The 122,528-nt window shown below is 41.0% G+C and overlaps 3 protein-coding genes across 5 annotated transcripts in view; 1 reads left to right on the top strand and 2 right to left on the bottom strand.

Moving 5' to 3' along the window:
- LOC122736230 (C-type lectin domain family 4 member G-like) overlaps positions 1-4,050 on the bottom strand; it is a 14,517-nt gene extending 10,467 nt beyond the window's left edge. The window contains exons 1-5 of the mRNA XM_043978345.1: positions 3,956-4,050; positions 3,066-3,176; positions 2,735-2,797; positions 1,159-1,242; positions 260-322 (exon numbers count right to left, since the gene is read on the bottom strand). Coding sequence (XP_043834280.1) covers positions 260-322; positions 1,159-1,242; positions 2,735-2,797; positions 3,066-3,176; positions 3,956-4,043 — 409 coding nt within the window. The 5' untranslated portion in view covers positions 4,044-4,050. The remainder of the gene's footprint in view (positions 1-259; positions 323-1,158; positions 1,243-2,734; positions 2,798-3,065; positions 3,177-3,955) is intronic.
- A 20,315-nt stretch (positions 4,051-24,365) lies between these two features.
- Positions 24,366-68,290, bottom strand: LOC122735786 (cytochrome P450 4F3-like). Of its 3 annotated transcripts, XM_043977566.1 has the most exons (14): positions 68,106-68,290; positions 47,973-48,138; positions 46,307-46,523; positions 36,172-36,316; positions 31,611-31,664; positions 31,063-31,190; positions 30,403-30,524; positions 29,027-29,297; positions 26,858-26,924; positions 26,445-26,574; positions 25,398-25,531; positions 25,203-25,267; positions 24,904-24,986; positions 24,366-24,690 (listed from the first exon to the last, which is right to left on the bottom strand). In XM_043977566.1, the coding sequence occupies exons 3-14, from the start codon at positions 46,520-46,522 to the stop codon at positions 24,486-24,488; spliced, it is 1,620 nt and encodes a 539-aa protein (XP_043833501.1). In that variant the 5' UTR covers position 46,523; positions 47,973-48,138; positions 68,106-68,290; the 3' UTR covers positions 24,366-24,485. The 3 variants fall into 3 exon arrangements, with proteins under 3 accessions (XP_043833501.1, XP_043833502.1, XP_043833503.1); XM_043977567.1 differs by lacking the exon at positions 47,973-48,138; XM_043977568.1 differs by lacking the exons at positions 47,973-48,138; positions 68,106-68,290 and adding an exon at positions 47,386-47,608.
- LOC122745193 (cholesterol 24-hydroxylase-like) lies at positions 48,042-115,699 on the top strand. The gene is made up of 2 exons (XM_043990407.1): positions 48,042-48,150; positions 114,153-115,699. Exons 1-2 carry the CDS (start codon positions 48,042-48,044, stop codon positions 115,511-115,513), a joined length of 1,470 nt encoding a protein of 489 aa, XP_043846342.1. The 3' UTR covers positions 115,514-115,699.
- Positions 115,700-122,528: the final 6,829 nt, after the last annotated feature.

Consider the following 122,528-nt stretch of genomic DNA (forward strand, 5'->3'; position numbering starts at 1 on the left):
ATCCACAGAGAGGGGTCAGGGCCAGTCCATTGGAAGGGATTGACATCTATCCAAACGAAAGGATTAAGATCAATGTGAGGGAAGAGTTCGGAAAGAGCCCATTGAGAAGGGCAAGAGCCAGGTTGCAGGTGTAGGAGTCTGGGATAGCCTATGGGCAAAGGTGGGGTCCAGATGGGGAATGAGAGAGTGGGAGGAGAGGGAATTTTGTGGGTGTCACAGGGTTGGAGGGTGTACATCAGGTCCTGAAGTCAAAACATACAGTTGGTACTCAGACTGGCTTGAGTCTCTTGCAGGTTCCTCAACTCTTCAGATGTTGTTTTAGCTGAAGGAAGACAAAAATGCCCCACCCCCACCTCATGTGAGCATCTCCTTAGGAGCCACAAATAAAGATTGTCAGAGTTGAAAGAGACTTCTGAGATCCTCTAGACTGACCAGCAAAAACTATAAATGGAATTCCCTCTGCAATATCCCCAACAAGTAGTTCTGTAGACCCTGATCGAAGACATCCAGTAACAGAAAACTCACTATCCCCTAAAAAGAGGCTATTATACTTTTGGACAGCACTAATCAAACAACTCCTTACCCTCAATTTCTTGTCCCCCTAGGTAAATCCACTTGTCTTTTCTTTTCTTTTTTCACTTGAGCCTCAGTTTGTCCTAAGGCAGCTCCAGACCCATCCTTATCTGGGACCCCAGTCACCAATATGATACTCAACAATAGAACAAAGCACAGAAAGAGACCTCAGAAGACTTTGATTTTGTTTTGTTTGTTTGTTTGTTTGCTGGGCAATGAGGGTTAAGTGACTTGCCCAGGGTCACACAGCTAATAAGTGTCAAGTGTCTGAGGCCGGATTTGACCTCAGGTCGTCCTGAATCTAGGACTGGTACTTTATCCACTACACCACCTAGCTGCCCCTCTCAGAAGACTTTGAGACCAAAATGCACACTTACCAGATAAGGAAACTGAGGCCCGGAGAAATTAAATATCTTGCTAAGATCACATGAGGAACAAGTGGAAGAGTAGAAATTTGAACTCAGGATTTGTCACTCCAAATTCAGTACTCTTTCCACTGCTCTATGATCAAAGTTTCCACTTTGGAATCCTCAAAGAGGGACCTGCTGAAGAATCCCCATCCCTGTGGCCTTGGTTTTCTCTTACCCTTTGTTTTTAGAGTCTGTTGCTCATTGTCCAAGGTGCTCAAGGCTACATGAAGATCTGCCAGCCTCCCTGAATTCATTGACTCTGGTCACAGAGGAGGAGGATGGAGAGAAGGAAGAGTCAACCCCACCAGAGAAGTAAGGAGTCAGTTCAGAACTTGAACGCAGGAAAGGGATCTTCCTATCACAGAACACCATTCAGTGTGGCCACATTGCTTTTTATGCATGTTTCTATGCCCATCTCTTCCCTATCCCATCCCTCATATTGTCCTCACCCTTTTCCCATTCTACTTCACCCCCATCCCATGCCTTTCTACATTTCATCCTTTATCCTATCCTTTATTTTATCACCATATTATTCACAAATATCAACCATTGTTTCATCTCTATCCCTCCTTTTCCTCTTCCCCCTCCTCTCCTCTACTTCCTCTCCTCTCTTTGTCTATCTGTCTGTCTCTCTTTGTCTGTCTGTCTGTATTTCTTTCTCTATCTCTCTCAAACACAAAAGAGCACACACACACACACACACACACGCACACACATCATCCAATCTCTAGGTCCATTGGCTCTTCTGAAGGTTAAGAACTACCCCCAAATATCTATCTATCTATACCACCAGGGCTTAGGCATCACAATCCCCAAAATGCTACTGTCACTTCATTGGGAGAGACACAGGATTCAGGGCTTTCAATCTCTGATCAGCTCCACAAGCAGCCTGGTATCTGCTTCATTTTTGCCCTATGTCCTAATTCCCGAGTGACCCAATCATAATCGGTGCCAAAGATTTGCATCCAGATGTAATCCCTCCCTCAAAGACCCACTGAACATGATTCAAGAGACACAACATTTCCTTCTATATATTCAATCCCTTGTATGTGCGATGAATAATAAACTATATGTGCTGTTCTCTCTCCCTCTGCCATAACCAGATTAAAGTACCTCATGCCAAAGGATGACTGAGTTCAAAAGCACGTGTCATAGGATCAGAGATAAAGAGCTGGAAGGGTCCACAGAGACCACCTAGTCTAACCCTCCCCCCCCACACACACACACCTTTTTTTAAAAAATGAAGAAAATGGGGCTCAGGGAAATTAATTGCTTTCTCCAAGGTCATATAAGTAGTATAGAGGCAGGATTAGAACCCATACCTTCTGATTTTAGAGCCAGAGCTTTTTCCACTGCAATACCCTGCCTTGAGTACCTTTTTATTTCTTTTTTAGCCCATTGGGTGATTGGTGATTGTGGAGAGTACTGACCACTATACCTTCTCTGGTTAGTTATCTGCCTTCCCTCCCATGCCTATTTCCCATCCTTAATCTTAACACCATTTCAGTCCCCATCCTTTTTCCCATCTCATCCCCGAATCAACTCCATTCCACTACCCATCTTACCACTCCATTCCATTCCCCATCCCTTTTTAATATTACCCCGATCTCATCACTATCCCACAACCTCTTCTATTCTCTTTCCCTCTATTCCTTTGCCTTCAAGTGTGGCCCAATTGAAAAGACTATGGGCAGAACCCAAGCATATAGGCTCCTGACCCAAAAAACTGAGGGAAGTTTGGGTTCACTCACCATTGACTTGTATTCCTGCCAGTTGCTCGTCCAGATGCTCCACCTCCCTTGATAAATGCATGACTTGGAGAAAGAAGGGACACATTTTTCTCTCTCCCCTTTATTCTTCTCTTTAGTTACTTCTTCTCCCACCCTACCTCCCTCTTTTTATCTCCTTCCCTTCATCAACAGTTCTCATAGTTCTGGTACCCCATCCCAACTGACTTTAGGCTTCCATTTACTCCCTATCACCCTCCCTATCCCAGAGCTCCCGGGGTCAGGACCCTAGTAGCCATGCTACTAAAGAGGATCTGGACTCCTGGATCTCAACCGTTCTCCCCCTTCTCCTCACCCTTGGCCAACAGCATACTAAGGAGAATTATCCATAGAAAAGAGGTCACGGAAAATAACAGGTAAAGGGGAAGGGCAGGACGGCCTCCAGGAAGCTGCTTCGCCCACCACCCTGAGGGAGACACTGATGTTAGAGACAGAACAAGAGAGAAAACCTCCCCTACCACCCCTTCCCACATATATGCCTGGTCTTCCTACAGAGAACGAGGTAAAGTTCACTCTACACCTACATACTCTTTCGGGGACTCTTGTGTTTGTGTTTGTGTTTGTGTGTATTTAAATCTGGAAAAAAACTTTAGAAATAATCTTTAAGTTTGGGTCTGAATCCTTATTTTACAAATCAATAACTAGTAAGTCAGAGAGATGAAGAGACTGCCACCTATACAGTAATTGGCAGAGCTGGTAGTTGAACCCATTTCTATACCATCACATGCTTTTGGAAGAGGGAAAAGGTTGGCGGGGATCTGAGGGAAATGAGGAGTTTGGGAGATTTGGGAGGAGGGAAAGGTTGGGGGGAATTGGAGAGAAAAAGACATATGGAATAAAGAGAAAGGTGAGAAGCGTGGGGATATGGCATTGAGGGAGAATAATGAAGGATCAGGCAGAAGTGGAGGAGATTGAGGAAGAGTGAGGGCAGATGAGAGAGAAGATAGAGTTGGAATGAAAAGAGCTTGGGGAAAACGGAGGGAAAATAAAATGGAGGGAGGAGATGACAGAGAAAGGAAGAGTTTCTCAGGGAACAGAGGGAAGAGGGACAGAATCTAGAATTCAGAATTACCCCCCTTTGGCCCAGGGACCTTTGCAGAGCTGAGAATCCAACAAAGCATCCAGCTCTTTAAGCTTTGGTAGGTCTGTTCAGTAAGGGACAGGATACCCAGACCTTTAGCTCACCAGCTTCCCAGGGTCTCCATTGGTACTTGGTGTCAGCCATCTCAAATTCCTCAGAGGTCTCGCATTGGGTGTATTGGGCAGATTCCATGGGTGTGCAGCTTTCTTTGCTCTGGGAAGCTCTTGCCTGGAAGGTTATTTTAGGAAACTCCACCCTTCACTTAAAAGGAAATGTTTCATTGCTCCACCTCCTCCTGTTCCCTTAACTCCCCCTAAATTGTTCTTCTTCCTATCAGTTTTCTCTTACTCAGTACTTAAGTCTGCAGAGGACCTTGTCTGCACCTGGGAGCTGGTAGTAGGAGTAACTAGATCTTTCAGAGCCCACTTAAGCATGTGGCCATAATAGCTGTGTTCAAACCAGAAGTTTCCACATGAAAGACAAATAAAATTTGTTCAGTTTGGGAGGACAAAACTAGTAGCTATAGTTACTGTGGAAGTTAGAAGGAAATTACTTCTGTTCAAGGTGAGGAAAGATATACTAATGATCAGAACTGTCCATAAGTTCAATGTCCTGCTGCCTTGGGAAATAGTCACTTGAGGTCTGCTGGTGTAGGCTGGATGACCTTATATATGTATAATATATAAGGGACTCCTGTTCAAGTACAGGTTGAATTAGACAATTCATAAGTTCCCTTCCTACATAGAGATTCTATGGTTCCCCTTCTCTTTTCCTGGTCTCGAGCCCTAGGATTTTGAAATGACTGAGCAGAAATCTGGGATCTATTCATCCAATCTTCTTCCATCTCTCCAAGGTACCCAGCTCCATTTCCTGCTGACATCATGAAAGAATATAGAGGCTCCAAAAGTCAATCATGACTGTCCATAGCACCTCAAGTTTGGCATCTCATTAGTGGAGTTGGAAGGGAGCAGGGAGTGACTGAAGGAAAGTCTCTGTACTTTATACCACCTAAGTTGTCTAAGTTGTCACATCCTCCAATCACTCTACCCCTTCCTGCTTTCTCAATCCATTAGCCCCATCCCACTACTTTTGTCCTCTTCTCCCTTTGATCAATATCTTTCTCATTTTGATTTTCAATTTCTATTTGTTCGCTGACTTCTTTCCTGTTGCTTGTAGACATGCCCAGACCTCCCTCTTAAAGACAAAAAACCTTCACTGGACCTTTCTACCCCCTCAAACTATCATCCTATAGTTTTCTTCTATTTCAGTGCCAAACTCTGAAAATAGATGCTTACATTTGTTGCTTCCAATTTCTTACTTCCCACTCACTTCTTTTTTAATTCAATTTTATTTTCTCCAATTAACAGGCATTTATTTTATTTCCATCCTACCTCCCTCACAAGAAAAAAACAAATCTTGTAACAAATATGCATAGTCAAGCAAAACAAATTTCCAAGTTGGTCATGTTCCAGAAGTATTTTTCATTCTGCATGGTTAGTTCATCCCCTCTGTCAGAAAGTGAGTAGTATTTGTTATCATTGGCCCTCTAAAATCATAGTTGATCATTGCATTCATTAGAGTTCTTAAATTTTTCAAAATTATCTTTATAATATTATTATTGTATAAATTGTTCTTCTGGTTCTACTCCACTTTGCATCAGTTCATAGAAGTTAATAACCAATACACTTATATAATTGAGGAAAAATAAAATATTATTTAAACAATAAGAAAAAAACTTTATTAAGCACCTACTATGCACCAGGCACTGTGCTAAGCATTAGAGATAGAAATAAGAAAAAGAAGGATAGTCTCTGTCCTTATGGTGCTTGCAATCTAATGGGGAAGGCATCTGAAAAGTGAGAAGGAATTAGAGAGGGCTGCCGGAGGGTACCCAGAGAGGAGTAGAAGGAGGGGAAGGGGGGTGGAAGAGTCCTGTGTGAGGTCATGATGTTCAAGAGTAGCTAATAGGAAATGAAGTTAGCTAGAAAGTTCAGAGCCTTCCATAAAAGAAGAACTTGGGAGGAATTAATTGCTTCACCCTCCCCCTCTTCAATCAGAGGAGAAAGGCAACTGAGGATATTGAGGTTGTTTGGGACAAAATTGCCTCAGTTTACCCAAATAATTGGAGGAGACCACCAAGTCAAGCAGAGGCAGATTTATTACATTCTCATGAGAATGGGCGACCGCATGCAAGGGATGAGAAGTGCACTAATAGGCTCATGAGTTGGGTTTTTATGGAAGTTTTTTTTGGGGGGGTCCCCTTGTGCACAGGGTGAGCTCACAATCTAACATCCAATCCTGTCTCACCCAGTTCAGTGCATGATCATGGTATAGATACATGTTCCAAGAGCAAGGGGGAAGGGGAGAGGGAAAAGGTGAAACCACAGGAGGGAGAAAGGGTGAAACCATTCCACCCGTGTAAGGAGGGGCAAGGGGGAAGAAGAGAATGATGATACCAGGAGCTGGTACTGGGAGCTAGGGCTTAGGAATGCAAGTATCTGGGTGGGGTCTGCACTAGCAGGAGAAAGCTTATCCTGCCTGGTCATAGAACAAAGGGGGAGTATGAGGTGTATTGTAGCAATGGCATAACTAACCCATAACAAGGACTGGGGGTTTGGAATGTAGGCACGGGGGGTGGTACCAGGGTACAATGAAGTTCAGTAAAGCAAAATACATTATTCTTGTTATTATTAATGGAATAAAACATGAACAGAATAATGTAACAATAACAGGGACTGGGGGCTGGGTACTTTCCAGATCCCATCCTCAGCATCTGAACTGACTCAAGTACACCTATCCCACACAGGTGGTATTGAGTATCAAAGCTGAATCAATCTCCTTGATAATCAGATTTCAAGTGATGAGCTTCTCCTGAGCCATGATATTCATAGAGTGTCAACCAAGCAAAGCAGTTGATAGGAAATAGAAGTCTTAGATTTTCCTAACACCACACAGCTATTAATTTTTTATGATCAACAGTATTTATCATATTCACATACCACAATTTGTTTAATCCTTTCTCAGTTGTGGGAAATCCTACCTTCCATGGGGCTTTCAAGCTCAACATGTCCCAAAGAGAATTCATTATATCCCCCCATTTCTTTTTTTTTCTTTTTTCTTTTTTTTGCAGGGCAATGAGGGTTAAGTCACTTGCCCAGGGTCACAAAGCTAGTAAATCTCAAGTGTCTGAGGTCACATTTGAATTCAGGTCCTCCTGAATCCAAGGCCAGTGCTTTATCCACTGTTCCACCTAGGTGCCCCTCCCCATGTCTTTTGAGTCACTCCCATAATGTCCCAGTCACTCTTACTTCTTTTTCCTTCTCCTCTGTATCTAATTAGTTGTCAAATTCTGTCAATTCTACCTCTACCCCATCTGTCCTATCTGTCCCCTTCTCCTACTCACACAGCCACAAATCCTAGTTCAAACTCTCTCTTCGACTTTTGGTAATAACCTCCTCATTAGTCTCCCTGCCTCTCCTATATATATATGTTCCTCACAGCTCCTAAGTACAAGCTCTGATTCTGCTAAGTTCTCTATTGCTTCACAGATCAAACACAAACTCGTCTGCTATTGAAGCCCTTGACAACCTACTAGCTCCTATCTGTCTTTCCAGGCTGATCTCATGTTTCTACCCCTTGTGTACTCTACTCTCCAACCAAATTGGCTTGTTTGCTATTCTTCACATGCAGTGCTCCGTCTCCTATCTCTGCTCTCTTGCACTGCCTCCTATACCTGAAATGTTCTCCCTTTTCAGTCAGGTGGATGAGGGGACGGATGCGAATGAAACCTGGATGGACCTGGAGTCAGGAAGACTCAAATTCAAATCTTGCCCCAGAAGCTAAGCTGTGTGATTATGGACAAGTCACTAAATCTGTCTACTCTGGTTTCTTCAACTTAGAAAGTAGAGATAATAATAGCATCTCTCTATCTCTCAGGTTGTTGTGAGGCTCAAATGAGATAATATATGGAAAGCACTGTGAAAATCTTAAAGTGTGCTATAACTGCTATTGTTATTGTTATCATTATTACCTCCATTTCTTAGGATCTCCATCATCTTTCCGAGTACAACTCAGATCCTAGCTTATACAGGAAGCCTTCCTGGTGCTTCCACATACGCACCCTCCATTACTTTGTATTTATTCTCTACATATTTTGCCTATAGCTACTTGTGTGCAGGGCAACTAGGTGGCTCAGTAGATAGAGTGCTGAGTCTAGAGTCAAGAAAACTCATCTTCCTGAGTTCAAATCTGACCTCAGGTACTTAATAGCTGTGTAAGTCTGGGTAAGTCACTTAATTCTGTTTGCCTCAGTTCCTCATCTGTAAAATGAGCTGGAGAAAGAAATAGCAAACCACTCTAATATCTTTGCTGAGAAAACTCCATCCACATGGAGACACAAAAAGTCAGACATGAGTGAAATGACTGAACAACAACAACAATTTAGGTACATATTATATCCCCTCCCACTGGAAGATTGTAAGGGAAGGGAAATTTCTTGGACAATATTTCATGAGTAACACTGAGTTCAAGAATTCTAATTTCCAAGATCAATTGGATGAGAAAGGGTGGGAGAGGGGAGGGGACAGAGACAGATAAGCTGACACAGAAACAAAAAGATAGAGACAAATGTAGTTCTTGTTGCATCAGGCAGTTTGCAGACCAACCATACATTTCTTGAATAACTTCTTACTTGAGGAGCAAAGCCAGTGAGTTCCTTAGACATTTCACATCCAAAGGGAAGGGGCTTACCAGTTTATCAGCCCCCAGGGTGTGTTTTGCTGTCTTGAGTCTATATGACCACAAGGTACACTTCTTTCTTGGGAAGAGAAGGTTTTATGGGCCAAATGTGAGCTTTCATATGTCTTTGAGGGGTCTAGGCTTTCCGAGATTGAGTATGTATTCATAGCCACTTCTAAAGAAAACCAGGGTACTTTAATATTCCTTCCCCCCACAAACAACCACATGGACAAGAAAACTTTAAGCTAGGGAATATGAAAACTGCAGCCATGGGTTACATTGGTGTTTGTGTTTTCTGGGTGCTCACTGATTTGATGCTAGAGTTTGTCAGGTTTCTCCCTTCAATCTAGGATGATGGTTTCCACATTTTCCAAGTGCTTCACCACAAATTAAACACACACACACACACACACACACACACACACACACACACACACACACTTTCTCCCTGTCAAGTTCTGGGAGCAGACAAAAATAAGCATTGACAGAGTAGATAGCTGCCTGTGGGCTATAATTTGAAGGCCAAAGATTTCTCCCCAAGAAACTGTCTTTGACTTATTTTAGAGAAAAGTCTTTGGATGAAGGCATTGTTTCCAGAAGTCATCTGATAAATGGTAAATGTTACCTAGGAGAAGGTAGGAAGCAATGTGGTTTAGTTGATAGAGAACAGGTATTGGAGTTATATGATACCTAGGTTCAGTACCTTCCTCTGGTACATACTGATTGTCACTTTACTTCTCAATGCCCCCATGCAACTCCCAAATGCTATAAATTATGGGGTGGTTGCTAGTCTGTATTATTATAAGGGCTTTCCTCTCTGGGAGTTCCCAATATCTTTTATATTACATGTCTAGACAAAAAAAAATGATAAATCAGAAGAAATTTCTGCCCAAGAATAGCTTGGAGTGGTGCTAGTTGTAGTATTGTACCAAAAACATTAGAGTCAGAAAACCTAGGTTTGAAATCTGACTTTTACAACTTTTTACCCATTTGACCCTAGACAATTTACCCAGTCTCTCTGGCCCTCCATTTCTTCTATAAAGTGAAGAAGTTGGACAAGGAATCAAGCCAAGTTGACAAGACCTTACTATGTATGCTCAGTTCTTTATTCTTCCCTGTGTTCTGGACCCTCAAAACTTCATTCTCCACTATTCCCCAGTGTCCTCATCCTGGAAGGTTTTTCTTCCCCTGCTAATATTATCTTATGAGAGGGGTATACGGAGCCACATCACTTTAGGGGCAAGCTGGGGAAGGATTCTGGAAAAGAAAGTCTGAGAAATATATCATAGACAAGTGGAAGAAGAAGCCAAGACAGTACTTTATCATGGGTTCTGGTGACCAGCCTTTGAGGCAGCCAGCAGCAACAAGTAGTCTAGCTATTGGCTAAGATAGTGACAAACCCATGAAGGTGATAACTAGCAGTTGATATAGATTCAGCCAGATCTTGGGAGATAAATGTGGTAAGACAAGACAGAGACCAACTCATAGGGAGCGGCTAGGTGGCACAGTGGATTAAGCACCGGCCCTGGATTCAGGAGTATCTGAGTTCAAATCCGGCCTCAGACACGTGACACTTACTAGCTGTGTGACCCTGGGCAAGTCACTTAACCCCCATTGTCCTGCCAAAAAACAAAAACAAAACAAAAAACCAGAGACCACCTCATGACACATGACACATTTTTAAAATCAAAATGCTTGGTATGAGTGGCAGGCAGCAAAATAATATCAATAATACATGTGAAATCATGTAAATATATTTTCATATTTGCTATATCACAAAAAAGCAAAAAAAAAAGTTAGAAAAGTATTCTTCAATTTGTACTCAGAGTTAATCAGTTCTCTCTCTGGAGGTGGATGGCATTTTTTCACCCTGAGTCCTTTGGAATTGTCTTGGTTTACTGTATCAAACTGAGTAGCCAAGTCTTTCATAGTTGATCATTACAATGTTGCTGTTACTGTGCACAATGATCTCCCAGTTCTTCTTGCTTCACTTTGCATCAGTTCATATAGGTCTTGCTATGGTGTTGTTTTTTTCTGAAACCACTCCCTACATAATATCACACAGTATAATAGTATTGCATCACAATCATACCACAACTAGTTCAGCCATTCCCCAGTTGATGAGCATCCCCTCAATTTCCAATTCTTCACCACCACAAAAAGAGTTACTATAAGTATTTTTGTACATATAGGTTCTTTTCTTTTTTATTTGATGTCTTTGGGATACTGTCTGTACTCTCTTTAGGATGATTGGGAATTTGTTATCATGGAGTAAAAACAAGCTGATGTTGGACAAAATATTACTTTGGAGATTTTAATATCAGGGATAAAACAAGTTTATAGTAGATAAAATGTGACTTCGGAGACATAGCTATACTAATCTTTGAAAAATATTATTGTCAGCATTTCTTCTATGAATATGTTGTATGAGCTTTACATTCCTCCCCTTAAGGGTAGACTATCAGGGCTAATCTTATAACAATGATTTCCATGCATAAATTCTATAAGCTACAGCCTCCCTTAAGGAAAAACTGTCATGGTGGTCTCAAGACCACTGGCCCAATTTTATAATAGTCAACTAAAAACTGATTAAAATAATCAACCACTTCAGCAAAGTTAATGGATATAAAATAAAACCACACAATTCATCAGCATTTACATATAATACTAAGAAAATCCAGCAGAAAAAGCTTTAAAGAGAAATTCCATTTAAAATAGCTATAGATGATATAAAATCTTTAGGAGTATACCTACCAAGACACACACAGGAATCACATGAACATAATTACAAAACACTCCACACAAAGACAGACCTAAGTAATTTAAGAAGTATTCATTGCTAATGGGTAGACTGGGCCAATATAATACAATTTATATATTCATTCAGTACCATACCAATCAAACTACCAAAGGATTCATTTATAGAATTAGAAAAAATAATAAAATTCATCTGGAAGAAAGCAAGATCTAGAATATCAAAGGAATTGATGAAAAAAGTGGAAAGGAAGAGGACCTAACAGTATTTCACACTGTATTACAAAGTTGTAGTCATAAAAATAATTTGCATAGGGCAAGAGAGAGGAGCAGCTAGGTGCTGCAGTGAGTAAAGTGCCAGACCTAAAGTCAGGAAGACTCATCTTGCTGAGTTCAAATCTGGCCTCGGACATTTATTAGCTGTATGACCCTGAGCAAGTCACTTACCCCCGGTTTGCCTTGGTCTCCTCATCTGTAAAATGAGCTGAAGAAGGAAACAAAAACCATTCCAGGATCTTTGCCAAGAAAACCCCAAATGGGGCCACAAAGAGTCAGATATGACTAAAAGAACTAAACAACAAAGAAAGAGAGCGGTTGCTCAAATTAGGTATACAATACACAAAAGCAGATGAGCACAATAGCCCAGTGTTTGATAAACCTAAAAATTCCAGCTATTGGGGCCAGAACTCACTATTCAAAAAAAAACACACAACAAACTTTTGGGAAAATTGGAAAGCAGGGTGGCAAAAGCTACGTATAGACCAACATTTTACACAATGTAACAGGATAAGTTCCAAATGGGTATGTGATTTAGCCACGAAGGGTGTACATCATAAACAAAGAAAAAGCATATGGAAGAAATTATATCTTAGATCTTTGGATGGGAGAAGAGTTCACGATCAAACAAGAGACAGAGTGATTCACAAGAAACAAGATGAACAATTTTGATTGCATAAAATGAAAAAGTTTGTGGACAAGCAAAACCAACTCAGATAAAACTAAAATTGAGGGGAAATCTTTGCAGTAAGTTTATCCAGTCAAGGTCTCATTTCTAAAAAATATAGGTCACTTGTTCAGATTTCTAAGAAAAAGAGTTACTGCCCAAGTTGGTAAGTAGTCAAAGGATGTGAATAGGCAGTTTTCAGAGGAAGAAATCCAAGCTAACAATAGCCATATGAAAAATGCTCTAAATCACCAATAATTAGAGAAATCTAAATTAAAACAACTCTGAGTTATTATCTCACACTTGCTAAATTGACAAAATTGACCCAAAAAAAGGATTACAAATTCTAGAAGGGGTTTGGAAAAACATTAATACACCGTGGAACTGTGAAATAGTCCAGCCATTCTGAAAAGCAGTTTGGAACTTACCAATCTGTGCATACTCTGACCAGGAAATATTGCTACTAAGTTTTTAAGCCAAAGAGATCAAAGAAAGAGGAAAAGGACCTACATGTACAAAAATATTCATATCAGTTCATTTTGTTGTGACAAAGAGCTAGAAACTGAGGGGAATGGGGTGGGTGTCCATCAATCAGGAAATGGCTGACCAAGTTATGGTATAAGAATGTAATGGAATACTATTGTAGTATAAGAAATTATGAAGGAGATGGTTTCAGAGAAACTGGCAAGACATAAATTGATGCAAAGTGAAATAAGAGGAATGAGGAGATGAATTTATACAATAATAATGACATTATAAAGACAACTTTCAAAAACTTAGCAACTCTAATCAACAAAATAACCAACCGCCACTCCAGAGGACTTAAAATGAAGCATGCCACCAACTTCCAGATAGAGCAACGATGGACTCGGAGTGCATACCAAGGTGGTTTTTTTTGAATGCCAATGTAGAAATTTGTTTTTCTTGACTATACATATTTTAATTCGTTTTTTTTCTTACTTTCTTATTGTGAGGGGTGGGAATATGAAAGAGAGTAAATGCAGATTAGAAAAAAAATTCATTTCTTTTTTATTTTTAAGATAAGGGGAGACACAGAAAACACCTCCTTTACTTCTCTGAATAGTCTACTTGGTCTATATTGCATGGCCCATGCTGACAGAAGCTTTATTTCCCTCTTCTCTATTGCATCCGTGGTGGCTACACCTTCATCAGCACCACATTTCCCAATATCTCTGGTAAAGGATACAGTGCATTTTCCAGGAACTTTCCTTAACTCGTCATTGAAGAATTTACCCTCGAATCCATAGAGGAAAGCAATGTCATTCAGAGAGTAAGTAATATGACAGAAGAAGATCCTGAATATGCCATTAATTAGATGGTCATGATGGAAGGAACCACTGAAGTTGCTGCCATTTATCCTAAAAAGGCAATGATTGTAGCCTCAGAAAATAGAGAAAATTGTAGTCTACCCCTAAGAGCTGGAGCTTCTTTCCAGGGACCTCGGCAACTCTCCTGAACTTTAGAACAAAGCCATTTATAGGATTTTGTAACCTAATGAAGATTACTCTCACCCCCCAAAAATGGGTTCTTAACTTAGGTGTCTTTTTGTTTTCTGGCTAAAGGGAGCAGGGGACCACAGATTTATGAATAAAAGAAACACTAAACTCTTCATTTTACAGATGAGGAAATAGGCTTTGGAACTTTAGTCAAATTTTTCTTTTTAAGTTAAGGCATAAATGGGGGAGTTGAATTTAATTTCATAATGGCTGGTTGTTTTTTTTTTAATTTAGAGGATTTTTGTATTGGTTTCATATTGTCTGGTGGCCTAAGATCTAGAATCATGTGTCACTCAGATGACTGTTCTCTCTTTCTCTCTCTCTCTCTCTCACTCACTTTCTCTCTCTGGCCAATGAATTCCTTTTTGCCCCAGTTTTCCTCTATTCCCACCATGTCGAACGCAGCATCCTCGTATAGTCATTGCCTACTCTGGCATCCCTAGATCAAGGTTAACCATTTATACTGGGAAACTCAGTTATCATATGCTATCCATATGCTGGTTAATTTCATTTTCCAAGTGTGATGTCAATGACAATAATACAAATTATATTGTTATATTATGCTGTATTATATTGTGTTATATCATAACATAATATCAAAAAATTCTATATTAAAATATCATATATTATGTTGTATTGTATTGTGTTATATTGTGTTATATTGTATTATATCACATTGTATTCTATTATGCACTCTGCCTCATTTCAACTCCATGGAACAAAATACACCCTGGTCTCTGTGTCCCCCTGCTTTCCTGTCTCCTTTTGTGTGTTGTTTCCCTGCCCCCATTAGATTGTACTCTTTTAAAAATTTATTGTATCTCTAGCACTCATCACAGTGCCTGGTATATAATAAGCACTTAATAAATGTTTATTTGGTCGAACTTATTGGATTATTGGATTATAGTGCATTGTACTGTATTGCATCCCTACATTGTGTTTCAATTTTAATTTTTATTATATGTTTCATGTGTAGCAACTAAGATTCTGAATTTCCTTAGATATTTTTTTGAGAACTCTCATTGTTTGATTTGATTATTAGCAAAGCTATTTAAAGTTGTGTGAAGCTCAATTTTGTAGGAAATTTTCCTGGCTGATTACCAGCATCTACACATCAACACCTGAAAAGACTTCATCCCACAATTACACCCAGAGGACATCCCAAGAGTCATCAGAGAGAAGACTTCCAAACACTTAAATGGACATTTTCCTGTTTTCCTTTTCCACATTGTATACACTGTTTATAATGTCCACTTACTAAAGGGGAGTACCTCCCTTTAGTTTTTTTCTGTTTGTGATGTCCACCTTCTAATAGGGGAGTGCCCCCTTTAGCCTTTGTCAATGTGTCACTCAATTTCTTTTTCTATCTATTCATTCCTTTTACTTAGTTAGTCATAAGCATCTGTAATGTTATTGCTTCATGTGAGGAAACCATGTTTCTTCACCCAAAGCACAGGCAGGACTGTGAGAGTTGGAATAATGCCCCCTGCTGGGAGGAACATCATGAGCTCTGGCTTGAGGGAAACCATGTGGTTTTGTTATCAGGAAGTGATGTTTGCTTGTGGGTCCTGTTGATCAAAGTTGCCAGCCAATTAGCTTGGAGCTATGTGTGTGTGTGTGTGTGTGTGTGTGTGTGTGTGTGTGTGTGTGTGGACCGCCTTGTTTCCTGTTTCATAGGAAGCTTCTGGGAGGAGGAAGGGGTGAGGTCTCTCTCTTTCGCCCAGGACCTCATTCTGAATGGAGCTGAGATGTTGGCTCCCGGAGATAGATAGATAGATGAAGGAATCTTGGCCTCTTTCTCTCTCCTCACCAAATTCTTATGCTCCTTAATAAATACTTAAAAGTCTAAACTCCAGGGGGCAGCTAGGTGGCACAGTGGATAAAGCACCAGCCCTGAATTCAGGAGGACCTGAGTTCAAATCTGGCCTCAGACACTTGACACTAGCTGCGTGACTTTGGGCAAGTCACTTAACCCTCATTGCCCCGCCAAAAAAAAAAAAAAAGTCTAAACTCCTGCTAGAGCTTATAATTTATGGCAACCACTCATTAGATTTTTAGGCAGTCTAGCTAGAATTTTGGCAACCGTACAGATAGCAACCCTTACAATTGTTTTATATATTATTAATTCTATCATATCACATCACTTCATATCATACTATATTATATTACATTAGACCAGCTTCATTATATTATATTAATTACATTGTTACTCTTCCCCAAACTCAAAGATTGTGTGTGAGGGAGAGAACAAGCGTTTATACAGAACCCACTATGTGACAGGCTCTGTCCTAAGCACTTTATAAATGTTATTTCACTTGATCCCTACAACTCTGTGAGATAGGTGTTGTTAGTATCCCCACTTTAGAGTTGGGGAAACTGAGGTAAATAGAAGAAGTGATTTGCCCAGGGTCATATGAGTAGTAAATGTGTGAGGTCCTATTTGAGCCCTGGGATTTGAGATATGAGTGGTGCATTGTACCACTTAGCTGAAGATGTACAGAGACCTTTCTCCAAAGTGATTGCATGTGCTAGGTAATGCTCATATTATTTCACCCACTTTGTGAATTAAGAAATACAGGCTCAAATCATTTGTCTAAGCTCACACAACAAGTCAGTGGCAGGACTGAGACTTGAATCTACATCTTTTGATTGCAAGTCCAGTGTTCTTTCCTTAGGTATTTGGGTTTAAAGCATGGCGTCTGTTCAGGAACTGTCCATAATAAGAACAATAAAATGTACATGAAACTAAGCATGGTGTGATGAATAGCAGGTAAGCCGTAGAGTTAGAAAGAAGAGTTTCTGTCTCTGACATACACTGACTAAATCCAGTTGTCCTAGACAATGCTTTCAGACTTTGAGTTATAGATAGGTTGCCACTCTGCATCAGAAGAGAGAGTTTTCACATTGGGAGCATCCGACTTGTGTCAGATCAAACTTGTTCACCAACCATTCTGAGGGGGCAGCTAGGTGGTGCAGTGGATAGAGCACTGGCCCTGGATTCATGAGGACCTGAGTTCAAATCCAGCCTCAGACACTTGACACTTAGTAGCTGTGTGACCCTGGGCAAGTCACTTAACCCTCATTGCCCCACCAAAGAAAAAAAATCATTCTGAGGGCCCACATGATTCACAAAATCCATGAGTACACAGATACCACAGAGACACAGACATACACATAGATGTCTAAGTATGTACACATCTCAGTTTAGTGTAGTGTCCATGTATCCATCTGTCTATGGTATCCATACTATTGCCTGTCTTTGTTTCTCTGTGGTCAGTAGGCTCTGATCACATGTTTTCCTGTTTATTGGTTTGTGGTGAGATTTGTTGGCCAATGGAGTTACTACTTCCTCCTTTCAGTTCCCATGTGGTTGGGATTTCTGGGCAATTTCTTGGGGTGGAGTAGGGAAAGACAGCAGGAGGAAGCTGACTTTTGATTAAAAAGTGAATTATAAATTTACTCTCGATGTCACACTTAGATTTTGTGATTGACCCATGAGCCTAACAGCACGGACAGGATTCCCACCACCCCTAGGTGGAAGCCCATCTATGCTTTAAGAAGCAATTATTTCTCATTATGACCAGACAGTCAACAAGTATTCATTAAAAGTTTACTGTGAACCAGGGACTGTTCTAAGACTGGGAATACAAATATAAGCAAAGGGACAATCTTTCCCTTCAAGAAGCTTACATCCTAATGGGAGATGATAACACATAAAAGGAAGCAAAAAGGCAGAAAGAGAAGGAAGTTATCCAGAGTGGGCATGATGGAAGAGTCCAGATTACAGCCTGGTAAGAAATGGAAAGATGACTGGCCTAGGCACTCTCCTTAAATGGAGATTCTGGGAAGAGGCATATAATCAGAGGGAGAAGGTCTTTCTAAAGTGTGAATTTCCAGCTGAAACAATCTTCCAGGATGGAGTCTTCTGGGGCATGATGGAGGATCCCACATTGTTGCCTGGTAAGAAATGAAGAGAGACAAACACTAGTCCCAAAGTGTTAACTATTAACAGATTAAGGCTGAGCCTTCAGACCACAAGCCTGAAGAAAGAGCCAGTCTCTCTCCCTCTGGGATTTTACTCTTCACGTCCTCAGGCCTTCTTGTTCAAGACCTACATTCCTCCTCATGCCTCACAGATGAGGGCATGGAAAGACTTTTCAGCTAGTTTTTGTTGTTGTTGTTGTTGTTGTTTTTGTTTTTTTGTGGGGCAATGGGGGTTAAGTGGCTTGCCCAGGGTCACACAGCTAGTAAGTGTCAAGTGTCTGAGGTCAAATTTGAACTCAGTTTCTCCTGAATCCAGGGCCCATGCTTTATCCACTGCACCACCTAGCTGCCCTTAAGACTTTTCATCTGTTAATGGATTCTTTGGTTGTGGTAATCCACAAACAAAGAAAAATACAAAATGATTCTCAGTCCTTTGCAGCTCCCATCTGCTTTTGCAGTGAAGATGAGAAAGCAGGTAGGAAGGAGGAAAAGGGTACTAAGAATTGCATAGGTTTTAAAGCAACCACTAACATGAATCTGATTGTTGTTATGTGTTATATATGAATGAATATGAATATTTGTCCTCAGATGAGGATTTCTAGAAAGGCCTGAATGAGAATGATAGGTTCCAGTAGATTTAAGGAGATCAGTTGTAATATCCAAGGGTGGTATCTATCTTGACTTTCTACTTAATTTTTAATCCCAGTCCAGTGGTCTCCCACTTCTTCATGCACCTGAGTGCATACACAAACCACATGGGAAAAGAAAAAAGAAGCAATAACCACACCATGAACCACTAACAATAGGAAAGCATGTGAGCAGCATATAAGGATCATACAGACAAAAGGACATACCTTCCTGGAAGGCACGATGCTGACACTAAGAACAATAAACATTTACACAGAACTTTAAAGTTCTTCTTTTTAAAAAAAACTTTGTCAATTTATTTTTAACATTCCCTTTTAAAAATGTTGAGTTACAACTTCTCTCCCTCCCTCCAACCATTCACCCCTCTACCGAATAAGCAGGCAATTTGATAGCAATTATACATGAGAAATAAGGCAAAACATTTTCATGTTAGCCATGTAAAAAAAAAGCAAGAAAAATAAAGTGAGAAAATTATACTTCAATTTGCACTCAGAGTTAAGCATTTCTCTTTCTGGAGTTAGATAACATTTTATATCATGAGTTTTTTCAATTGTCTTTAATCATTGTACTGATCAGGGTAGCTAAACCTTTCACAGTTCATCACTACAATATTACAATTCTATGCACAATGTTCTCTTGGTTATGCTCATCTGAGGTGAGATTTGAGCTCAGGTTCTCCTAACTTCAGGGTCAGTGCTCTATCCATTGCACCACCTTGTTGCCCCTGTAGATTTATTAAGTCTCATAATTAACTTCAAAAGAAAAGAAACATTTTGATGTACACTGAAAAATAACAAAAATGGTGTACTACATTCAGATTTTATTCAAATCAGGTTTGAGGATAAAGAATGATCAATCTATCCCTTGTGCATGTAGTATTCATATATGCATGGCATCTTTGGGTCTATATGTCTTTATTTCTGTGTGTCCATAGGGCCATATATCTGGACGATGGAAAGGAAAACATTATTTAATATGTATTCATTAAATAACGACTATTTGCAAGACAATGGGAATGCCTAAGACATAACAATGACAAAAATGAAAGCCTCCACCCTTAAGGGTGAGAGTAGGGTGATACAATATGTACATGGATAAAGAAATCCAAGTACAAGTGAGAAATGGAATGCCATGTACAAGGAGTAGGAATATGTTAGTTTGGCTGAAATGTACAAGGCATAAAAAAAGTCTAAACATAGAATCAGGACCCCTCCAACTTGGTGGACTTCTTGAGTCACCACATCTTGCCTTATGAACCAGACATGCTTCCATATGGATATGTGGGAGGTCAGGGTCATGCTACCATATTCTTGCTGCATATCCTTGCTATGCTTGCCCTAAGAAGTAAGATTGCCTCATTTCAGGCCCCAAATGAAGCAAAAATAATAGGATGAGAGCCTCAGATATGCTCCAACACCACACTCCCATTCTTTGATTTATTCTCCTTGTATTCCATATCCCTGCTTTCTTAAGATATACTTTGATTTCAATTTTACTATTTATCTGAGAAAAAGAGGTTCACCATTGAAATTTAATTGTGGGGGGCAGCTAGGTTGCATCCAACTTGGGTCAGATCAAACTTGCTCACCATTAGAAAATCACTCTGAGGGGACAGCTAGGTGGCACAGTGGATAGAGCCCTGGCCCTGGATTCAGGAGGACCTAAGTTCAAATCCAGCCTCAGAAACTTGACACTTAATAGCTGTGTGACCCTGGGCAAGTCACTTAACCCTCATTGCCCTGCAAAAAGAAAAGAAAAGAAATTTAATTGCTAATCTGCATTTATGTCCTTGCTCAGTGTTGGAAGAGAGAGAAGTAATAGTTGTAAATTTCCCAGGAGAGAGACAGAGACAGAAACAGAGGAAGAGAAAGAGATGGCAGAGACAAAAAGAAAGAGAAACAGATTTATTAACTGTTGAGACCTTCCCACCCTGAGGACTAGGCAATGTATAGAAGAGAGAATTGGTTAATATTTTTATAGCTTCCCAAAAGCATAGAAATAGAAAAAGTATCTGGACCAGGCCCTAGACAAAGCATGGTATTAGTATTGTTAGAGGAAAAGGTTTACAAGTAAACTGGGAGTCAGCCTCTTTGAGGTGATTGTTGCTGCAACTTCCCCTTTCTCATTGTTTATTCCCACATCATACTTGCAAGAAAAACTCTTCCTCAGAGAAAAGGACTTAACGAGATAAAAGGTCATGCACAGGAGGAGGCCAGAGAAAAGAGTTGAGGAAGAACAGTACCATCCACATGAGGGTAAAGGCTAGAAAGAGGAAGACTTTAGCTCCCTAGTACCAACATCTTACCCTTGGAATTGCTAGACCTGGATAACCAATCTTAGGTGACTTGAAAGATGGTGGTACGATGGAGAAAGATGGAGGGAGGAGGTGGGGGTGGGGGTGGGGGTGAGATGCAATGTAACTCCATATTGAATTTGAGATCCCTACATGCCATCCACATAGAGATGTACAGGAAGCAGTAAGTGATGTTGGATTGTAACTGAGGAGAAAAGCAGGCAAGGAATTCAACGAAGAGGAAGACATTAGACACAAACCTTGAGAAAACACAGATGACAAAGCCCCATACAGGGACTTGGAAAAATCATGGACAACACAGTTTGATTTGCAGATCTCTGTGTCTCTCAGGAGCCAGGGTCTCCATTCTTAGGATCTGTCACCTCTGGCAAAAGCTTTCCCATTTTGTCCTGTGTGCATGTGTGTGTATCCATGGGAACACGTAGCCCTCTCTAGCATCAGCCCTCCTCACCTACCGGGATAGTCTGTCTGCCTTCCTCTATAGTTGGAGGCAGATTCCAGATTCTCTATCAAGTCTGTGAGACTCCAAGACTGAGTAGAGAAAAATCTGCACTGAGAGCAGGGAATCCTGGTTTCTAATCCCAAATGTGCCACTAACTGGGTCTCCTTTAGTGATACCCTTTTCTTTACTGGGCCACAGTATAAAATGAGGAGGTTGGATTAGAGAATCCCAAAGGTCTTTTCCAGTTCTATATCCATGAACCTATCTTTGAGATTCCTTCCTCAGAGGAAAACAGGTAGGTGGTGCAGTGGATAGAGCACTGGATCAGGAAGACATGAATTCCAATCTATCTTTCTATACTTAATAGCTGTGTGACCTTGTAGAAGTCATTCAGCCTCTCTCTGCCTCAGTGTCTTCTACTACAAAATGAGGATATTAATGGCTTTCAACTCCCAGGGTTATTGTGAGGATAAATTTCAATAAGATTTGTAAAATACCTGGCATATTGTAGGTGCTTAATAAATTCTTGTTTCCCTCCCCCTTCCCTTCTAGCTCCAAGTGGTCATGTGACTTAAATTGACCTCCCCCCTCAAAGCTTTTTCTCTGCTGTGTTGTTCTTATTGAATATGGCTCCTGGCCGGGGGGGGGGGGGTAGGGGCAACTAGGTGGCACAGTAAGTAGATAAAGCATCAGCCCTGGACTCAGGACGACCTGAGTTCAAATTCGGCCTCAAACACTTGACACTTACTAGCTGTGTGACCCTGGACCAGTCACTTAACCTTCATTGCCCTGCAAAAAAAAAAAGGAAGAAAGAAAAGAAAAAAAAAGAAAAAGAAAAGAAAAAAAAAGAAAAAGGAAAAGAAGAAAGAAATGAATGAATGAATGAATGAATGAACATGGCTCCTAGGATCCATTCCTTCAAGACTAAGCTATCTTATGACGCTCACGGTATCAATTAATGCAAGGCATTTATTAAACTCTAGTGGTATGTGGTAATTGAAGAAGCTGGTCTTCCCAACTCAACACTGACCAAGAAACAGCAGAGGATTGCCTACAAATAACACCGGAAAAGTAGACCCCCACCAATTCCCAACCTAGAAGGAATTGAAAGAAGGAAATCATACTTACATTGGGTCAAATGTGCCCTAAAAACCTTCTCAGGTGCAATGTAATAGTCCCATAAATACTTGTATTCACAAGTTAATGAGATCTCCCAAGTTAAAGTGACAGCACTATCTGTGTATATGTGGAGTGGGGCTACATGTTAGGTGTAGCCATATGCCCTGAGTTTATGTATTGGAGCTCCTGAATCCTCAAAATGGTCTTTGATACCTTTATGCCTTTGGTGGTCATAGGCAGTATGATGGGCAGGTGTATATGGCTCTAAGCCATATATAAAAGTTATAGGGACAGAATGACCCCATGATTTCACGGGGGTAGGAGACTTCTAGTGAGAAACTTCCTCTACCAATGCAGTTCATCAATTTCTCTACATCTTGTAATCATGAAGAGCTGATGGGGGAATCTGAGAAGTTAAGAGACTTGCCTAGACATAGACAGTCAAAATGTGTCAGAGACAGGATTTAAATCCATGTCTTCCTGTCTCTAAGATCAACTTTCCCTATACCATGATACCTCTCTATATAAATGTATCATTGTTGTCATCATTGTGATCATCATCATTTTATTTATTAGAGATAATGAATGGTGTGGTGGCTAAAAAGCTGGCCTTGGAGTCAGGAAGACCTGAGTCCAAATTATGCCTCTGACATATACTAAGCAAGTCATTTAACCTCTCAGATGACTCTACAGGGACAGGTTGCAGAAGTTAGTTGCCTATCTACTTTAGTAGAAGTTCCCTATTTCAGAAATGACAAATACATAGCCTATGGGATACATGTGGCTCACGACACTCCCTGGCATGACCTGAATAAGATTAAAATATAATTGGGAAAATTTAAGAAAATAAAAATAGAATAAAACAGATAATATTACTTTTTAACCCTGTTAGTATATGGCCTTAGAGATTCTTACTGTACAGATTACTGGACTCCACTTCTACTTAACACCACTGCCATACAAGCAGGTCCAGATACCCACTCTGCTGAAAGGATAGGATTGGGCAAAACTATTGCAACAGAATCCTAGGTTCTAGAGAGACTTTCCAACATTAAACACAAAATGTGAGCACTTCAAACACTTCAAGAAACCTTAGGACATATGCAGTCGTAGGATCAGAGATTTAGGCTGAAAGGGACCTTAAAAGACTATTGAGTCCCGTTCTCTCATTTTACAGATGGGGAAACTGAGGCTAGAGAAGTTAATTGACTTTTCCAGAGTTGCACAACTAGTAAGATTATGAGGTAGGATTTGAACCCAAAATTTCTTGGTTCTAAGTCTAGAATTCTAGCCATACCAGGCCATGCTGCTGCAAAACATCAAATCTCAGGGATCTCATGTTGGAGTCAGAGTATACCTATGGTTGAAAATAGAAGAAGTTGTTCCCCAGAGTCTGGGCTGGCATAAGATTTTGCAGTCTTGTGTAAGATACTGCTGCTAGGTATTGTGGGATAAATCAGCCCTGGGGTATGTGGAAATAGGTTTGCCTGTGCAGCAACAGTAGAGGCGTTAGCATGGAGATTCAAGGCATAGAATCAGAATGAGTTTGAGAGAAGCAGCCACGTGTGCAAGGGAGGGGGTATGATGGAAAGATTGCTGGCTTGGGAGTCAAAGGGCATTGATTCAAATTGTGCTTCTGACACTTAGTCATCTTGTGACTTGAGCACATGACATAAGGGTGATGTCATGACTTGCATTGAATTGGATTTAAGTGAGGGAGGGCTGTGCAAGGTCACCAATCTCCCTCGCTCCTCCAGAGTCATCTGAGTCTAGGGGCAAGATATAAATCAGGACGACTGGAGATGGCCCTGGATGTTTGAGGCAATTGGGGTTAAGTGACTTGCCCAGGGTCACACAGCTAGTAAGTGTCTGAGGTGAGATTTGAACTCAGGTCCTCTTGACTCCAGGGCCAGCACTCTATCCACTGTGCTGCCTAGCTGCCAGCCATCTCTTTTTCTCCTTCCAGAGCCTGTGGCTAGAAACACAGAGTCCTGGCTTCTCTCTTCTTCCCTATTCTCTCGTCCTCTAGGCAAAAGACACCAAGTGAAAGCCAATATGTGGCATGTTGAAGTCATTTTATTTAGACGAATCATAATCAAGGGAAGGGTGGCTGGAAAGGCAGGTAGAGAGCAGGCTTCCATGCTCAAAGGCAGAAGGATATGTCCAGCCATCATTCCTAAGGGGCTTCTGACGGCTTTGTCTCAGGGCTGGAAGGACCCAACAGTGGCTCCACCTTGAGCCACAGACCATTTTCTGCTCTGAGAATCAGCTCTGGCTTCCTTCGGACTGGACGTTTATCAGGGAAGACTCGGAACCTCAGTAGGGTAAGGGCCAGCGCGACCTTCATCTCAGACATGGCGAAGTTCTGGCCAATGCAGTTCCTGCTCAAGGGAGGAGGGCTTGGCAATTCCCAGACTTTGACCCCAGGCTGTACCTCCCATACTGAGATTGCGCCTTCAACTCTCTTGATGGGGACATGGAAACCCTTGATGGGCATAGCTCCCCACACTTACCTGGAAGGGGTATAAACATCCCCTGGGGTGTTCAGAGAGAGAGAGGTCAGGGTGGAGGGTGGGGGAAGGGAATCAACTCACCTGGGTCCAGCTGAGAAGGGTATAAAGGCCAGGGGTGAAATCTTTTTGGAGTTGTTGATGTCAAAGCGATATGGGTCATAAACCTGGGTGTTGACAGGTTCTGGTTCAACCTGGGCACACACTCTCCTTCTTGCCCAGGATACAGCTAGACATCTGGGGTAATCAAAGCTGCCCTTTGCCTGCCTTCAGGCTTCCCGTGGCTTGTCTTACAGTGGATTCCCACCCCCTTCCCATGAATGTCCCAGTTCTCCAGCCCTCACTAGCTCTGGGGTATTTCTGTGGAGGGTTGACAGAGATACCTCAGGATTGGGCCACACAGCAGGGTTATAGTGAGTTCCAACAATGCTGACCAGGCAGATGTTTCCTGTTGGCCAGAATAAGAGAAAGCCTACTAATGTAGCTTACAAACTCTACCAACCTCCCAAATGGGCCGGAATCATGAGCCTTCTTCTACCCCTCCCTCATGCCTTGGTGTGTGCCCCTGGCAAGTGAACCTTTAGGAATGATCCGCCCGTCGGGCAACTGGATGTCCTTGGTGCAGCAGCGGGAGACCACGGTAACTGGTGGGTGCAGCCGGAGGCTCTCTTTGATGCACATGGTAAGGAAGGGCATCTGGGACAGATCATCCCTGGAGAGAGAAACCCTGTCAGCTCTAGCAAAGTAGAGAGGACAAAAATCTCCTCCATTGACAGGAAGGACAGAGGGGACAATGTTAACATCTAAAACCCTGATAATCAGAGGTTGAGGGACAGGCAAAGTCCATGGGATCCTGATACTCAGTAACCATGAAGCCCTAGATGTCAAAAACTATGTGAAGGGGGTGGCAGAAAGCTCTGAGTCCGGACTTTGATAGCCAGAGGTCACAGGGTTCTTACATTCCAAACTTTGGAGGTTGCTGATGGGACCACTGCTAAAGAAGAGAAAATTGGGGGAGGGGAGTACAGGAGTACAGTACAGTAGAGTCAGGTCTTGGATATAGCATTCTCTCAGAGTTTGGACTAGAAAATAGCTAGAAAAAGTTCACCAGAAACCCAACAGGAACTTGGGAAACCCACACCTTTGGGGAAGAACACTGAGCTGTAGCCCAATGGAGCAACAGGGTGGCCTCGGTGTCTCTGTTCCTAGGGGTTCCTCCCAGGGATGTGGTGAGGTGCAAATGAGTTAATGGATGTAAAGCACTTTATATAGCACTTAAAATGCTATATAAATCTAAATTGTTGTTATTATTATTAGCCTGTAGTCACCCAGTCTTCAGCATGGTTATTACTTCATTCCTTGAGCCTTGTACTGTACTCTTGCATGTACACACTCTTTTAAGTTTATTCTGCATCAGTAACATTTTCTCCATCACTTTCTTAAGTGTAGATGGTCAACAAAACAATAAATCAAGCCCTGATGTGTAAGGATTGTTGGCTTCTGATGCTGGAAATTTAACAGTGAGCTGTTATAAAACAGAGCTGGCTCCAGCACACTTATTCCCTTCCCCCACCCTGCCCCCCACACCCCCCTGGGTTCCATTTTTACTGTCAGACCATACTGACCACTCAATCTCCTCTGGCTGACGCCCCCTCAGGAGTTCCTGTATCTCCTGGCGGCAGCGGTCCTGGTGTTCCTGATGCTGCGCCAGGTTGTAGAGGATCCAAGAGAGGCCACTCGCGGTTGTATCATGGCCTAGTGTGTGGGAAAGAGGGAGGAAGAGAATTCCAGAGAAGTCATTTGAGGCAAGAGCAGAGCTCATCATGTGTCAGGGGGAAGAGCATCTCCATCTCCCCAAGATTAGTCTCTTCCCCAGATCTTAAACCTGTGTCATGGGATTGGTGAAACACCCTCCAGGCTAACCCTAGTCCAAGCAAGGGTCAATGGAGCTGATATCAAGGGTAAGATGCAAATGGAAAATGCTAACTCTTTCTCAAGGACCTTCAGCCCTGCCCCTTGTGTCCCATTCAAAGCTCACCTTCAAACATGAAAGTGTCAGCTTCTGCCCGGATGTCCTTGTCTGACAGAGTCTTTCCATCTTCATCCTAGAACAGGTCCCTGCCTGTGAGTTCTTGGCCCCTTCCCTTCCACTGATAGGACCTGCTTAGATGCTCTAAGGCAGAAACCTCCAACCCTCTTTACCTAGAACTACTCCCTTAGGTGGCACAGTGGAAGAACATGGTACTTGGAAGTCAGGAAGACCCGAGCTCAAATCTAGCCTCAGACACTAGCTCTGTGACTCAGGGCAAATTACTTAACCTCTCTCTCTGCATCAGTTTCTTTCTCTATGAAATGGTGATAATAACTAAAAGGTTGTTGTAAATGTCAAATAAGTTATGTATAGAGGACATATTGCCACAGAAGAACCCTTTGATAAACCTAAAACTAATCTCCATAATTCCTATGGTACCTAGAACCAACCCCCCCCCCACCCGACCATGAATATCTCCTAATATATCTAGAATCTCAGAACCTTCCCAGATGAAAATAGGTAAAACCACTGACATGCCATTGCAGAATCCTAGAATTAGAAGAGACTCTTGCCCAAAGTGTAAATATTCTCTGTTTTTAGAGACCTCCCAAAACTTTTGGGTCTTTCTAGCATATTTAAGATCCCTTGGTAAATCTAGAAACAATCATAGATTCTCCAAGGTATACCTAGAATTGGAGAGACTTCCCTAATATAGCTAGAAATAGCCTCAGGAAACCCTACCACCACCTTCTCTCTCCTTCCCTTTTTCCTCTCTCTCTACCTCCCTCTTTCTTCTCTCTCCTTTTCTTTCTTCTGTCTTACCTCTCCTTTCATTTCTCCTCTCTCTCATTTATATTTATATCTTTATCCTCCTTTCTATATCTTTATCTCTTTATCTATATCCATCAACCATATCTATTTGTATCTATCTACCTACCTATTTCACCAGAAACTCCTCTGATATAAGGAGAGCCAAAACAGAGATACATTTAGATAAAACTAGACTGTGTAATAACATGCTGGCATACCTAGAATCACAGGATTACTTTTGGATATGGTGAGAATCCTAGAGATTTCTGTTATATTCTGTTTAGTTGTTTCAGTCGTTCTAACTCTTTATTTTTTACTTTTTTATTTTTATTTTTGCAGGGCAATGAGGGTTAAGTGACTTGCCCAGGGTCACATAGCTAGTAAGTGTCAAGTGTCTGAGGCCGGATTTGAACTCAGGTACTCCTGAATCCAGGGCCAGTGCTTTATCCACTGTGCCACCTAGCTGCCCCCCCCCGTTCCAACTCTTTATGACCCCATTTAGGGTTTTCTTGGCAAATATACTGGAGTGATTTGCAATTTTCCTCTCTAGCTCATTTTACAGATGAGTGACTTGCCCAGGCTCACACAGCTAGTAAGTATCTGAGGCCAGATTTGAACTCAGAAAAATGAGTCTTCCTGACTCCAGGTCCAGCACTCTATGCCACCTACCTTCCCCTTTATACACCTAGCTACACCTAGAATCAGCCACAGTTATATTTCTGGCTTCATCTGAAATTGGGGAAATTCTCTTCATACACCTAGAACCAAGGAGATTTCTTCATTTTTACTAGAACTAGTCATAGAGATGCATCTAGGTATATGTAAAACCTCATAGACCCTGCTAATAAACAAAAAAAATCAGTAAAGGGGTAACTTTTTCACTCTAGCATACAGAGAAATGCATATCCTCTTCCTATATACTCAATATTCTGTATGATTTCACAAAAGTGTAGGTTCCCTAGGGAAGATAGTTTTTGAAGAAGATGGTGACAGGTGGCTTTCTCTTGCTCTCTCTCTCTCTCTCTCTCTCTTTTTGCAGGGCCATGGGGGTTAAGTGACTTGCCCAGGTTCACACAGCTAGTAAGTGTAAAATGTCTGAGGCCGGATTTGAACTCAGGTACTCCTGAATCCAGGGCTGGTGCTTTATCCACTGCACCACCTAGCTGCCCCAGGTGGCTTTCTCTTATTGGTCAAAACTGCATCCATTCAATATTGCATTCTAACTCTGATATCTAAGGCTATGCCTCTCCCTCTGCCTAGGTGCTTTATTCCCTTTATATATTCTCTCCCTATCTATTTTAGGACCCCCACAATGCTGTCATCTCTCTCCTCCCATTCCCCCTCTCCAACTTTTCCAATACTCACTTTGGCCATCAGGAGGACATCTATGAAATCGATGGTCTTGTTTTTGCCCTTGTTCTTGAGGAAGGCCTCAGGACCCTCCTGGCTGAGGATACGGCGTCGGTCCTGGATGACAGCATTTGAGAAATCATGCACCAGACGGCAGGTACGGGAGAAATGTCTTCCTTGGCTGGTGAGATAGTACACGGCATCCCAGTATAGAAGTGGCTGATGGTAACGCTTTACCACAAGGGAACTCAACTCCAGGATAGCTGAGATGTAGGCACTTGGCTTCCTGATGAAAGCATGGGGCTCAGAGTCAGGGTCCAGGTTCAGCAGGGAGATTACCCCGACCCCTCACACTCTACATAGCCCAGAACAATTTCTATAATTTCCTTCTAAACTAGTTCACAACCCACCCACCCCCCACCACCCACCCCTGCCAATTGATTAGTAGAGAGTGTAAAAGGACTTCCCCAAGGCCTGGTTGATCTTGGTGCCTAGAGAGAGAAGAGGGAAGTCTGGGACAAGAACCAAGTGGGGGGGCAGCTAGGTGGCACAGTGGATAAAGCACTGGCCCTGTAGTCAGGAGTACCTGAGTTCAAATCCAGCCTCAGAAACTTAACACTTACTAGCTGTGTGACCCTGGGCAAGTCACTTAACCCCAACTGCCTCACTAAAAAAAAAAAAAAAAAAAAAAAAAAAGAACCAAGTGGAGTGGCTGACAACTTGGGCTAACACAAAAGGATGAACTGTGTCACTAAACTGTGGAATAAGAAAGGCAATAGTTTGGTCATAATCTTGAGGATCACACTGGACCACACCCAACACATAAAAGATGGAAGAAGCAGTTATCAGGGGCTGGAGACTAGTAAAAATAACCTTGCCTGTGCAGAACTGAGAGTTCTGGAGAGAGCGAGACACAAATGGGAGCAAAATCCCGTCTAGGTAGAGAGGTAGGGTGGCCAAGAGTAAAGCCACTTTAGAATATGGCTAATAAAAGATGATGAATGCAGTTATCATCTCATATGGGGGAATATGGTAGAGGAAAAACTGAGTTTACAGGAAGCTTGGAAGAAAATTCATTTAAACCAGATCATCTTGAGAGTACTTAAAGATAAAACCAGAAGTATGACAACAGATTAAAAAATACAAAAAGTTTGTCAAGATTTACATAGCATGGGTTTCTCTATCAGTGACAGAACTACTACATCTAGATATCACATTTAAACCTCACAATTCTTGACATGTTGCCTGATGGAGTGAAAATGATGTTAAAGAAAACAAAGATGGCGCAAGCCCTCTGCTCTGGCATTCCCCCTTCCCCTACTGCCTGGGGCTTCCGTGTCCTCATCTCTAGGTTCTGGGTCCTCGGAGTTGAAGGCTAGGCTGAGACTCACTCCTGGCAGTTGCTGTTGTGGCTGAAGATGCATTTCTGCAGGCTATCCAGTGTCATGAGGCTTATGTGTTCAAACATGTCCAGTTGATTGTTGCCCTCAGCACACAGACGCCTCCACTTTGCCTGAGAGAGGGAGAGAGGGAGTTTGGTGCCCACCTTCTTCCAGGTCCTGACACTTCAGGCATCCAGAGGGAGCAAGTGGGGGATCCCTGTTTGCCATAGGGAGAATGGCAGGGCCATGAGTCACATTGAGAATTTGCCATTGGGATGAAAAGATCCTCAGGAAATGATAGCTAGTCCCAGCTCTGCCACTGAAACACTGTGTGACCTTTGGAAAATGACAACACCTCTCTGGGTCAGATCTTCGTTCCTCATCTGTAAAATCAGGATAATCAGTACTGCCCTCCATACCTCCCAAGATATTGGGAGGAGATGAAGTCATGGGACCCGCAAGGTCCTGGAAGAGGCTCCTGGATGATGGTGACCATGGGCTTTGCCTCTCAGCCCCAATCCCATTACACTCTAACCAAGAAAACATGGATGGTGCTAGGGGCTCCGTTGTGCCTATTAAGGCCAGACTGGTCTAGAAGGGAGTTCACTTTGTGCAGGCTCAGTCCAGGATGGATTCCCTCCCACCCTTCCCCATCTCCCTTGGGCTCACATGCATGATGTCTGCACTGTGGTTGAAGATCTGTACATAGGGCTTGAGGATGTCAAAGTGAAATGCTGGGGTCAGCATGCGCCGGTGCCGGCTCCATTTTTCTCCTTTACTCAGCAGAAGCCCATCCCCTGGAAGAAAAAACAGTAGTAGGGATCAATCCCCAAGTCTCAGGCCTCAATCCTGTCTCCCAACCCCTAGGACCAGATGCTCAGTCCTCATCTCGGTCCTCCATTCTCTCTCCCAACTCTTAGCCCTAACCCAATCCCAAGTCCCCAGACACTAAGTCCCCCATCCCAAATTCTCTATCCCTCAACCCATATACCCCCCCATCCCAAACTAGGCCTCCTTTTCCAGAGAGTTTTGAGTCCCTAAGCTTCACAAATGCCAATATTCAAGCCCAATTTCCTCCAAAAAACAAGGACTTTAACCTAGTCCTCCATTGCTTCAAACACTCATATCCATTCCTTAGTCTTCCTGACCAACCCAACCCATCCTCTACCTCCTGACCAACGACTTCTCCCCAGATCCTATTCCTACACATCACTCACCTAGCCAGTGTTCCAGGAAGCCATAAAAGACTTTGTCCTTGGGTGCAATCATGGCTGTAAGAGGGAGATATATCCTTCAGAGGCCTGATGTGACTCTTACTGGGGATAAGGGAGATAGTGAGGCAGAGGGCAGGGGAAGCAAAGTAGAGATAATATTCTGGCCAGATACACATAGCTATGCTGAGTAGACACAACTTAAAGAAGGCCTCAGACGTGGTGCAAAGAATTCTGGGTATGGTCCAGACTTGACCCACCATTGCCCCAACATAGCCCCAACAAGGTATCAGGTACCACCCATCCCAAGACATGGACTATACACATTCTTGACATGAGCCAAGACAAATTTTGGATTGATGTTTTGAGAGGGTGCTATCCCTCCCAAAAATATGACTCAGAAACTCACTAAGTCAAGGTCTAGACATATCCTAGACATGACCTAGGCATTCCCCAAGATTTGCCCCTATAGGTAGCCCCAGACATATACTTAGGACACAGGCTTAATCATGGACTTAGACACAGTGCACAGATGGCCATGGCCATGACTTGGGTACTTTCTTCTCCCCAGCTTTGAACTTCTGATTTCATTGGTGTGGGAAATCTCTATTGTGAAAGGTCTAGACCTCAATGTATATCTTCTACTCATCTGAAACTTAGGGTCTTAAAGTTATCTGAGGCACTAGGAGGTCAAGTATTTTTCCTATGATCACATGGCTAGTATATGTCAGAGACAATATATGAATCCAGGTCTTTCCCACTTCAATGGCAGCCCTCTATTCATTATGCCAGGCTGCTCTCATGCCCTAGATATGGTCCTAGGGATTGCTACACATAGGACAAATCTCCCTCCCCGTCCCAGTCCCAGTCCCAGGCCTTGAGAGATAATATCTGTAGATATGTGGTCCAGAATTCTATATAGTCCCAATAGGGTATCAGTGCCTCCCCCACCAACCTATGGCACATAAGACATGACCTAGAGATAGCATTGAGATAAGGGCCAAGTGTCCCATATAAACATGATGCCTATATCTCCTAGCCTTGACTCTAGATGCAACTCTGGAAAAACATTCTGGATACAAATTTAAATATAGCCCAGAAATAGCTCTGGACACAAAGTATATGACGTCATCGGGATAGCCTAGACATGCCCCCCCAAAACCTGGCAGCAGCATGGCTCATATATGAGCCCAAAATATGACTTCCAAACATGGTACCATGAAGCCCATATATAGTCCTGGACAGCTTGGGATACGGTCTCAACCATACCACCCATCCAGCTCAGATGCAGCTCAAATACACCCTGGATGTGGCCCTAGGAAGCTCCAAATACAACACCCAGCCCAGATGTGGTCCCATGCAGCCAGAGACCTGCACCCAGAAAAATCCCAGATGTAGACCAGACAGACCCAGGGCCTAGAATGCAGCTGGCTGAAGGAGTGAGATCCATGGAAGTCCAGATAAACAGGAGACAAGGTTGCCTTAACCAACATTCTCTATTCCTCTGCTACTTCTGGAGCCTGACTGGAAAGGTTTCTTGCAAGGGGAAATGGGGGAGGGAGCAAGAAGGAGGGAAGTCAGGAGGACTGGCTTGATGTAACTGGGGTGGAAGATGAGTATCATGGGGCACCAGGCCCCTACCCACCAGCAGCACACATTCTTGAAGCTGCAAACCAGAGCCTGAGTGTAGAGCAAACCTTTTTCAGAATGATGTGTCTCAGGGAAGAATGGAAAGAGAGCAGTTCACCCCTGAGGAGGCAGGAGGAACAAAGAGCCATTGGGACAGAGGGGCTGACTGGAGTCTGAAGTCACTCTCTTCTCTTTGTCCAATATCTCCATCCCTCTCAACCCTGTTTGTTCCCTTAGAAAAAAGTCGGGGCAGCTAGGTGGTGCAGTGGATAAAGCACCGGCCCTGGATTCAGGAGGACCTGAGTTCAAATCCAGCCTCAGACACTTGACACTTACTAGCTGTGTGATCCTGAGCAAGTCACTTAACCCCCATTGCCCTGCAAAAAAAAAAAAGAAAGAAAAAAAAAAGAAAAAAGTCCCCAGAATGTGCCCTCCCATGAAGCTATGAGACACAGAGTCAAGAAGAGAAAAGGGGAAACTGAAGGAGATTTCCTCCACCTGTGGAGTGAGGGAATATACAGACCTTGAAAGAACTAAGTAGAACAATTTGAGGGGGAAGGAATGTTGGGTATCTGGACCCTTACTTTTGTCTGAAACATTACTTTTGCTTTGACAATGACCCAAACAAGTTCATCGGATCATAGGACCCTAGAGATGGAAGGGACTTCAGAATTGCTTAGTCATTTTCAGTTAGTATGCAATTCTCTGTGACCCTTTTAGGGATTTCTTGGACAAAATACTAGAGTGGTTTACCATTTTGTTCTCCAGCTCATTTTACACATTAGGAAACTGAGGCAAACAGACTTAAGTGACTTGTGTAGGGTCGCACAGCTAGTAAGTGTCTAAGGCCAGATTTGAACTCAGATTTGACTCCAGGCTTGTCACTCTACCCACTGTGCCACCTAGCAGCCCACTTCAGAATTAGAATCCCATAATTTTCCAGATGAGGGAACTGAGGCCAAGAAAGGTTATACAACTTGCCCAAGTGTACCTAGGGAAAAGCATTTGAGACCAGAGCCCCTGACTTCAGAGGCAGTGATCTTTCCCCTATAATTGACTGACTCCCCCCAGGCACACCACAAAGGGCATGCCTAAGAGCCCTAAATTTGCCAGTTAATAATCTGAGAATGGGGGCAGCTAGGTGGCGCAATGGATAAAGCACCAGCCCTGGATTTAAGAGGACCTAAGTTCAAATCCGGCCTCAGACACTTGACACTCACTAGCTGTGTGACTCTGGGCAAGTCACTTAAGCCTCATTGCCCCCCACAAAATAATAATAATAATAATAATAACAACAATAGAATAAACTGGTATCCATGCACACGCTCCCCAATGCTGACCTACAGATATAGGCTAGACTTGTGACTGCATGAGTATAGAGAGCTCCCAATGAGGAAACTTCATATAGCTTGGCCCCTCGTAGTCTTGGAGAATTCATTACCTTGCTATCAAGTGTTAAGTGACACATGGCAAGTATCTAACTGAAGTGGGACTTGAACCCATGACTTCCTGACTCCCTGACCACTCTGCTATCCTGTCTCTCACATATACAGGGGCTCAATGACAAATCATTTGTTTACATAGCAGTTCTGTCCCCCAAACTGGGCAGCTATGGCCCCCCGTCCCTGACTCAGCTCTGAACAAACCTTTGGAAGGATGCATCCCACAGAAAACACAACCTGTTATTATGCTCATTTTACAGATGACAAAACTTTCACTTTAGGAGAACTCTGACTGTAAAGAAGTTTTGTTCCTGATGTGGAGCCTGAATTTACGTATTTGTAACTTCCACCCATTGATCCCTTTCACAAGACAGCCCTTCCTATACACAGAGAAAACAGCTGTATGTTAGCTCTTCTTCTTCTCTTCCCTAGTTCCTTTGACTAATCATATCATCACAGGAATTCCAGGCCTTTCATCCTTTTGGTTGTCCTCCAGCTTATCAATGCCCTTCCTCAAATATGGTACTCTGAACTGAACACAATACTTGAATATGGTCCAACAATGGCAGAGTCCTTGGTTGGCACAGTCCAACCAAGCTGAACCATTTTCCCCTAGTCTTGGATCTCATGTCTCCCTCGGTGTGCTTGAAATCCCATTAGCTTTCTTGGCTACCATATTACAGGACTGATTTTTTTTTCAGATTAGCTTCTAGGTAGCCATGCCTCCCCCTCTCGTACTAGTGACAATGGATTTTTGATCCCCAATATTATCTGATCCCCATTAAATTTCATCTCATTACCTTCAGCCCAATATTCCTGTCTGTCAAGATCTTTTTGAATCCTGATTGTCATCTGTCTGCATTCAAACTCCATCCATACTGGACTTTGAACTGTTCCCACATCTAGCCCCACTTCCTTCTACCAACATGCATCCCTGTAGTTTGTCCCATGTATCATGAACACATTCCTTCCTGACACCCATCTTTCTTTCTTTTGGAGGCTGCCTTTTCTAGGCCTTCCCTGATCCTTTCAATGAAAGGTGATTTCTCCATCCTTAATTGTTCTTAGAGCACTTTGTCTTTCTCCTCCCTCTCCCTCCCCATATCTATGCTGCCATCTCTAAGGATGGTATCACCCCTTTCTCCCATTTCCCCTACCTCTCATTAAACAAGGACTTTATTCTCTTTGAAAGGAAGCACCTTATCATTTTTATTTATAGGAAAAACATAGGTCTGGACCTCATACATCCCTAATAAGCTATTATTAGATTGAATTGAATCAAATATAAGGTAGACGGGCCATTTTACAGATGAGGAAAATGAAGTCCAGAGATGTAATGAAACTTGCACACAGATTAGAATAGGAGCTGAGACTGGGAACAGGACCTGATGCACAGTCTGTATTTGTTCCCCTGGATCCTCTCTCTGTCCTCAGGCCCCCTCCCAAACCAAGGTCTCCCTTTCCAAGTTAGGCTCATAGAAAACCAAGGGCCATACCTGAGGCCTTAAGCAAGGGGGAGAAGACTTGGGGATGGAAGAGTCTGACCACGGGAATGAATGGCCCCGACCACCAGATGTGGACATCCCTGTACAGCTGGCTCAGCTTCTGAATCTTGCGCAGACCCTCTTCAGTAGGGGGGGCCTGGGGACAACAAGCAGGGGTTAGAAACATAGACATGAGGGAGCCAGAACACCTTCACAGAGCTCCATCTACCAGCTACCACCTGGATACTCCAGATCAGAGATCAGGCTTGCTGAAGTGGAGCTCTCCTTTGCTGCTTTCCTGACCCTCCCATTTCCCTTCTCTTACTTCTTGTCTCTCACTTCTATTGTCTTTCCCTTCCCCTTCTTTCTCCTCTCTCTTGTTCCTTACGGGCATCTAGGAAATGCCACAGTGCACAGAGTGCGGGCCTGGAGTCAGGAAGGCTCATCTTCCTGAGTTCAAATCTGGCCTCAGACACTTTTGAATTACATCACCCTGGGATAGTCACTTCACCCTGTTTGCCTCAGTTTCCTTATTTGTAAAAGAAGCTGGAGAAGGAAATGGTAAACCACTTCAGTATCTTTGCCACATGGGGTTAGGAAGAGTCAGAGATGCCTAACCGCAACAACTTTTTAGTCCAGACATCAGTGTGGATCTATATGATCAGAATATTGACCTGAGCCTCAATCTGCTGGGAAAACATGTCCCTCCCCGCTGATGTGCTGTACTTCAATGGACCCTAATCACATAAATGGAGTATAATGGAGTCTATCACACAACCTTTTCTTATCTTTTTCATTTTGAAGTTCTTCCATTTTTTTTTATTTCCTAAGAAGAAGACCAGCCTGTACCTTGGGCAAAGATAATAAATACTCTATGAAGGTCCATGCAAATTCACTTAGCTCTCCATACTTTATGAAAGCAAGATTCTCCATCCTTTGTCACTCTTGCCAATTACTCTTATGAATCCAAAGTCCAGTGGACCTTCCTGGGCTAGGGTGTGGAGAATAAAGAGGAAGACTGAGGTCCTCTCTCTCCAGCAAAGGGGCCCCACAGAGCCTTATGCTAGCATATTCCTCCTCCACAGTTCCTCTCCCAATGCTTAGTCTCCTCCACTGGGCTCCAAGCCCTCAAACTATAGTCGTATGTGGGCTGGAAATCCCCATGGTATTCTCCTTTCTCTTTTTCTCTTGATCTCAGGGGTCCTTTTCCATGATTAATACCACAGTCTCAACAATTCTATTTTCAACATGAATCTTTCTACTTCTGGAAATTAGAAATTCTTTCTATTCCACTACCACTTTTTTGTTCTTTGGAAAATAGTGGCCTTTGGGACCAAAGGAGGCACTGCTCCTCTGAACCTCCATCTACATCTTCCATCTTTCCATTCAACACACTCTCTCTCTCTCTCTCTCTCTCTCTCTCTCTCTCTCTCTCTCTCTCTCTCTCTCTCTCTCTCTCTCTCTCTCTCCTTGATATTGGATAAGGTTTAATAGCTGCCTTCTCAGGCCTGCTCCCAGGACGGGGAATGAGGACATCCTGGAACCATTCCCAAGTCCATCTTCAGCAGAATAAGGTTCACTTTCCTCTGACAGCCTATCCCCATTCTTGCCTAGAAGGGACTGGGGAGGCAGGGACTTTTCAGGCACGAGGGAAAAGGGTGGCAATAAAAAGGGAAGAAGAGGAAAAGGAGGGAAAGGAGATGGATAAGGACAAGGAAGAGGAAGAAAATGTGACTGAGAAACCTTAAGGAGAAGGATGGAATCAGGAAAGCCATTATGTACAGGATGGGAAAGCAGAGGGTATTGAGGGATGATACTGGAGAGGAGATTTGAGATATTATTAGAAGCAATGAGACAGAGAGAGAAACATATTGACACAAGCACATCAGGTACTTAATATATATTTCATTCAGCTGTTGAGATCTAGAAAGAGGAGACTAAGGAACGAGGATGAAGCTTAAAATCAGGAAGCCCAGATGACTTGACAAGGGGGAGGGAGGACAGAGTATTGTCTGCCCAAGAGTGGACCTCTGGGGATATTATGGGAAGTTGCCACCTCAGGATTGGCCATATGTTATCGCACAATGACCATGGCCCCTGGGGCATCCTGAGGCTGAAGTAAGAGGCTTGATATTGATATAATAATGTTGGTAAAGTGTAAGCAATGGGTGGAAGGGTCCAAGCCATGTTATAAAGGCCTCCCTATAAGCAACCACCAACTGGACGACTTGATGCATTGCCTTCCTCAGAGGGACTGATCTGAATTCAATGCAACAGGGTGGGGAAACCCGCTCCAGGCAGCCTCTAAGAGACTATGAAGCTCTGCACCAGAAAGTATGGCTAAGGAGACCTAAGGGGTGAAAGCAGCGACTTTTCTGGCAGAATCTCCCTCTGTACAACAGGTTAGGCAGCCCTATGTTGTAGAAAGATCCCTGGATTGGGCATCAGAAGACTTGGGTTCTAGTTCTGACTGTGTGACCTTGGACAAGCCCCCAACTAGGTAAAATAAAGGGTTAGTCTAAATGATTTCTAAGGTCCCTTCCATATCTTTTTTTTCCTTTGGCAGGGCAATGAGGGTTAAGTGATTTGCCCAAGGTCACACAGCTAGTAAGTGTCAACTGTTTGAGGTTGTATTTGAACTCAGATCCTCCTGAATCCAGGGCCTGTGCTTTATCCACTGTGCCACTCAGCTGCCCCCCCCCCCGCTCCATATCTAACATTGTATGATTCTATTGGATCTCCTGGAGTACTGGAAATGCAGAGAAATTTTTCCATCTTTAAGTTTCTTACATCCCCACCAAAGGACTATGTTTCATCTTCCAAATGTAGTTTTGTGAGAAGGAATAAAACAGAGCAGAGAGATGGGAGAAGGCATGAAGTAATGTAAAGGACACTGGATTGGAAATCCAAGGGTCACAGTTTAAAGCCTGGCTCTCCTTGCTAAGTGACCCCAGACATGTTACTCTTTAGTAGCAGGTTCCTCATTTATCCATAGATACTGTGTGGTTAGATGGATGTAGAATTGACTGAATTACGTTATCCTGGAGGAAGGTCTCTAGTGGAGGGTCTCAGGGTCCTATTCTTGGTTCATTCAACATCTTTATCTATGACTTGAAGGAAGGCTTTGATGGCAAGCTTTTTAAAATTCTTGGGTGACACAAGGAAAGAGCACCAATACAACAGACAACAGAGTAGGATCCCAATGCTAGAATAAACTGAGCTGAACAAAATTAAATTTAATGGGAATGAATGTACAGGCTTAACCTTTGGTTAAAAAAAAGCAATTAAAAAAAAAGCAATTTCATAATTAGAAGGTGAGGAAGCATGGCTAGACAGAGGATGATCTGAAAAACATCTGGTGGCTTTAGCATCCTGAAGAGCTATGGTAACATGGCAGATCTGATTAGACCACGAAGGGAGTACTGGGCTCATCTCTGGGCAACATATTTTAGAAAGGACATTAATATTAATAATGAATAACAATAATAAAATAGCTAATATTTATATAGTGCCTAATATGTGCCAGGGACTGTGCTGATTGTTTTTTTTTATTTTATAAAATAAATATTATTTTAATAAATTTTTTAAAAGAACATCTATTAATTCACATTCCCTTGGTTTTTTATTCCTGTTTTCCCAAGCTAATCATTCATTCACTCATTAATATCATTATTGAAAGTAACACTACCAGGCAGCCAGGTGGAGCAATGGGCAAAGCAACAGCACTAGATTCAGGAGGACCTGAGCCCAAACCTGGCCCCAGACACCTGACACCCAAGAGCTGCATGACCCTGGGCAAGCCGCTCAACCCTCACTGCCCCGCAAAAAAAGAAAGAAAGAAAGAAAGAAAGAAAGAAAGAAAGAAAGAAAGAAAGAAAGAAAGAAAGAAAGAAAGAAAGAAAGAAAGAAAGAAAGAAAGAAAGAAAGAAAGAAAGAAAGAAAGAAAGAAAGAAACACTAACACTACCTGGCATTTATAGTATGCTTTATGGTTCACAAAGTAAGCACTTTGCACTGACTCTGGGAGGTAGGCAGTACAGATATTACTGACCCCTGCTTTATAGGCAGATGGGTGGCACAGTACACAAAACACTGGACCTGGAATCAAGAAAACATGAATTCAGATCCTGCCTCTGACACTTAGCTGTGTGACCTTTGGCATATCACCCAACCTCTGTCATCTTAAGTTATTTATAAAATAGGGATAATGCTTACCTACATAGTTATTGTGATAATATCTATAAAGCACTTTGCAGAGCCTAAAGTGCTATGTTAATATTGTTGTGCTTATTTTTAAAAGCTAGGGAAACTGGGACCCAGAGAAGTGAAAGTAACTCATTAATGGTTATACAGGTAGTAAATATCAGAACCAAATAACATTCTTTTGACACCAAATGCTGTGTGTTTACCACTAGAAAATGAACTGAGAGACTTCACAAAATAGTAATTTATTTTGTGCCTCCACAATTAAAAACAGCATTCCTTGTGCTCAATTTCATTGGGGCATGTGTCTGTTAGTCTGTTAGTTGCTAAAGACCAACTTAGGTCCAAAGGGCTTTTAAATTTCTGATCCTGATGTTATTGTTGAAGGACCTGAGCTGCTTCAGGGCTGGGTGTGGGTGGGTGGGGTAGTGGTGGGTAGTCACTGAGCCTTCTAAAGAGTATTCCTTGAGGAAAAGATGAAATTGTTTCTGCTATGTTGTGCTCACACACTGGGAACCCTTTTAAGAGAATAAAACCTGTATCCTCCTAAGAAATCACCAGCGAATACTGTTGCACAAACTTTCCAGTAGGAATGCTATCTCAGGGCAGCTAGGTGGCGCAGTGGATAGAGCGCCAGCCCTGGAGTCAGGAGGACCTGAGTTCAAATCTGACCTCAGACACATGACACTTACTAGCTGTGTGACCCTGGGCAAATCACTTAACCCCAATTGCCTCATTAAAAAAAAAAAAAAGGAATTCTACCTCAGCTTTCAAAGAAGTGAACAGCTATTTCTCATTCACATGAGATGTGAAGTTTTAACAACCTTGCAAATGTCATTTTGCCTTTTTATACTTCTCTTGAGTCTTGAGTTTGAATGTCAAATTTTCTTTCTAGCTCTTGTCTTTTCATTAGTAGCGAAATGTTTTATAATTCTTATCTTATTTGATCTTCACAATGACCTGGGAGGCAGGTGCTAATATTATCCCGATCTTACAGATAAAGAAACTGAGATGAATAGAGGTTAAGTAACTTTCTCAGGGTCATAGAGCTAATACAATTTTGAAGCTGGATTTGAACTCAGGTCTTCCTGACCCCAGACCTGGCACTCTATCTGCTTAACCACCTAATTGCCCCAAGGCATTGACAGGGTAGATAGCAACCAGAGCAGGGGTAACCAGTAAAGGGAAAGAAAACCATGCTTTCCAAAGATCAGTTGATGTTTGGTTGGAAAAGAGAGGAGCTAGAGGCAACTAGGTGGTACAGTGGATAGAGTACCGGCCCTGGAGTCAGGAGGACCTGAGTTCAAATCCAGCCTTAGACACTTGACACTTACTAGCTGTGTGACCCTGGGCAAGTCACTTAACCCCAATTGCCTCACCAAAAAAAAAGAGATGAGCTTGGGTGGGGGTGGGGGGTGGGTTAGGAATATGATAACTGTCTTTGAAAGATTGTGAAAGAATGGCTAGACTGAGTCTGCTTGGTTCCAGAGAGTGAACAATAACAATGGGTGCAAGGTATAGGAGGGCAGATTTCAGCTCAGTATACAGAAAAATCTAGAACTGTTTAAAAGTAGAATGGGTGGTCCCAAATGGTCATAAGATCCCCAGTCACTAGAGGTTCCCAGCAAAAGGCTTCTGACAGGAATTTTGTAGAGGATTCATGTTCAAGTAGGGGTTGGCCTATTGAACCATTCATTTCTTTTTCAGCTCTGAAATCCTATGAACTTTGACTATCAGACATTGAAGGTATATTTGACTATGCCCATATCTGTTATTTTACGACTCACATGTTCTCTTCGCTTTAAAGGCAATAAAACTTGGGAGCCTTCCATGGATAGGAGAGAAGGGGAGAGATTTTCTGCAAAGGCTGCACTGGTTATAGAACTGATGGTACTGATTAAATGAGGCAAGTGGTCTATCCCTGGTACCTGGGAAAAGGAGGAGATGGCCCAGATTGAGAAGGCTATCCTGGGGGTTTGACACCAGAAGAAGGCTCCTACAAACTTCCAGGAAATGAGGAGAGTAACAGTTCCAGAGAAGGCTTAGCATTGACAGACTTGGCCACAGAATTTTACAAGGTGCAGAACATGGGTTGGGCCAGCACTTCTATTAAGCTAGTTGAGGCAATAAGGACTTAATGAAGTGTATGAGGCAATTGACCCCAAGCCACATGATCTAACCTTGGACAATTGAGACACTGAGTTCCTCAAAGGGACTGAGCTTAATATCTAAGGGAGGAGGCTCTTTGACCCTGCCCAAGAATCCCCTTCACACCCACATCAAGCTCCTTCTCTTAGCTTGGGCCAAGTTAGACTGTGGTGTAGAGAGGAAACCTCCCAAGACTTTCAGTACCAGGGGGCACCTCAGAAGAGGAAGGAAAAGCCTCCCATCACATCTGTGGCTTTCAGACATGCCTAGAAGTTGACTGGGCTAAATCTTGAGCAATTGCCTTTTTAAAAAACAAGCGTTGGGCAGCTCGGTGGTGCAGTGGATAGAGCACTGGCCCTGCAGTCAGGAGGACCTGAGTTCAAATCCGACCTCAGACACTTAACACTTACCAGCTGTGTGACCCTGGGCAAGTCACTTAACCCCAATTGCCTCACTAAAAACAAAAAAAAACCAAACAACAAAAAAAACAAAAAACAAGTGTTGTATTGATGCTTTAAAAACATTGTAGTTAATTCCTTATAATCTTTCTTTCCCCGCCCCACAACACAACAGAAACTTTCCTTGTTGGTAATTGGTTTTTCCCCTAGATATTATGCAAGACACTTTGGTAGAGTCTTATCACACAGATTCACGAATACGGAAAATTGATAACTGGCCACCAAAGAGGTGTCAAATATATTCCCAACACACACAAGAAATCCAAGAAGGAGGGGAAGGAACAATAAAATATACTGCTCAATGTTCTTTACTAGTTTCCACAGTTAAACCCTTCATGAAGCCATGAAGCATGTTACCAAATCTCTTAATTATCTTAATTAATAAAAGATCTAATTATTTATCAGTAGCAGCTGCTTTTCTTCCTCCCGATACGCGTTAACTCACATAGTTGGTTCTCTCCTATATCAAACTGTACAATCTCCTCATCACTTTCTTCTTCATGCACAAATGTTTTATGGAGGTGCTGGTACAACCAAGTGACAAAACCCCCAACCAATTCAAGTATCTGTTAATACTCCAAACATTTCACATAGGACATAGACAACAAATAGGAAAGGGGCTCAAAGCAAAATGCCTTGGTGCCGCCACCATTGATGCAGACTTCCCAAGCTCAACCAGTCTCTTTCCCTCCTCACCCTCATCACATTTTCTGCCTCTCAACAAATACTCTATTTCCACTGCCCTCTCTCTGTACAGAGGTGTCTCACTAACAAAGAATGGATAAACTTGCCTTCATCACTCCCTGGATTCTAGTTCCCACTCAGCTCTCTAGCAAGCCTGTGGACATGCTTCTACAATCTACCAGTCCCTTCATTAGCTGTTCCCACAGAAAGCCACAGAGGGATCTTTCCCTATAAGCTGCAGATTAGAAGCTCTCTGCCCTTCTCCATTACAAGTTTCCTAATAGGTTGGCCTTGAGAAGACCATGGCATGGCTGTCCAGTTCCCATGGCCTGTCCAACAAATAACTTAGCCACATAAAGTCATAGAATATAGAGTGCCTGAGCTGGAAAAGCTCCTAGAACATGTCAGAACTAGAGAAGAAGACTCTTGGGACTTCTAGAATATAAAATGGTAGAACTCAGGGGAAGGGGGGTCCGTAGAGCATAGAATGTCTGAATTGGAAGGGACCTTAACATTTAAAGAAATTTAGAACTGGAAGAGTCCTTAGAACATTATCAAAGATGAGAAGTATCTTAAAATAAATAGTCAGGAGCATACGGGTGCTTAGGATAGAGAATGTCAGGATTGGAAAGAACCTTAGAAAATAGAATGTAAGGGCTGGGAAGGAACTTGGGATAGAACATCAGAACAGTACAAGACCTTAGAATAAAGAACATATGATCCTACAAGCAACCTTAGGATACAGAATGTCATTATGGTGAAGGACCTTAGAATATAGAATGTCAGATCTGAGAGCATAAAAGTCATTTATGTTGTATTCTCCAGGGCTGGTGTTTCCACAGTTGATGATTAGGGAAATCTCTTTGGTGGGGGGGGGGGACAGCTCCACCTTTAAAAGGGGTCAGGGTCCAACCTACAATCAAACAAATACAAACCAAAGGCTAGTTCAGGTCAAGAGCTGAGTATTCTTGGAGGGTTAGAATTCAGAGTTGAGGTGGAGATGGGAAATTTGAGTCAAGAAGAGCTTTAGCCCATGGGCTAGGTCAAGAGTAAGCAGCATATGGGGGCAGCTAGGTGGCACAGTGGATAGAGCACTAGCCCTGGAGTCAGGAGGACCTGAGTTCAAATCCAGCCTCAGACACTTAACACTTACTAGCTGTGTGACCCTGGGCAAGTCACTTAACCCCAATTGCCTCACTAAAAAAAAAAAAAAAAAAAAAAAAGAGTAAGCAGCATAGGTTGGTTCCTCTTGGCCCTGAGGGGCAACTTTTTGAAGCATTTTAATCATCCTTATGCAAATGAAGAACAGTTATAGTTTACTCAGTTACAGATAAAAATGTAGACTAGACCTATAATTTCATATATAGAGGGAATTCCAGGAGGAGGAAACTCCCTTTACCAATGCAGGTTACCACCTTCTCTGCAACCATCTCAGAGAGATGCCTAGAGCTCTAAGAAATGTAGTCACTCAGTCAGCATCATACAACCAGTATATATCACAGGCATGATTTGAATCCAAATGGCACATAGTAGATATTTTATTAATGTTTATTGACTGAAATTATCTCTGAAAATTCTACCTGTTGCATCTCATTCTGCATTCTGGGGCCAAGCAAAACAAGCTGAATTTATCCAGGTCTCCTGGATCTAAGGCCAGATCTCTGTCTGTCCACTTTGCCACCCTGTCTTTCTTCTCCTAGTTACATAACTAATTTCAGAATCAGGGCCTGAATTAGGTCACCTTTACTCTTTCTCCTCCACCATACTGGTTCAGACTTTGCCCTCAATCTCTATCCATTACAGGGGTTCTCTAGCCTCTGACAAGAAAGCTCTGGCTTGGGAAGGAACCTGGAGGCTAGATAAGAGAAGGAAATAATCGGAAGGGAGCGAATGGCCCAAGGAGTGCTTGATGTCCTTGATCCAGACCCTGAATGACTCTGTGAATCTTTGGACATTCTTGACATTCGGTCTGGGCCCCAAGACTCCTGTACGATTCCACACCACCCTGAGAAGGCAGCCACCTTCCCTATGTTCCCTCGAGACAATTCTGTGGTTGAGCAATTCCATTATTACCCCTCCGAGAGACCTCCGAGAGACAGGATGCTCAGATCATCTAAAGAGAGGCTGTATTCAGTCCCATTTTTCAGCAACTGATTAGCCCAGCCCTTCAGTCATCTGGGTCCATCCACCACCTTAGTCCTCCAAGCTTCTCAGGCTCTTGGCCACCTTAAATAATCGATCTTCTCAGCCCCTGATCCTTCCTCCTCTGTCCTATCACTACTCAAAGCCCTTCCATCCTCCCAAGACCTTAGTATTTCAGCCCTGGGTCATCCTACTCCAAATACCATCGTTAAGGAGTCTTGGAGATTCCAACAATTTCCTCAGTGGCCCATGGACCTCATATTATGCTAGTTCCTCTAGTCTAGGGACCAGAACCTCCTTTACTTCCATGAATTTTGACTGTGTCGGTAGCTTGGTGCCCACCCCCTCAGTACCTCAGCCCATCAAACCTCTCGGTCCTTTAGGCCCCTCAGTCCCTAACCCCTTCATTGCCAACCTCCAGCCCAAATCCCCCCTAGTCCAGTAGTCCCTCTGGTCCTACCATCCTCTCTCTCCACTGAGTCCCCTGTCCCCCAGCCCAGGTTCCCCACTTACCAATCCCAGGTGGCCAAAGAACCAGTTCCTAAGAGGGGGCTGAGGGAAGCATCGAAGCCTCTGGCAGTTGGTATAGTATTGCTGGACACAGGTCAGGCCCTGGATCAGGATCCAGGTGCAAAGAGCCAGGAAGGCCAAGAGCAGGATAGAAGAAACTCCAGACTCCAGGTCTTTCAAGCCCAGATAATGAGAAAGCCACTTGGAAACAGGCAGCATTCTGCAGGAAGAGAGACCATGAGGCAGAGGGAGGATACAATAATAGATGGGCCTTGGGAAATGGGTGAAGGGATGAAGAGGCAAAGAGACCTGGAGAGGGGCCTAAGTGTAGGGAGCCATTTTGGATGGGTTTAAAGAGGGAGTAGGGAGTGTCAAGATTAGGAGAGGCAGGAGGGGGACGTCAGTAGAAGAAAATGATAAGGGGCAGCTAGTTGTGCAGTGGATAGAGCACCAGCCCTGGATTCAGGAGGACCTGAGTTCAAATCTAGTCTCAGACACTTAACACTTAATAGCTGTGTGACCCTGGGCATGTCACTTAACCCCAACTGCCTCGAAGAAGAAGAAGAAGAAGAAGAAGAAGAAGAAGAAGAAGAAGAAGAAGAAGAAGAAGAAGAAGAAGAAGAAGAAGAAGAAAATGAGAGGTCAGTGGAAGAAAGGAGACTTCAGCCTGTAGATGCTGAGTGAGTGACACCAGTGCCTTGGCCCCTCTAGGCTTGGAGTCCTCTGAAGCCATATGTGTGCCTCTAAGAGGGCACACATCCCCCAGACTCCTAAAGGAAATCTAGAAACTTGAAACAGAGCAGGGACACCCTGCCCCCAAACACAGAGGGCTTTCCTCCTCCCCCAGCTGGGGTCTTGGGTTTGCTTTCTTTAGTTTTGTTTTGTTTTCTGGCTGCCAGCATTTTTTTGATGTCAGTAACTAACCCTAAGAGCCCATCACCCCCATCGGCCCCTTCTAACGTCCAGACTCCAGGCTCCAGGCCCAGGCTGCAGATTCACGGGCACTTTGTGAACCTCTAAAGTAACAGAGCTGTCTCGTGTTACTTCCCTCCCCAGAGATCTCTCCTGAGTCCAGAGCTGACCTGGCCTGAGTCTGAATCCCAATTCTAGAACTTCAAGCCCTTCAGGGTGGAGGATACGGCTCTCTTCCCAGGCAGAAGAGTCCCTTCGTCTCTGCTGCCAGCTCCTGGGGTACACAAACGGGGGATCCTCCAAGGGAAGCACCTGATCCTGCTTCCCCACCAGCCCTTTCGCTTTCCTGCTGACAAACATTCCATCGGCCCTAGTTGGACACACGATCTGCACTTTGCTCCTCCTTCCCCCTCTCCATGACTCCCAAACACTGGCTGCTTCAGGAACCCCCCCCCCTCAATAAACAAGAGGTTGGAGCTAGGCAGCCAATCCTGAGCTGGAATGGCTGCATCTGCTTACAGGAGGCCTCACCCCTTTTTCCAGGCACTGAATAGGCAAGGAGAATATGGGTGAAAATCCTTGAACAGTAGATAGGGTGATGAAGGAAGACTCAGAAAGACACCCTCTTGCCAGGAGTCCCTAAGGGCAGAAACTGGGTTCACCACTTACTCCTGACACAGAAGTCAGGGCGAAAATCCTCCACGCCCCCTCTTACCACCCCCCCAGTAACTCTTATGTATTGTGGCTTTCCTGGTACCTGGTACATGGAAGAGCTGAGAGATGGCACCCAGGTCCCAGGTAAAGTTGAAAACTAGAGTCTCAGGTGATGCTGAGTGCTCAGGGATGTGACGTCAGCAGCCCAAGAGTCCCTCTGGCTGTGGACAGCCCAAGTAATGAAGAAGCCCCAGACTGCTCAGCATTTCCTGGAGGGTGGGGTATGGGGAAGGCAAGAAAGGAGGAAGGTAACAGGAAATCCTGAATTGCATTTCATCAGGGAGGTACTTCCCGAACACTCCTTCCCTCACCACCCCCCCCCCCCCACCTTCACTGGGCCATTCCCACCTGCAGGTTTGGGCCCTGATTTCCCTGAGCATGTAGGGCCACCAGGATGGGGGAGGACCCTGAAGGAGTTAGGGAGATGGAAGGGCTGGGAGCCTGGGCAGAGCAGAGCCGAGGGCCACTGAGGAATGGGCTAGCTTTCCAAAACCTGCTCCTTCCTTTGGTTAGAGCAGGAGAGGGGGACAGACCAAGGGATGTAAGAGTTGAGGCTGGGCATTAGAAACCAAGTGACAGGTAGGGCAGGTCCAAGTCATTAGGAAACACAACTCCCAGGGATTTGGGGCTGTTGTCATCCTAGGAACATTTTTAGGCAGAATGCTGAGACCAGAAGGGGGGTCAAGAGGCAGGATGGTGTCCTTCCTAACAGACTAAGAAAAAGAAAGACCCCTTCTCCTCTCTAGGGCTAACCAGCCTCCAATTGGTGCCACAATTAGAATGGGCATAGACAAGCCAGAGCCAGGGCAGAGGAGGGTGACCAGGATAAGGAGAGACTAGAAGCTATCTAATGCAAGGGTCACTTGGGCATGCTGAGCCTAGAGGTTTACCAACTGCCAGCTGGACATCGCTGTCTGAATGCCAATGGGAACATATCCAAAATGGAACTCCATTTTATCACTCCTGACTCCAGAGAATCAATGATGAAGCATTCTATCCATTACAAAGAGGTGATGGACTCAGGCTAGGCAATGAGACACATTTGTTTTGTAGTCACTGGGGGTGGGGGTGGGGGGTTGTTTTGCTTCACTATGTATACTTATTATGAGAAATTTTCCTTTTCTTTTTTTCCCCAATGGGACAGGGAGTGGGAAGGAAAGGAAGTAGATATCTGTTCATTTTTTAAAAAATGATGGTGGTTGTTGTCCTTTGTTCTTGATGAGGACCAAGGTGACATCACTATGTTAGAGTCATGGTACAATGTGTCTGACTGTGACTGATCAGACCAATACAAGCTCAGAATGCTCGACCACAGGTTGGGCACAAGTAATGCACGTGAAAATGTATTTTAAAAAATAGAGAGGTGGGAGGGTACTTGAAATGTAAAATGGTATATGTACTTATAAAGGAGGCCATTATATTGTTACAATATAATTATTATATTACATATTACATAATTTTATATCTATATATTATAATTGGTACAATATTGTTACAAGAGAGTAATCTGTAAATGTAAATAATATAAAAACCAAAACATCAATAAAATTGAAAATGAAAAACAAAATAGGAGTCATCTTTCTTTCCCTTTCTTTTTTCCTATTTCTCTTTCCTTCTTTTTTACTTAATTTTCCTTCCTTCCCCTCTTCCTCCCTTCTTTCCTTGCCTCTTCTTTCTTTTTTCTTTCTTTCTTCCTTCCTTCCTTCCTTCCTTCCTTTCTTTCTTCCTTCCTTCCTTCCTTCCTTCCTTCCTTCCTTCCTTCCTTCCTTCCTTCCTTCCTTCCTTCCTTCCTTCCTTCCTTTCTTTCTTCCTTTCTTTCTTCCTTTCTTTCTTCCTTTCTTTCTTCCTTTCTTTCTTTCTTTCTTTCTTTCTTTCTTTCTTTCTTTCTTTCTTTCTTTCTTTCTTTCTTTCTTTCTTTCTTCCTTTCTTCCTTCCTTCCTTCCTTCCTTCCTTCCTTCCTTCCTTCCTTCCTTCCTTCCTTCCTTCCTTCCTTCCTTCCTTCTTTTCTTCCTTCCTTCCTTCCTTCCATCTCTTTCTTCCACCTCTCTAAACATCTCCCCTTCCAAACTTCCCTATTTTTTCAAGGATACCACAATCCTTCCAGTCACCCACGTTCACAAACTCACAGTTCTCCTAGGCTCCTCCTTACTTACCCCATCCTCACCCGCCCCCCCATTAAATCAGTTGTGAAGACCTGTTTATCCTCCTCACACAACATCCTTGACATCTATTTCCTTCCTTCTTCTCCCAAGACCTCTTCTCAGAGATTATTGACACAGGCCATGGAAATCTGCAGTGTTGGTAAACAGAAAATCAAACAAACAACCCCACCTTCACCCCCTCCAGCTTGCTTAGGAGGGCAGGGATAGCATTTGGAACTCAAAACTGTAAATTAAAATGTAGTTTAAGAAATCCCAGGGCCTCTCTGCTACACACACACACACACACACACACACACACACACAATCTCTTAACCTATCGTTCCAGCCTCGCTGTCACATGATTTTCCCTCCTCCACGCTGTGATCCCACCAAATTGTCCTTCTCTTTGTTCCTTACATATAACATTCCATCTTCTGTCCCCAGGTCTTTGCACTGGCCATTCCCCATGCCAGCAATGCCCTTCTTCCTTACCTCCACTTCCTAGGGTCCCTCTCTTCATTCCAAATGCAGCTCAGACACCATCTTCTGCAAGAAGCCCTAACTGATTCATCACCTCCTCCTGGGCATTTAGTGCCCTCTTTCCCTCCCAAACCACCTTGTATCTACATTGTATATATTTGTTATTGATGATGGATAAATGTTGACATATATTTGTTGCCTCCCTTATTAGAATATATACACACTTCCAGTAGTGATCTTTTGACTCTGCTCCTAAGACCATGCCTGGCAATTACTAGGCACTTCTTGATTGATCACCATCAGTGGCTTCTTCCCAGGGCTCTTGCAGTCTCTCTCTGCACCAACTAATTTTGTCTTTGCACAACGTTGTGCGATAATCGACTATGGAGGACTTAGATCTATACAGCAATTACAATGATCCAAGATAATTCCAAAGGACTCAGGATGAAAAATGTGATCCACCTCCAGAGAAAGAACTGCTAGAGTCTGAAAGCAGATCAAAGCATACTATTTTTCACATTCTTTGTTTCACATTCTGTGTAAGTATAGTTTTTTTTCCTTTTGGCCTGTTTCTTCTTTCAAAACATGACTAATATGGAAATGTTTTACATGATTGCACATACATAACCTATATCAAATTGCTTCCTGTCTTTCTGAGGGAAAGGAAAGATAATGAGGGCGAAAATTTGGAACTCAAAAATTTTTAAATGATTGTCAGAAATTGTCTTTACATGTAATGGGAAAAATAAAATACTATTTTTATAAACTTTAAGAGATTTAAAAAAAGAAAAGAAAATCTTGTTTGAGAGTACATTTCATGCCCCTTGCCCTGAACACAAAAATTGCACTAACTGTGTCATTTAGCACAGAGCTTTCTAAATTGGGTCTCTACCCCAAAAGGGGTCATGTAACTGAATGTGAGGGTCACAAAAATTTGGCAACAGTAAAACGTTATGTATGCTTATTTTATATGCTTATATGCCCTGGGTTGCATGAAAATTTCTTAGGCAAAAAGGGATCTTGGGGTGGCTAGGTGGCACAGTGGATAAAGCACCAGCCCTGGAGTCAGGAGTACCTGAGTTCAAATCCGGCCTCAGACACTTGACACTTACTAGCTGTATGACCCTGGGCAAGTCACTTAACCCCCATTGCCCCGACCAAAAAAAAAAATAATAAAGGACCAAAAGTGGAAAAAGTTTAAGAATTCCTGATTTATCATTCTTCTTCACATGAACTATGACAGTGGCTTCCTAATTGTTCTTCCTGACTTCACTCTCTCTCCCCTCCAAACCAGCCTCCACACAGCTGCCAAAGTAATATTTCAAAACACATCTGACCACATCACACCTCCACTCAAAAATCTTTAGGAAAGTGCTTATTGCTTCTAAGATAAAAATATAAATTCCCCAGCCTGGGTCTTAAAAGTCAGATTTCAAGTTACTTTCCTTCCCCTCTACCTGTCAAGGGCACCCCCATTCTTCCAATAGTTTGTGCCCCTGGAGTCATCCTCAATTCTCTCCCCACTCCAGTTCCCCATATCTAATTAGTCGCCAGATGTTGCCAGTTCTACCTTCACAGCTATTTCCTCAGTTTCTCTCACACAGCAACCACCCTATTTCATACACTAAGTACCTTTTCCTGTTACTACTTCTATAATCTCTAAATGGGTCTCCCTGTATCCAGCTGCTCTTCTCTCCAATGCATGCTCCAAACAGTTGTCAAATTAATATTTCTGAAGCACAGGTATAGTCATGCATTCTCCTGATCAAGAAACTCCAGTGATCCCCTATTACCTTTAGGGTAAAATTCAAACTCCCCTCCCTGCTTTTTCCCTTATGACATTCCACCACTTGGTCCCATGCCCAGTGTGATCATTGTAAACTTTATATAATTCAATTTAATGATGATAAGACTTCAATATGGAGTCACTTAGATAAAGTGATCCTAATGCTCCCTAGAAGCACAGAGGCAAAACAAAGAGTTGTTCTTTTCTGTTATTCTCTCTATGTCAGATGGAGAAGGCTTGTGGCTTTTTTAAAAATAATAAACATAGGGGCAGCTAGGTGGCACAGTGGATAGAGCACCGGCCCTGGAGTCAGGAGTACCTGAGTTCAAATCCGGCCTCAGACACTTAACACTTACTAGCTGTGTGATCCTGGGCAAGTCACTTAAGCCCAATGCCTCACTAAATAATAATAATAATAATAATAAGCATTTTTATTTACAGTTTTGAGTTCCAAATTTCATCCCTCCTTCCCTACTCCCCCTCCCTCCCCCTCCCTGAGGCTGTAAGCAATCAGATGTAGGTTATACATGTGTGATTAGGTAAAACATTACCGTATTAGTCATTTTGTACAAGAAAACTTGAATAAAAGAAATAAAATGAAATACTGAAAACTAGCCTGCTTCAGTCTGTGTTCAATCAATATCAGTTCTTTCTTTGGAAATGGATGGTATACTTCATCATGCGTCCTTTGAGATTGTCTTGGATCCTTGTATTGCTGAGAATAGTTAAGTCCTTCACAGTTCTTCATCAAACAACATTGCTGTCACTGTGCACAATTTTCTCTTAGTTCTTCTCACTTCACTATACATCAATTCATACAAGTAGATTTTTGACTGGATGAGCTCTAGATCTGTGGCAGGTACCTTGAATTATTCTCCTGCTGCAACCGGGTTAGATCCATCAACCAATCTGTGGTCCTGATAAAGAAACGTCACCTCTCTGAGCATCACCCAAACCTGTGTTCAGGGCTAAAATTCTAGCTAGTCTGTCTAAAATATCTAATGAGTGGTCGCCAATAAATTATAAGCTTTAGCAAGAGTTAGACTTTTAAGCGTTTATTAAGGAAAACAAGAATTTGGTAAAGAGAGAGAGAAAGGCCTAAATTCCTATCTATTAAAGGGAGAGCACATTTCTAGCTCCGCTCTCCACCAGAGTCCAAAGGAAAGAGCGCGAGACTGAGCGTCACTCTCTTCCTTCCTCCTCCCACTAGCCCGCGTCACTTCCTGACGCCAAAGAAAAGACTCCTGGTCTTGCCCTCAAAGACCTTCGCTTCATGGGTGGAACTCTTCTACAGTAAATCTCCAGCAGGTGGCGTTATTCCAATCGTTACACCTGGTATTGACATAGGACCCTGAGGACTTTCCACCACATCTGGGTCTGATGAGGCATGCCCCCTCCTACATCTGGCAATGATTACCTGTTCTCAAGCAAGTCCAATCTTGCCACCTGAACCCCAACTTTTAGCATGCTTTAAGCATGATGTCTCCCTCAACCTCTGCCTGGGGTGAATTTCTTGCTGGTGGAGACAAATTTCTGTCCAATTATATTAGCATAGTGTGCATATGGATTTTTTTTGTCAGCTTGCCCCCTTGTGCAAAGTTTGTAGCAGTATCATTTCCCCAAACACCAGTTTCTAAGAAATCTGTACCCTGGTTTTTGCTTTCATCCTGGTCACTATGCACAGAATTCTTTTCCTTCTCATCTCTGATTCCTAAAACCCCTTCGGTGTTGTTCAGTTATTTTTCAGTCATGTCTGACTCTTTGTGATCCCATTTGGTACTAGGCAAGGTAGAAATTAATTCTAAAGGTCAGTAAAGTGGTCATTTATGACATTTTTCTGGGGAATTGTACAATCCCAGGGGCATGACCCAATATTCTGACCTTAGATGGCTGCTTTTTCTTTTTTTTAAATTTCTTTTTGTTTTGTTTTGGTTTGGTTTGTGGGTTTTTTGGCTGCTTTATTTTCATGCCAATCCTAATTCTTACTTGACTGTAAGCCCCTGTTAGCTGAGTTTTGTACAAATGTGGATGCTCTGTGTTTTTCCCAGGATATCAGAAAATAAGGTAGTGGTTTTGAATCATTACCTCGTTGAGCTCCCTGAAGCCAGTACATGGTTATTGTCACCCTTTGTCGTTAAGAACAAAAAGGAGAGGTGTCTCTGCTGGTTATTGTGACCATTATTTAAACTCCCTATTTACATTGGCTGCCAAGCTGATATTCCTATAGTTCAGATCATGTCAATGTCTTGCTCTGTAAACTTGAATGATTACCCATTTCCTCTAGAATACAGACCCTTTTGTTGGCATGTAAAACCTGTCAGAGCCCAGCTCCCCCTTACTGTTATTTATTATACATTACTCCCCTTTCTGCATTTTGTGGTTTAGCCAAACTGGCCTTCCTGTGGTCCCTCTTACTTGACACTTGATCTCCCAGCTCTTTGCCTCTGCACAGCTCATCTTCCATGTTTGGAAAGCACTCCCTCAATTTCTTAGAATTCCTAGTTTCCTTAAAAATTCAGCTTATAGTATTTCCTTTTATGGGAAGACTTTGGTTCTTCCCCTGCCCCTGCCCCAAGTCCTACTGCCTCCACCACAAATTCCCTTTATATGTATTTTGCTTCCTTGATCGAGTCCTTGACAGCAGGGTCAGATGCTTGGTAGGTACTTAATAAAAGCTTGATGGTTGGTATCCCCATAGAACACCCCTCTATTGATCATTGCAGCTATAAATCAGCCTATGTGGAGGTAATGTTCTGGAAAGGTGGTGCATAGAGTGAGCCAATTCCCAGTTGGGTTGCTAAATGTTCCTTCTTTACTTTATATGTCTAGCATGTCCTTGTACTATTAGAAACAATGGAAGAGAAACAACAAGGTAGAATGTTTCTTAAAAGCTTGCCTAGGTAAATAAAAGCTGGCAAAGTAGTTTTGAATTACAACAACCAGGGGAATGAGGAAAGGACTCTCTGAAGAAAGAATCATTTGAGTTATGCTTTAAAGCAAGTTAGAGTTCAAATCTGAGTTCAGATCAGACATTTATTAGCTGTGTGACCTTAGGAAAGTCACTTAACCCTGCTTGCCTCAGTTTACTCATCTGTAAAAATGAGCTGGAGAAGGAAATGGCAAACCACTCCAGCATTTTTGCCAAGAAAACCCCAGATTGGGTCCTGAAGACTGGAACATGACTGAATGATATAACAATAACAACAACAATGTGCAAGGCACTGAGAGAATGACAAATGAAAACCAGTTCTTGTGATCAAGGACATTACACTGCATCGAATATTGTGACTGTAAACCAGGAAGCAGACACGAGTTAATTTGGAAGCTGGATTGGAAAGGGGAGAGAGTAGAAACAAGGAGATAGCCTACATCTTCAGCCCTCACCATGATGGCCCTGGTAGTATCACAAGGTCCTGGCAGCGTGAATTGAAAGGACCCAGAAAAGGCTGTTGAGCATGGAGCATGCCTTAGCTTGTTCAGGGTCTGTGGCACCTCCTGTCTCTGACCCCATGGCTGTTTCCCAGCACTGGTTTTGTGTCTATCAGCTTCTGCAAGACCGAGACATCCAACACTCCCAGGTCCAGCTAGAATATAATTGTGACAGCACATGCCTTTTCTAGCACTGATCTCCCACTGATGTCATAATATCAGACCATTGTCCGTCCTGGGTCCATGATCCTTTGTCTTTCTGAGAAGAGTTCACTATCCCATTTCTCTGAATTTCTTTTTGAATCTGGGTAACCAAGGGTGCTCTCTCACCTTGCTTCTATGGCCCAAATAGGAGATAATATAGAGTCATTCAGATCCCCAATATCTTTGTCCTTTTTACAATTACTTGAAAAACTCTGGAAGCAACCCACCTATATCAGGTGAGGTTAATTAGCATTTATTAAGCACCTCTTCTATGCCAGGCACTGTGCTAAGTTCTGGGGATGAAAAGAAAAACAAAAATAGTCCCTGCTCTAAAGAAGGTCACTGTCTAATGGAGCAGACATTAGGAAACAACTATTTACAAACAGGATGTATACAGGACAGATCAGAGGTAATGTCAGAGAGAAGGCACTAGGATTTGGAGACATGGGAAAAGACTTCATGCAGAAGGTGGGACTTTATTTGAGTCTTGAAAGAAGCCAGGGAAAGTAGAAGGAAGAGAAAAGGAGGAAGAGTGGTCCAGACCATGAGGGGCAATCAGTGAAAATGCCTAGAGTTGGGAGATAAAGTGTTCGTCGTGTGAGAAGAGGAGCAAAGAGCTACTGTCTGGAGATCAGTTGGTGAAAGGGAGTAAGGTGTAAAAAGACTGGAATTGTAGGAGAGGAGCAGGTCAAACAAGGCACTTTATATTTGGTCCTGTAGGTAACAGAGTCACTAGATTTTACTGAGTAGCCAAGTCTGTGTTTTAGGGACATCATTATGACAATATTCAATCTGTTCTTGGTCTCAACCTTCCCTCCTATCTAGACTCAAGCCACCGGACTTCAACTGATGCTGTCTATTTTATCTTCACTGCTTTCTTGACTTCCCTTCTCACCATCCTGCTGATCAGTATTGAGGAAGAAAATACAGGTTTATATCAGTTTTCTGAGCTGTCAAATTGCTTTTCAAGATTCTTCAAGGGGCAGCTAGGTGGTGCAGTGGATAGAGCGCAGGCCCTGGAGTCAGGAGTACCTGGGTTCAAATCCGGCCTCAGACACTTAACACTTACTAGCTGTGTGACCCTGGGCAAGTCACTTAACCCCAACTGCCTAACTAAAAAAAAAAAAAAAGCCCCAAAACTTAAAGATTCTTCAAGCATTCCCTCATTGTGCCCTCTGGAACTTAACAACTTCAAGTCACAAAGATCACATAGAGGTCTCCTGGGGCTTTCTATTTGGTCTCCTCAGCTTTTCCATTTCTTTTCCCTTCCACTATCATAGTCTTCTCTAGAACCTGAATGAGTCATACCCAAAAGGATGTGGATACTCTTCAGAAAAGGATCTTACCAATATTGTATGATGATCAACTGTGAAAACTCAGTGATACAAGGATCCAAGAAAATCCCAAAGGATTCATAATGAAAAATGCTATCTTCCTTCAGAGAAAGAACTGATGGAATTGGAATGCAGATCAAAGCATGCTATTTGCACTTTTTGTATTTTTTCATGGATTTTTTTTTGGTCTGTGTCTTCTTTTACAACTTGACTAACATGGAAATATGTTTTGCATGATTACACATGTACAATCTACATCAAATTGCTTACTGTCTCAGGAAGGGGGGAGGAAAGGGAGGAAAGGACAGAATTTGAAACTCAAAATTCTGTCAAATGAATGTTAAAAATTATTTGTATATGTAATTGGGGAAAATATTATTTTTAAAAAAAAGAAAGGGATCTTAGCTTCTTGAATATGTCCTCAAAGGTGTGCAGACTGCTCATTATCCCTGGCTATCAGTAATGTTGACTTCTCCCATCCAAGTGTCTGACCATCTTCTAAAAACCCTTCCCTTTCTTGGGAGAGTTTGTAGTCTTCTTCCAATCTCTTCATTCTCAATGGGTAAGTTTGGTGACCTATTTCATGACATTCAAATTCAAGACATTCTCCTAAGTCCTCCCTGGCACTCCCTGAAATCTTGAATGCACCACTAGTTCAGATACTCTGTGGAAGACAAATAGGGCTCTGTCTGCTTCCTTGTAGGAAACATTCAGTATGCTTGGCCCCAGAGTCCATAGACACTGTTATAACAAGAAGTTCCCTGTGAGAAGGGCTTTGCAGCAACATTCTAAATGTTTAAAAGTCATTCTTCTTATTTTAGTTTAAAGTATACATAACAACACAAATGTGCTTAATGGTGCACACACTGTGTAACACATACAAAGTATTATAGGGCAAAAAAAAAAGGCTAAAGTTAGAGACATGATTAGATACCCCAGTTTGTTCAGAAGAATTTCAGTAGGAACAATAGAATTTGTGAGATGTAAAGACAGCCTACAACATGAAAATAAGAAAAGAAAATTTCCAGTTAGATAAAAAGTTATGCAAAATAGACTTTAAAATCTGTATTTTAAAATTTTCCCATGAATTTCCACATGTAATGACCACCATGCAACAACAGAGAGCACTATTGGTATCAATTTTCTTTCACTCTTACTTCAAGCTTCTCCAATGTGCTTAAAAGGTGCCGAAGGGAGTGGGGAGGAATGGGAAGGAAGTGAAAGGGAGAACCCATTGAGGTTAGCACCCATATAGCCATACATCTCCTTCTCTCCCACCCTTGACACAATAGTCAAAAGGGAGTCTCACAAAAGGGTCATCACCAGATTGAGTCATGGGATGCTAGAGAATTAGTAACTACCTATAAACACTCTTGATCTTGGTCCAAGGAAAGGCAGAGTGTCTGTCTCTCACACACAGCAGAGGTTGGAAGCTAATTCTCAATCATCACTCTTCTGACTCAGAGAATCCTAGTGTGTGTGTGTGTGTGTGTGTGTGTGTGTGTGTGTGTTTTATTTCCTTTTGGCTAGTTGCTGAAGCCTATGGGCCCCTTCTTAGAATCATGCTTTTCAAAAAATAATGAAAGGAAATGCTAATTTTGAGTTAAAGACCAGTGAAAATAAAGGTGTAATTACCTCTTCAGGTTCATGGACCCCTTACGATCTATCCTCCAACACCCCAAAGACACCAATAAAACTCAAAAAGAAAAGAAATAAGGGGCAGCTAGGGGGCGCAGTGGATAAAGCACCAGCCCTGGATTCAGGAGGACCTGAGTTCAAATTTGACCTAAGACACTTGACACTTCCTAGTTGTGTGGCCCTGGGCACTTGCCCTCATTGCCCCACAAAAAAAAAGAAAAGAAAAGAAAAAAAGGAAAAGAAAAGAAAGAGACCACTCATAATTACAGCCTATCTGAAATTCCCAAGGAAAGTCATGAACATCAGTGAAGAAACACTTGCCTTGGTGTGTCCTGACCAAGGTCCCATTGCTGGAGTCCCTACTTTGATTTGGGACAATCTGATGCCACAATTGTGGGTAACAAGCAGAAAGCAAAGAGCTTGAAAGCTTGACCATGTATGTCCCCTATGAAGAAGTTTATGAAAGTATACATGACAAAAGAAGCAACCAAAGGATGTAAACTTTTCAAAAGTAGAAATACAAACTAACAGGAAAAAAATATTGTTGAAAATCATTATGTGAATTTAAACAACTAAGACCACCTCACACCCATTAAACTAATGAAGATGCTAAAAGAAGGGAAACTTCTTGTTGGAGGGACTATGGAAAATCAAACAAGCATTTAAATGCCTACTATGTTCCAGGCATTGTGGAGAAAAACAAAATCAGCCCCTAACTTCAAAGAGCTCACAGTATAATGGGGGAAACAACATGCAAGCAGGATGTATATACATGGCATTAACTTCAGAGGGAATGCACAAAGAAGACTGGGAAGGGCTTCTTGTAGAAGGTGGGACTTTATCTGAAGGATGAAGAAATCTAAGGAAGCTAGGAGGCAATGATGAGGATTGGGAGTATACTAGATATGGCAAATAACCCATAATAAATGCTTAGAGTTCAGAGATGGAATGTCTTGTGTGAGAATCTGCAGGGAGGCCAGAGTTACTGGATCAAAGAATCCATAGGGGTGAGCAGGAAGGTGTAAGGCTTAAGAAGACTAGAAAGATCAATTTGACAGTTGAGTGGAAGACAGACTGAAGTGGGGAGAGATTTGAGGCTGTGAAACCAACCATCAGGCTATTTCAGAAGTCCTGGCATGAGGTACTGAGGGTATATATCAGCGTGGAGACAGTGTCAGAGGAGAGAAGGGAGTGTATTAAAAGGTAAAGGTCAAAACATAAGGACTTAGGGGGCACCTAGGTAGTACAGTGGATAAAGCACCAGCCCTGGATTCAGGAGGACCTGAGTTCAAATCCAGCCTCAGACGCTTGACATTTGGTAGCTGTGTGACCCTGGGCAAGTCACTTAACCCTCATCGCTCCACAAAACAAAACAAAACAAAAAACCATAAGGACTTAGCAACTGATTAGATATTGGGAGTGAGAGATAGTGAGGAGTTGAAGGTGACACTGAAGTGGTGAGCCTGGATAAATGGGAAGATGGTAGTAGCCTCAAACAGAAACAAGGAAATTAAGAAGAGTGGAAGTCTTTGGAGGGGGGGTGGAGATAATGAATTCAATTTGGGACATATTGATTCAAGGATGTCTAGAGATCTTCTAGTTGGAGATAGCCAATATGCAGTGGAATCGAGACTAAAGATTAGAAGACACTGAAGGTGCTAGATAGCCTTGTGGCTGCTGATCTCAAATTATCCATTGACAAATGTCTGTTTTGCTTAGCATCTGTTACAGAGGTTTCAAACACATGGCCCAATGTGTCCTGCAATTCTCCCAAGTATAATCCAACCTGATTCGAATGTAATTGGCAAATATTTAACAAAAATAAAAATACATTAAAATCTAGAAGACATTAATTTTTTGCGAGGCAATGAGGGTTAAATGACTTGTCCAGGGTCACACAGCTAGTAAGTGTCAAGTGTATGAGACCAGATTTGAACTCAGGTCCTCTTGAATCCAGGGCTGGTACTTTATCCACTGCACCACTTAGATGCCTTCAAGATGTTACATTTTAAAACTAAATCAATACATGGTCCACAGAGATCCTTATATATAAATGGTCCCTGTTTGTATATGGGTTTGATACTATTGATCTATTAAATATGTGGTCCATATATTATCTCAACAGGGATTGAGTATTGGCCATGGACAGGTAAAAGCAGAGTCACAGAATTTCTCAGTTTTTGTGGATGGTATTAGCTGACTATCTGTCTGAAGCTATTCTGTGCGACTCAGATAAATCTTTAGGACTTCTCTAATAAGTGATAGATGGGGTTGAGATAGTCATAACAATAATAACAAATGCTAATTGTTATTATTGGTGGAAAGACGTCCTTTACCAGGAGGTCCCTATGTTGGTGATATCATAGGTCCTTCACGTATTCATATATCACTGACTGAAAAGATTGTGATCAACAGAGAATTGGAAAAAAACATACAAACAGAGAATTGGAAACTAACTCGCCTGAACTACTTTTATGGGAGCGGCAGTAGTTAGAACTTGTAGTATTTAAAGAATAATAACAGCTAGTGTTTATACAGGGTTTTAGGGTCTGCCAAATTGTTCACATAGGTTCTCTCATATACATCTATATGATTATTATGTCTGATAAGATGTTATAATGATATATCTTACATAAATAATAATATATTTTATTATATATATATATATATAATATCTCATAGATGGGTGCTATCATTATCCCCATTTAAAGATGAGGAAATGGAAGCAGGTGAAATTATTTGCATAGGGTCAGACAATTGGCAACTATTTGAGACAGGATTCAAACTCAGGTGTTACTCACTAGCACTTGAAGTAGCAGAGAATTTTGTTTAATCCAATCCACTCTCAGCAAAGTCAAGCCTCTCGTCATCGAAGCTAATGCAAAGCCCGTCTTTCACTCTGTTTCTCCTCCAACCAGAGATGGCAATAGAAGACAACACAGACAAGCCTGAGAGGCTTCCCCTCTTCTCTGGCTGTAACTAGCACTTGAGAACGATAGGAGCAGACAGCTCTTTACACAGCAGCAGAACTGAGTTCTCTGACTTTAAGATTCCAGTAGTGCAGGCTCCTTTGGACTTCAATCAGCTGTCTCAACTGGCTCAGCTCCTGTCAATTTGCTATGTTCTGTCTTCTGTAAGATGCTCCTCTTGGTGTCTCCTCTTCCTTCTGTCCTTGATTCCTTCTGTACTCAAGCTAATACTCCTGCTTCTATCTTCATCTGGTTATCTTCTGTCCTCCCCACCTCCTCACCCCATGGTCTGATCTTCTGGCTTCTAAAGCCTTTGATCAGTTCTTTTCCATAAGCAATGACCCATCTCTAACTTTATTATGTCAGACTCTAAAGATTTGCCTTCATGTTGAGGATAACCCCAGCACTCATTATCCTGTCTTGCCATTGTCCTCAGAATAGTTATTTGATGCCTTTTTCCCCCAATTATAACCTTTAAAACAGAAAAAGTCACATGCAAATGAACTGAGGGATCACAATGGCATGTAGCCATAGTTATATCAATCAGAGTTTTAAACAAGTCCTGTTGATACATTTATCTGAGGGGTGGTACTCTCTCTGGCCCTCAGATAAATCTGTATGTCTCCTCAACATTCTTTTGTCCTTTATATTTTTCCCCCATAAAATAGTATGATAAAAAAGATTGCACATGAAACTGCAAATCTATAAGCACATTTTATCTGAGAGATCATGCTTTTTCTCAAGCCTATTTTTGAAAATCAATTTTCCTTATAAAAAATGTTAATTGGGGGCAGCTAGGTAGTGCAATGGATAAAGCACTCACTGGCCCTGGATTCAGGAGGACCTGAGTTCAAACCCGACCTTAGACCTTGACACTTACTAGCTGCATGACCGTGGGCAAATCACTTAACCCTCATTGCCCTGCAAAAAAAAAAAAAGTTTATTTTATATCCCTCTTGGAAAAAAAAATGCTCAATTTGAAAGGGACTATACTTTACACGAGGATGAGTTAGAAGGTGTTTAGCCTAGAGGATTAGAGGGAAATGACAGCTGTTTCCAAGTATTTGAAGGACTTATCCTACCTCTAATATTTATTATATGACCAGAGAACAATTACTCTCTCTGGGCCTCAGCCTCCTCAAATGTTATCAGGGATAATGATAATACCTTGTTCTGAGCTCAAATGAAATAATTTATATTAATCTCTTTGCAAATCTTAAAACACTACTCATAGTCATGGTCAGAAATGTATAGATGAAAGGTGTGCTAAAAGACACCTCCACCAGGGGCAGCTAGGTGGTAGAGTAGATAAAGCACTGGCCTTGGATTCAGGAGGATCTGAGTTCAAATTTGGCCTCAAACACTTGACACTTACTAGCTATGTAACCCTGGGCAAGTCACTTAACCCTCATTTCCCCGCAAAAAAAAAAAATTTTAAATATATATATATATCACCTCAACCAACCCATTTTAAAGATGTCAGGAAACTAAGATTGAGTGAACTACAGTGACTTGTCCAAGGCCACACAGGTAACATATGGCAAAGAAGGGTTGGAATCCAGGTCCTCTAACTTCAAATCTGTATCATGATATATAGAAGTAAGTTAGTAGTCGTAGAATTATTTGTTTGAATGAAGAATTGCACAGAAGTATTATAAAGAGTGTCATCAGGGGCAGCTAGGTGGCGCAGTGGATAAAGCACCCGCCCTGGATTCAGGAGGACCTAAGTTCAAAGCCGGCCTCAGACATTTGAAACTAGCTGTGTGACCATGGGCAAGTCACTTAACCCCCACTGCCCTGCAAAAAAAAAAAAAAAAGCAAAAACAAAAAACAAAACAAAACAAAACAAAAAAAAATGTCATCAGGGGAACTGTATGATGAGGAAAAAAGATAGGCCAGTCACTAAAGAAGTCACTCATTAGTGGACAGCTGCTCTGGGTCCATTGGTATCCATAGAAGGTCAAGAGATTTAAGAGATAGTGCATTGACAGCTGAATGTACTCTAGGTGGCAGCATCTATAGCAGATTAGAGGAAGGATATGGGCAAGAATTATACAAGATAGGGGCAGCTAGGTGGTGCAGTAGATAAAGCACCAGCCTTAGATTCAGGAGCACCTGAGTTCAAATCCAGTCTTAGACACTTGACGCTTACTGGCTGTGTGACCCGGAGCAAGTCACTTAACCCCCATTACCCTGCAAAACAAACAAACAAAAACAGAATTATTCAAGATGGGCAGGAATGGATGGCTTGAGTTGGAGAGAGTACCCACCTGGATGAGAAAACAAATCCATGGGAACATACATATTCTATTATGGGTTCTGCTATAATTTTTAAAGTTGACAATATTTTGAGTGGGTAGGAAAAAAAACAACAACATAAGAAATGAGATGTATGGTCCTTCACCCTCCCTTCCCAATTTGTATAACTGGAAAAGAAAGCTTGTCTGCTCCCAGAGGTTTTTAGTGCTGTTAGGTGTAGCTGATAACATAGAGATATTGGAAAAGGCTGAGATGAGAGGGAAAATATTGCAGGGAGAGAGCAGCAGCACCCAGGAGAGAAGGCACTGCTGGATATTTCTCCCACCCTTGTGTTGTACTCAATGGATGGCAAAGCTTAGAGAACTGTATAGAAGGTCAATCCACCCACTCTGATCTGAGAATGTATGGGGAGGAGGGTCCTTGCTACAGAGCCAGGAGAAATAGGAAGAAGGAGAGAGGGAAAGAAATGCCATTCCCTCCTTTTCTAACAGCAAGGAGCCGGAGAAAACAGCCCAGAGACAGAGGGACAGGTAGGTGGGCACCTGTGGGAAAGGATTTCATAAAAGGAGACCTCATATTCAGCACTGTGACCAAAGATTTAAATATATCTCCAGAGTTTATAGAGGCTTATTTGAATATTTCTATTTTTTCACTTTTAAAGAAATTGTATAGCAATATAAATGTAAAGAATAAAAGGAAGTCAAAGCAAAACTCTGTGCAGTTATAATGGCCAAGTTTGACCTCAGAGAAGAGATAGAATGTATCACCCCCCTGCCTCGATTTACAGAGGTGGGGGACTAAAGATGCTCTTAAACATGGTTGATATGTTGCTTAGTTTTACTGAATGTTTCTTTATTCTTTGTTATAAGAGATGGTTCTTTGGGTGGGGTATGGGAGATTAAATGGGAAATTGGTAACAGAATTTTTCCCTTGGGTTTCTGGGAAGCAGGAAGAAGGGGAGGGAGAAAATAAGCCAGGCACGGTGCTAAGTGCTTTACAAATATCTCATGTGATGCTCACAAGAACCTTGGCAAGTAGGTGCTATTATCATCCCCATTTTACAGATAAATAAACTGATGCTGACAGAGGTTAAATGACTTCCCCAGAGTCACATAACTAGCAAACATCTGAGGCCAGAGTTAAACTCAGATTTTCCTGACTCCAGGGTCAGCTCTCTATCCACTGTGATGCTCAACTGCCTCTGAGAGCTGGGCCTAGAATGAAAAAAATATATGAAGTCCTATACATGCCCCCACCTCCTTCCCACGTACACTGTCACGAGACAGTCTCTAACCAAAGTTCACAGTCAACATTAAAAAAGACTTTAGAAGTAAAAGTTTTAAAGACTGGTAGAATCACCTATAGACTGGTGACTGTTAAATCCTACAGAGAGGACCATAACCCTACATATTTGGGGGCCAGTCAAAGGTTGGATAGGAAACAGAACTATAATAGGAAAGAGATAGCTTGCCACACTCCCAGTTGACCCCTTGTTCTACCCTGCTTCTTCTTGGGTCTCCTCCAGCTACCACAATCCCCCCACCTCCACCCTCAGAGAGGTTCTACTTCTGTAAAGGGCTAAAATTCTAGCTAGTCTGTCTAAAATATCTAATGAGTGGTCACCAATAAATTATAGGCTTTAGCAAGAGTTAGACTTTTAAGCATTTATTAAGGAGAATAAGAATTTGGTGAAAAGAAAGAGAAAAGCCTAGATTCATCTATCTATTAAAGGGAGAGCACATTTCTCCACCCAAGCCCTGAGGAAAGAGAATGAGAGCGCCAGCCTCCACCCCTCCTCCTCCCACAAGCAAACGTCACTTCCTGATGCCAAAGAGCCAGATGTCTTGCCCTCAGATGCCTACTCCTCATGGCGGAGCTTTGCTACAGTAAGTCTCCAGCAGGTGGCGTCATTCGAATCGTTACACTTCTTTCCTACGGCTGTGATTCCTCCATCTCCTAAATGACTTTGCTCCCCTCTGCCTGCTTATTCCATTTCTGATCAGGACCTCCCAGAGTCACTGACATCCATCTCTTGTATCTCTACAAGGGGCCCTCATCTCCATCTCCCATCTTTCCCATTTCCTATTCCAACCTTTTTCATGGTACAATGGAAAGAGCTCTGGCTCTTTCAAATCTATCTGAACAGCTTAATATGAGTGTGGCCTCAGGCAGTCAATCAATGAGCAAAATTTATTAGGCACTAGTAATTAGGGATAATATTAGGGATACAAAGACCTGCCCTTAAGGAATGTATATACTATTTGGGAAAACAACACACGTGTGTGTGTGTGTGTGTGTGTATACACACACACACACACATATATATACATATAAATGTATAATATATGTAATATACAAAAATACATATACATATGTAAAGATGTATTATATACACATGTGTGTATACACACACATATATTCCCATATATGTGCGTATATGTATATATAAAGGAAAAGCATATTTTTGGTTTTTGGTTTTTGTTTTTTTTTGCTGGGCAATGAGGGTTAAGTGACTTTCCCAGGGTCACACAGCTAGTAAGTGTCAAGTGTCTGAGGCTGGATTTGAACTCAGGTACTCCTGAATCCAGGGCCAGTGCTTTATCCACTGTGCCACTTAGCTGCCCAAAAGTATATATTTTTGCAAATATACAGTATGTATGTGTATTCACATGCAGAAAAACTATACATGTGTGTATATGTAGATAGATAGATGGATGTATGATAGATGATAGAGAGAGAGATAGATGATAGATATATTAGATAGATAGATGATAGATAGATAGATGATAGATCTGTATATTGATATCAATATAGATATGGCTATTTGAGAGGAAGAATCTTTACCTGGGGGAATCAGGAAAGGCTTGACGTAAGAAGTGGTGTTTGAGCTGAGTTTTGAAGGAAACTAGGATTTCTTTAAGAAACAGAGGTGATAAGGGGGCACATTCCAGGTCCAAGGTACAGCCTTGAGATTCAAAGACACAGAGTTGGGAAATGGAAGGTTATGAGTCACTTAAATTCCCTGTGCCTCAGTTTCCATGTCTATAAGAGGAGGGCTTGTATTGGCAGCCTTTGTGTCCTCTTTCAGCTGTTGGCCTGTTATCCTCTGACTCTCCATCTTCTCTCCCCTTCGTGGTATTCATTAGCATCACTGTCATTTATACAGTTCTTTAAGGGTGTCTATATTTTGAGATTAATTTGACCCTTGCAACACTATGAGTTAGGTACTACCAGTATTCTTATGCGACTTTTAGAGAGAAGGAAATTGAGGCTCACAGAGGTTGTGACATCCCTTAGGATGTACACAACTAATAAGCAGCAGCAGCAGCTGGATTCACACCTAAGTCTTTCCTGATTCTGAATTTGAGTCCCTCTCCACTAGCCAAGCTGCTAAACTGTCCTTGAGGATTCTCTGGGCAACATGGGACTCTGGTTCACTCAGGTCTCCAGCAAGTGTGATTCAAGGGTGCCTGCCACTGGGGTCTGGGGATTCTGAACCTGCCAGGATAAAATAGTCTTTTTTCTGAAGAAGACATGGTGTCTCTCCTTATTCCCAGTCACTTTCAAGTGACCGTTGTCCAGCCCATACCTTCAGAGCCGACCAAAAGTCACGCCAAGAGAGAAAACAAAACAGCTACTCAGCAAAACCAGGTCCCAGAGTGGGGCAAGATATCAGGGGAAGAATAAGCCCTGTTTCAACCTGTTTGCAGGGAGAATTAGCCTTTCCCCCAACTCCTGCATCCTCTGGATTTGCCCATTTCCCCCTTCTCCAGGTTCTCCTTGGGTCTTCCTCTTTGAGCTCTTCTGTGTTCCATCTCCTCATATACCTGTATCCCACCCTGTCTCCCCCCCTTCACCTTGGCCCCAAGCAGCTGTGGTAAAATATGATGGTCTACTCCCTCTCAAGCCCCCATTTTGAGGCTTTTCAGACAGTACCTCGTAAATCCTCTTCCAAGGAAGGTAGCTCTGGGAGTTCTGGATGTCCCTGTTTTGATGTCTTGGGATCTCACCAGCTGCTCACTGTAACCCCCAAACCAAGAGAAATGTTCTACACTCCTCTTTCCCCTCCTACTAACTTCTCTGTCTTTCAGACTCCACCTCTGAAGGGGGAAACGGCAGAGAGACAGACAGAGAGAGAGAGAGAGAGAGAGAGAGAGAGAGAGAGAGAGAGAGAGAGAGAGAGAGAGAGAGAGAGAGAGCTGAATTATTCACTTGAATCTGATTGGAGCCAGGGAAGGGGAGGGCTATGGTCAGAGTCAGAAAAAAAGAGGAGAGTGGTCAATGAGAACAAGAGATAAAGCACTAGGTGAAAGGGTATGAGAGTTAATAATCCAGGCCCCAAGGTCATTTTCTGCACTGATTTCCAGGGCTCACTCCCATACCTCCTCCCAATCTCTTTCCTCCTCTTTTTTTCCATTCCTTTCCCCACCATCAGGCCCCAGTTGAACACATGAAGAGAACCCCTATGACATTCTAACCATCTCTGTTCTGTCCTTCTATCCCCCTTCAGACTCTCCTCTCCTATGCCATCCTCACTACTTTCCTCCTTTTCTTCCTTCCGCGTCTCCTTTTCCTCACACCTTGATCACCTTTCTTCCCTTTCTCTCCTGGACTCTTTTTCGCACTGAATCATCTGCCTCTGTTCCCTCCCCTTCCCCACCTCTTTGTCCCAACTGGGCAGACTGAAAAGAAGCTTTCAGAGATGCTTTCCTTCATTCACTCTTTCACAGGCCTCTGTAATTCCAAGGATAGGGCAATAGTGTAGGAGTGCCCTGCAGTAAAGAGGATCCTAGGCACCAATCCAACTGCCCTAGTGCTGGTTTTATCTTGAAGGACAGAGCCTGCCCATTTGGGCAACACCCAGTCAGAGTCACCAACTCCTATCCTCCCATACTCATCCTGTTATTTCCTTCTGCACAAGCAGCCCCTAGTTTAGATCTTCATTTCTTTTCCCTTAGGAAATTATGACAATGTCCCAATTGGTCTCTCTGCCTCTGCCTCCCTTTTACCCTTCCTACACAAGCTACCCATTATCTTCACTGAGTCACAGAATATCAGAGCTGGAAGGGACTTGAAGGATCATCTAGTATAATCCCTTCATTTTACAGATGGAAAAACTGAAGCCCAGGGAGAGGAAAATGACATTATATAAGCTCAGAATTGAAAGTGTCCTCAAACATCATGCAGTCCAATATGTTTCCTCAAGGTTATACATCAAGTTAGTGATCAAAGCCAAGACAAGGATTTAAAGCCAGGGCTCCTAATTCCCAGAACAATGTTCTTTTACATTACTCTTCTTCTTAGTCTTCCTAATGCCTAGCACTCAGTAAAGGACCCCGTTATTCAGAAACTTTTAGTGGCTTCCAATTGCCAATTTGGATCCATGGTAAATTTAAAAGAGATCAGCTTAGCCATTCATAGAGGATAACACAAAGATGGATTAAAAGATGCATATTGGGGCAGCTAGGTGGCACAGTGGATAGAGTACTGGCCCTGGAGTCAGGAGGACCTGAGTTCAAATTTGGCCTCAGACACTTAATACTTACTAGTTGTGTGACCCTAGGCAAGTTACTTAACCCCAATTCACGCGCGCACGCGCGCGCACACACACACAAAGATGCATATTACCCAGGCAATGACAGTCAGTTGGAGAGGCAATCTACTATTAATCCTTCAGTACAAATTTCTTGAATATGCAGAGGAACTCATATTGGATAGCACTGGACAAATAGTAGAGCATTTCTATGACACTGTTGCTGTCATAATTTGATGTGAATTTCTAGGGTGCAACTTGCTCTGAGGGTAAAGGCAACACTGTTTCTTCTGTCTCCATTGTATTTATTCTTCCTTTATATAGACATTGTAGGTTCTTGACCAGCACTGGAATATATCTAATGATGATCAGTAAAATTAGTGTATAGAGGACTGGCCAATCAGAGCATGTTCTTTAGAGAATGCACAGGGTTCTCTGCTTATATAATGTTGGTGTGCCTATATAGAGTCTGGTGATGCATAAGGAGGGCCTCTGCTTCTGATTCTGGGTATGCACAGGTATTTCTGTTTCCTATTGGATTTTTGTGTGTTAATTTTTTAAAAAAGTATTTTAATTGACTATTGAGCCAGAATTGAGAGTGCTGTATATACAAAGGCATTCAACTCATTCTCACTCTCTCTCTCTCTCTCTCTCTCTCTCTCTCTCTCTCTCTCTCTCTCTCTCTCTCTCTCTCTCTCTCTCTTTCTCTCTCTCCTTTTGAATGAGGTGAAAAATGCTGTTAGCCTCCAGGTGGCACAGATCAGGGCTTCTTAAACTTTTTCCACTTGCGACCCCTTTTTGCCCAAGAAATTTTTTTTCTTTTTCTTTTTCTTTCTTTTTTACAGGGCAATGAGGGTTAAGTGACTTGCCCAGGGTCATACAGCTATTCTTTTGAAAATTGTCTGTTTATATCCCTTGTCAATTGCATTTGTCAATATTGCAATTGCATTGTCAATATCCATTTATCAATTTCAGAATGGTTCTTATTTTTATAAATTTGACTCAATTCCCTATATATTTGAGAAATGAGGCCTTTATCAGAGAAACTTGTCTTAAAATTTTGGATATTAATTCATTGTCTATGGTACCTTTTAACAAAATGTAGTTTCCTTGATTATCTCTTTTAATTAGGTCTATTTTTATTTTTGCTTTGTCTGAGATTGATTGCTACCCCTGCCCTTTTCATTTTGGTTGAAGTATAATAGATTCTTCTCCAGTCCTTTATTTTAATTCTGTGTGTGTGTGTATGTGTGTGTGTGTGTGTGCATGTGTCTGTTTCAAGTATGTCTCTTGTACACAACATAGTACTGAATTCTGGTTTCTAACCCATTCTACTATCTACCTTTATTTCATGGGTGAATTTATCTCATTCACATTCACAGTTATGATTACTAACTGTCCATTTCCTTCCATCCTATTTTCTTTTGTTTATCCTTCTTTCTCTCTTTTTATCTTGTTCCTCCTCAAAAGTCTATTTTGCTTGGATACCTTAATACACTCTCCCTTTTATCATTCCCCCTATGACCCCATGTCTCTTATTCCCTTCCCCTCTTATTTCCCTATTGGGTAAAATAGATTTCTATACCCAACTGAGAATGTATGTGTATATAACACACACACACACACACACACACACACACACACACACACACACACACACACACACACATAGTGAGAATTACTGTGGGGAAGCCCCGCCATGATGAGAAGCCTAGTGAGGACAAGTCAGGTGTTCTTTGGCGTCCAGAGCTCATCTCCCACAGGAAAAAGGGCCGTCTACACACACAGCCACAAGCTAATTGACTGGCAGCTCTGATTGACAGAACTAACGGGAGGCTCCACAGAGATGAGTTCCAGACACTGAAGACCACCTGACTTCTCCTCACTGGGATTCTCATCATGGTGGGACTTCCCCACAGTATCTCTCCAGCAGGGGTGGTATTCCAATTCTCACAGTATGCATATATGTTCTTTCTTTGAATTAGGGCAGTTAGGTGGCACTGTGGATAAAACACTGGCCCTGGATTCGGGAAGACCTGAGTTCAAATCTGGCCTCAGACACTTGACACTTAATTAGCTGTGTGACCCTGGGCAAGTCACTTAACCTTCATTGCCCTGCCAAAAAAAAAAGAGTAAAGCAAACTATAGTCATATGAAAAATGCTTTAAATCATTATTGATTAGAGAAATGCAAATTAAAACAACCCTGAGGTACCACCTCACACCTATCAGACATGACAAATGCTTGAGAGAATGAGGAAAAATTGGCACATTAATAAGCTGTTGGTGAAGTTGTAAGCTGATCCAATCATTGTAGGGAACAATTTGTAAATATACCCAAAGGGCTATAAAACTATGCATACCCTTTGATTCAGCAATACCACTACCAGTTCTGTAGTCCAAAGAGATTTTTTTTAAAGAAAAAAATTAAATTTAAAAAACTTTAATTTAAAATTTAAAAATATTTATAGCAGATTATTTTATAGTGGCAAAGAATTGGGGATTGGGGAATGGCTGACCAAGTTGCAGCATATGATTGTGATGAAGTTCTATTGAGTTATAAGATATGACAAGAAGGGTGGTTTCAGAAAGAAAAAAAAAACCATGGCAAGACCTATATGAACTAGTGCAAAGTGAAATGAGAAGAATCATTGTGCACAGTAACAACAATTATAACATCATGATCAACTGTGAAAGACTTGGCAACTCTGAATAATACAATGGTCCAAGACAATTCCAAAGGACCACATAATGAAAAAATACTATCCCTCTTCAAAGAGAGAATCAGTGAACTCTGAGTGCAAATTGAAGTATAATCTTCTTGTTTTCTTTTTTTGCTTTTTGCTTTTTTGTGAGATGGCTAATATGGAAAGATGTTTTGCACAATTTCACATGTATGGTTAATATTTTGTTTGTCTTCTTTTTTTTTTTTTTTTAGTGAGGCAATTGGGGTTAAGTGACTTGCCCAGGGTCACACAGCCAGTAAGTATTAAGTATCTGAGGCCGGATTTGAACTCAGGTACTCCTGAATCCAGGGCCGGTGCTCTATCCACTGTGCTACCTAGCCGCCCCTGTTTGTCTTCTTAATGGGGAAGGGTGGAAGAGAGAAAATGAAACTCAATTTGAATAGAAAAAAAGTTAAATTTTGGAAAACACTATTCCAATTGAGTGTATGTATGAGAATATCCAGCCTACCCCCCCCAAAGTATAATATCTGAGTTGCCCACCAGTAGGCATTCTATTCTTTTTGAGCTATCAGATTGTAGCTACCTCAGTTCTTTTCCAGTGAGATAGCTTTCCCAAAGATTGCAGTATCACCTCTTGTCAAATAGCCTGGCTATTAGAGGGCAAATAGAGGGCAAATAGCCTGCTAAGTCTTAGGCTATCACTATGTAATGTAAACTCATGATGACTGGGCATAAAGATCTCCAAAACTTGTTGGATTTTTTGCTTTTGGCGGGGTGTGGGGGGGGAGTCAAATATTTCTCTCAGTAAAAATGTGGGGAACTCAGGACTTTCTCCATCCTTCCTTCCCTCCCTCCCCCCATTTGCTACACATATATTATTATACTAATACATTACTTAGTCAAGTCAGCAGGAATTTATTAAATGTTTACTATGTTCTAAGTACTATACTAAGTGCTATATAAATAATAAAATATATTTTAAAATTGAAATTTAAAAGGATGACAAGAATTAAATAAATAGTATTTTTTCCAGGGGGTTGATATAGAAAAATGGTCACACTGGTGCTTTATTGATAGAACTCTGAACCAGTAAATCTGTTTTGGAAAGCAGTTTGGAATCATGCAAATAATGTGATTAAATGTCCATACTCCTTGTCCCAGAGATTCTTGTACAAGGTTTATTTCCTGAAAAAGACCATAAGAAAGTCCTTATACACACCAAAATATGTATAGTAGCATTTTTGGTGATAGAAAAGAAATGGAAACAAAGTAGATGCCCATCAATTTGGGAAGGACTAAACAAATTATGGTACAAGAATACAATAGAACATTACTGTGCTATAAGAAATGATTAATGTAATGATTATAGAGAAGCATGGAAAGATTTACATTATATGATTCAGAATGAAGTAAGTGGAGCCCTGAAAACAATGTTTTTAGTGGCTACAACAATAAAAATAACAAAAACCACTACCAAAAAATAAAAAGTGTATGTTGCAAAATTACAAACAAATTTGGCTCCAGAGAATAGATATGAGATTCCAACCCTACCCTTCTACTGTAGTAGGAGGCTCACAAATTTGATAAAAAAGTAAATAGTATTTTTCTATTGTGCTGTAAGAAACGATGAGCAGGGGCAGCTAGGTGGCACAGTGGATAGAGCACCGGCCTTGGATTCAGGAGGGCCTGAGTTCAAATCTGGCCTCAGACACTTGACACTTACTAGCTGTGTGACCCAGGGCAAGTCACTTAACCCCAATTGCCTCACACACACACAAAAACCCAAACAAACAAACAAACAAAAAAAACCAAACAACAATGAGCAGACATATTTCAGAGAAACCTAGAAGGATTTACATGAAATGATGTTGACAGAGATAAGCAGAACCAGGAGAACATTGTACACAGTATCAACTACATTGTGTGCTGATCAGCTGTGATAGACTTGACTCTTCTCAGCAATACAGTGGTCCAAAATATTTCCAAAGGACTCATGATGGAAAATGCTCTCCAAATCCAGAAAAAAAGAACTGTGGAATCTAGATGCAGATTGAACCATCTTATTTCATTTTTTTTTGTTTTTCTTTTTTTTCTGATTTTCCCTTTTGCTCTGATTCTTCTTCACAGCATGACTAATGTAGAAATATGTTTAATGTGATTGTACATATATAACCTATATCAGATTGCTTTCTGTCTTGGGAAGGGGGGAGGGAAGGGAGGGAGGGAGAAAAATTTGAAATTATAAATCTTGTAAAAACAAATATTGAGGGGCAGCTAGGTGGCACAGTGGATAGAGCACTGGCCCTGGAGTCAGGAGGACCTGAGTTCAAATCCAGCCTCAGACACTTTACACACTTACTAGCTGTGTGACCCTGGGCAAGTCACTTAACCCCAATTGCCTCACAAAAAACCCCCAAAAAAACAAAGGCTGAAAACTATCTCTAAATGTAATTAGAAAACAATAAAATACTTTTATGATAAAAAAGTAAATAGTATTTTAAAATCTTTAATTTTTTCCTTGATCAACAGTACAAAGCACTTTTCTGTCATTAAATTATTATTATTATTACTATTCTTTTTAGTGAGAAATGTGATTTAATATTCTTCATTATTTTTTGTGAGGTGATCTGGGTTAAGTGACTTTCCCAGGGTCACACAGCTAGTAAGTGTCAAGTGTCTGAAGCCATATTTGAACTCAGGTTCTCTTGACTCCAGGGCTGTTACTCTATCCACTGGACCACCTCACTGCCCCCATTCTTCACATTTTTTTTTGCCTTTTCATAAATTTATTTATTTAGAATTTTCCCCAAGGTACATGTAAAAACAAATTTCCACATTGATTTTTAAAAATTTTGTGTTCCAAATTCTCTTCCTTCCTCCCTCACCACCCCTCCCTAAGAAATGAAATAATTCAATATGTTATACATGTGCAGTCATACAAAATATCTCCACATTAGTCAGGTTGTGAAAGTAAACAGACAAAATAACTTTAGAAAGAGGAACTAACAAAAAATATATACTTCAATCTGTTTTCAGTTACCATCAGTTCTTTCTCTGTAGATGGATTACATTTTTCATAAGTTGTCCTGATAGCATCCTGATCATCATTTCTTTCACAGTTACTATTGCTAATTGTATTACCCTCCATCCTAGTCCCTCCCCTTGAAATTTACTATATTTTTTTCTTTCTTTCTTCTTTCAACTTACCCCTCCTCATAAGTGTTTTGATTTTTATTGCCCCCTCCACCAATCTGCCCTCTCTTCCTTCACCTCTTCCCCCTTATCCTCTTCCCCTCCTACTTTCCAACAGGGCAAGATATATTACTATACCCACTTGAGTATGTATGTTATTCCCTCTTTGAGCCCATTCTGATGAGGGTAAGGCTCACTCACGCCACCATCTTTTCCTCCACTCCATAAGATTTTTCTTGTTTCTTTTATGTGAGCTACTTTACCCCATTCCACCTCTCTCTTTCCCTTTCTTCCAGTGCATTCCTCTCACACCTTAATTTTATTTTAAAGATGTTATAATGAGACAGCTCAGTGACACAGTGGACAAAGCACCTGCCCTGGATCCAGGAGGCCCAGAGTCCAAATCCAGTCCCAGATATAAGCCACCCCACTCTGACTGCCCCACAAAAAAGGATAGACAAAAAAATAAATGCTTTACAGATATCATCCCTTCATATTCAATTCACACCTGTGCCCTCTAAGTATATTCCTTTTAGCTGCCCTAATACTGAGAAAGTTCTTATGAGTTAGAAGTATCATCATCCGATGTAAGAGTATAAAAAGTTTAATATTTTTAATATCCCTCATGATTTCTTTTTCTTGTTTATCTTTTTATGCTTATCTAGGGTCTTATATTTGAAAGTCAAATTTTCTATTCAGTTCAGGTCTTTTCATCATGAATGCCTGAAAGTCCTCTTTTTCACTGAAGTCCATTTTTCCCCCTGAAACTCAATAGTACTACATCACAATCATATGCTACAACTTGGTCAGCCATTCCCCAATCCCCTCAATTTCTAATTCTTTGCCACCACAAAATAATCTGCTACAAATATCTAAATTTTAAATTAAATTAAAGTTTTTTTAATTTAATTTTTTCTTTTAAAAATTATCTTTGGGGGAAGCTAGGTGGCACAGTGGATAGAGCACTGGCCCTGGATTCAGAAGGACCTGAGTTCAAATCCAGCCTCAGACACTTAACAGTTACTAGCTGTGTGACCCTGGGCAAGTCATTTAACCACAATTGCCTCACCAAAAAACAAAACAAAACAAAACAAAAAGAAAAAATATCTTTGGACTACAGAACTGGCAGCGGTATTTCTGGGTCAAAGGGTATGCACAGTTTTATACTCAGTTTTGCTGGGTAGGGGATTCCTGGTTGTAATCCCAGTTCCTTTGCCCTCTGGGATATCATATTCCATGCCCTCTGATCCTTTAATGTTGAAGCTGCTAGTTCTTGTGTTATCCTGACTGTGGCTTCAGAGTACTTGAATTGTTTCTTTCTAGCTGCCTGAAATATTTTCTCCTTGACCTGAGAGCTCTGGAATTTGGCTATAATATTACTGAAAGTTTTCATTTTGGGATCTCTTTCAGGAGGTGATCAGTGGAGTCTTTCGATTTATGTTTTACCTTCTGCTTCCAGAATATCAGGGCAATTTTTCCTGATAATTTCTTGGAAGGTGATGTCTAAGCTCTTTTTTTGATCATGGTCTTGAGGTAGTCCAATAATTTTCAGATTATGTCTCCTGGATCTATTTTCCAGGTCAGCTGTTTTTCCAAGGAGATATTTCATATTGCACTCTATTTTTTTTCATCCATTTGTATTTGCTTTATTGTGTCTTGACTTCTTATAAAGTCATTAGCTTCTATTTGCTCAATCCTAATTTTTTTTTGGGGGGGGGCAGGGCAATGGGGGTTAAGTGACTTGCCCAGGGTCACACAGCTAGTAAGTGTCAAGTGTCTGAGGCCACATTTGAACTCAGGTACTCCTGAATCCAGGGCCGGTGCTTTATCCACTGAGCCACCTAGCCGCCCCCTCAATTCTAATTTTTAATCAATGATTTTCTTCAGAGAGCTTTTATACCTCCTTTTCCATTTGGCCAATTTGGCTTTTCAAGCTGTTGACTTCTTTTCATGTCCCTCCTACATCACTCTCATTTCTCTTTCCATTTTTTCCTCTATCTTTCTTACTTTTCCCTCTACCTCTCTTACTGGGTCTTCAAGGTCCTTTTTGAGCACTTCTATAGCCTGAAACCAATTCATATTTTTCTTGGAAGGTTTGGATGTAGGAGCTTTGACTTTATTATCTTCTTCTGAGGGTATATTTTGACCTACCTTGTCACCAAAGAAACTTTCAATGGCCTGCATCTTTTTCTGCCTGCTCATTATCCTAGCCTATTTCTGGGCTTTTAGCTCTTTTTTGTTTTGTTTTTTGGTGTTTAGCTCCTTCTTAAAATGGGACACTGCTTCTAGGGCACACTATTCCAAGCTTCAGGAGGTGCCAGGTGGTATGATTTAAGGAGAGACATGTTCTGCTTGTGCTCTGGTCTGTAAGTAATCATGGGTCTGCTTACTCTTTAACCCAGAAGCAGAAATCTGATTCACTGTAGTTGCAAGCTTCATGTGCCTGTACCTCTCCCCCACTGGGCTTCTGCCACTTAAGTCTGCTTCCTAGTTCCAAACACAGCCAACACAACACTGCTCTGCCTCAGCTTCAGCAGAGATCCCCGATATTTCCCCCAAGCCAACTGCTAGACCCCCTCACTGGTCCTTGAGCTGAGTTCCAGAAGTAGCTGCTGATGCTGATGATTCTGAGGCTCTGGAGGCATGGCCTGCCTAGGGCTGATCTGCATGGTGCAGCTGCATTCCTCTCTCACCTGCTACAACAGACCTTCCCTGCCACCCTTCCAAGTCATCTTTGGCTGGAAAATGATCTCACTCTATTCTTTTGTGGGTTCTGCTGCTCCAGGAATTGTCGTATGGCATTGTTTGGAGGTTTGTGGATGCATTGTGTGGGGAGCTCCAAAAGTTACAGCCTTTCCTCTGCCATCTTGGCTCTGCCAGCTTGGGAAGTCTTCATTCTTCACTATTTAAAAAAATATTTAGTTTAGCATTTGTTGATAGATCAGAGGAATTTGAAGGTCTGGTTCCACATTCAGTTCTTTTAATTCTTGCCTTGATTTAATGGTGTCATAGCCAAAAAAATAAAATAAAATAAAGAAATTTATTGAGAAAAATATTTCAAAGATCAATTTACATCCACTATTATTAACAATGAATCTTACATTAATGGTATATGGGACCTTGAAATATTAGTTAATAATACCATAAAGTCATCACAACTATTAATATATTTAAAAGCTAAGCTTTTGTTGCCACCAATGCTTCATATCACTGATAAAAGCTCTCATCTCTTTGCTTAAAAAACTTGAAAGTAAAAGTTTTTAATGTGTTTTTAAAACTTCTAAATGAGGTCCAATGGGATCTGAACCCATGAAAATATCAAGATGCAACCAGGTAGGGGTTTTGTTTGTTTCTTTGTTTGGATTTTTTCAGGGCAATGAGGATTAAGTGACTTGCCCAGGGTCACACAGCTAGTAAGTGTCAAGTGTCTGAGGCCAGATTTGAACTCAGGTCCTCCTGAATCCAGGGCTGGTGCTTTATCCACTTCACCACCTAGCTGGCCCTAACCAGTTAGGTTTTTTTGTTTTGTTTTGTTTTTGTTTTTGTTTTTTACATATAAGGTATTTTATTTTTCCATTACATGTAAAGATAGTTCTCAACTTTTGTTTATACAAGCTTTACAATTTCAGATTTTTCTCCCTCCCTCCTCTCCCTCCCCCCTCCCCTAGACAGCAGGTAATCTGATATAGGTTATATCTATATATCTATATACATATACATATATATATATATACACACACATATATATATCCATAATAACATTAATCCTATTTCTGCATTAATCCTGTTATAAGAGAAAAAATCAGGGCAGTAATGCAAAACCTCAAAATAGAAAAAAACAAAACAGCACCCAAAACAAAAGAAATAGTATGGTTCAATCAGCATCTATACTCCACAGTTTTTTGTTTTTTTTTTTCTTGGATTTGGAGATCCTCTTCTATCATGAGTTCCCTGGAACTCATCTGTACCATTGAATTGGTGAGAAGAATCTAGTCCATCACAGTAGGTCAACACTCAATGTTGATGATACTGTGTACAATGTTCTTCTGGTTCTGCTCATCTCACTCATCATCAGCTCACGCAAGACCCTCCAGGTTTCTCTGAACTCCTCCTGCTCATCATTTCTTACAGCACAATAGTATTCCATTGTATTCATATACCACAACTTGTCCAGCCATTCCCCAATTGATGGGCACCCCCTCAACTTCCAATTCCTTGCCACCACGTAAAGAGCAGCTATAAATATTTTTGTACATGTGGGTCCCTTTCCCCTTTCCATGATTTCTTTGGGAAAAAGACCTAAAAGTGGAATTGCTGGATCAAAGGGTATGCACAGCTTTATCACCCTTTGGGCATAATTCCAAATTGCTCTCCAGAATGGTTGGATCAGTTCACAGCTCCACCAACAATGAATTAGTGTTCCAATTTTCCCACAGCTTCTCCAACATTTATTATCTTCTTTTTTTGTCATTTTAGCCAATCTGATAGGTGTCAGGTGGTACCTCAGAGTTGTTTTAATTTGCATCTCTCTAATCATTAGAGATTTAGAGCATTTTTTCATATGGGAATATATAGCTTTGGTTTCTTCATCAGAAAACTGCCTGTTCATATCCTTTGACCATTTCTCAATTGGGGAATGATTTGCATTATTATAAATTTGATTTAGTTCCCTATATATTTTAGAGATGAGGCCTTTATCAGAAGTACTGGCCTCAAAAATTGTTTCCCAGCTTTCTGCCTCCCTTCTAATTTTGGATGCATTGCTTCTGTTTGTACAGAAATTTTTTAATTTAATATAATCAAAATCATCCATTTTGCATTTTATAATATACTCTATCTCTTGTTTGGTCAAAAACTGTTTTCCTTTCCAAAGATCTGATAGGTAGACTATTCCTTTCTCTCCTAATTTACCTATGGTATCACCTCTTATGTCTAAATCGTGTATCCATTTTGACCTTATTTTAGTATAAGGTGTCAGATGTTGGTCTATGCCTAATTTCTGCCATACTATTTTCCAGTTTTCCCAGCAGTTTTTGTCAAATACTGAGTTCCTATCCCAGAAGCTGTAGTCTTTGGGTTTATCAAACACTACACTACTAGTGTCATTTACTACTGCATTTCCTGAGCCTAGCCTATTCCATTGATCTATCACTCTATTTTTTATCCAGTACCATATAGTTTTGATGACTGCCGCTTTATAGTAAAGCTCCAGGTTTGGTACCGCTTATCCACCTTCCTGTGAATTTTTTTTCATTATTTTCCTGGATATTCTTGATTTTTTGTTTTTCCAGATGAATTTTGTTATTATTTTTTCTAGCTGTATAAAATAATTTTTAGGTAGTCTGATTGGTATGGCACTGAATAAGTAAATTAATTTAAGCAGTATTGTCATTTTTACTATATTAGCTCTGCCTATCCATGAGCAATTGATATCTTTCCAATTATTTAGATCGGATTTGATTTGTGGGAGGAGTTTTTGGTAGTTGTGTTCATAGAGTTCCTGGGTTTGTCTTGGCAAGTAGACTCCCAAGTATTTTATATTATCTACCGTTACTTTAAATGGAATTTCTCTTTCTATCTCTTGCTGCTGGACTTTGTTGGTCATGTATAGAAATGCTGATGATTTATGTGGATTTATTTTATATCCTGCTACTTTGCTAAAGTTGTTAATTGTTTCAAGTAATTTTTGAGTTGATTCTCTAGGATTCTTTAAGTATACCATCATATCATCTGCAAAGAGTGATAGTTTTGTTTCCTCCTTGCCTATTCTAATTCCTTTAATTTCTTTCTCTTCTCTGATTGCTAAAGCTAACATTTCTAGGACAATATTAAATAATAGGGGTGATAATGGACATCCCTGTTTCACCCCTGATCTTATTGGAAAGGCCTCTAATTTATCTCCATTGCATATAATACTTGCTGATGGCTTTAGGTAGATACTGTTTATTATTCTAAGGAAAGCTCCACCTATTCCTAAACTCTCTAGTGTTTTTAATAGGAATGGATGTTGTACTTTGTCAAAAGCTTTCTCTGCATCTATTGAGATAATCATATGATTTTGGTTGGTTTTCTTATTGATATGGTTGATTATGTTAATAGTTTTTCTAATGTTGAACCAGCCCTGCATTCCTGGTATAAATCCCACCTGGTCATAGTGTATTATCCTGGCGATCACTTGCTGTAATCTCCTTGCTAATATCTTATTTAAGATTTTAGCATCAATATTCATTAGGGAAATTGGTCTATAATTTTCGTTCTCTGTTTTTGCTTTGCCTGGTTTTGCTATCACCACCATATTTGTGTCATAAAACGAATTTAGTAGAACTCCTTCTTCACCTATTTTTCCAAATAATTTGTATAATATTGGAATTAATTGTTCTTTAAATGTTTGGTAAAATTCACCCGTAAACCCATCTGGCCCTGGGGATTTTTTCTTAGGGAGTTCATTAATGGCTTGTTCAATTTCTTTTTCTAATATGGGTTTATTTAAGGATTTTATTTCTTCTTCAGTTAACCTGGGCAGTTTGTATTTTTGTAAATATTCATCCATTTCATTTAGATTGTCAAATTTATTGGCATACAGTTGGGCAAAATGATTCCTAATTATTGATTTAATTTCCACTTCATTGGTGGTAACATCACCCTTTTCATTTTTGATACTGGTAATTTGGTTTTCTTCTTTCGTTTTTTTAATCAAATTAACCAATATTTTATCTATTTTATTGGTTTTTTCATAAAACCAGCTCTTAGTTTTATTGATTAATTCTATAGTTTTTTTGCTTTCAATCTTATTAACTTCTCCTTTAATTTTCAGGATCTCTAATTTAGTGTCTAATTGGGGATTTCTAATTTGTTCTTTTTCTAGCTTTTTAAGTTGCATGCCCAATTCATTAATCTCCTCTTTCTCTTTTTTATTCATGTAAGCATTTAGAGCTATAAATTTTCCCCTAAGCACTGCTTTGGCTGCATCCCATAGATTTTGGTATGTTGTCTCATTATTGTCATTCTCTTGGATAAAGTTATTGATTGTTTCTATGATTTCTTGTTTGGCCCATTCATTCTTTAGAATGAAATTATTTAGTTTCCAAATGATTTTCATTCTACTTTTCCCTGGCTCTTTCTTACATGTAATTTTTATTGCATCATGATCTGAGAAGGATGCATTTACTATTTCTGCCTTTCTACATTTGACTATGATGTTTTTGTGCCCTAATACATGGCCAATTTTTGAAAATGTGCCATGTACTGCTGAGAAAAAGGTATATTCCTTTCTATCCCCATTCAATTTTCTCCAGACACCTATCATGTCTAATTTTTCTAGTAATCTATTCACCTCTTTCACTTCTTTCTTATTTATTTTTTGGCTAGATTTATCTAATTCTGAGAGGGGGAGATTCAGATCCCCCACTAGTATAGTATTACTGTCTAATTCCTCTTGTAACTCATTTAACTTCTCCTCTAAGAACTTGGATGCTATACCATTTGGTGCATACATATTTAATATTGATATTACTTCATTATCTATAGTACCTTTAAGTAAGATGTAATTTCCTTCCTTATCTCTTTTAATGAGATCCATTTTTGCCTGCACTTTGTCTGAAATAAGGATTGCTACCCCTGCCTTTTTTACTTTAGCTGAGGCATAATATATTCTGCTCCAGCCTTTTACCTTTACTCTGTGTGTATCTCTCTGCTTCAAATGTGTTTCTTGTAAACAGCATATTGTAGGGTTCTGGTTTTTAATCCACTCTGCAAATCGCTTCTGTTTTATAGCAGAGTTCATCCCATTCACATTCACAGTTATTATTACTGACTGTGTATTCCCTTCCATTCTATTTACCCCCTTTGTACTTTTCCCCCCTTTTTTTCACCCTATTCCTCCTCACCGATGTTTTACTTCTTACCCCTGCCTCCCCCGATCTGCCCTCCCTTTTTATCACCCCCCCTCTTTTCTTTACCCTTTTCTCCCTTGCTTTTGTCCTCCCTTCTATCAGTCCCCCCCTTTCCCTTCCCCTTTTGTTTCCCTAAAGAATGAGTTAAGTGTCTTTATCCCAATGAACGTATATGTTATTCCCTCTTTGAGTCAAATCTAATGAGAATAGGGTTGAAACCATGTTCCCCCCTCCTTTCTTTCCCTCTATTGTAATAGGTTTTTTTCCACCTCTTCATATGATATAATTCATCCCATTCCACCTCCCCTTTCCTCTCCTCCCCATAGACTCCCTTTTTAACCCCTTAATTCTTTTGTATCATCACATCAAAGACAATTTATATTTATACCCTCTATACAAAGTCCTTCTCTCTGCCCAAATACATTTACAATTCTTAAGAGTTATGAGTATTATCTTCCTGTGTAGGGATATAAACAGTTTAACCTAATAGGGTAACCTTTTTTTTCCCCCTCTGTTTACCTTTTTAAACTTCTCTTGAGTCTTGTATGTTGAGATCGAATTTTCTATTCAGTTCTGGTCTTTTCACCAGGAAAGATTGAAAGTCCCCAATGTCATTAAATGTCCATCTTTTCCCCTGAAAGAAAATGCACATTTTTGCTGGGTAATAGATTCTCGGCTGCAATCCAAGCTCCTTTGCCTTCCGGAATATCATATTCCAAGCCTTGCAGTCCTTTAATGTTGAAGCTGCCAGGTCCTGAGCAATCCTGACTGTGGCTCCATGATATTTAAATTGCTTCTTTCTGGCTGCTTGGAGTATTTTCTCCTTCACCTGATAATTCTGAAATTTGGCTACAATATTCCTTGGAGTTTTCCTTTTGGGGTCTCTTTCAGGAGGTGATCAGTGGATTCTTTCAATGATGATTTTATCCTCTGATTCTATTATATCAGGGCAGTTCTCCTTAATAATTTCCTGGAATATGGTGTCTAGATTCTTTTTCTGGTCATGGCTTTCAGGCAGTCCAATGATTCTCAAATTGTCTCTCCTCGATCTGTTTTCCAGATCAATTGTCTTTCCAATGAGGTATTTCACATTTTCTTCTATTTTTTCATTTTTTTGATTCTGCTTGACTGATTCCTGGTGTCTCATGGATTCCTTATCTTCCAACTATCCCACTTTAATTTTTAAGGCATTGTTTTCTTCAGTGAGATTATGCACCTTTTTTTCCATTTGGCCAAGTGACTTTTTTAAGGTATTATTTTCTTCAGTGAGATTATGCACCTTTTTTCCATTTGGCCAAATGAATTTTTTAAGGCTTTGTTTTCTTCAGTGAAATTATGTGCTTCCTTTTCCAAGCTGCTGATTCTTTTTTCATAGTTTTCTTGTTTTGCTTTCATTTCTCTCCCCATTTTTTCTTCTACCTCTTGCAATTGATTTTTAAAATCCTTTTTGAGCTCTTCCAGGAAGGCTTTTTGTTCTTGCGACCAATTCACCTTCCCTCGTGAGGCTTCAGATGTAGGCAATTTGAGGCTATTGTCCTCATCTGAGTTTGTGTTGGCTTCTTCCCTATTGATACAGAAGCTCTCAATGGAAAGGGCTCTTTTTTGCTTCTTACTCATTATTGCAGCTTATTTATTTATTCTTTAAGTTGAGGTCTGCTCTGGGGGCACCAAGGTCCCTGTTTTGGGCTTCTTGTGCAGGGGTATAGGTGCTGTGTGACCGGGTTTTTACTCTGAGGCCTTTATGGTGTGTGGAGATCCCCCACCCTGCACTTCCTGTCTGATTGTGCTCGGCCAGCCAGGCGCCGGACCCCGGCGTCTGATCCCACCTGACCCGTTCGTGGCCCTCTCGGCCGGTGCAGGTAGGTTTTTCCACTGTCCTTCTTGGCCACCAGATTTTTGAACCAGGTTCCAGGGGCCTCAGTTGTTCGGCTGTGGCCCGCAGCTCCTGCTGACTTGCCCCAACCCCCTCGGCACTGGGTTGCTGCCCTGCTCTGGGCCTCCCTTTTGCCCGAGTCAAACCGACCTTTTCCTGTAGTCTTCTAAATTATCTTTGGTTGGAGGACTGTGTCTCTCTGTCTCTTTGCAGGTTCTGTAGTTTCAGAATCCGTCCAGAGGCTTGATTTAATGTTCGTTTTGAGGGAACAGAAGGAGAGCTCAGGCAGCTTGCTGCTTCCTCTCCGCCATCTTGGCTCCACCTCTACCAGTTAGTTTTTAAGGACAACTGCCAATCACTCAGCACAGCCAACAATGTCCTTCTTTAATTTTGATCTACATTGCTTTTTGAGGCATCAAAATATGCAGCATTGGTGGCAACTAAAGCTTGGCTTTTAAATGTCTTATTAGTTGTGATATACCACTAAGGTAAGGTTCATTGTTAATAATAGTGAGTATAAACTGATTTTTAAAATATTTTTCTCAATAAGTTTCAATTTGGGGGGGGGGAGGGCAGGACAATGAGGGTTAAGTCACTTGCCCAAGGTCACACAGCTAGTAAGTATCAAGTATCTGAGGCCAGATTTGAACTCAGGTCCTCCTGAATCCAGGGCCAGTGCTTTATCCACTGCCCCTCAATAAGTTTCAATTTGGGGAAAATTCTACAGTTTAGAAAGCTCTAAAGATTTTCTGACTTCTTGTTAGATCTAATTATATTGTCGTTGTTTTGACCTCATTATGTGGCTGATGGGAACTTGCTTGTAGAACAGGAAAAACAGCTCTGCCATCTCTTTATCTGCAAAGTATTCATATTATCTTCAACCCAGAGTTTCTTTGCAGGAATCTTTTTTATGAGTTGTCCATTTTGTGAGAGTCAGTTTAGTTAAAACCAGATAATATAATTTATAAGCCCACTTAACTAGGTATGCCTAAATTGTAATGCTAGAAGATTATGATCAAGTTCCCCATTGTTAATCTCTCTGTGTTGTAGAACTCTCATTCTTCCTTTAAGATACCTCAAATATTGCACATGACACATACTATATGATATACGACCAAGTGAGGACAGCAGTGCCAATCAGAATATTTTTAAAAAATTTTAGATCAAAATAAATATAAAGACATTTGAACAGTTTCTTTCCACATCTCAATAAATCATATTGTACTCTTCCTACTTGCCATTTCCTCTTTGAAGATCATTACTCTGAGTTTAAGCAAAATATTGCTCAATTGAACAAAATTTAAACTATAAGTATTGAGCCCTCATACCACATCTTGTCTTTCCATGCCATGGCTATAGATTACATGTCCATTGCCTTCCCATGGAAATGCTTGCTCCACATATCTGTCAAAATATGCAGTGCTCAAATGCATCAATAATCTCATCAATTTGAAAATTTTCTCCAGTGATGCAGATTGTACATTATCCATTCCTGCCCTTCCTCTGCTTTTGCCTGACATCACAAGAGTACCAGTGGAATATTCTGATTGTCTACCTGCCAATATGATCAGCTCACTTTCTTCCTATCACATAATTCCTTGACAATATCTTCTACTCTTGTTCTTCTTTGGTATTCCTCATTGATCATATGTTGTAGCCTGCTCATATCCACCGTGAATCTCCCTTGTCCTATGGATAATATTCATTTTAACTCTTCCTATTCCATCTTTCATTGACATAAAGAAATATTGGTAGAATATTGTTATTAAAAAGATTTTATTTTGCTTTCATGGGAACCTTGGGGTCTTTAAGAGAGGTTTTACAATTTCCTAAGGCAGGGCTTCTCGAACTCTTTCCATTAATGACCCCTTTTGCTGGACAAATGTTTACACAACCCTGGGTATATATGTATATAAAATAGGCACACAAATCAAACATTTACTGCCAAATTTGTCAACCCCCTTATATTCACTTACAAGACCCCATATGCCCACAGTTTAAGAAGCTTTGTCCTAAGGCAATCTAGCCCATTCTCTGCCTGTGAACATGGCACTTGAACTGAGGTTTAAAGGAAGACAAGGATTGAATAAGGTGGAAGGTAGGAGAGGATTTCAGGCATGCGGGCTCTGGCAATGAGATATGGAAGACTCCATGAGAGGTTCCCCATTTCTCTCAGTAACTGACTTCTATTGGTCCTTTGTTTGATCTCTTGAGTTGCCTGGTTTTGAGGGTTCCAATATACAAATGGTTTGGGGGAGAGTACTTCAAGTTGCTACTAAGGGAAAACTTAAAGTCTTTGGAATTCTGAGGCACTTCTACTTCTCTCCTGCCAGATGCTTGTTTCCTCCTAAAGCCCTAGTATTAAGTAATTCTATCCAGTACCAAGTAAAGTCAACAGGCATTTATTGAGCACTTATTATGTGCTAGGCACTATACAAAGTGCTAGGAATACAAATACAAGTAAAAAAGAAGGGTAGTTCCTGCTCTTGAGGGGCTTAAATTCTAACAGGGGAAAACAAAACATAAAGGAGATCAGTAAATAGAGTTGGCTCATGGTGGAGAAATAAATCCTGTAGAGTCAAGAACAGAATCTGGAGAGGGAGGAATGCAGGTGCTTCACTCCACCATCATCTTTTCCCCAAGACTCTTAACCTACTCTATATCCAGCTCTTTTCTTCCCTCTTGAGCTTCAGGACTGATTGTATTAGGGACTATCAACTTGCCCTGGAAACAGTGCCTCCCCAGGATGTTGCCAAGGAATTACTTCCAAAAGTCAACACCTGGGGCAGCTAGGTGGTACAGTGGATAGAGCACTGGCCCTGGAGTCAAGAGGACCTGAGTTCAAATCTGGCCTCAGACACTTGACTCTTACTAGCTGTGTGACCCTGGGCAAGTCACTTAACCCCAATTGCCTCACCAAAAACAAAAAAACAAACAAATAAACAAAAAAGTCAACACCTGAAACTTAAGGTGCCACAATGTCATGAAAATGTCTAATGGGCTTTCTTGGATAGGATGGCTATGGTCTGTGGGAGCGGATGCTGGGAGCAGAAAACTAGATGAATGAGATTAGTTGGTGGGGTTTTTTTGTAACATTGTGGGTGATTTTATTTTTCCTTTTTGTCTCTTCCTATTATAGTTGTTTAATTGTATTTTTGGGCTTCTTTGGGTTTATCTGAGATGTTGGGTAGGAGATACATCCTAAATTACCTCTCATTGCCATTTTACAGGCAGAAAGTCAGTCAACAAATTTTTATTAAATGCTTACTCTGTCCCAACAAAATATTGGGGATAAAAAAGGAAAGAAAAAACAGTCCCTGCCCTCAAGGATTTTACCATCTAATGGGGAAGACAAACATAAAGATAACTAGGTACATGTAAGATAAATACAGACTAGATTTCTTTCTTTTCTGTTTCAGAGAAGAAGGCACTAACACCTGGGAATAGTTGGGAAAAGGTCTTTTGTTGAAGGTGGAAAATCTCAGTCTTTTGTTTTGTTGTTTTCATTTATTTGGAATTTTATTTTCCCCCAATTACATGTAAAAACAATTTTAAAGTCCATTTTTAAAACTTTGTGCCTTATATTCTCCTTTCCTCCCTCCCCACCCTTTAAAAAACAAGCTATTCAATAAAAGTTATACATGTGTAATCATGCAAAACATTTCCGTATTAGTCAGGCTGTGAAAGAAAACAGACAAAAAACCTCAAGAAAAATAAACTTTAAAAAGTCATGTCTTGATCTGTACTCAGACACTGTAAGTTCTTTGAAGATGGACTGTATTTTTCATCATTAGTCTTTCAGAATTGTCTTGGATCATTGTGTTGCTGAGAACTGCAAAGTCATTCACAGCTGATTATTTTGCAGTATTGCTGTTACTTTGTATACAGTACATTTCACTTTGCATCAGCTCATGTAAGTCTTTCCAGATTTTTCGGAGAACATCCTGCTCATCATTTCTTATAGCACAATAGTGTTCCATCATAATCACATCCCACAATTTGTTCAGTCATTTCCCAATCGATGGGCATCCCCTCAATTTTGAATTCCTTGCACCAGAAAAGAGCTGCCATAAATATTTTTGTACATATAGGTCCTTTAACTTTTTGTTTTTTATCTCTTGTTGGATACCACCCTATTAGTGGTATTACTAGGTCAAAGAGTATACATAGTTTTATAGCCCTTTAGCTATAGGGGAAAATTCAGTCTTGAAAGAAGCCATAGAAGCCAAAATGTAGAAGTGAGGGGGATGGCATTCCATACCTAGGGGACTGCAACAGAGTCAGGCAATGGAGGGCTGAATGTGAGGAACAGGGAGTAAGCCAGCATAGCTGGAGAGGAGGAAACTTAAGACAGAAAAGTTAGAAAGGAGCCAGGTTGTGAAGGGATCAAAATGGAAAATATGATTTTGTTTCATCCAAGAGGTAATAGGGTGCTAATACAATATCCGCTGTAAGAATGGAAGCACTGTGTGACCCTGGGCAAGTCACTTAACCCTCATTGCCCTGTTTAAAAAAGAATGGAAGGAGCCAGGAAAGAATTTTAGATTTAGTAAAGTTCCTTTGGTAGCCTTACTTTTATCATTTACACCCTTTAAGTTACTGCCCCAAGGTTTCTCATAACAAGAATAAGGCCTCTTCTGGCTCCAATTCCAGCATCCTCTCACTCCACCCAGCCTCCACCCAGGACCAGTCATTTTCCCTCAGCCCCTTCCCTATAGAGGTGGAGTCTGGTGGAGGGGCCAGTGTGGGAGGATTGCAGAATCTTTTCCTTGATTTGGGATGATAGAGAGGGACAATTGGCATCCCAGAACAACAGGAAAGGGAAACCCTGGCCTCCCAAAGCTACCTTCCTTGGAACCAGAGAGAGGAAGACACAGACACAGCAAGTACTGCTTGGGGGGAAAAAAGGCTGAAGTCCAAAATTGGGGTGAAGAGAGATGTTTTCTGTTTGGAACAGGATGATACAGGTGGTACAGGAATCTAAAGAGGTGGGGCAGAGGAGAAAACAAAAGTCAGGGCTCTGGAGAGAGGCTGGAGAAATGGGAGATATTTGGTGTAATGGAAAAAGTTCCAAGTCAGATGACCTAGGTTCAAATTTACACTCTTCTACTTACTATGTGACCTTGTAGAAGACATTTAACTACTTGGATCCTGACAGGGAACTATGATATTATAGTGAGGGTCTCTTTCCTCATCAGTAAAATGAGGGGGATTGACCAGGTGACTTCTGAGGTCCCTTCTAGTTTCTGATCCTCTGGTCTAGAAGGAAAAGTGAATCCAGGAGATGGCACATTATTAGAAAGGTGAAAACCTGTAAATGACTTAGCTATTCTCAACAATACAATGATCCAATACAGTTCCAAAGAACATATGATTAAAAAAAATGTCCATCTCCAGAGAAAAAGCTGATAGAATCTGAATGCAGATCAAAATATACTTTTTAAAACTTTATTTTTCTTGGTTTTGGCGGGGGGGAGTGGGGAAGGAGTCCATGTTTTCTTTTCATAAAAGTATTTTATTATTTTCCAGTTACATGTAGAGATAGTTTTCAACATTTGTTTCTATAAGATTTCTAGTTTCAAATTTTTCTCCCTCCTTCCCCCCTCCCCAAGATAGCAAGCAATCTGATATAGGTTATAAATTCCAATCACATTAAACATATTTCTACATTAGTAAAAGAAGAATCAGAGCAAAAGGGAAAAACAAAAACAAAAACAAAATAGAAATAGTATGGTTTAATCTGCATCTAGATTCCATAGTTCTTTTTTTTCTAGATTTGGAGAGCATTTTCCATCATGAGTCCTTTGGAACTCTCTTGGACCATTGTATTGCTGAGAAAAGTCAAGTCTATCAAAGTTGATCAATACACAATGTTGTTGATACTGTGTATGATGTTCTCCTGGTTCTGCTCATCTCACTCAGTATCAGCTCATGTAAGTCTTTCCAGGTTTCTCTGAAATCTGCCTGCTCATCATTTCTTATAGCACAATGATATTCCATTACATTCATATACCACAACTTGTTCAGCCATTCCCCAGTTGATGGGCATCCCCTCAGTTTCCAATTCCTTGCCATCACAAAAAGAACCTCTATAAATAATTTTGTACATGTGGGTCCTTTCCCCTTTTTTATGATCTCTTTGGGGAAAAGACCTAATAGTGGTATTGCTGGGTCAAATGGTATGCACAGCTTTATAGCCCTTTGGGCATAGTTCCAAATTGCAATCCAGAATGGTTGGATCAGTTCACAACTCCACTAACAATGCATTAGTGTTCCAATTTTTCCAAAGCTTCTCCAACATTTATTATTTTCCTTTTTTGTCATATTAGCCAATCTGATAGGTATGAGTTGGTACCTCAGAGTTGTTTTAAGTTGCATTTCTCTAATCAATTGTGATTTAGAGCATTTTTTCATATGGCAAAAGAGCTTTGATTTCTTCATCAGAAAACTGCCTGTTTATATCCTTTGATAATTTCTCAACTGGGGAATGACTTGGATTCTTATAAATTTGATTTATTTCCTGATATATTTTAGAAATGAGGCATTTGTCAGAAATACTGGCTATAAAAATTGTTTCCCAGCTTTCTGCCTCCCTTCTAATTTTGGATTCATTGCTTCTGTTTGTACAAAATCTTTTTAATTTAGTATAATCAATATCACCCATTTTGCATTTCATAATATTCTCTATCTCTTGTTTGGTTTCCTTTCCATAAATCCGAGAGGTAAACTATTCCTTTCTCTCCTAATTTACCTATGGTATCACTTTTTATATCTAAATCATGTACCCATTTTGACCTTATTTTAGTGTAAGATGTAAGATATTGGTCTGTGCCTAGTTTCTTCTGGTTTTCCCAGCAGTTTTTATAAAATACTGAGTTCCTATTCCAGAAGCTGGAGTCTTGGAGTTTATCAGATAGTACATTACTAAAGTCATTTACTACTGTGTCCCCTGTGCCTAATAACTCTATTTCTTAGCCAGGACCAAATAATTTTGATGACTGCCACTTTATAGTAAAGCTTCAGATTTGATACAGCTAGTCCACTTTCCTGTGCATTTTTTTCATTAGTTCCCTTTATATTCTTGACCTTTTGTTCTTCCAGATGAATTTTGTTATTATTTTTTCTGAGTCTATGTTTTCTTTCACAACATGGCTAATATGAAAATATATTTTACATGACCACACATATAAAATCAAATTGCTTGCCTTCTCAAAATTTAAAAAAGTAAATGTTAAAATTTGGTTTTATATGTAATTGGAAAAAGTAAAAATAAAATATTTTTTAAAAGGGGGAAAAACTAAGCTCTGACAATCTCCATAAACAAGCTTGGTTGGGAATGGGGTCCATGAGTCTTTGGTATTTGGTAGGAATGATGTAATGGCATGGCAATATAGTTGGTGAAGTCTAGGTAGTCATTTAATTTGTAAGATATAAGTCAAAATATGACAATGTCCTTGTGAGTGCTGGCTCAATGAGGCAAACTTACAGAGGGAAGGGCATATAGTAGATTTTCCATCACTGGTGTAGCATATATGCCCACCAGTGTTATGCGATTCTATAGTTTCTTGTAGCAATTCACTAGCATGATGATCATCCTCACAACCAGGCTTAAAGATCCCATGCTCTTTGGAACTTGCCGGAAAAAGTTGATCTATTTATGATTTTAGTATATATTAAACTTATGTATTATGCCAAGTGTCATAGTGTATAGCATATGGGACTTGGAGTCAGGAAGACTCATCTTCCTGAATTCTAATCTGTCCTCAGACACTTACTACCTATGTGGCCCTGAGAAAGTCACTTAACCCTGTTTTCCTCAGTTTCATCTATAAAATGAGCTAGAGAAGGAAATGGTAACCCATTCAAATTTCTTTGCCAAGAAAAGACCAAATGAGGTCACAGAGTTGGACTCAACTGAAACAGTAACATATATCCTATATATGTGTGCATATCTAGCTCAGACCTTTATAGATAACATTGACATAGCCCCATAAAAATGGCAAAGTCCTATAAATGCATAGACTCATCTGAACCTTACAACAATCCTATGGGGATAGTTATTATTATTATTATTATTATTATTTTGCAAATGAGGAAACTGAGGCTGGGACAAGTAAAGCTTGCTTGTGTTCACCTGGCCAGTTTGAGGCAGATTTGAACCCAAATGGCTGTTCCAGTGCTCTCTCCAATATACCAATGCTGCCTCACCGCTCACCAAGTAAGGGCAAATTTTATTCTTTTTGGCCAAATTCCATGAGTGGGGAGGGGCAGGAAGCCTCTCAAGTGACAAACTGGTTCTATGCATTCTTCCCAGCAAAGTTCTCTTGCAATTTCTGCAAGAGCAAATTTCTCATCATATGAATATGCAACATTAAGCATTGATTCCATGGTAGAAATTCATTTCAGAATTGATATTGTAGGGACCAATTTTTAATTAGGGAGTGTTAGATATGTGGCTTGCCTCAATATTGGGGCAAGGAAGGAGACCCACAGCCTCCCTCAAAAACAGAACAGGGTTGGGGCAGCTAGGTGGCACAGTGGATAGAGCACCGGCCCTGGATTCAGGAGGACCTGAGTTCAAATCCGGTCTCAGACACTTTACACACTTACTAGCCGTGTGACCCTGGGCAAGTCACTTAACCCCAATTGCCTCACCAAAAAACAAAACAAAACAAAACAAAACAAAACAAAACAAAACAGAACAGGGTTTATTAACAAGAACAAACTTAAAAACACAAGCAAGATCAGTAGAATTAAGGGAAAGGAAAAAAAAATGGGGGAAGGGAAATGATACAACCTGAATAACACCACTGCCCAGGAATCTGCTGAGAATACATGGCTGCATCCTGTCGCCTTCCAGCTTCAAGCTAGAATGGCCAAACTCCTCACATGTTCTTCTCAGCAGACCCCAGGCTGACCACACACAGCCCCAAGCCAATTGGCTGGCAGCCCTGACTGACAGTCACATGACTGCCCTCACTGGGCTTCCAGTCATTATAATTTTGCCAGGCCCATGTAGTCATTGGCGAGTGATGATGATGTGAGGTGCCAGAGCCATGGTGACGACTACAATCAGTGGGTGGAGCACCGTGCCGCTTATGGAGGCACTGTGCCTGAGCCCCAGGCCAGTGCTCGTGCCAGGGTGGGGGGTTAAATTCTAGCCAAAAGATGGGCTCATAAAAACCTCAAACAACAATTAATTCTTTACGATATCATCATATCCATGTGACTGTGATGTCCCATAACTCAAGACCTGAATTCTGAGATACTTGGTGCAAATGAGAGACTTTAGAAGTTAAATATGTATAAAAAACAGAAATAATCCATGTTTTTTGCAGACTGTACATCACTTCTCTTTTCTGTAATTATTCTTGAATGTACTCCAAAGAAGAGTTGCTTTGGAGACTAGTTTAGCATATGTCAGATAGGTGGAGTCATGGGTAAAGTTGGGAGCTTAGAGGTCCTGCACATAACAGGCCATCATTCCACCCCACCCCCACCCCACCTGTACAACAGAATTAAAGCACCTTGAATACAAAGACTATCTCATTTTTGTCTCTGTGTTTTCAATCCCTACCACATAGTGGGTGCTTTATAAATGTGAGACCACGGCTATCTCCCCCCTGTAGAATGGGAGTATCATTGTGGGACTTAAAAGGAGGCAGAATAGACACCTCTAGGTTCTTCTCCCAGCACCTTTCTCCAAGGGGGACTTTCATTCCCATCAGGAGCAGAAGTAGCAGGTTGGAGGCACAGGCTACCACTCTGCAGTCCTCAGACAGAGGGGTACCAGGCTAGGATTATATCTATCTGTTCCCTGAAGTATCATTAGTGTAGGCAATATGATCAAATTCAATCTAACTTCTGAAAACTCTCTCATTTTGGGGGAGAAGGAGAACCCAAGCTTTATATCCAAGGCAGAAGGAAGTCTTGAGCCCCTTTAGCATGACTAAATTTCCAGCTTTTCACACTAGTTCAGCTTTGAGTCAAATTAGGAAATGGAAATTAGGCCAGTTTATCATCTTTCCACCATTTCTAACATCATACCCTCTAGATAAAAGGATGGCTAGAATCTCATATGTCAAGCAAATTTTATGGATTTATGCCTTATTCTGACATTGAGTGAAATATCAATAGGGTTTGTCAATTTTATCCTTATGTTCCTTGTTGTTTGTCCTTTGTTCTGGAAGAGGATCTTGACATCAGGCAGGTGATATCATGACTTGCAGTGAATTGGATTTAAGTGGGGCAAAGCTGTGCAAAGTCACCAGTCTCACTGTTTCCTCTGGAACTACCTGAGTACAGTGGCAATATATTGATCAGGATGACTGGAGATGGCTCTGGATGCAGTCTTAAAAAGACCTTGGCCTTGTTAAGTTAAGATCTTTCCCAGTTTTCAGTTTGCCTGAGGCAATGCCAATTCAGTGATTAAGAATAGGTGAGAAGTGAGGCAAAGAATGGTCTCTTTTACCCAGTCAATAAATGAATGAATCAATCAATAAACAAACAAATAAATAAATAGATGGATGGATGACTGAGTAAATAAATTTATAAATAAATGAACAGGTGAATGGATGAATGAGTGGATAAATACGTGGATGAATGCATGAATTGATAAATGAATAAATAAATGGATGAATAAATAAATAAGTAAATGAGGAAGCAAGCAAGTAAATTAATTAATTAATTAATTGATCAATTGATGAGTGAATAAATAAATAAATAAGATGAACGAACAGGTGAATTGATGAATCTGTGAGGGGAAGACCCTCAGCTCATTAGACTTTGCATCAGTTCATGTAAGTCTTCTTAGTTCTTTCTGAAATCATCTTGCTTGTCATTTCTTATATAGCACAATAGTATGCCACAATATGTTCAACTATTCCTCAATTGGTAAGTATCCCTCAATTTCCAATTTTTTGCTACCACAAAAAAGAGCTGTTATAGATATTTTTGCACAGGTAGGTCTGTTTCCTTTTTCTTTGATCTCTTTGGGAAATAGACTTACTAGTAGTATTGCTGGGTCTATGGTTATATACAGTTTTATAGCCCTTTGGACATATCTATAAATTGTTCCCCAGAATGATTGTATCAATTCACAACTTGGTCAACAATGTATTGGTGTGGGGCAGCTAGGTGGCGCAGTGGATAGAGCGCTGGCCCTGGAGTCAGGAGTACCTGAGTTCAAGTCTGGCCTCAGACACTTAACACACACTTACTAGCTGTGTGACCCTGGGCAAGTCACTTAACCCCAATTGCCTCACTAAAAAAATAAAAAATAAAAAAAAATAAAAAAATAAAAACAATGTATTGGTGTCCCAATGTTTCAATATCTCCTCCAACATTTGTCATTTCCTTTTTCTGTCATATTTGTAAATATGAAAGGTAAGAAGTGATACCTCAGAGTTGTTTTGATTTGCATTTCTATAATCAATAATGATTTAGAACATTTTTTCATGTGCCTATAGCTAGCTTTAATTTCTTTGTCTGAAAATTGTACTTAATCCATTTTTCTATTGGGGAATGAATTGTATTCTTATAAATTTGACTCAGTTCACTATGTATTTGAGAAATGAAGCCTTTATCAGAGAAACTTGCTGAAAAAAATTTTCCTCAGTTTCCTGCTTTCCTTCTAATCTTGGCTACATTGGTTTTGTTTATGCAAAAAAAATTTTAATGTCATGTGATAAAGTTTTACATTAAATTATCCATTTTACATCCTGTAATGTTTTCTGTCTCTTGTTAGGTCATAAATTCTTCCTTTCTCCATAGGTCTGACAGGTAAATTTCCCATGCTCCTCTTAATTTGCTTATGATATCACCTTTTATGACTAAATCATGTACCTATTTTGACCCCATCTTGGTACAAGGTATAAGATATTGGTCTATACCTAGTTTCTACCCAACTGCTTTCCAGTTTTCCCAGCAGTTTTTGTCAAATAGTGAGTTCTTGTCCCAAAAGCTTGGATCTAATCTATTTCACTAATCCACTGCTCTATTTTTTTTTTTTTGGTGAGGCAATTGGGGTTAAGTGACTTGCCCAGGGTCACACAGCAAATAAGTGTCAAGTGTCTGAGGCCAGATTTGAAGTAAGGTTCTCCTGACTCCAGGGCCAGTGCTCCTGTGCCACCTAGCTGCCCCTGCTCTATTTTTTTTAATGTAGTACCAGATTGTTTTGATGATTACTGCTTTAAAATACAATTTGAAGGGGGCGGCTAGGTGGCGCAGTGGATAAAGCACCGGCCCTGGATTTAGGAGTACCTGAGTTCAAATCCGGCCTCAGACACTTGACACTTACTGGCTGTGTGACCCTGGGCAAGTCACTTAACACCCATTGCCCCGCAAAAAAACCCAAAAAACCAAAATACAATTTGAGATCTGGCAGTGCTAGGCTATCTTCCTTCACATTTTTTTTTTCATTGATTCACTTGAAATTTTTGACCATTTGTGCTTCCAGATGAATTTTGTTATTTATATTTAACTTTACAATATATCTTTCTGGTAGTTTGATTGACATGGCACTGAATCAGTAAATTAATTTAGGTAGAATTGTCATTTTTATTATGTTGACTCAGCTTACCCATGAGCAATTAATATTTCACCAATTGTTTAGATCTAATTTTATTTTTGTGAAAAGTATTTTGTCATGTTTATATAATTCCTGGTTTTGTCTTGGTAGATAGACTTCAAAGTATTTCATATTGTCAGCATTTTAAATGGAATTTATCTTTTTATTTCTTCCTGCTGGAATTTGTTAATAAAATAAAGAAATGCTGTTGATTTGTGTGGGTTTATGCCCTGCAACTTTGCTAAAGTTTTTACTTATTTCAACTAGTTTTTTAGAAAATTCTCTAGAATTCTCTAAGCATACCATCATCTCATTTGCAAAGTGTGATAGCTTTGTTTCTTTATTGCCTATTCTAATCTCTTCAATTTCTTTTTTCTTCTTTTATTTCTCTAGCTAGGATTTCTAGTATGATATAGAAGAATAGTGGTAATAATGGCTATCTTTGTTGCACCTCTGATCTTATTGGGAAGGCTTCTAATTTATCCCCATTACAGACAATGCTTGCTGATTGTTTTAGATAAATACTACTTATCATTTTTTAAAATTTAATTCAACATTCATTAAATTCTTCAGACACTGAAGGTTTCAGACATTGTTCTGGGTCCCTGCCCTAAAGTAGCTTATATCTTTCTTTTTAAAACAATTTTTAGTTTTTACCAATTACATGAAGAAACTCACATTTTAACATTTGAGGGTTTAAGTTTTTTTGTGTGGAGGGAGAGGGGCAAATGAGGGTTAAGTGACTTGCCCAGGGTCACACAGCTAATGTCAAGTATCTAAGGCCAGATTTGAACTCAGGTCCTCCGGAATCCAGGGCCAGTGCTTTATCCACTGTGCCACCTAGCTGCCCCATGAAGTTTTTTGTTTTTTTTGTTTTTTTGTTTTTTTGCGGGGCAATGGGGGTTAAGTGACTTGCCCAGGGTCACACAGCTAGTAAGTGTCAAGTATCTGAGGCTGGATTTGAACTCAGGTCCTCCTGAATCCAGGGCCAGTGCTCTATCCACTGCGCCACCTAGCTGCCCCCCCCCATGAGTTTTTTTAGGTTTTGAGTTCCAAGGTCTAGCCCTCCTTCCCTCTTCTCCCACATCCCTGAGATGCTAGACATTTTGATATAGTTTATACATGCTAAATCATGTAAAAAATTTCCATGTTAATCATTTTGTAGAAGAAAAGTTGAAAAAAGAAGGGAAGGAAGGGAAAAAGGAAGAAAGGAGAAAGGAAAAAGGAAGGAGGGAAGGAAGGAAGAGAAGGAGGGAGGGGTAGAGGGAGGGAGAGAGGAAGACAGGAAGAGAGGAAGAAAGAAAGAGAGAAAGAAAGAAAGAAAGAAAGGAAGGAAGGAAGGAAGGAAGGAAGGAAGGAAGGAAGGAAGGAAGGAAGGAAGGAAGGAAGGAAGGAAGGAAGGAAGGAAGAAAAATATGCTTCAGTCTGTATTCAGATGCTGTCAGTTCTTTCCCTGGAGGTGGATAGCATTTTTCATCTTGATACTTTGGGATTGCCTTGTATGGTATTGCTCAGAATAGCTAAGTCATTGACAGTTGTTCATCATACAATATAATTGTTACTGTGTATAATGTTCTCCTGATTCTGCTCACTTCACTTTGTATCAATTGATGTAAGTCTTTCCAGGCTTTTCTAAAATCATCCTGCACAATAGTATTCCATTACATTCATATAATACAACTTGTTCAGACATTTCCCAATTGATGGGCCTTCCCTTAATTTCCAATTCTTTGCCACCACAAAAAGAGCTGTTATCAATGTTTTTGTACCTATAGGTCCTTTTCCCTTTAAAAAAAATCTCTTTGGTATGTAGATCTAGCAGTAGTATTGCTGGATCAAAGGGTATGCATGGTTTTATAGCCCTTTGGGCAGAGTTCCAAATTGCTCTTGTATGATATGATTATGGATTTGAGTCAGATTAAACTCTGAGGATGGGGTCTGGAAGGTACCCAGCCCTGCCCCAGTATAGTTCGTTTAGAAGTTTATTGCTTGTCAAATTCTCACTGTCTCCTTTAAGTTTTATTGCCAATTAACAGTATTTTTACTTCTGCTCAGTCTCCCCACTTGTCAGCAACATATTAATTTTGTCTGCAATCCATCATGTGTCAGAACCCCAGTCAGTGGGTCAGGGAGTTAGCCCACCAATTCAATACTCGGGACTCAAGAAGAAAGGACGGTGCTCGGCACAGGATGCAGCAATTGAGTTGAGACCAGATGTTAAGTGACACTGTCTCTTTTTCTCAGAGCAGAATCCCCTCGACCCTAGGGTCCCAACAATGTGTTATTCTTTTATTCTTTATTCTATTTCTTTGACTTCCCAACATAGCCGAAGATAAATTTTAACCCTGTCATCCTTAACAATGCTGAAGCACCTGAATGACTCTTCCTGTTATTCAGGTTGAATATCTTTAGAGACAGGGGCCTGGAGAGAGGAGTCAGTGGGAACTGTGAGATCTGAAACATCTGACTGTCACTCCCCTGTTTCCTCTTCCTTTGGTTTGACCTTGTTCCCCCTCCCCTTTTCCCCCTTGTTCCTGGAACACGTATGCATGTCTCCATACATTGATCATGAGCTGAACACGCACCCTGAATGAGACAGGATTGGATGTTAGATTGTGAGCTCATCCACCCTAGGTGTACGTGGGGACAGTCCTTTTCAAGATTACTATAAAAACCTAGAGGATTGGGCATATCTTTGCAAGACTTCAGTGTGTAATTAGGTTTTGCCCGTCCTCATGAGGATGTAATAAATCTGTCTCTGCTTGACTTGGTGGTCTCCTCGAGTTATTTGGGTAAACTGAGACAGTTTGCTCCATACACTCTCCAGGATGATTGGATTGTTTTATAACTCCACCAACAGTACATTAGTGTCTAAGCTTTCCTACACACCTTCCAACATTTGTCATTTTCCTTTTCTGTCATATTAGCTAACCTGATAGGTGTGAGGTGGTACTTCAGAGTGGTTTTAATTTGTATTTCTCTAATCAATAGTGATTTTGGAACATTTTTTCACATGACTATAGACAGCTTGGATTTATTTGTCTGAAAACTTCCTGTTTTAACCATTTATCAATTGAGGAATAGCTTGTATTCTCTTTGGGGATTGGTTTGGGGGGGGTTTTGTTTGTTTTGGGGGGTTTTTTGTGGGGCAATGGGGGTTAAATGACTTGCCCAGGGTCACATAGGTAGTAAGTGTCAAGTATCTGAGGCTAGATTTGAAGTCAGGTCCTCCTGAATCCAGGGCTGGTGCTTTATCCACTGCACCACCTAGCTGCCCCTGTAGCTTGTATTCTTATAAATTTGACTCAGTTCTCTATATATTTAAGAAATGAGTCCTTTATCAGAGATACTTGCTGTATGCATGGTAGAAATAGCATCATATGGAAAATGCTCTCCAAATCCCCCCAAAAAAGAACTATGGAATCTAGATGCAGATTGAACCATACTATTTTTAGCTTTTTTTGTTTTTCTTTTTCAAGGCTTTTCCCTTTTGCTCTAATTCTTCTTTCACACCATGACTAATGCAGAAATATGTTTAATGTGATTGTACATATATAATCTATATCAAATTGCTTGCTGTCTTGGGGAGGGGGGAGGGGAAGGAGGGAGAAAAATTTGAAACTAGAAATCTTATAAAAACAAATGTTGAAAACTATCTCTACATGTAATTTAAAAAGAATAAAATACGTTTATGATTTAAAAAACAGCATCATAGTTAATCCAGCAGCAAACTCTGTCCTTGAGTCCTTGATGGTGACTTCAGATACCCATCTCTTTGAACAGACTGTTTACCTGTGATGGGGCTTAAGAGAGAATGAGTCAGCAGAATTTGATGTTTGCCGTTAATTAGCAGTGACTGGGAATTAGTGGAGGGCCAACAGTGGTCCTCAGACCGTGTAAAATACTTCAAGGGTCAGGAAGTCATATCTACATGAATGTGACAGAGCTCATACATGGAACAGAATGGGCATCCCACAGTCCAAGGGAAATTCCAGAAAAAAAGTGCCCCATAATGACCCTTTTGTCACAAACCGGGTACAAAGGGAGTAATTGAGAAACCAAAGTCTCTCCAGGAAAAAGGTTTGTTGGGGTGGAGTTGATATCAGAAGTGCTTATTCATTCTGAGTTAGCTAAGGCCCTCTCAGTGAACAATGACCCTAGTCATGCTCTAGTTCTATTTAAAGTGATAAACACAACAGTGCTGAAGACATAGAGAAGGTATTTGCCTTCTTGGAGAGACACCAGCCTTCTACCTGGGAACTAGATACAGAGGTCCTCACTTCGATACTCTGACATTGAGATCCCAGTAGCTCAGGATAAAGACTTGGACCCTGATGTCTTTCTTGAATATCTGGGATATCAGAAGCATAACCAATGTTTCTGGGCCATGAAGAAGGATCAAGAATTCTTGTCTGATAATCTGGATAGATTGGATAGAGTGCCAGGCCTGGAGTTAGGAAGACCTGAGTTGAGACTCAGCTTCACCTGGGCAAGTCACTTCACCCTGTTTGCCTCAGTTGCCTCATTTATAAAATGAGCTGAAGAAGACTGGCAAACCACTCCAGTAGGTTTGCCAAGAAAACCCCAAAAAGGGGTCACAAAGAATAGGCCATGACTGAAAATAACTAAACAGCAAACACTTATGGGCAGCTAGGTAGCACAGTGGATAGGGTGCCAGACCTAGAGCCAGGGAAGATTCATCTTCCTGAGTTCAAATCTTTTCTCAAACACTTACTAAACATGTGACTCTGGGCAAGTCACTTCACCCTATTTGCCTCATTTTTCTCATCTGTAAAATAAGCTAGAGAAGGAAGTGGCAAACCACTCCAGTATCTTCACCAGAAAAATACCAAATGGGGTCATGAAGAGTCAAACTGAAAAACAACTGAACAACAACAACAATCTAGATATCATCTGGTCATTTAGCTAGGCCTTGGCAGCTAGCTCCATAGCTGAATGACATCCCCTAGATGAGGGCCAAAGGGAGACCAGCCCAGATGATTCTGTACAGATCTAGTTATATGCATCCCTCTTCTCACAAAGACAAAAAGGTATGGATCTGGGAATGCTGCTGTAGGTGGCCTGGTCCCAGGTTAAACTGGGCCCAGGCCAGGGGAAAATAAGAAATAAAAGACACTTAAAATAAAATAAAATAAGTGGACTAAAAAAAATAAAATCATTATATTACATTAAATAATGGAAAGTAACATAAACAATAAATAGCTAGTTATTTTGGCAAACAGCCCAGAAGCCACCCTGCACATGGTTCATTGCCTTTGTATATTTATGCAGACTAAAGAGAGAGTATGAGTGGTATCATTGTTCACAATGGGCATCTCAGCTGGTTTAGAGTGAGTAAGCATTTCTTCCCATTCAGACACCACCCCACCAAGAATGTGCCACATCTTTCTGGAGAGAGTGGAGTTTCTCAATTTCTTGGTTTTATAATAAGTGACAACAGGATAACATCAAAGGACTTTGCAGAACAGTGAAGCTTCATGAAGTCTGCTCTCTAAGTACCTGTCTCCCACCTGTGTAGTTGCCTGTGATATTCTCAACCTGAGAATTAGTTAACAGAATTTGAGGACCACTGCCTTGAATGCACTCACTGAGATGTTTAGCTAACTCACTTTAACCATGCTTCATTCTCTGGACTTTGCCTCCATGCTTCTCCTACCTTTTCCCTCTGCCCCTTTGACCTCCTTCACCTATTGATGAGTTCCTCATGGAAAGTCCATTATGAGAAAGGTTCCAGAACAACTATCCCTCATTCTCCAGATTTTACCACCACACCCTCAAAATGGGTACCTTCCCCCTACACATCTTACTCCCAGCTTGTTAGCTCCCTTCTAATTTGCTGCCTTAGGGGGCAGCTAGGTGGCACAGTGGATAAAGCACTGGCATTGGATTCAGGAGGACCTGAGTTCAAATCTGGCTTCAGACACATGACACTAACTAGCTGTGTGACCCTGGGCAAGTCACTTAACCCTCATTGCCCCACCAAAAAAAAATTGGCTGCCTTACCTCATTAGAATATATGGGAACTGGGGCAGCTAGGTGGTGCAATAGATAAAGCACCAGCCCTATATTCAGGAGTACCTGAGTTCAAATCCAGCCTTAGAAACTTGACACTTATTAGCTGTGTGACCCTGGGCAAGTCACTTAACCCCCATTGCCCTGCAATATATATATATATATATATATATATATATATAGAGAGAGAGAGAGAGAGAGAGAGAGAGAGAGAGAGAGAGAGAGAGAGAGAGAGAGGAACTGGGACTGTTTTTCTTTAGACTTGTATTTGCGTCCCTAGAACTTAGCACACTGCCTAGCCCATAGTATTTAATAAATGTTTGATGACTTAAATTGACTAACAGTTTCTCCTGCAGACTGGACTCCTCCATAGGTAAGCAGTCTGTTATAGAGAGCCTCTTGTTTCTGAACTATAGCATTGTCCCTGCAATGTGACTCCAGGGTTAGTAGAGAGCACTTGAGCACAGGTATATTACTGGATTCCTCATGATGCTTGTATGGAGTCCATATGATGATCTACTTCTCACCTCTTTTCAGGGCATATCTGCCTTGATCAAAATACAGTCCTTTTGACATATGCTGTGAAGGGTCCAGGCTCTTATGCCTCTCACTATTTTCCTCAGCCCTACCAAGTTATTGACCTTTCTCCCAATCTGTATCCCTACCCAAGCCAACAGGACTACAATTTGTACATCATCCATTCTTAGTTTTTAATTCGTAATTATCCATTCTATTGGCCACCAGATAATATAATCTCAATCTTACAGCTATGACTACTGAAGACCCCCTCAAAAGTTCTGTGGAGCCAAGATGGCGGGGGAAAGACATTAAACCCACAGGGCTCCTGATAAAATCACCCCAAATATAGCAATAAAAGAACCCTTGTGGTAGAAAAACACACAAAAATATGACCTGAGACTTTTCTCCAGCTATAGATAGATTTCAGGGGGCCATGCTGGACCATGAATAAAGCCTAACCCCACAATTGGGCTGACACACCAGATACCCACCAGCGGAATTTGCCCCAGTGCCTCTGAATCGGCTGCAGCACCGGCATCTTATGGAACCAAGCGTGTGGTTGGGCTGAACAGCTGGCCTGGGGAGGTAAGTGCAGGGGTACCAGTGGACTGGGGGGAAGGATTCGACTGTCCCACCCCAGTGGGGAACCAGGAAGAAATCCTGAGTGGCGGGAGACCCAGGTGGGGGAGGGGAGCAGGGGAGCAGTCTCATCGGGAGCTGAGAACCACACCACAGAAAGCTTTGCCGGTTGGTTGCTTAGTAAATTAGGCCTGAGGTTATATCCAGACCTGAGAACAGGCCAGGTGAGATTAAAGCCTGCCCCCCCTCAACCCAAAACACCTGGGACCCTGTGAAGCTGAGAACAGGAGTGGAGCCAAGAAGTAGTCCCCCCCTCCCCCCTACCCCCTGGTGGAGAGGTTAAAATAAAATAAAAGCAAGGCCAGGCAGGCTGAGAAGAAGCCCAACCATCCCCTGGGCCATGTTGTAGCTTGAACAGTGTGTCCTGGAAGCAGTGCCACACTTGAAGAAGGAGTTAAAAGCCAAGAAATAGTAAGCCAGGATGAGCAGGCAGAGAAAGCAGAAGACCATTGAAAACTTCTTTGGGGGGTAAGGTAGACCACAATACAATCTCAGAAGAAGAAGATAATAATAGGGTCAAAGCTCCAACATCCAAAGCTGCCAAGAAAAATATGAACTGGTCTCAGGCCATGGAAGCTCTCAAAAGGGACTTTAAAGAGAAAGTAGGAGAAATAGAAAGAAGATGTAGAGAAAAGGGGGAAAAAATGGAAAGGGAAATGAGAGCTATGCAAGAGAGTCATGAGAAAAAAGTCAACAGTTTGAAAAGCCAAATGGAAAAGGAGACTAAAAAACTGTCTGATGAAAATAAATGCCTAAGAATTAGGATTGAACAAATGGAAGCTAGTGACCTTATGAGAAACCAAGACACAGTAAAGCAAATCCAATTGAATGAAAAAATAGAGGGCAATGTGAAATATCTCCTTGGAAAAACAGTTTACCTGGAAAATAAAGCCAGGAGAGATCATTTGAAAATCATTGGACTACCTGAAAACCATGACCAAAACAAAAGCTTAGACACCATCCTCCAAGAGATTGTGAGGGAAAATTGCCCTGATGTTCCAGAAGCAGAAGCTAAAATAGAAATTGAAAGAATCCACCGATTGATCACCTCCTGAAAGAGATCCCAAAAGGAAAACCTCCAGGAATATTATACCAAATTCCAGAACTCCCAGGTGAAGGAGAAAATACTGCAAGCAGGTAGAAAAAAGGAATTCAAGTACTGTGGAGCCCCAGTCAGGATAGCACAAGATCTAGCAGCTTCTACATTAAAGGACCGAAGGGCATGGAATATGATATTTCAGAGGGGAAAGGAACTGGGACTTCAGCCAAAAATCACGTACCCAGCAAAACTGAGTATAATCTTTCAGAGGCAAAAATGGGATTTTAATGAGAAAGAGGTCTTTCAAGCGTTTGTGATGAAAAGACCTGATCTGAATAGAAAATTTGACTTCCAAATACAAGATCCTGGAGAAGCACAAAAAGGTAAACAGGAAAAGGACTTCATGAGGGATATTAAAAGATCAAACTGTTTACATTCCTACATGGGAAGATAATACTTTGAAATCATAAGAACTATCTCAGTGAGAAATTCACAGAAGACAGAGATGAACTGAATATGAAGGGATGATATCTGTAAAGCATTTATGTTTTGTTCTTTGTAGGGCAGACATGGTGGGATGTCTTATATCTGGGGCTGGATTTGGGCTTGGGGCCTCCTGGGTCCAAGGCTGGTGCTTTGTCCACTGTGCCACCTAACTAATCCATGATGACATCATGAAAATAGGGTTGAGGTGTAGGAGGAATAAACTGGGGGAGGGAGAAGGGGAGAGATGGTCTGGGAGAGGTAGTTCACATGAAGGAAACAAGAAGAAAGCTTATGGAGGAGAGTAGAAGAGGGTTGTTAAGGGCTAAAATTCTAGCTAAACTGTTTAAAATATCTAATGAGTGGTCGCCAATAAATTATAAGCTTTAGCAAGAGTTAGACTTTTAAGCATTTATTAAGGAGAATAAGAATTTGGTAAAGAGAGAGAGAAAGGCCTAGATTCCTATCTATTAAAGGGAGAGCACATTTCTAGCTCCCTTCTCCGCCAGCGTCCTCAGGAAAGAGCCCCAGAGTCAGCGCCAGTCTCTTCCTTCCTCCTCCCACTAGTCCGCATCACTTCCTCCCAAAGAAAAGACTCCTGGTCTTGCCCTCAAAGACCTTCGCTTCATGGGCAGAACTCTTCTACAGTAAGTATCCAGCAGGTGCCGTCATTCCAATCGTTACAGGGTGAAGGATTTGGGGAGTGAGTGAACCTTAATATCATCAGAATTGGCTCAAAGAAGGTCTAGCATGTATACTCAGATAGGTATAATAATATATTTTTGCCCTGGTGGGGGGGAGAGAAAAGGGGGGGAGGAGAAGGGAAGGAGGAAAGTGCAGATTGGGGGAGAGAGCAGTAAAAAGCAAAACACTTTCAAGGAAGATGATGTTCTGCATTACTGCACCAGTATGACATATTGAATTGCTTGATCTCATAGGAAAGGTTGAGGAGGGAGGGAGGAAGAAAAATTTAGAACACAGAATTAGCTCAGGGACCCTGATCTCATTGGAATGGACTCATGGAGGGAATAGCTTTCATACCCAATTGGGAGGAGCAATCTATTTAGCCCTACAGTAAAGTAGGAGGAGAAAAGGATAAGGAAGGAAGGGTGAAAAAAGGGAGTGCAGAGTGAGGGAGAGGAGAGTCAGAAGTAAAACACCTCTGAGGAGGAATAGGTAAAAAGAAGAGTAAATGTCATGGGAAGGAAGTGGGATAGAGGGAAATAGTTATGATGATTGATTATAATGGCAAAACGTATGGTACCTACTTTGCTGGGCTTTTATGAAGAAAATTCTGTCAAGCTTAAGGTACTATATAAAGGTTATGATGAACAGGATACTATCAGAAAAACCTGGAAAGACCTACATGAACTGAAGCAGAGTGAAATGTAATGTATACAAAATAACAGCAATAGTGGGGGATGATCTGCTGGGAAGCATGTGGTTATTTTCAGCAAGGCAATGATCCAATATAACCCTAAAAGACTTATGAAGATTGCAGTCCATCTGCAGAGAAAGAACTGATAGTATCTGAAAATAGGTGGAAACACATTTAAAATTTTTTTTTTTCATTTCCTCTTTGACAATTCCTTAATCTGAAGTTTTGGGGTTTTTTTGACTGTTTTCTCTCACAACTAGCTAATATGGGAATTTTTCCATGACTAGTCATATATAACTTATTTTGAATTGCTTGAGTTCTTGTGGGAGGGGGCTGGGAATGGAGAGGGGAAGAGAAGTTGGAACACAAAGTTTTTAAAAATTGACGTTAAAATTTTGCTTTTACATATATTTTGGAAAATAAAATTCTATTCAAATAAAAAAAAAGAAAGACAAAAAAAAGTTCTTGTCACCAAAATCCTTGACACTGTCAAATAGTTCAACCTCATAAATGGACACGATTTTATTAGAGGAAGTGACATTAAAGAAGAAACACTACTATCTCTTTTTCTGCTGCACCTTAAAGACCATGGGATCTTTCCATCTGACTTAGAGCTAAAACCTTCCATATATGTCATCTTCCCCATGAACTCCTTGAAAAAAGGACTGTCTTTTTTTTTTTTTTATCTCCAGCACTTAGCTCATTGCTTTGTTCCTAGAAGCCACAAGTTGGGTGTGTTTTTTCCATTCATTCAAATCAGCATGGTATAGTAAAATAGAGTCAGGGGGACCTAGGTTCAAATCTTACCTTGGGCAAATCACTTATTTTTCTGTGACTTGTTTTCCTCATCTATAAAGTGGATTGGATTAGATAACTTCTAAGGTTCCTTCAATATCTAAACCTATGATGATCATGTATTTTCACAAAATTAAATTTCTGAAAGAAGGAAGAGGAGAGAAGGAAAGGAGGGAGAGAGCAAGGGAGGAAGAAAGGAAGGAAGGAAGGAATGAAGGAAGGAAGGAAGGAGGGAAGGGAGGGAGGGAGGGAGAGAGGGAGGAAGGGAGGAAGAAAGTAAAGGGAGGGAGGGAAAGAGAGAGAGAGAGAAAGAGAGAGAGAGAGAGAGAGAGAGAGAGAGAGAGAGAGAGAGAGAGAGAAAGTAAAAAAGAGAAGAGAAAAGAAAGAAAAATCTCGTACCTTACCAGTATTGACTAATTCTAGTCAAGCTTAATCAAGTCAGCAAAAAAGTGAATGATGTCATCATGGTGTGGCTGGGCCTTGGGGGTAAAATCAGCGATACCAAGGGCTAGGCAGTTTAGGTTTTGGAGCAGGAATATTGGGGAGTGGGTGGGGCTTAAGTTTGACTCACTTTGGCACTTGGACAGATAATGTAGATTCCCACTAATCGGTCCATTCCACTTTGGGATAGCTCTAATTTTAGAAAGTTTTTCCTTCCCTGGAAAGTGTCATAGCAAATAGAGTGTCAGTTCAAAGCCAGGAATATTCACATTCAAGTCCTACCTCTAACACCAGAGCTAGTAGGTTGGATGACCCAAGGCACGTTACTTAATTTCTCGGTTCTCTAGATTATTCTCTAAGACAAAAAGTTGCTGAGGAGATGTCAACCTACATTGGTAGAAGCCACTTCCTTACTTGAAAGTTCTAATGAAATTACAAGTCCAGTCCCTATCTCTTTCCTTACCTCAAGTCTAAATCTTCTTGTCAACTTCTTCCATTGCTCCAGTTCTGTCTACTGCCCTCTAAATCAAGAAAAAAAATATTAATTACTCTTCCATGAAGCTGACCTGCAAATATTTGAAGTCAATTATCAGGCTTCCCCTAAATATTCACTTTCCAAAAGTAACTAACCTCATTCCTTCAACTAATCTTGATGTAACACTCATGTACAATAATTAACTTGTTTTAAGTCCAGTGAAAATACAGTTATCCCTTCCACATCACAATTTTCCCCATTTCTGTTTCAGTGTATTGGGGGTTGGCATAAGAAATTAAATGAGAATTTTGTGAAAGCCAGAGATGACACGCAAAGGTCAGCCAACCACACAGAGCCTATGACCAAATATTTAACTCAAATTTTACACTAAGGTACTATTAACATGTCATTCAAAAAACAAAAAAAAAAAAATAGACTTCTCTGTTTTGAAGAGAGGACCAAAAACAATTTATGCAGATTTTCCAGATTGCAGAAGCGCCATGTCCCTAACCCCAGCAATGTGGAAGAGTGTAAGAAACAGATAAACTGAGACAAGACCCCTGGTCTGGGGGCCATTTTTTCTCGACCTTGCAAGGACAGACAAGTACCCCTTTTTTAGGTACTGTGGATTTGTTCCAGTGGAGTTCTTTCTTTTATCCTAGATCTAACGCAAGGTCCCTCCCCCATCTGGGTTCACATTCTTCATGGACACTTCTAAACACATAGACCACCTCCTGTAGATGTGGCACCACTGCTGCCCCCGCTTCATGGGACAGCTGGACCCTGAGATTTTACAATCCTTTGTTCTCTAACTTTAGAAAACCTCTGTTGACTCATCAGAGAAAAAGAAGGGAAATTTGGGGGAGTGGGAATAAGCTTTTAGGGCTTGGATTCTGTAGTTTGTTCTTATCTGAGAGAAACATACTCTACCAGTTAACTGTTAACTCAGCAGGGAAAAGGAAGGAGTGGTGGAGATTGGGGAGAAGGCCCCAGGACTTGAATAATGTATCCTGCCAACTGAGGCAGACACACTGTTTCTATCAAAGAGATAACTGCATTGTTGTTGTTAAGTCATTTTTTTAGCCATGTCCAACTCTCCATGACCCCATTTTCGGGTATTCTTGACAAAGATAATAGAGTGGTTTACCATTTCTTTCCCTAGCTCATTTTACAGAGGAAGAATTAAGGCAAACAGGGATAAGTGACTTGCCCAGGGTCACACAGCTATTAATTTTCTGAGGCCAGATTTGAACTCATGAAGGTGAGTCTTTCTAGTTCTAATCTTGGTGATCAAGTCACTGTGCCACCTAGCTGCCCTTAAGGTTCGAGTGCTTCCTTTCTCTGTGGCTTTAAGGAGTTTACTTTAGTCAAAAAGTTAGGAATACTGTTACAATTGTTCCAATCCCCCAGTTAAGAAAATTCCTAAGATTTAGGTAGAAATTAAGGTTTCTGGCTTAATTGACATTTATATCTATCTTTAGCCAACCTTTAAACTTTTTTGTTCTTTAAGACAAAATTCAGATTTTTAGAAAAGTTTAGGTAACAAAGCAGCAAATTATATTACAGTGTCTGCAAATAGGCATGGGGTGAGGGGGGAGTAAATTAAATTGGGACAATAATATGCCTTTTTCTTGGAACTTCCCTTGGTCCTTGAGTAGATAAGTGCAACTGCTAACCTCAGTCTGAGTCTTGTGCTCCATTGCCTGTAGGGCCAATGGCTTTCCTTGGCCCCAGTTCTGTTCAACTTCTCTTTCTTCTTTCACTGGTGACCCCTGGGTTCCTAATTCTTCCCAGCTAAGCTCTGTATAGCCCCATTTCTCCCTCTCTACTTCCAGGCTTTAAGAAACTCTTCAGTGCAGAGATAGTTCCTTCTTTTTATAAGTACCTCAGGATATGATCAGGTTTCTCAGACAATGATTTGATTGCTTCTAGGTGGTGTACAGGTCCTATTTATACTCAGATCTAGTTTATTTGATCAAGAAAAGTTAAGTGAGATGAGACAATGGGACTCCAGCCCATCACTCCTACCATTGTTTCCCTTTTCTATATGCGTTTCCTTTTGTCAGTGTCTTTCCTAGAACTGAAAACAGTATTCCATATGTCTTATTTGCTTGCTTTTATAAATAGTGTTACCCTGTAGTCCTTCATTCATTCAACAGATTCATTCAACTGTATAACTTTTATGGTGGCAAATGTTGCACTAGGGATACATTGAATATAAACAAGACTTCTCAGAATCAAACATATACATATGAGATGTATATATAATGAGATGTCTAAGGGAGATGGCAATGGGATGGTGACTTGGAAGAATAACTCCTTTTATGAACGTGTGGGCAGAGTGCTAGGCCTGGAGTCAGGAAGACCTGAATTTAAATCTGGCCTCAGACTCTTATTAGCTTTGTGATCCTGGGTAAGTCACTTAACCCTGTTTGCCTTAATCCATTGGAAAGGAAAATGACAAACCACTACAGTATCTTTGCCAAGAAAACTCCATGGACAGTATGGTCCATGGGTTCACAAAGAGTTGTACGTGACTGAAGGACTGAACAACAATGAACATGGAAAGTCTTTTCTAGTAAAAATGTAATGCATTTATGTCTCAGTTCAAGATCAGACTTTTCATATTGTGACCATTTCCACTGATTGGTTAAAATTGCAGAAAAGAGACCTTTCTGAGCTGAATTTTGGAGAACTATATCTTTCCTGAGGATACAGAACCATGCTGAAGATAGTAAGCATATTAGTAATCTCCTTCCCTATGAGATTTCTTATTTTAATTATGTCTTTTCAGTCCACTGGCTGACTAGTCCCATGTATTCTATCAGTTCTGAAGATAAGACTTGGGGTATAATCTTACAACACACAGTCATATACATATAAAGGGCCATCTCTTCCTTTAATTTTACAAATGGGGTGAAGTGAGTTATTTTACCCATGGTCATAGAGGTAGTAAGTGCAAGACCTGAAAATCAAGGTTAGGTGTCCTCATGCTCAATCTATCAACATTTCCACCATGCCATGTTGGCTGTTGGTGGAGCTCCAGTAACCCTTGAAGAGAATTCTTGATGCACAAAATAGAGAGTGAATCTTTCCCACCTCGCTAATAACTGGGTGACCTTAGATATTACCTCTCTTATATATCTTCATCTTGACTTCAACAAATCACCCTTTAAAAAATTAACAATAATGAAATGTCAATATATCAGAATAGAAAAAAGAAGATTTTATATGAAACTGTGAAATTCTATAATATAGTTTCTTTTTTTAAGAAAAATATGAGAGAGCAGCTAGGTGGCACAGTGGATAAAGCACCGGCCCTGGATTCAGGAGGACCTGAGTTCAAATCCAGCCTCAGACACTTGACACTTACTAGTTGTGTGACCCTGGGCAAGTCACTTAACCCCCATTGCCCCACAAAAAAAAATGTTAAATTTAACACATGGTAACAAAACTGCCCTTTGTGTCTCCTTCAGAAATTGGGACAATAATATGCCTGTCTCCTTCAGAATTGCTTCCATCTTCCAGAAAAGCACAGAAAGTTAGAATAGATAGGGATCTTAAAGTTTGTTAAGTGGAACTCTTTAATTTTATAAATAGGAAATAATAACATGACATGACCTGTCCCAGATTATACAACCAGTTAGTCAAGCTGAAAATCTATCCAATAATGCTTGAGGACTTTTGGAGGGATGCCCTTACTCCACAAATAGATTGTTAGGGTGGGGAAGACACAAAAGCAGTCACTCCGAAGAAAAGATCTAGAAGAAGGAAGCTCAGGTCAATGATCTCAGTAGAATATGTGGTCCTTGAGGATAGGCACTGTTTTGCCTTTGTCTTTGTTCTCTAATGTCTGGGATTGAATTGAGTGGATTTAATCAAAAGACCTGGTTTTGAATCCTGATTCTACAATATGACACCGTGGATGGAGTGGTGGACTTTGAGTAAGGAAGACCTGGATTCAAATCTTTCCTCAGGCACTAAAATGTACCCCTGAGCAAATTATTTAATCTTTCTATGTTTTAGTTTGCTCATCTACAAACTAAGAGTGTTGGATTTGAGGGCCTATAGATTACCTTTAAAGGTTAAATCCATTATCCAAGGACCTTGGTCAAATCACTTAACTGCTCTGGGTCTCAGTTTTCTCATCTTTAAAATAAGGGGGTTCAATTAGAAATCTCATGGTCCTAAATGCAAGCCCTCTGAAGAAGCAAAATTGTCTGTGTTAAGGGCTAAAATTCTAGCTAGTCTGTCTAAAATATTTAATGAGTGGTCGCCAATAAATTATAAGCTTTAGCAAGAGTTAGACTTTTAAGCATTTATTAAGGAGAATAAGAATTTGGTAAAGAGAGAGAGAGGGGATGGAAATACGGCTGAGATGTATTACTGGAGAATGATGACGGGCAGACGCGGCTGTGACTGGTGAGGAGTGAGCAGAGAGTTTTTTATTTGGACACATATATTACCTCATAAGAGCAAAAAAGGACGGTAAAATTCAACATGCTGTGTTTTTGGAATGGGCCAAAGAATATGGACCAATTGTACGTATAAATATCCTACACCAAGTCTCAGTGATTATTACAAGTCCTGAGTTAATTAAGGTATTCCTGATGTCCCCCAAATACAAAAAGGATCCCAAAATCTATCTGAATCTACAGAATTTGTTTGGAGAAAGATTTTTAGGGAGAGGTTTGGTGTCAGAAATTGATCATGAAATTTGGTACAAGCAGCAGAGAATTTTTGATCTAGCTTTTCAACGAAGTCATTTGATGAGTTTGATGCGAGCAATCAATGAAAAAGCAGAGCAAATGATGGAAATACTGGAAGCTAAGGCTGATGGGCAGACTGAAGTATGCATGCAAGATATGATATGCTCGACCATTTATGCCATAACTGCTAAGGCATTTTTTGGAATGGAGTTTAAATCTTTGGTTGATGAACAGAAGCCATTTCTTCTTGCAATACAAAACATCATCACAGGCATGACTCTGGCCAGAATTCCCTTTGCAAAGTTTTCACCAGGGAAACGGAAGTTGATAAACAAGAACCGGGAGAGCATAAGGTTTCTGCGTCCGGTGGGAAAAGAATGGATCAAGTACAGGCGTGAAGCCATGCAGAATAACCAAGAGTTCCCACCAGATGTCATGATGCAAATGCTTAAAGGAGCAGCTGAAGAAGGGACAAATGATGAATTTCTGGTGGACAATCTTGTCACTTTTCTCATTGCTGGATCTGAAACTTCTTCCAATCAGGTATTATTTGTATTAATGGAACTGCAACGACATCCAGAAATAGTAGAACGACTTCGTGCTGAGTTGGATGAAGTTATTGGTTCCAAAATAAACATTGAATATCAAGACATCGGAAAGTTGCAGTGCCTCTCGCAGATTCTCAAAGAAGTTCTCAGATTATATCCTCCTGTTACAGGAACTGTACGGTGGCTGGAGGACTTTGTGGTAGATGATGGCCTTCTAATCCCAGGATGCACCTCATTATGTTTCACTACCTATGCAATGGGCAGGATGGAGATTTACTTTGAGGATCCCTTGACTTGTAATCCAGACCGGTTCAGTCCTGAAGCTTTCAAACCGAATTTTACCTACTTTCCATTTTCTTTGGGGCCAAGATCCTGCATTGGTCAATATTTTTCACAGATGGAGGTGGAAGTGCTGATAGCCAAACTCTTTCAGAGGCTGGAGCTTCAGATGATCCCAGGACAGGACTTTGGAGTATTGGATTCCATTACTCTGAAGCCCAAGCATGGACTGGTCTGCACCCTCAAGCCCCGGGGAAGTTAGGAAGGCTTTCTCTGGTCATAAAGGACATCTCTGGTTCAGCCTCTAAATGTTGGTTTCTTTAGATCACGGCTTCTTAAATTTTTTCTACTCACGACCCTTTTCACCCAAGAAATTTTTACGTGACCCCGGGTATATAGGTATATAAAATAGGTATGCATAACCTTTTATTGTTGCCAAATTTTTCATGACCCCCCACATTCAGTTATGCAACCCGATATGGGGTTGTGACCCACACTTTAAGAAATTTTGCTTTAGATGTCATGGACCTTTCCCAGAATAGAATTTAGAACCAGAGGTTTCTGATAAAGAGCTGCGGGAATATAGGTTGCTAAAATATTGGATCTCAAAGGCCCAACTCGCAATAAGCTCTCTGCCATGTAAAGCTGAGAATCATGTAATGGATAGTGCTGGATTAGGAGCCAGGAAAATGTGGGGTCCTATCCTGCCCCAGATACTTAGTAGCTCTGTAATGTTGGGGAAGTCACTAGACTCATCTCAGTCTGTTTCCTTATGTGTAAAAATGAAAATTATAATAACAACAACATCTAGTTTCACAGGTTTATTTTGAAAATCCAATGAAGTTAGGTATGTGAAGGGCTTTGCAGATTTCAAGATGCTACATAAATGCCAGCTATGATGGGGAATTAGGATACCTTTGTCTTGGGATTCATGAGAAAATAATCATCTTTACCTACATTATGATTGAGAAGGGTCCTGGTGAAGGGCAAAGAACTGATCAAAGTTGAACTCAAAAGATGAAGTAATCAGAACCTAAAACAATCAGAGAAGTTTCTTCCTTCTTGTAGTCTGAGGATTGTTCAGACTTGTTGCACCTCAGCTTCAGAGGCTGCATTGAGTGCATAACCATCTGCAAACAAAAACACATGTACCAATACTCCCTCCACTTTAGTTTTGGCTTATGGCCTTTTCAAGTTGAAGAATTTACCATCCTTGTGGTAGCTGACCTTGATGCTGTGTTCATCCTCATTGAAGGCATTTAACAACGTGGAAAACTGTGCTAAAAAGCATGGGAGCAAGCACACAGTCTTGTTTCACTCTATTGGTGATTGGGAAAGTGTGCCAATTCTCTGCTGCTTGTGATAATTTTGGCCAAACAATTAATACTAAGAAAACACAGGTGCTCTATCAGTCAGCATCACACCATCCATATGTGGAACCGTTAGTAACAGCAAATGGAGAAGTTTTGAATGCTGTGGATAAGTTCCCTTATCATGGCAGTGTGAGAAAATAATTATTAATAAATTTTTTTTGGTGGCCCTCCCCCCACACACACACACACTTTGGAATGTTTAGCTCAGGAACTTTAGCTAGTCTCTTTCAGAGCCAATGAAAAAATACATTAGAGATGAGGCTCTTTGTGACTAGCTCGGTGAAGTAAGGAGATAGAAACCACACCTATCTGAAAGCACCTTTGCCCTCAGGGAATCTGTCTTTACACTAGACCCTGACATCATCACTGTAGAGCTCATTTTAATATGAACCACCCTCAAGTCGCATCAATCAATGGAATTGAATGACACTGACCAATTAAGCTTTGATCAGTGTGTAGAGACATGCCTCTATCAAAAGAGGATAAAAGGCAAGCTCAGAGGAGGCTCCTAGCCAATGCCATCTTGGAACTCACTTTTGGTATGAACCTGCCTGGTTGGTGAGCACTCTCCTAATTAGGTAATGTAGGGCTTGAGGCCATGTGTGCTCTCTCTCTTAGAAATAGGGCACTGGGGAGTTTTCAGTTTGGTTTATATGCCATGTGGTCAACTCTATACTAACATTAGGGACAGCTAGGTGGCACAGTGGATAGAGCACCAGTCCTGGATTCAGACGGACCTGAGTTCAAAACTGGCCTCAGACCCTTGACGCTTACTAGCTGTGTGACCCTGGGCAAGTCATTTAACCCCAATTGCCTCACCAAAAAACCCCAAAAAACAAACAAAAAAAAAACCCTCTATACTAACATTTAATATGATTTAATAAATGCTTAATACCAAAAAGAGAGAGAGAGAGAGAGAGAGAGAGAGAGAGAGAGAGAGAGAAAGGCCTAGATTCCTATCTATTAAAGGGAGAGTGCATTTCTAGCTCCGCTCTCCACCAGAGTCCAAAGGAAAGAGAGTGAGACTGAGCGCCAGTCTCTTCCTTCCTCCTCCCACTAGCCCGTGTCACTTCCTGACACCAAAGAAAAGACTCCTGGTCTTGCCCTCAAAGACCTTCGCTTCATGGGCGGAACTCTTCTACAGTAGGTCTCTAGCAGGTGGCATTATTCCAATTGTTACAGTTGCCAACCAATTTTCTAATTCCTTCTTGTAGGGCTACATCACACCTGAGAAACAATGGTAACTTTCTAAAAAACATACATTTGGGGTGCAGTTGTAGTATCTGTCTCAGTTGTCTGTCACAGAACCACAAAATCTCAGGTCTGGAAAGGATGCCAAAGACTGTCTAGACCAACCAATACTTGGCCAACCAGCTTTTCTACAATAGCCTTACAAATGGTCATCCAGACCTCCAATGAGGGGGAACCCAATTGTTCTTGAGGTAGCACATTTCACTCTTGGGTAGCTATGATTCTTATATCAAGCTCTCAAAGAGCCTACATTTTTCTTTGAGTTGAAATAGGCATCCTACATATAAGTAGCAATTGGGGATAGTGACTGATTTCATTGTTATAAGGAGTATCAAATGAGAAATTCTTGTATCAAAACAGATTGGCACTTTCTCTGCAACTTAGATTCTAAAAAGAGCTACCCAAAACACTAATAGTTTAAGTGACTTGCCTGAGGTCACACAGCTGGTATGTGTCAGCAGTATGACTTGAACCCGGGTCATTCATTCCTAAGGGTATTTGAGGATGAAAATGGGAAAAGGACTAGAAACAGAAAATGAAAAAGATTTTCAGAAGTCATTTTAGCAAACTGTTTTCTTCATCCAGGATAGTGGAATCACCACCCTTGGACCCTAATATCACAGTTCTCAAGGTGCTTATAGAGGAGGTAGAACAATTACTAAAGAGAACAAAACAGGAAAAAAAACAGCTGAATTGGACCAAGTACATAAAATATGCTTTTATTTGTATTCCCAGTGCTTAGCTCAGTACCTGGTATATAGCACGTACTTAATAAATGCTTGTTGATTTCACTGAGTCAAGGAAAGTTAGGAATTCACTGTGGATTGTGAGACCTTCTATATGTTCCTGTTTCCTGATTACATCACACTGATTACACCAAGCCCCAAGACATGACAGAAAATCCTGGAAGAGATCTGTAGTCACTCAAAGGAGTTTGGCCTGACCATTGACACAGGAAAGATCAGGTAGATGAGGAATGTCAGTTGTGCAGATTTCAACATGTGTTTTTATACACTCTATAAAGTTTTTCTGTAAGAACATACACCTAGGACAGATAGTATGGTACTTTCAGATGTGAAAAGTAGTCAAGGCTGCCTTACGTTTAAGAATTTACAAAGACCTTTAACTGACCATAGATTTTAGAGTTAAAAGGGAACTTACAAATCCAGCTTCAGACATTTGAACCTTACTAGCTGTGTGACCCTGGGAAAGTCACTTAAACCTCGTTGCCCCGCAAAAAAAAAAAAAAAAAAAAAGGAACTTAGGGTCAATCTAATCCAGTACCCTCCCCCCATTTAACAGATGAGGAAACTGAGGACCAAAGACATTAAGTTATTTTACTAAGGTCACACAGGTCTAGGATTTGAACCCATATCCTCTGAGTTCAAATCTAGCATAGTTCCCACTGAACCATGCTGCCTCTCTGATCTGTAATGAAAGCAAAAGCCATTCTTTTCAATGCTATCATTTTACCAGTGTTGCTCCCTGGCAGCAAGATACGGATACCACAGATACCAAAGAAATAAAGATGAGTATCACTCACAGGGAAATGGAGAAGAACAGAGTTGGTTGTGAGCAAGTTAACCAAGGAGGAACTCAGAAAAAGAACAGGTATAAACTATATCATCAAGAGACTGGCTGTGATAAAAAGATGGGTTGGTCATGTGGCAAGAGCAAGGAATAACAGGAGGCTTTCAGAGGATTCCACTAGTATCACTGGGATTGGGGGCAGAAAGTTAAGGGCTTCTAGCACCTAAGGTGGAAACCTGTGGTGAACTTTGAGGAGAATGTAAATAAAGGTCATACGGGATGCTTAGACATGGATATGCTACATTCACCATGATTGGGAGGAACCCCACAAAATTAGTGAAATCACAGATTCCTTTGAGTACATTAGTGTTTTTGGAGAGTGACATGGTTAGACCTGCGTTAAGGAGATTATTTTGGTGGCTTTGTGGAGGTATGTTTGTATAGGAAAAGAGACTGATGAACTAGATAAACAGGTGGGTGATTAGGATGTTGACCCAAAGCATCTCCCATTTGCTGGCGTTTTTCTTCACTTCAGGAACCTTTGCTCACCTAAGCCTATATCATCTATTACCTAGTTTTTAATGCCCACCTTAAGCTCTACTTTATTTGACGACATATCATATTGCATCACTCTAAAAGAAGGCAGGGCCACTGTTTCCAAAGTACAACCCACATCTTAGAGTCCTAACCTTTACCAACCCCCCTGTCCCCTGCCCTCAGCCCATTAGTACCTCTAAACCCCAAATTCCGACACCTATTTTCTCTTTTTTCCTTCCCTCCCCCATTATCCTCATCCCTGGTACCAGCTCATATCAGGTCAGAGGAGCCCATTGTTATGTGAGCATGCTGTGAAGCCTAAAATTCTAGCTGTAATGTTTAAAATCTAATGTGTGGTCGCCTGACCTGACTCCAGTGTGGGGGAGAAACTAGCTAAGATTTACTGATCAATTCAGCAAGGCTTTAAAGTATTTATTAAAGTGTACTAGAAGTTAGTGAAGAGGGGGAGCTAGGTGGCGCAGTGAATAGAGCACCAGCACTGGAGTCAGGAGTACCTGAGTTCAAACCTGGCCTCAGACACTTAACACTTACTAGCTGTGTGACCCTGGGCAAGTCACTTAACCCCAATTGCCTCACTAAAAAAAAACAAAAGAAGTTAGTGAAGAGGGGGCAGCTAGGTGGTGCAGTAGATAAAGCACTGGCCCTGAATTCAGGAGAACCTAAGTTCAAATCCAGCCTCAGACACCTGACACTTACTAGCTGTGCAACCCTGGGCAAATCACTTAACCTTCATTGCCCCGCCCCGAAAAATAATAATAAAAGAAGTTAGTGAAGAGAGAGAGAGAGGGGGAAAATAGCCTTCATCTAGCTAAGAGAGAGAGCATGTTCCTCCCACCAACAGCCAGTTACTGAACAAAAAGATCCAGATCCTTATCCACTTCTCCCACAAGCCCCCTGTGAAACAGGAAGCAGGGCCATCCTCACATAGCTCCAAGCTAATTGGCTGGTAGCACTGATTTACACAACCCGCAGGGGGTAGACACAACTTCTGGATGCCAATCTGATCTTCGAAACCCCAGAAAGGTCACCTCATGCTTTTTCCTCAGAGCAGAGCTTCCCTGCAATGTATTTCTCAGTAGGGTGGTGGAGCTCCAATTCTCACAATATATACCTCAGAAAGTAGCAAACATCACCAATCAGGGCTTGAGTTATTATTTTGTTGATTGTCTAGATTTAGGAAAATAATGGGGGGGGAAGTTAATACAATGTTGATTAAACTTCAAAGTGTGTCTTGCCAGGAGAACTGGTTGTTAAGTAAACATTTACCTCCATATTATGGTGGGCACTCTACCCTTGAACTCCAATGTAGCAACTGCATACAGGAGAACTACCCTGAATGTGTGAGTGTGAATTGGGGAAAGAGGTCAGAGTAAGTATTGCAAAAGTATGTACATAAATCACACAAAATGAATGCCAGGTGACTTTGGGAAGGAAGACACTAGCAGCTGGTAGAACTTCATATTGAAGGTGGCACTAGATTTGAGTCTTGAAAGAAACCAAAGATTGGAAGAGATAGAAGGAAGGACAAAATGCCTTGTAGGCATGAGGGACAGACAGGATAATGTCAAAGTCTCAAAAAAGAGAAAAAGACCTATTTGTACAAAAATATATATAGCAGCTCTTTTTGTGGTGGCTAAGAATTGGAAATTAAAAGAATGCCCATCAATTGGGGAATGACTAAACAAGCTGTGGTATATGATAGTAATGGAATAGTATTGTGCTATAAGAAATGACAAGCAGGATGATTTCAGAAAGGCCTGGAAAGACTTGTATGAACTGCTGTATAGTGAAGTGAGCAGAACCAAGAGAAAGTTGTGCACACACAGCAATATTGTTTGATGAAGAACTGTGAATGACAACTATTCTTACCAATACAATGATCCAAGACAATCCCATAGGACTGATGATGAAGCATACTATCCACCTCCAAAGAAAGAACTGATATTGATGGAACACAGACTGAAGACTGCTATTTTTCACTTTCTTTTATTTTTTTATTCAAGTTTTCTTGTACAAAATAACAAAAAGGTAATGTTTTAAATAATTGTACATGTATCTATATCTGATTGCTTACCACTGCAGGGACTGGGTAAGGGAGGGAGGGAAGGAAGGATAAAATTTGGAACTCAAAACTATAAATAAAAATGTTTATTATTTTTAAAAAGATAATGTCAAAGTATGGAGATGAGGAACAGGGTATTGGTGGCAGAACAGTGAGCAGCAAAGTCTTCAAGCAAAGGTTGCATAATTACTTGTCCTGTAGGTTGTCCCTAAGTATATACTGGTCATATACTTAGGGAGAAAAATATGTGGGTTCTGAAATACCTTTCAATTCTAAGATGCTGGGATTTTAGAAAATTTCTTAAGTCACTCAAAACTCTAGAGTGTCCAATAAACCCCTAACCAGTGTATGATATAATTATGGATTTGAGTCATATTAAACTCTGAGGATGGGGTCTGGAAGATACCCAGCCCTGCCCTAGTATAGTTCGTTTAGAAGTTTATTGCTTGTCAAATTCTCACTGTCTCCTTTAAGTTTTATTGCCAATTAACAGTATTTTTACT

The sequence above is a fragment of the Dromiciops gliroides genome, chromosome 1, assembly GCF_019393635.1.
Source record: "Dromiciops gliroides isolate mDroGli1 chromosome 1, mDroGli1.pri, whole genome shotgun sequence".
In the NCBI taxonomy this organism is placed as follows: domain Eukaryota; kingdom Metazoa; phylum Chordata; class Mammalia; order Microbiotheria; family Microbiotheriidae; genus Dromiciops; species Dromiciops gliroides.

What these genes read in the sequence shown, in the direction of transcription:
- LOC122745193 (XM_043990407.1), top strand. Translation starts at nt 48,042, where the DNA reads ATGCTGAGTGCTCAGGGATGTGACGTCAGCAGCCCAAGAGTCCCTCTG. An exon ending in AGCATTTCCTGGAGGGTGGG is followed by an intron (nt 48,151 to 114,152) that starts GTATGGGGAAGG and finishes AGGAGTGAGCAG; the next exon opens with AGAGTTTTTTATTTGGACAC.
- LOC122735786 (XM_043977567.1), bottom strand. Translation starts at nt 46,522, where the DNA reads ATGCTGCCTGTTTCCAAGTGGCTTTCTCATTATCTGGGCTTGAAAGAC. An exon ending in CCCCTTGCTTAAGGCCTCAG is followed by an intron (nt 31,665 to 36,171) that starts GTATGGCCCTTG and finishes TCCCTCTTACAG; the next exon opens with CCATGATTGCACCCAAGGAC. An exon ending in CTTCCTGGAACACTGGCTAG is followed by an intron (nt 31,191 to 31,610) that starts GTGAGTGATGTG and finishes TTTTTCTTCCAG; the next exon opens with GGGATGGGCTTCTGCTGAGT.